We start from the raw sequence: 144,179 nt of genomic DNA, 5'->3' as shown, positions 1-144,179 counted from the left end.
TTGAGATGGGACAGGACAAGGCGCTCAAATGATTTCATGACCACAGAGGTCAGGGCAATGGGTTTGTAGTCATTTAGTCCTGTGGGCCTTGGTTTTTTGGGGACAGGGATGATGGTGGAGGATTTGAAGCAGGCTGGCACGTGGCAGGTCTCCAGTGAGGTGTTGAAGATGTCCGTGAACACTGGAGACAGCTGATCAGCACAGTGCTTCAGGGATGATGGAGAGACAGAGTCAGGACCGGCTGCTTTGTGGTCATCATCAATAGAGCACAGATACTACAATTCACCATGGCAACGGAGAAGAAAAGGTCTTCTCTCTCTACTCCTATGAATTCATATGAGGAGTAAAACATATGTTCAGACAAAAAAGTAAGAGCTGCAGGAACTGATGTGGGAGAGGATTTCTGCGACACATGCGTTTGAAATGCAAAGTTACATTATGCAAAGTAATTTAACCAACTTTGATTTCATTTAACATTACAGATGAAAAAGTGGAGGGATGTGGCTGAATAATACTATGTATTCATTTAGGTGTATGAACAGGGAAGGTATATTCTGCTTGTACAGTTGGTTCATGATTGTTAAGTCACTCACGTTCAGAAGATACATTTGTGGTTTTAAGAAGCAAAAACCATCTCAGTGGAGTTTTACATCTCCTCTCCCAGGCTTCTCTCTGGAGCTCTAGTCTGGATCTGAGCCTCTCTTCTGATTCGCTGAATGTTTTCTGAGTGATCCAATAAGAATATATCAGATTTGAGGTAAACCAAATCCTGCAAGGTTAGATGGTGGGTCCAGGTGGGTGGGGCTTGGGGCAGTGACTGCTTTGTTGTGACATCACAAAGTTCCAGAAGTCCTGACGGCTGGTTTTAAGGCTCAGTGTCTGAATACAGGCTGTGTGCATTTCTCTGTGGACTGAGGCTTTGATACTTTCACAATATTAATATAGAACCTAGACCTGCTTTATAATCACAAGCACATGGACATCTACCTTTATATGATATGGGACCATTAAGTGTTGGAACAATATCAAAATACTAATTATTGATTTTGTATTTGTAGGAAATAAAACAGACAAAAGGTCCTCCCTAAGGTTGTTCAACTGTACAGCAGGATGTTGCTCTCCTCTTATTGTGGCAGTAATATAGAGAAGGACACATGCTACAGTAATGTTACTCGGTACCTTCGGGATTGTGCTGCATCATGTATGATCTTGACAGTGCAGGAATGAGAGTAATTCGATGCAGTATATTGACTTCCTGTTCACATAGCAGTGACAGGGATATGTTGGCCACCAATGCAACCTACCACACTGGGAAACTGTGCAAAGTAAAAATGAATTGCTGATCCCTGTCTGAGATTCATTCATTCATTAGCCATATCGCTTACCCTTTCAGGGTCTTGGGGGGCTGGAGCCATCCCAGCTGACACTGGGCAAGGTCAGAGTACAACTGGGCAGCACTGACATTTAAAGACAACCATTCACACCTATGGGCAATTGAGTGGCCAATTAATCTAACCTGCATGTGTTTGGATTGTGGGAGGAAGCTGGAGTACCCGGATGGGAGATGCAAACCCCACCCAGAAAGGTCCAACCACGGTCTGAACTTCCTCTCCTGATGCAAAGGTTGTTGTTTTAGATCTGGACTCAATTAACAGAGAGAGATAAAACCTTTATTCTATTTGTGTTCAGGTCTTTGATCCAGATCTGGTCTATTTTTGTGTGGATGGAGAAAACACAGTCAAATTGCCTTTTTCTTTTTTTTTCTTTCTTTTTTTTTGGGGGGCTTTGCCAACCTCATGTTTCAGGGCCCACAACTCTGTTGGCCCACATACTCTCACTCTTGCCATTCTAACTTCATCTGCTCCCTGAGCTCAGCCCTAATTTCAGCTGCCAGCTGCTACAAAGATCAGTTTGCTCTCAGCAAAATGGAAAAGACAAGAATGTCAAGATTATTTTCCCATTTCTCTCTTTTTCCATGAGTTTTCTATGAATGGAGAAAAAAAAAAAGCTCAGGTTTCCAGGATATGGAGGAAACCTGCAGGATGTGAACTCAGCTCGGTGTGACACCCTGGGCTGTGCAGACACCTGCCGAGCTGTGATGTAACTACTCACAAAAGCCTCATATCAACACACCTCAGTGTTTAACAAGCAGAGCGCATTCGAAACAACTGGAAACATCTCTGGAGAAACATCTGTCTCCATGGTGACCCAAGGGCACCAGCTCATGAAAGCCTGAGACGTCTGAACAGTGCAGCTGCAGCTCTTCTTCTTGTCTTTTCTCATGAGGCCCGTTTTGATCTTTATGTGCAGGACAAAAGACGCAGCAACATGTCTGAGTGCAGCCGTTTACAGCACCTCCAGGACCCGAGCACGGCTCAGTTCAGCTCTGCAGCGTGTAAAACATACCAATGGACAAAGTCCTGGGTTTCTGAGAGGCACCCAGGCAGTAGTAAAGTTAAAAGGGAGAGGGCAGTAAGGTGGGGTTTAAAATGGGCACTGAGTGCTATGTCTTGTCTTATGTAAGCGTACCAGCCTCTCTGGACTCGGCTTAGGGAACCAGGGGGTGGACAGAAGGACGGGGAGGAGGACGAGGTCGACCGGTGCAACCTTCTGCATGAGTGCTTCGCTACACAACACATTTTGGAACTATTTCAGGAGGAGACTTTATCTGTGTGTGCGTGTAGGCTTAAAAGAAAAGTGGCCTTCTAAAAAAGCAGTCGAAATTCACTCTGTTTCTTGCCCAAAAGTACTGATGGCTTTAATAATTCATTGCCAAATGGGATTGTGGGAAGATGAAGCAGCAGATATGTTGGACAGAGGGGGTTCTCTCCCTCAAAGCGCTGCCTTGGAAGAGCTCCAAACAGCAAAGGACAATCACCGCCCCACGGTTCTACGCCTTCGACAACCAGCCAGTCTCCATCCAGGTCCGTCCAGACTCATGTGATATGATCAAAATGATCATACTGTTGCGTTACACATGTAAAACCTGTCTGTCAGGCTCTTTGGTTCAGAGTGAGATTATTTATTCATTGCTAACCATCTGTCAGTGTTAATAATTTTCTGCACACCTTTTTCTGCAACACAGATTTGTGATCTGTCAGTTTTCTCAAGTTTATTTGAATTTGATAACCTGGAACAAGACCCAACAAAATGTTCTGTGGATGTTCATGGTCCTCAGAGGAGAAATCCTCGTGATGTTGGTGATCAGTTAAACTTTAGCTACGCTCGCGCCGTGGCAGTAGAGGTAGTGATGGTACTCAGTCCGCCACTTTGATCCAGACTGAAATAATTATTTTACTAAATTAACAATTTAATGCATCACAGTGAAATTTTGTTCAGATGTTCATGGTCTCCAGAAGATGAATCCTAATTCATCCTCTGGTGCTGTCGTCACGTCAAAATGTGTTTAATAAATACATTTTTAAAAAGTCAGACAGATGTCTCTGATGCCCCTTATCACCACCCAGTTTTATCTTATTACAAAAATTAAATCAATCCCTTGTCCTGGACTAAAGATATTAAAATCTCATATATAAATCACTGATTTTATCACAGATTTTCAAAATAAAAGAACACAAGTGGCACAGTTGTGGAGACAGTGAGTCAGTACAAGTCCTTGGGCACCACTCTGGATGATTAACTGACTTATGAGGCCGACGCTGACCTCACCTGCTAAAAGGCCAATCAGAGTGTTCTTCTTGAGAAAGCTGGGGGTGGGGGGGTGGGGGGGGGGGGGGTGGTGATGCTGACAGGTGACTCTTGAAAATGTTTTATTCATCTTTTATCGAGTCATTATGAATTCTTGCAATCATCTGTTGGTTTAGGAACCTCAGCATGGTCAAAAAAAATTGCTGTACTTATTATGATGAAATCTACTGTATGTTATGCTACTTATGTCTTTATTTTATGATGTGTATTGGTTCTGTCTCAAACCAAATTGACCCTGGGGGGCAATAAAGCCCAAAAACATTCTAATCTAAACATTACCGCTTCTCAGAGGATAAAACGTTTCCATTCTGGACTCTGCATCAGTTTCTTCTCGCGGCACCGTCTGACCTAAATGCCACCTTTGCCCACAAGTCACAGTATCATCTAATGCAACAGGGAGTTTTCCTTGAAATTTACTGAGCTCGCTGATACTCATGCTTTTTTTTTCCCACTCAGCGGTTCAAATCCAAAGAGAGTCTGTGCAGCACTAATCTCCTTCCACACTCCTCAAATACTCCAGATCAAGAGTGAATTTCTTTGCATGCAAATGTTGTGAGTGCAACTCCTAAAGTGAGATTACTTTCTCATCACTAGTGACACATTTTTTTTTTTAATAAATGGCAGACAAGATGTAATCCTAAAGACGTATGTTCTCGATTTAGCACTACAGATGTTGATGTTTTTCATCCCTACAGATTATTTCTTTACTTCATCATCAAGCACAGAATCCTAAACATTCATGTGTTTCATTTTAATATACAGATATTAAAATGAGCCCATTTTGATGTTGTGGTTTTTTTTTGGTGAACACACCCAAAGATAGAATAAAAAAACTCTCAGCAGCAGAGTCTTTGTGCTGCAGGTTTTCTACGGCTCCTCCTCTGTCATTTTCACTTAATCGCCAAAGTAGTGACCTCCACAATAAAAGCACGGGAGGAGGAGTGTTGCATGCTTCACCTTGAAAAGAAGAAAGACAGGGGAGAAATCTGAGGAAGGTATCAAATGTGGGACAGCAGAGAAAGAGAAAGCTCGCAACACAGTAACGAGATATGCAATGATTTTTTTTTTCTTCTTCTTCTTCTTCTCTTTCACCCTGACTACATTGATTTGATGTATTAAAGATCAAAGCCGAGTTACTCTGAGGTTTCTGTCTTCACGAAGGACACACGTACCCTCAGATTTAAGGAGGAGGAGGAAAGTTTGACAGGAATCTGTTGAGTGTAAAATCTCAAACTACAGACAGACACAAAGAATCAGAAGAATGATAATGAATTCTCTGAAAGCTCAGAATTAGTGCTAGTTTTTGTCTGATCAGACAAATTACAGAATTTAGAGACATTAGGCTACATGTTTATTCACATTTCAGGAGGCGCCGTTGACACATCACTGACTTCAAACTATGGTTTCAGGATAAGTTCTGTTGCCATGGCGCCGCGGATGGCTGCCTCGGTGTTTTGGTGCGCATTTTTTGCCTTATTTTCTTTATAAATCCAGTTTTCTGCTTTGGTTTCCGGAGCTCTTTCACCAGAGAAGAGCTCATTAATATCAGAGGAACAACTCCAGTGGATTTTTTTCCTACTTTTCTCGACTCACCTGTGGAATTATTGGACATTTTGGTTAGAGGTCACTGACCGTTGCTCTCGCAGTGAAACGCTAGAGGAGAGGAAAACGTGCTGGTGCGCTTGCGCGTCTCCGCCGGCGCGCACTCCGCACACCTCTCCCAGGTATCTTTCTCTCCAACGTGCGTTCACTGCCCAACAAACTGGATGAACTTCAGCTACTGGTGCAGAAGAACAGAGACTTTTCCTCATCTTCCGTCCTGTGCTTCACGGAGACGTGGCTGTGTGGATCGATTCCGAACTCTGCGCTGGAGCTGGCCGGCTTCCAACTCTTCAGAGCGGATCGCGACACAGAGCTGTCCGGCAAAACCAAAGGTGGAGGAATCTGCTTTTATGCAAACAGTGGCTGGTGCAGAGACGTGACAGTGATCCTGCAGCACTGTTCTCCTGACCTGGAGACTTTCATCATAAACTGCAGGCCCTTCTACTCCCCCCGTGAGTTCACCTCAATCATCCTGGTCGGTGTTTACATCCCACCACAGGCCAACGTGCAGGAGGCACAGCAGGCGCTCGCAGACCAGATACTGTGTGTGGAGCGGACCAACCCGGACTCCGTAGTTATTGTCCTTGGTGACTTTAACAAAGGTAACCTCAGTCATGAACTGCCCAAATACAGACAGTTTGTCAATTGCCCGACCAGAGAGGGGAACACTCTGGACCACTGTTACCCCACAATCAGTGGAGCTTATCACGCCGTCCCCCGGGCTGCACTGGGCCACTCTGACCATGTCATGGTCCACCTGATTCCCACATACAGGCAGAAACTAAAACTGTGTAAACCTGTTGCGAAGACATCAAAGCAGTGGAGCAGTGAAGCCATAGAGAATCTGCGGGCATGTTTGGACTGCACTGACTGGGAGGTGTTCAGGACTGCTTCCAACAGTCTGGATGAGTTCACAGAGGCTGTGACGTCATACATCAGCTTCTGTGAGGACTGCTGTATCCCATCATGCACCAGGGTGAGTTATAACAATGACAAACCCTGGTTCACAGCTAAGCTCAGTCAGCTCAGGAGGCAAAAGGAGGAAGCTTTCAGGAGTGGGGACAGGGACAGGTTTAAAGAGTCCAAGTACAGGTTTAGCAAGGCGGTGAGAGAAGCTAAACGACTGTACTCTGAGAAACTTCAGCTCCAGTTCTCAGCCAATGACTCTGCTTCTGTCTGGAAAGGGCTCAGAAAGATCACAAACTACAAACCTAAACCCCCCCACTCCATTAATGACTTCCGTCTGGCCAACGATCTGAATGAGTTCTACTGCCGCTTTGAAAGACAGTGGGACAAGCCTGACACTAACCTCCACATCAGAGCCACATCAGAACCCCCCTCCTCCCCTACCAAAGGAACATCTCTCTCTATCCTGGAGAGAGATGTCAACAGGCTTTTTAAGAAGCAGAACCCTCGCAAAGCAGCCGGTCCTGACTCTGTCTCTCCATCATCCCTGAAGCACTGTGCTGATCAGCTGTCTCCAGTGTTCACGGACATCTTCAACACCTCACTGGAGACCTGCCACGTGCCAGCCTGCTTCAAATCCTCCACCATCATCCCTGTCCCCAAAAAACCAAGGCCCACAGGACTAAATGACTACAAACCCATTGCCCTGACCTCTGTGGTCATGAAATCATTTGAGCGCCTTGTCCTGTCCCATCTCAAATCCATCACTGACCCACTCCTGGACCCCCTGCAGTTCGCCTACAGAGCCAACAGGTCTGTAGACGACGCCGTCAACATGGCTCTCCACTTCATCCTCCAGCACCTGGACTCCTCAGGGACCTATGCCAGGATCCTGTTTGTGGACTTCAGCTCTGCCTTCAACACCATCATCCCGGCTCTGCTGCAGGACAAGCTCTCCCAGCTGAGCGTGCCTGACTCCACCTGCAGGTGGCTCACCGACTTCCTGTCTGACAGGAGGCAGCACGTGAAGCTAGGAAAGCACGTGTCTGACTCCCAGACCATCAGCACTGGATCCCCGCAAGGCTGCGTTCTTTCTCCTCTGCTCTTCTCCCTGTACACCAACACCTGCACCTCCAGCCATCAGTCTGTCAAGCTCCTGAAGTTTGCAGACGACACCACTCTCATTGGACTCATCTCTGATGGCGATGAGTCTGCCTACAGGTGGGAGACTGAGCGTCTGGTGACCTGGTGCAGGCAGAACAACCTAGAGCTAAACGCTCTGAAGACAGTGGAAATGATAGTGGACTTCAGGAAGAGCCCAGCCCCACCCACCCCCATCTCCCTGTGTGACTCCCCCGTGGCTACCGTGGAGCATTTTCGCTTCTTGGGAACCACCATCACACAGGATCTCAAATGGGAGCTGAACATCAGCTCCCTCATCAAAAAAGCTCAGCAGAGGATGTATTTCCTGAGGCAATTGAAGAAGTTCAACCTGCCAAGGACTATGATGGTGAACTTCTACACCTCCATCATTGAGTCCATCCTCACCTCCTCCATCACCATCTGGTACGCTGCTGCCACGGAGAGGGACAATAACAGACTGCAGCGTATCATCCACTCTGCTGAGAAGGTGATTGGCTGCAATCTTCCGTCCCTCCAGGACCTGTACGCCTCAAGGACTCTGAGGCGTGCAGGGAAGATTGTAGCTGACTCCTCCCGCCCTGGACACAAACTCTTTGAGACACTCCCCTCTGGCAGGAGGCTGCGGTCCTTCAGGACCAAAACCTCTCGCCACAAAAATAGCTTCTTCCCATCTGCTATTAGCCTCATCAACAAGGCTAGAGAGCCCCACTGTTGCTGATCAATTGCACCAATCACCAGAAAAAATTCCTTGTATGTAAAAACATACTTGGCAATAAAACTGATTCTGATTCTGATTCTGATATTCATTTAAAAAGTCAGTGTTACATTTAACAGACTGAACAGAGATGCCTAAACAAGCTAACATTAGCCTCGACAAGCTAATGTTAGCCCAAACAAGCTAATGTTAGCGTATGCCTAAACAAGCTAATGTTAGCGTAAATGAGCTAACATTTTTGTAGTTTGTAGTTTGTAGTTCTCCACAGGTGAGGTGGTGTGCATCTGTAGTGAGAGACATGCTTATTATCGACACATTTCCACATTTCCATAACCAACAGAAACAGTAACGGTTGTAAAGAATGGATTGACACTGTCTGCTCCTTGACTAAGCTGCTAATGTTAGCATACCTTACTAATAGCTTGTTACATCCAGCAGTAAGGTAAAGAGTTAGCATGTGATTAGCTAACTGCATCAGTAATTGTGGCTACAGGTTACATTAGTAAGCAGGGTTCATCGACCGTTAGCTATCGACCTACAGAGAGAGGATCTGTAGGATCTGACAGTTGGTGTCTGTATGAATGTAGCACCCCAGCACTCGACGGCAGGCTCAGGCACCTTTGCTCACCTTAGGCTGGAATGATGGGGCCGCTTGGGTTCGGTTCCTAAGGTGGCTACCACCAAGGTTTACCTGATCTGACTGAACTGATTAGTACTCTACTAATGATTACACAGCCTGTCAATCATAGCAGTATCTATATTCACTTCATTTAAATAAATTATCCTAGACAATTCTTAAGAATGAAAGGCATAGAAATTTTTCATGTCGGTCTATGTTGGAGTGTAATGTAAATAATACTAACCCATAAACAACATTAACCTTTATGGTTGACATTGCATTTATTTTATTTTTTATTTTTAGCTTACCAAAATTTACTGCCAATATTGTTTATAGTGGTTATGTTAACTACTTGTTCAACTATTTATATAATATCTTGCTTATGACTACTTTTCCTTAATCTTTATTGGGAACTGACCTGTTTTAATCACTTTTACACCAGACATCTGTCTGAGGTGGTCAGTGATGATCAGTGACCAGTTTTCAGATTCAGTTCCAGTTTGTCTGGATCAAAACCTCAACAAACTTCCAACTTTCTCCTGAAAGTGCGGCCACTCTTCCTGAAGACCTGTATTTGTTTTTTACTTTTTATCGCAGCAAACCAACCAGGTGATGACCCTCATGAGTTTGCACCATTGCAGAAACCACCAGATCAATGCCCCCTTGGCAGTACCTCCAGCTTAGTCATAACTTCAGAATCAGAATCAGAATCAGAATCAGTTTTATTGCCAAGTATGTTTTCACATACAAGGAATTTTTTCTGGTGATTGGTGCAATTGATCAGCAACAGTGGGGCTCTCTAGCCTTGTTGATAAGGCTAATAGCAGATGGGAAGATATTAATATTTTCCCACCGTTGCTCTATCACCTTGTTATTTTAAACTGCTGCTGCACAACAACTGCAGGTGTTTTCAGTTTTGTGCTGTGGTATCAAGAATCATTGATTTTCATTGGTATTGGTACTGACTATCAATATTCAGGTATGGCGACATCCCTACATCGATACAGTTGCTATGTTATGATTGGAAAGTGGCTGCTTGGTAGAAAGGTTTGATGAACAGCTAATTGTAAGGCCCTGCAACATTTTGTTTGTTGATTATTGTTCCTAGCATCACTGGGTCTGAACCAGACAGTAAATATGACACAAACCCAAAACCAGGAGCTGAGACAGACTAAAAGGCTTTAGCAAGAAAAGCGAGGACATCTCAGAGAGCATGGAGAGATCTGTTTGATCCACTCATTACCACAGGCAGATTATATCTGAGTAAATCAGCTGTTGGTTTAATGAGGACAAACAGTGTGGACCCCACAGAAAACCACAGAGCGAGGCTGTGACAGACATGAGCAGTGGTAACTGAGCCTCATCCTCACAAGGCTGGCTGAGCAGCAGACGGTACGAGACACACACACACACAGAATCTCAGACTGATTTAATGTGAACTGTCAGATCACTGAAGCCTCACTGGCAGAAATCCCTCACCTGTGCAGCGGCAGAGAAACACACCTCAGACAACAGGGCCGGGTGTATGCAGAGGGGCAGACAGTACATCTGTAGAGTCAGAGTGAACAGATCTGTACATGTGGATCATCCTCCTCTCAGCACTCCAGCCTTTCATCCTCCAAGAAAAGCTCCTCTTAACGAAGCACACGCGAGGCAGCCATCAGCCACCTGCGAGGACAGGTGAAGGGGTGGGGGGGGGGGGGGGGGGGGGTCTCATTAATCCTGTAGGTCTGCACGACAATCACCTGAACAACACAGCAGACATCCAGGGTACATTAACACCTACTAACATTACACACCTGAGCCTCCAACTGAACTGTCTGTGGTCATGTTGCATTGTGGGTAATGTAGGTGTCAGATTTTGACAAGAATAACAAATATGTGGAATAAAACAGACAATATCTTTGGTTCCTCTGCGACAGACGCTGCTATAAACATGTTGAAAGCTTTCTATATTTTTATATTAGTGACAGATTACAAATACACAAAACAGACAATCCCAAAGACATTCATAAAATAAAATAAGATTTATTTACTTTATTGTTCCCAGAGGAGAGATACAGCAGTAAAACATATTTACCTCATATGGTAGAAAAAAAAACAGCACAGCATACTGTAAACAGTAGTATAAAGTGAGATGTAGCAGTATTACAACAATATACAGTATAGTACAGCAGCATAGCATATTATTAAGAGCCTAAACAAAATAAGCTGTAGTATAATTTTATTATAATATTGTAGTAGTAGTATAACAATATAAAAATATTAGATTAACTATAGTGACTAGTAAATAGTCCTCTGAGAGTTTTGGCAGATTGGCAATTTGGCAAATTACCTGGTTCATATGGCGTCTACGTCTATGTGAAGCTGCTATTATAAGATACAGGTTAAAAACACCAACACTGGTCTAAGGTTTAACTCTCAAAACAAGTGAAGTACATGTAATAAGCAAGCAGCAACATCCAGGGATGAAACATGAAACTTCAACAGTGAAGAGCTAAAAGCTGCAGTTCCTCTAACGACCACTAGAGTCTGGCTCCAGCAGTGAGTCAGTCCCCACAGACTCCCATGTTCAAATGTTCAACTTTACAGCAGAAAGAAACATGTTTACATCCTGGTACAGAAACTGTTCTGGTCTCTAGAGATCATTTCCTCCTTCATGACACCTGTAGCTGAATTTATACAACTCACCTGTTTATGTTTTATTAAGGACTACATTTATGGAGATTCAGGGGGGGTGGCCTCTTTGAGTGACAGGTGGGTGAGTGTATGCTTGCCACAAATCAGCATGCACTTAAATCTCAGCTCCACACAAGCTCCAACTCTTTGCCTGTTTTTGGATCAGCTGGGAGTTAGGGGGGGAGTCGGGCACTGCCAAGATGGCGACGGTGGAACAGCTCACTCTGAGCTTCAGAAATGCTCTTCAGAAACCTGCAGGTGACGTCACAGAGGCTACGTCCATCTTCACATACAGTCTATGGTTATAAAGCGCCGGAGGGCAGATGTGGATGAATCTGGCTAAACAGTTCAGGACGCTGTAAGATGCAAACCGAATGCACCAAAATGACAGAGTCATCTTGCAAAAATTTGAGAAGTTTTGCGAGCGCACACAAGCAGCCAGAGTGTGAGGACATTTGTGCAGCAACAGTTAATCTGAGTGCAGACAAACAGTTTGGAACAATTTTGCAAGCGAATCTGTGCTCAAGCTGGGGCTATTTGAGAGAAAACTGTTTGAGTGAAAGTATTATAAAGTCTGAAATAAAGCTGTCAAACTGAAGACAGGAAAGAAACTCAGTAGGTTCCCAGCTCCACAGTCACAACCGGGCCTGAAATGGTCTGCTGGCCACTACCACTGCACTTCTGTCTCTCTTTATCTCTCTCGGCTGACAGTCCTCATTCAGAGTGGAAACTCTTGATTGCTAAATTACACCCGTTCAGGAACACTAATTTTGGTGGATGGTTGCCATGGAGCCACGGTGACCGCACAACTGTTGTAGACGAGACGGAGTGAGCTTCATCACAGTTGTCATTTCAGCAAGGGCTTTCAATCTGTGCATGCAACGTTTGATGTAACAGTGCATGCACTTGAAAACAGTGCTCAAAATATAGAAGAAGTCCTTGAAAATGTCTGCTGTCCTCCTCTTGCTGCCATGTTTACTTGACCTGCCTCCTCAGTCTTGTCATCTTCCCTCTGTTTTCCGGCTCCTCATTTTCACTGCTCTCATTGTTGCTGTTCTCGGTCTGGTGGTTTTTTAATGAATTACCTCCTGACACCAAAATCCGGATAACAATGCATATCTGAGCACCTGTAAATCAGTTCCGGCCTGTGAGCAATGCGAGCGAAATCCAATTTTTGAGCGAGGAGGACAGAAAGCTGTTACCTAAAAGGATCTCGGTGTGAGAACAGTCAGAGAATCAAGGTTAGTGAGTGAGAGAGGAGAGAAAAGACAGTGAATGACAATCAGAGAATAGACCAAATTATTCTATGAATATTTTACTGAATATATTCCCAGGATTTATATTTCATAATTATCTTAAAGAACATGATCAAATATGAGTTGCTGTTGTGGAGTTTCATTATGATGATATTTGGAATTTTTTTACTATTCTCATCTGTAATGAATGTTTAAGGCCTTTGGTTAGATTCATCCATGTGGTTAGTTAAACTGTCCATTTTGCCAATAAATCACATTTAAATTAAAACTTGAGAAACTGACTGAGCTCGAAAAAGACTGACTTTTACAGTCTTCAGTAAAACATCAAAAATTGTAGACTAAGTATTTTCCCAAGAATGGTCCAATTCAATAAGGTCCAATGGTGTTGCTGATTTTTGCATTTTACTGGGGTAATTTGGAAGTTGACTTCAGCGAAGCATCCCTGTATCAGTGTAGGCTAGTAGGACATTACTTAGTAACATATTATAGTAATGTGATTACTAGTGGGAATTAGTGGGAGGGATTACAATATGAAATTCAGGATTTACATTACAGGTACTACTGCCAGCATCGCTCTGTTACTTCAACAGTCTAGGGGCTGACTTGTTGTGGTACCGACAGTGGTGATCCTATGCATGTTTCCACCAAGCAGGACAGTTTAGTTCGGTACAGTACGGTACGCAATTATTTCCATTTCCATTTCTGAATGGTACCAAAACAACCGACCCCTCCCATACCATTTTTTGGCACCTTTCCGTTGGGGTACCAAGCAAAGACCAGAGTAGACCCACTGCAGTCAGTTGATTCGGCAACAGAGAATCGTCACTTCCATGCGACAACGTGCCATTTTGAAATACCCTGTGGAACAACACACGGGCCGAGCCATTTTTATGATTGATGCCTTGTTGAAATGAATAGCCACATGCCATGCAGAAAAAAACAAGCTGCTGGATGTCCTCCATCGTTGTTTGTTGCGTTGGGTTCGTTGTTGTTGCACCTTTATGATGTCACGCTACTCGTTTCGCTGATGCGGATATCGCCATATGGGATACACCCCGCCTACCAAATGAGGGTACTGTTCACAGTCCGAACGCAAGCCAGGTCAAGGCGAACTGTACCATACTGTACCGGTACACTCGGTGGAAACACACCATTAGATACACCTCAGGCAAAGAAGACCATCAAAGCCCATCGAAGAAACCCCCGCCACATGCTGACTATAAGCAAACGATACAACTTACAGATGTCCCCTAAACGCCTCACATGCAGGCAATGGGTGGACACATTATCAGGGGCACCACTTAGGGGGTTTGGGGCAGTAATGGTGCAGTATCTAGTGCCTTTATGGGAGGTTTAAGGGTTTGTAGTTGTAATTGCAAAATGTGCCAGTATAAGGAGACATCGGGGGCCCTTTGTTCCTTGCCTGGTTTTCTTTCCCTGACAGTGCACCTCCGCTTACAGGGAGTTTGAAGGAGGTTTTGTGCACATTCAGAAACTGATCTGAGACCAAAAGAGGAACGGCGCTCTCAGTAAGACCAACACCTTTGTATTTATACCTTGCTGGTTTTCTAACGTGAGGTGCTGGAGAGAAATCAACCCCCACTTCATGGTGAGGACAGGACCTTTGTGAGCAGTCAGGACTAACATGAATCTAGCTGTTGATGGTCTTGAAAATCCACTAAATTGTAGGTGAGAGTCTTGTGAACCATGATGTGTCATTGTCTGTTTACATACAGAAGATGGGACATGTTGGCGAGGAGGCTTTGGAGTTGTTTAAAGACAATAATTAATTTGACTTCTGTGTAATTAGTAAAGTAATGTAATGACTTTTACAATATTACAATTACAGCACAACTGATGAATTACAGGGGTTGTTTTAGTAAAGCTTACATTTTTGCATTTTCAGTTGATTTATCAAAGAATTCCTACTTGACAATTTGCTCTGATGATTCTGGAAGTCTGTGCTTCTGTAACCAGGCGAGAGCAGCCCATCAGCAGTCACTGTCATCTGGGGGAGAGGACAGTCTGATCTCAGCAGCCCTTTGGGGATTTACTGCTGGCTCTAACGCTTCTGCAGGGTTTTAAAGAGAAGAGATGTATAATTACCTTCACAACAACTTTGCTCCCACAGTTCAAATCTAATATTTGAAAACCGGTTTGTCTGAGAATCAAGTGAAGGTTTGTGCAGTTAATTTTGGATCCTTGTGTGTACAGATTACATCACACAGGTGTAGACAGGTGTGTTGAAGTGTAACCACCTGTTGCCTTGCTGCAAACTGAGCATGCTACCTCCTCCCACAGGTTCAAACTTGGTATTCACTCCTCAGGAAAGCACAAGAAAGAAAGGAACAGACTCTACTCTTTGATATAAAGTTCTTAAATAAATTCTTTAGGTGGCTACCAGCCAGGAGCAACGCTCCCCTGAATGCACACACAGCACAGATCTACCACTCAAACTTTTCCTCTCGCACTTTTTCCTTTTATTAAATCATGTAGTTCAAGCCCGAAGCGTCTGTGTGTTTGGTGAACTGTAGCTAATGAAAGAAAATCTGTGGGTGCTCGCCTCCTATGTGAATACAAGGACATCATAAGCAAAAGTTTGGTATCATTTCTTCTTAGATTAATAATTGAACAGGGTACAGGAATCATCCTCTAGTGATCAGAAACAATTATAACAAATGTACTGGAAAACCATCATCATTTAGTTAGAAAGGGTTCATCCTCTGGGGAGCATAAAGATCCTCAGTTCATTTCAGGACAGCTTCGTATTAGATTCACATGCTTCCAGTGTACAAATGGAAATGTCGCCCTGACAGAGCCGTTAAATGAGAGTCGAGAGGGTCACCATCATAATTGGCAGTTTCCCTCATCGCTAAGAGCCATATTTGCATTTTAATAATACACCGCACTTATTAAGATAGAAATAAATAAATAAAAGACAGGCTTGCTCATACACTCAGGGGTCATGATGCTATAAATGTCTGGAGCTTTGGCCTGTAAATCAGACTCATGAGAGACACACTCAGAGCTGGAATGACATCAGTGAAAGTTTAGACCGAACTCAGGGAGCAGTTCTGACTATTTCTGTCCTGAGCTCAGTGAGTCTGCAATGTTTTCCCGGTAGACTTAAAGTATCCGTAACAGCCCAATAAAGAACCACACGGGTATTAACATTTCTCTCACAAGAAAAAAAAAATAGCCACTGTTATTTCTGTTAAATATTGAAACACTGTCACACTTAATCACCCCAAAAATAGACTCAAGCGTCCTAAAACACAAAGAGGCTTTTCATTATTTTAAATAGCCTTTCATAAACAGGCTGCAGATACTCCAAGCCACAGTCGCAGCTTATTAGCAGTGGCTCTCATTTAATTACAAACACCCACTATTTGATTAACACCTGTTTTTCTCCTCGATAATGAGAAAACGGGGCAGTTTAAATAAGCGGCGACCGACTGCTGCAAACTCAATCTAGCGAGAACAAGAGGAGCTGCATCATTAATCTCCATCAGGTTATGTTCCTGCCTCAGTGCTGTGCAGCGAGTGAGCTGCAGTGACCAGAGGTGGAACTCACTGAGCACACTCACACACTCACACACTCACACACATGCAACACAGCAAAATGTGGGAAAAAGTGAATGTACCATGGGCGTAGGTTTGTATATGGATACGCACTGTGTTATACATGAGAGTCATATAAGTCATATAAGGTAAGTGCCATATGCCCTCCCAGAGGCTACGTCTCCAAGACAACGATTTAGGCTTGCTAGCGTTTGATTGGCCAAAACTGCAGGGACTACCTGAAGGCTGATGTGCAAATACTGCAGTTGCTGCACACACAGAGGAGGCAAGAGTGGATCAGGTCTGTCAATCCAGCCCTCAAGCATGGGCGATAATGACTCCTGTTCCTCTATTACCTGAACTGCAGCTGACAACACAATGTACTTTTTAGACATCAGGAGCCCTTAGTGTCAGTAACAGGTAGTAAACTAACCAGCCAGCAGGCACAGTGTTCTTATTTTATGTGCATGTATTTCATGTATACAAATTCAATATGTGCATATATTACATATACGTATGGGAGGTGCTTGTTTAGCTTGGACTCTTTTTTAAATGTTAACTCAAGGGGAAAAGAGAATTATTTTTTTATTTAAATGTAAACACAGACCTTTTATGTTCATAAACCAATCGTTTGACAGCATCATCTTGAAACCTGGGCCCTTGGAGTGCACTGTATTACTGTGTCTGCAGGGGACATCACCACATCACCATTAGCCCTCGCCTCACCTCCATTCACACTCTGGATTAAACCACCTGCTGACAAACAAGAGACGGAGGAGGAAAATAACAGTTTTTAATCCTTTGCTCTTTCCATCTCTCGCTCTGGGAATAATGAGCAGGAATTAGGTGTTGGTGATAACATGGTGGGGGCCGAGAGATGATCATCAGATGATTCAGCTCTCTGACATTTATCATCATCATCATCATCATCAAGGGGAGGGCCCGAGCTGATGCGATCCTCTGTCCCCTCGGCTGCCGAGGGCCGACTCTGAAAACCCCGGAGCTGCCTCCCCAGTTAAGGAGCCTTTGAAGGGGAGGCTGCTTGGAAATGGCTTTGGCTTTGATGCAAAGCTCTGTGGATTTGTGTCAAATTGGGCCTCGGTGATGCAGCTCCTCGCAAGGCTTCCATCGTAGAGTGGGTGAGCTTGCACATGTATACACACACACACACACACACACACACACACAAACACACAAACACACTCCAGGCCGGGCGATTTATCTTATCTGAAGCTCTAATGAGTGAAATGTGGTTTATCCTCCTCTGAAGCGGCGTTTAGTCTGGCGGCAGTGATGGAAACGGCCTCAGAGGGGAGGAGAAAGAGCCGGGCGCCGCAGACACACAGGGGTTAGATATAAAAGCATGGCTCAGTGAGGTCATATGGAGCTTTAACAGAGGTACACACACACAGACACACAAAAACACAGAGCTGCAGCACTATGATGGCATGTCCTATTAGCTCAGCTGTAGGGGAAGTCTCTCTCTCTCTCTCTCTCTCTCTCTCTCTCTCTCTCTCTCTAAAGGGCCTCAGCACCCAGAGGGGAAACAATGCTTCACTCCTTCACTACAGAGGAGAGACAGAGAGAGAGAGACAGGCGGAGTGGTTTGTTTTTCGCAAAGGGAAAATTGCACAAAAATAAAACAGCCCCCATTGGAGACATGACAGTGGCGGAAGATGAGGCATCCTGTTTGGGTTCAAACAGTCAAGCAGCAGCAGCAGCAGCAGCCAGCTGAGAAGCCAAATCGTTTCTGTTTCTCTCAATTCAACTCAAGAAAAGGAAGATGCGTCTTCTGGGACAGACAGATTTATTTTAAAGGTCCCTCCAGTCTAAAGGTAGATGTCCATGTGTTTGTGATTATAAAGTAGGTCTAGGTTCTATATTAATACTGTGAAAGTATCAAAGCCTCAGTCCACAGAGAAATGCACACAGCCTGTATTCAGACACTGAGCCTTAAAACCAGCCGTCAGGACTTCTGGAACTTTGTGATGTCACAATAAAGCAGTCAGCCACGCCCCAAGCCCCGCCCACCTGGACCCACCATCAGGCCTTGCAGGATTTGGTTTCTCTGAGTGTTTACCTGAAATCTGCTTTTTTTACTGGATCACTCAGAAAACAGTTAACCAACAGACTGAAGTCACACAATGAACATTAATTATCTACAGCTGATAAGATTTAACCAGAGAAAGCGACGGGCACCAGCGGCAGCTAAGAAATGAGAAGATACTCACTGTAGCTGTGTCCCAATTCGGGGGCCTGATCCTTCGGAGGCTGCAAAACCTATCCCAAGATTCATTGCACGCTCGTATTGAAACTAAAAAACACAGACAGACGGCCTGAGGATCAGGCTTTTAAATGTTAGTATTGGGTTTCAGTTCAGTTCAACACCTTAAAACCTCAAGTTCCTGTGAACAAAAAATTACACTGTCAGGTTGCTAGGTGACCAGAATCGCGCTTTGCAACACAACAGTAAGGGCGGGCACAGCTGTTGATGTTGAGCAGAAATCCCTCTTGGACCAGGCCCACTCATTCAGGTTCAGCCTTCGTGGTCTACAACATCCACAAAGGGCCACAGCTTCATACCCCGTCCCAAACACAGCTCATGACTGCAAGCTATTCTGCATGAATTCACACCCGCATGAACATTTTTTCCTGATCCAGATAAGATTTCCAGACACATTGGGTGTAAATGAGATCTAAAGTTTCATCGGTGACGGAAAATTACTGGATTTCTGAATGTTTGTATTGTACCACTATGTTGTATCATGGTAGATAAAATCAAAGAAGCACAGAATCATGTGTTTGTTTATTACGAGCTGCTCTACATTCTTTCACCGAGGACAGTTTCAATAAGATCTTCTGTTGGAAGGAAAGTCTGGAAAATTTTTAGAAATTCAGACCTGCCTGAATTCACCTCATGATTAACTCTATTCGACCTTGGCTGCGGTCAAAAGGTCAGAGTGCCTCCCTCCTCAGGCCTGACAGCACCAGTAATTTAATTAGTTTGTGTGAGAGCGATGGCAATGACAGAAAGACGGCTCCTCGTTCAACCAGCTTCCTCACCTTTTCACTCATTATCACGCCCATAGAGAACATTATATAAACTCACACACTCACAGTCCAAGGAGACAGCGGGGATATGGAGCAGTGAGTCACTGTGTGTGAGGCATTTATCATTCCAGTCTGATCTGACATCAGCTGTCAGGATAAACGGTGATTGGACGGAGCCTTGACTTCTGCAGCAAGTAATCCTGATAACATTTAGGACCAGTCACACAATGTGGTAAATATACCATTACACTCAGAGTCAGATGAGAAGAGAGGTATCAGTTCCATCTGTGCGTGTCCAGTTCACAGATTTGACCAGAACACGTTAAGACGAGCTCAGCAGACTGAAGGAAGGGGAAACTTCCAGCTCTGAGACCCAGGATTTCAAACATCTGTGACGTGTGCAGTGATTCTGTTCTTTTTTAGCTGTAACTACTTTAAATCTGCAGTAACTGATTTTTTACATTCATTGGCTGGTGCTGGACTGAGGAAAGTCAGTGATGGAAAGCAGCACAACAAAGCAGTCATCGCCCCCAAGCCCCGCCCACCGGCACCCACCATCCAACCTTGCAGGATTTGGTTTCTCTGTGTGTTTACCTGAATTCTGCTGTATTTTTAAAGGATCACTTAGAAAACCAGTCAGCCAATCAGAGGAGAGGCTCAGATCCTCTCCTCTGATTGGCTGACTGACCTGCTGTCACTAGAGCTCCAGAGAGAAGCCAGAGAGAGGAGATGTAAAACTACACTGAGATGGTTTTTGGTTCTTAAAACCACAGATATATCTGCTGATGGAGATCAACACTTCAGATAAAACACTGGAGACGTGTAGTTATATGAGTTATTACTTTTTAAATATCTAATGAGTAACTGCTTAGATTTTCCAAGGAACTTTCCCACCACAGACCAGAACTATAAACGGGTATATCCATTTCATAACTGCTGCACCAGAGCGGCGCACCAGCAGGTCCTGATCCTCCCTAGTCCTCACAGGACTCAGCTCTTCTAAAAACAGGGTCCGCCTGCTTGGCTGCCTCTTTCTGGGCCTTAACCCCCCCCCCCCCCCAACACATCAAGACACTGACAGACTCTTTCATCAGCTGACATTAGATCCGGCTCATAATGAAAGGCCAAAACTAGTATTAGCTGTCTTAGCTAAAAATAGCACAGCTCCAATTAGCCCGCCGTTGCCCCCCCCCTTTAGAACAACTGTGTCAGAGAGAATGAGCTGTGATGCTAAGTCGGCGCCCTGCCGCATCCCGCTAGTGGGAAACCACGTGTCCCCAAAAAATGAAGACAAAGGTCAAATAAGTGTGACTGCAGAGTCAGAGAGAAATGGGGAAAAATGTTTGAGTGCAGGCTCTGCAGACGCAGGGATTTTAATCCTGAAAGTTAAACAGGGGAATCAACGGTACCTGATCCAGACACTTCTCCCCCCTGCACAAAGGTGCAGAGTCACCACCAGAGAATATGTAACACCTTCAACAAACTGCTGACTGCAGTTGATGTTACATTAGCTTGAAAAATAGATATAGGGTTGATGGGCCAAGGTTAAGGTGAGTTAAGACTGCTCTGCAGGGTTTGGGTCTGAAAATAGTCAAATGCCCCCAAAGACCCCAGGTTTAATTCCCAGCAGCAGTCCCCCCCCGGCTTGTGCTGCATTCCAGCAAGCATAATTGTTCACGGGCAGGTTGCCAGTCGCTGATAGACTCCTGCTGGGTGGTTGGTTTTCCTTGTAAAGTAATTGAAGGTGTGTGGAAAGAAATGACTGCAGCACATGACTGAACTCTGCAGCCTCCTGTACAGCTGGAGAGTTAGAGACACGGACGACAGGGAATCAGACAAAAACACAGACAAACTGTGTTTAAACAACTCCACTGTTCCCCCAGGCCATCTGAGACGCACACGTTTTGTAGACACTGTCTAACTCCTGTTAGTGCATCACTCAGTGCCCCTAACACACACAAAGTGTGTGAGGGAAACAGCATCGTATCAGTGTTAAAACACCACCGTGTGCAGCTGTTTGGACGAGTCACACGTCACTGGTGTGTGTCGCTCTTCGGAGAAACTTTAAGGCCATGGTCAGAAAAACGTCAGCAGCACTCTCATTCATTATAATGAGACCACTGTGTGTGTATCTGAGCTGTGGTTAGGGTTAGGGTTTAGTGAAAATGAAACTGAAAATGAAAGGAAGAAGAGGTGAACAAACACAGATTGTTCAACAGTCAAACTTGTGCACATTATGCACAACTCAGTACCGTAGCAAGAAGCCTGGATTCACAAACGCACAGGCTGTCAAATCGGTTACTTGCACTGTACCCGTGGCCAGGCTGTGTGCAGTCACCACAAACAGCCGTTAGCTAGCTAGCAAAAGACGCACCAGCCGTGTGTGTGTGTGTGTGTGTGTGTGTGTGTGTGTGTGTCTGTGTTCAGGCTCAGCCTCTGAGGTCAGAACTGAACAGAAAGTCTCTTCCTCTCTGTTATGTTCCTCCTCTCTCTCTTTGTTTATGGAGAAAGACTCAGAATTAGAGGAATTTTTTTATTTTTTATTTTATTTTAGTTGAACTTTTAACATTTGGACTCACTTCTTCCCCTGACATTGGATTTGTGGTCCGTCAGACAGCAAGTACTGCAGCTTGGTTGGTTAGTAGTGACATGATCACAGAAGATACTCAGGCTCATTCCGTTTACTCTACAGTGCACTACATTTACAGTCGGCCATTTTATGTGAGTATATATATATATATATATCCACAATGCAATGCTTTGCATTTTACATATACATTAATTACTGCTCAACATCATTACAGCTGTCAGTGATGTCACAAAATGAGAGTTAGTGTCCAGTATCTCTATCTTTCCAGTATCTGTCTTGAGTAACTGTGAGTCAGTGAACATGGACACAGGCTAATTAACAAACAGCTGTAAATAGAAAGAGAGTACGTAGAGAGGAAACGCTGTCAGTGTTTGTTTGGTCACAGATCTGACAAACTGATGGATGCAACAATGTTGGTTAAACTGCTGTTGCTATGGAACTGTGTCAGGAGCGGTTGCTGTGGCAACAGAATGTCCAACAGAAACTCTCATCAGTACCTGAAACAACACGTCCCCACCCAGCTCCATGCATCTTCATCAACACAGTTCTTTTTTTTCTGCAGGGACGTCTGGTGAGGCCGAACCCTGTGAAAGCAAGCTGCTGCTGGGTTTAAGAAAACTTTAAACAGCCTAGAAAGAGGTGGCAGTGAACTGTTCACTGAGTCCAAGCTCATCATCTCGAAGCAAGAAAAACTATTCTCCACCTGTCCTTGATGGAGAGCACGGCGGTCTCACCGCGCTCCTGAATGTGGAGGCTGCGTCGCCCGTTAAACAGATGAAAACAGCCTGGTGTGAACTGGTCCGAGCAGGTTAAACGCCGGGATAATGCCGCTTCATCACACTGCACATCTTCTCATGCTATGGCTCATTGCAGCTCACGGTGAGTCACCACAGTCACTAAATGCCAAACGGGTGCACGCAGTGAGGAGGTCAGCTGGGACACAGCTCCACTGAGACAGTTCAGAGTGAAGTGTTCTGCTAGTCACTGCCCGCCATTACTATTATTATTATCATCACTGAAACAGAAGCTGAATATAGGCATTACTTTATTATTATTATTATTATTTTAATACATATAAAAATTATTTTCCTGCATCATGATGTTGCTAGACGGAGGTGAAGATCCAGAATCCAACACAGGAAATTAGCTGTGTCCCAATTCACGTGCCGCATCTTTCGGAGGCTGCGTTTGAAGACTGATTTTGTCACAGCAGCGCGACTAGACTGTCCCAATTTTAAAGATTCCTTCAAATGCAGCAGAGTAATGTGTCCTTCTTTTCCTGGGACACACGGATCCAATGGTGGTGGATCCTTCATAGCCCAAGATTCATTTCACATCTGTAATGAAGGCAAAAGTGAAAGATGTGCTTTAGGATGCAACGATAAGAGGGCGGGCACAGCTGGTGACGCCGTGCAAAAAACCTCAGAGGACTGGACCATCTCATTTCAGTTCGGCCTTTGTGGTCCACGAAGGGCCGCGCCTTCATAGACCACTTCCTCCAAAAGATGCAGCCCCTGAAGTATTTCTTCTGTCTGTGTCCAAAATAAAAAGTTTTAATTCAAATCTAACATGGACGTACTGAATCCGAAGATATATACTATAAAATATATTTTTGTTTGGAATAATCGAAAAACATAAGTGATATTTAAAAAAAAGAGAAAGAACAGAGAGCCAGAGCACTGATGGGGACTGAAGAAGCAGAGAGAGCAGAAGTCTGAGGATACAATAACTGTCTTCATGAAAAGTCTGAGCAGAAAAACATCCTTCAAAAGGCAGAAAGAGGGAATCTCAGATTACTAACTGGACTTCTGGATCTGTCAGAGATGTTTTCTAAAGTTCTTTTATCTAATAATCATGTGCTGCTTGGCTCAGTGTGTTAATGCAAATTAATGAGCCACTGCAGCAGAAATTTAATAAGAAAGAAGTATCTGACAAAGATTTATCTGAGCGTGAGCAGGGCTCTGAACACACATCATGATTCATGGGATAGTTTTGTGTCATCCTGTCGCAACGTTCAGCACTTCGGCTTCTCATGTTTCCAGGGAGTGACACAGTCAGACAGACAGACAGACAGCCTGCGTCAACCTTAAATTGGCCTGGGTGATATCTAAAATGTTGGCCCAGGCCAAATATTACAATATACGATATTATCATGCAGGGAGGAGGAAGGACTGAGTAATATAATATAATTACATTACTGTACTTTATGTTTCTGGTATAAGTGACGCTGCCACTAAACAGCAAAGTCCTATTTGTCACATGCCAAGCTAGCACTGAAATGAGGGTCTGAATAAATAAATAAATAATATACATGTTGATATTATAATATATATATTATTTGACATGGACATCATAATTACATTGGACGAACCAGATGCATTGCTTGAGTGTGTTAGCACACATGCTAATTCTCAACACTTGTCCACAGGAGGCTTTTAAGAAAAAATGATCATAATAATAATATTAATGACATATTGATAACAATAAAAACATAATAGTGAAAGAAAGAGGGACAACAGAACGTAAAATATTACAAAGACCATAAAAGAAACAGTGTATACACACAGACAAGATTTACTCTTTGTCACATGTAAATACATGTATGAGCTGTGGAGCAAAAGCAACATGACCGAGACAGTAAACCAGTGATGGGCTATGAAACCATAAATGTGGATAAGCTAGCGGAGAACACGTCCTCCAACCTGAACATCCACACAGGTCGTTCTTTTCAATCGGGGCGACAGGCCTTGGTTGTCATAGTTACAATTATCAACATGTACCTACCTTTGTCACCATGGTTACTATAATAACAGTCATGTCTTGGTTAGGTTTAGGAAAAGATGGTGATTTGGGTTAAAATAAATACTTCCTCAACATTAGACGGTCTTTGTTGTCATGGTTACAGTAATAACAACAAACGGTCATGGATGATAGAAACAACATAAACTGCTGCTGTCACATGGGAATCAAGGAAACAGGAAGCCTTCCCTCCAGTACGATGCTCCTCATTGAGTAATCTGAATGTGAAATGAGGATTAAAAGGTTTGTCTCACTGCTGTGTGTGTCACACATTTTCATTCTTTGTCTCGTTTTCATGCATCTTGCTCTGGTTTATGTTTATGATGATAATCCTAATGATAATAATGATAACAGTCATCACAGTAATTCCACTTTCAGTTACCTGACCTTAGATGTAGAGCAGACTTCCTGTTAACTCTGTCCAGGTTTGGGTCTGATCTGGCTTCCGGCTGTGGGAGAGTTGTTCACGTTCATCAATATTCAGTGCACCGACATCCAACGCTGGAGCAGCATTAATTTTTTATTTGAGTGATGATCCTCTTTAAGAGTGGATTCTGTTGGAGGCTGAGGGCTGAGAAAGATTTCTGAAATCCAAAACTGAGCGAGGCGTTCCTGGCAGAGACGGAGGCACTGCAGCGATAAAAGCCCGCCGGCTGAAAGCTGAATCCCCTCCAGACAATATACAGGATATAGTACATCATCATTTTATGATGTTTGATGGATCCATGAGTCACTGGGAGATGAAGGGGCTGTGATTTAGTGTTTTTGGTGGAAGAACACTCTCAGCCTGCCGCATCTACTTTAAATTATTGAGTCCCTGCATTTTTCTGAATGGTGTTCAACAGACTGCACGGTTGGAAGCACCTGAACCTGTTGCTGTCAGCTGGCAGGTTTACTGCACCTACTGAGGGGGTAGAGATCAGTCAGTGTTTCCTCTGATGGATTTATTTGTCTGGTTGTCTGGAAATTTTCTTCCATTTCTTGACTGTTTTGTTTTAGATCAGTGAAATATTTTCTGCTTTTAGTCTTAAACGCACAGTGTGTAACCTCTTCCACTGGGGGTCTCTCAATCAGAACAATAACAAAAGACAGTGTTTGGTGGTGACATGAAGGATCATGGGAGTTGTTGTCTTCATCACCACTGTTCCTGGTTTGGAACTTTTGGAGGTTCTTCAGTTTGAAAGTGTGGAGGAACCTCTAAAGGTTGATTGAGGAACCTCTTGAAGCTCTGTGAGGAACCTTTATACAAGTGCTGTAATAATAACAATAACAACAACAACAACAACAATAATAATTGAGGGTGGAGCATTTATAATGTGCAAAATGAATACATAAAAAACTCAATAAATACAAAAATATTACACATTATTATTGAATAAACTTATGTGCATAACGTCAATAAATATATATTTTTTCTACAGAAACACAGAATAAAGCAGTTTCACTTTAAAAGTCAGGGATTGGTCAACGCTCTTCAGTGACACGGAACTCTCTCTCTGATTGGCTGGAGCTGAGCTGTCTGATAGTTCCTCAGCTTGTTTCTCTGATAACTTCAGATCTAAAATCCTTCGTCTGATTCAAATAAACTGTCCAGGTACTTTTGTCCACTTTGGACCATCTGCATTGTTTCCTAAGGGAAGTCTTAATGTTACAGCGGACAGTGATGTTCTTTGGGGAGCACCTTTCCTGTTTCAAAATGACAGCGTGGATTTCAAAGAAAACTGTATCACTGCAGTTCAGAAACACACACACACACACACACACACACTAAAAAGCTGTCTTCCAGTGTGGATCTGGAGGACTGTGCCAACACAGATGGCTCTGGCAGAAAAAAAAAACACAGGGTCATCCAGAAAAACCATTAAACTTGGCTCAAGTTTTGCTGCAAAATACAACAGCAGTGGGGAACGCACTGAGGCGACCAATCAAATATGTGTGAGTGCACAGACCAGATTATTTTGTGAGTGTAATATTTAAGATAATGATGATAAACCAGTGTCTTTTATCTATTAGTTTAGTTTTCTTCTTTTTTTTATATGAACACATCATAAAATGATGCTCACTCAGGACAGTGTTGATTGCCATAATATTTACTACATATATTCATAGTCCCTGGAGCAGGACAGTTTATTATTTGGTGACTCACAGACTTTAAATCTGGCAGGTCAGATTTGTGCTGAACCTCCAGAAACACTTCCACATCCAGAATTACAAAATAAAAGCCCCTCTCTTTATTTGGTCTCCTCTGTTAGCATCTTGTGGAATGAGAATCAGTGGAGAAGTATCTGGGTTAAGAACAGCACTTCAATAAGCAACCTCTCAGCGTCCTCCTACGTCTCTGCGTCGAAGATGACAGGACGAGTAAACAGTCCTGACTTGTTGTGGTCCAATATTTTGCTCTTTTTTGGAATACAAGCAGCATCTACAGCACGACACGGCCTGCGGTTACCTTCCTGAGCAACACGCAGAGGCAGGAAAACACAGGGTGTGTGTGTGTGTGTGTGTGTGTGTGTGTGTGTGTGTGTGTGTGTGTGTGTGTGTGATGAGAGCTGCAGGGCTTCTGACACTGTGTGACACACCAAACCTGAATACACCAGAAACAGGAATGAGTCAGGCTGTGCCACAAAGCACACTAACGTGGTTGGACTGAAGCTGCAGCTACTCAGTGCAGATTTAATGAAAATAAAGCTTTTTTGACAAGTTAGAGGCTGAGACAGGAGCCTGATGAGGAGATACTGGCTTCTCCTCCGGCGCCTGAGCAGCCTGAGGCCACACGGCGCTGTATCCACCGAAGGCCGACAGGTTTCAAACAACTTTGTCACGTTTCAAGATGCATTTTTTAATCACAGTTGCAGCACAGCGTATTGCCTCGCCACCTCACACAGAACGCCAAGGTCAGCAGAGTGCCGGCTGTACGCTCTCCACAGAAAATGAGTTCTGACAGTGTTTTCTGCTGATTATAATGAGAACAAATTGAGCTTTAAGTGTGCTGGGTGATGAAGGAGTGTGGGGTTGTTAATGCCTGGCCCCCGCGGGGTCAATAAACAGCCTAACACAGATACAGCAGTGCAGGACAAATCTAATTAATGCAGCTGTGTTAAGTGGTTAATATGACATTTGTACATTTATATAAACCAGATGAAAACACAAAGATAACACACAGACAAGATTTTCTCTTTGTCACTATGAACACACGATAATATTCAAAATAAAGTTGTTAGACTGACTGTAACTGTGGCATTTAAAACAAAGTGAGACCATTAACCACTCTACTGGCCTGATGACTGGTGTCACATGACACATACAGGCCAGTCAGAGAGGCCTGTATGTGTCATGTGACACATACAGAAGTATGGATAGAAACTAGAATCACCACCTCGTGGTTGTTTCCTCCACCAATCAGTCAAGTTGCAGGAATAAAGGTCACAATCTCCTCTTCCTGAGTTACAGCCTCAAATAATGGCCAGAGGTGTTTTTGCAGAACATTATGTTGTCACAGTGAAGTTGACCTTTAACCTTCTGGATATAAAATGTCATCACTTCATTTTATCCTTTTGAGTTAAACTGTGTCATAATGGCCAAAAATAGCCAAACAAGTGGCCCATACATGTTTTGTGAGGTCATAGTCGCTTTGACCTCAAGGCATTAGTGAGATATCACATTTGGGAGAATGGGCCAGACGGACATCAACCCAAAAAAATAATGCCTCTGTGCTGGTCCTGACATAAAAACTTTAACGCTTTAGGTATTTACAGGCAGTCGCTGCCCCAGCAACATTCTCCAGATATATAATCTCTCCAGCATGTTCTGGGTCTTCCCCGAGGCCTCCTACCGGGTGGACATGCCCGGAGAGCCTCCAGTGGGAGGCGTCCAGGAGGCATCCTAACGAGACGCCCTCTGGATGTCAGAGCTCCTCGTCTAGGTCTGTCGGTCACTACCCACTGCTCAGAACCACAGGTGAGGATCAGAACGTGGATCCACCCAGTAAATCAAGAGCTTTTCCTTCCAGCTCATGCGAATGAGACTGTCCTCACCAGAACAACAACAGCATCTGTCATTTGTTTACATGCTACAGTGCGACTCGTCTTTAAATGTCGATTGTGTAATTATGACCTATTTATAACAGAAAAACGATGGCTCTATCATGACTATTCAGTCTTTATTTTTATTTTTATTGAAACTCAACTAAGTGTAAACATTTGCTCATTTTCCTCACAGTATTTTAATGACTTTATTTCCTTAATATGTCATAATTTCAGGAAACAGCCATTTTGAGGAAGAAGGCTAAACTTGGCGAGTCCTCGCTGGCTGAGCTCCATCTGCCCCCCCGCTGACTGCAGCTTGTTACGTAGCGGCAAGAGTGGGGAAACCCGGTTAAATAGAGAGCAGGCAGCAGGTACGAAACTGAATCTCTACCAGCTGATAATCAAACAGCAGCTGGTGCTGGAGATGCTGTGGTGAAGTTTAATTTTATTTTTTTCAGAGCTTGGCAGACACACAACAACAGCTTCCCCGTGTGGGTTTAGCTACAAGCCGCCTTGAGTGTGTGTTTATTAATCTGTGTTGTCACCTGCACTCTTGGTACTCCTGCTTATAAGGACCTACTTGCATGATATGGTAGAGGTTTATTTTATTATTGAAGTATTTTTGTATTCATTTATGTATTTATGATGTTTACTAATATATTGATGTTGCCTTTTCATAACATGTATTAATCCCTAATCTACAGATGTGACCTGTAACATTTGGGAACTGATCTCTTCATGAATATTTATGATGTAGTTGATGCACCTGAAGCATTCATTTCATATTAATGTATAACTTAGACAGCAGTACGCTCCTTTAATGCTACCAGCTTCCCAAAAGTGATTACAGGTATCACAAGTGCTAATGGCAGCCAATGAATGGTCTCCATGGAAACCTAACCTCATTTTTCCTCAACTAAGGAAACCTTTAAAGAAATTCTGTGCAACACCTTTAAGTAACTCCCTCAGCTAAGGAGAAATGAAACCTTAAGGTGTTTTGTGCAACCAATATAAATCAATGCTCAAGGCTGTGTGATTTGACAGGAGGGGTTCAATCAGGTTTTTAACAAACCAACAGTTTATCCTGATGATCTATCTGAAATGAATGCACCTGAAATGTCAGACACAATCCCTCCCTGTGCAGGAAAACTGTGCATACACAACTACAGTGAGCACAGTGGGTCAAAGTTGAGGAAGGAAGTTAAAAGCAGAGTTTTCTTCTCTATAGGTCTGTTTATTTCTGAAAAGCCCAGTGTAACAACACTGTGGAAACACTCCCGTGTTCTTGACCTTGAGTTTATGAGTTTTAATCTGCAGTGACAAAGTATTTGGACGTCTTCACCACAGTGTCATTATTTATTCAGAAAAACCAAGAGTCAGAGAAAACAGAGTGCAGACGTCTCGGCAGATTTTCTGTACATTAATATGATAAACTGTTGTATCTGATGATGAGAACCCTCCCGACCTGAGCTCAGTGCAGCAGGTTAATGATAAATTAGTCTCCAGCTCTGCTGACAGCAAACACAAAGAGCTGTTGGAGAGTCAGACGGCGCTAACGAGCAAACAGAGGAACAGCCAATTAGACAGCACAGATAAAATCCTTAAATAAATGTGTGCAGGCTGAAAATAAGTGTTAATATATCTGACACAGAAAATATGACTCAGTGTGGCAGCTGTTGTTTGTCTGTGTCGCTGAGGACGTTCCCACACACAGTCTAAGACGGCCGAGGAACAGTGGGCACATTCAGAACAGGCTGGCGTGGGCTGAGAATCACGGCGATGGCTGATCGACAATGACCTCTGACCTGTTCATCAGGAAAGATAGCCAATACTCAAGATTTATCCACACAGGAGAGACAGAGAATTAAAACCTAAGAAATGAATGTTGTCTGTTGCACATACACAGTTTACACAGCATCATGTTAAAGCTTTTCCTCAGTTATGCCATGAATAGTTTTTATAGAGTTTTCTTCAACTCAGATGAGCTCAGCTGATCATTCACTCTCCTGGTCACTAAAACACTGTCTGGGTTTAACTTGACATGAGCAAATCTAGTTAACAAACCTCTAGAAATTAGCGATCTGGTGGTTTGTGTGGATGGAGTCGAATTCCTGTGCACCCCAGCATCAGCTGCCATTGTAGATTGTAATGCGTCCTCCGAGAAGCTGCGTCTTCAGGGCAGATTGGAGGCTACAGTGACTCGGTATTGGAAAATGATGAGACGGACAGGGGCTAGTTGGTTAGCATGCTAACTTTGATAGAAGAAAAGACGTGATAGAGACAAGCGTTAACATTGGTGTTGTTTTCCAAATTTATTGTCATAAATTTTCTGCAGATTGACTAAAGGATTGAGTGATCATGTCAGCACGATCATATAATTCTAATGAGAGCATGCTATTGAACATTTTAACACTGTGAGTGCATCAGATAAAACAGAAGTAAGAGGAGGAAGTGGGGAAGAAGGGATGAGGATAGCAACAGAAAGAGGGAAAGAAAAGAAGGAATATGAGAAGACTGGTGATGAATGGCAAGTTTTCCAACGCTGAGGTGGCGTTATTAAAATGCTCACACCGTCTTCTCAGACGCAACATGGCGGAGAGTTACTTCAGCAGCAATCTGGAAAGTAATCAGGCCAATTTGTTACCTAAATGACTCATGTCCCACTGGAGGAGCGCTGGTCTGAAATCAGCTGAGTGATTTGTCATGCTGACAGGAACAAAGCTGAAGCAGCGGCGTGAACAGTGCAGCTTGGCAGCGAATAAACAACAAATTACAACAGCTTCTGACCTGAGTAACAGGAGTCATGCCAACAGAAACACACACTGCTCATAAAGCCAGAGTAAGTTTAAAAAGTTTTACGTGTTAATAAGAAGCAGGAGAGAAATGGAAACGGGGTCAGGAGGAGAGAACGACACATATCAATCACTAACCATCATGGTGTTCCCAGAACAGAAACAGAGCTTCTTGTCTATTTTTAGAATAGAGTGAAAAGATGAAACAAGCCTGGACTGATTCTGTTGGGGAAGCAGAGATATTACAGCTAATCGCAACTAATAACTACACGCTAAAAACATGCTCATCAAAAAACATGGCTAAATGTTTCACGTCCTCAGATAAAGCAGAGGTCAGCTCCACAGTCTACAGGTGTCGTCTGTGCATGAAGGTGATTGAACGTGGCAGGACTCAAGTGTCACAGCATGAACAACACACGCATCAAAAGGTAACCAACGGACTTGAATGCGTTGTTGACCAGATGCTTAAAGGTCCCATAAAGGCAGATGTCCATGTGTTTGTGATTATAAAGCAGGTCTAGGTTCTATATTAATACTGTGAAAGTATCAAAGCCTCAGTCCACAGAGAAATGCACACAGCCTGTATTCAGACACTGAGCCTTAAAACCAGCCGTCAGGACTTCTGCAACTTTGTGATGTCACAACAAAGCAGTCACCGCCCCTTCCAACCCTCTGATATGACCCATAGGAGTGTCTCTATGCCGGCAGGTGTACCAGACCTTGGTTGTCATGGTTACAATAATAAACATCCCAAGTGTAGCAACAGCAGCATACTGGACCTTCGTTGCCATGGTTACTATAATAACCGTCATGGCTTGGTTAGGTTCAGGAAAAGATGGTGATTTGGGTTAAAATAAGTTCTTCCTCAACATTAGACGATCTCTGTTGTCATGGTTACAATAATAACAGTGAGCGGTCATGGATAATAGAAACAACATAAACTGCTCCTGTCACATGGGAATCGAACACCGCTCTCCTGGGTCATATTCATCCATCCACCCCAACCTCCTCCTGACGTGGACTTTGTCGCTCTATAAACTACGTCACCGCACTTTTCCCTTTGCTCCTGTCATCATCACTACGACCACTAGATGTCGCCTAGCAACAAAACCTAACTATGGGTCATAATAACCTGCTGACAGACGACCTCGTTTTTTTAAAGGTGGAGAGTCACTTAAAATCATGACACTACTATGAATGACTGGAATGAAACACAAAACAGAGGATAAGCTCTGTGATACAAGTGGCTGCAGGAGTCCAGTCAGTTTCCCCGAGTGATGTTTGCCTCCCTGAGCTCATCTTATTCTGTCAGCAGTGTCACCTTCAGTGTGTGTTGGAAAATTTGTACAACAGACTCTATATTTCTGAATAAGTGTGCGCTGCCGTTTGGTTCGGAAAGAGAAGCCACCATCATTTATCTTTCCTGTCAAAACGACTGAAACCCACGGAGGAGAGAGGAAAGTCAACACACCTGCCTGAGATGTTGTTTGGCTGGACCTCAGCGCTGAGGGACTGACGGATAAATGGTGAAATAAATGTCCTCTGTCCTGACTCCACGCTTCATGTTCAGACCTCTGGAAGAGAGACACCATTGTTTACTTTCATATACAGAGATATTACATTTCCCTGGATCTCTCACAGCAGAACATACTTTACTGTTTCATGTATTGTATATCGAAGCCATTACAGGACGTAAATAGATGCAATGGCTGCTGCTGAAAGACGTCCAGCTGGAAGTCGTATAATGAAAATCTGTGGAATTATTATATTATCAAGTCGTGGAGAGGTGAGAAGCATCAGTGGCCTCACATCTTTTTGACGTGATGGTTCATGGTGCTGTTAGTCCACACTTTTACAGCGTAGTGTAGTAAAACAGGATAACCTGCTTTCCATCGAGCATCTAACAGCAAACAGCGTGTGTGTGTGTGTGTGTGTGTGTGTGTGTGTGTGTTTGACGTCTGCAGCCAACAGGTGTGCTTGTTGCTTGTTTTCGATGCTTTCTGTGTGTCAGTGGATTCGGAGAAGTCCAGGCGGGTTCAGTCAGACCTTCCTCTCCCACCAAGCTTTTCCCTAATGTCTCTTTTTGTGTTAATAATAATATAACAGCTCGTATAATTCACTGCAGGATGAGCCACTAATGTGGTACGAAATGAAAAAAAAAAATTCATTCACTGGTGCAGTATTAAGAGTAAAGTGCAGCCTCATCACATTTTTAACTATTCTGCACAGTGTGTGTGTGTGTGCGTGTGTGTGTGTGTGTGTGTGTGTGTGTGTGTGTGTGTGTGCAGCAGTCACAGTGGCAGCTGCTGAGAGAGGTTGAAATCTCTGTCTCAGTCCTCATGTCAATCAAATCTAAAATGTTTACCGGTCGACCTGGGACACAAATTTGTGTCGACCCCATAATAAAGGGCAGTTCCATCATTTCCCCAGGCGCCAGTGCTCTGGAGCTGAAATGATTAGTTGATTAATCAATTAGTCAACTGACAGAAATATAATTAATTGGCAACAATGATGAATATTGAATTGCTGGTCTGCGCACATTTGGATGTTTTGCTTATCGCTCTCCTGTGATGGATTAGTTCTAACTTGCCTGAGGTTTTCTGTGTGTTGAATTACTTTACATAGAAAACCAGAATCACCACCTTGTGGTTGTTTCCTCCACCAGCCAATCAGGTTGCAGGAAACATGGTCACAATCTCTCCTACCTGGGTTACAACACTGAATAAGTGTTTTTTGCAGAACATTATGATGTCACAGTGAAGTTGAACTTTGACCTTTTAGATGAAAAATGTCATCACTTCATCATTTTATCATATTAGACATTTGTGTTAAATTGTATCATAATTTGTGTTTGAATCTGTGAGTTTGGGCCAAAGACCGACTTGGACTGTTTCTCTGCGAGCACAGGAAGTCATGTGACATAAAGTATGGATAGAAGCCAGAATCACCACCTCGTGGTTGTTTCCTCCACCAATCAGTCAAGTTGCAGGAAATAAGGTCACAATCTCCTCTTCCTGAGTTACAGCGTTGAATCATGTCCAGAGGTGTTTTTGCAGAACATTATAATGGCACAGTGAAGTTGACCTTTGACCTTTTGGACATGGCTGAACATGGCCAAAAAATGTTTTGTGAGGTCACAGTCACCTTGACCTTTGACCTTTTATCACTAAATTCTAGATAGTTCATCCTTGAGTCAGAATGAAAGTTTCTGCCAAATTTGAAGAAGTTCCCTCAAGGCGTTATGCTTTTGAGTCCAACTGTGTCATAATTAGTGTATTAATTTGTTAGTTATGGCCACAACATGTTTTGTGAGGTCACAGTCACCTTGACCTTTGACCTTTCATCACCAAATTCTTATCAGTTCATCCTCAAGTCAAAGTGAAAGTTTGTGTGAGATGAAATTAAATTTCCTCTGTGCGTTCCTGATATATCGCGTTAGGGCCGGGTGAGCTGACCATCTGACTTTGGCACCTTCCTTAAAGTTTCTGTGTTTAGATATTTACTCTTAAATAAATCAGTTCAATCGCCGCTAACCAGACCACTGCTAACGGTTAAACAGCTAGCCCGCTGGAGACGGCAGCCATTGTTCTGAGCGTGACCGGTGTAGTGACACATGTACCAGTTCTCCACGGGAGCAGAACAAGAACCACCATTTAGGAAGGTCTAGAAATTAAAGTTTCCTTGCAGTAAATAGGTTATTAAATGTGTTGTATCTTTTTATCTTATTACTCACATAATTGAGGTCTTTAAAGACACATTTAAATTAAGTCGCTTTGGATAAAAGTGTAAAAAAATAAATAAAAGAAAACAGCAGTGCCCTGTACTAACCTGCCACCAAGGATTAGATTTTTTTTCAACAAAGCTGTTTACAAGCCAGACAAAGAGCACAGAGTTAGACACAAGGCATTATGGGAACATTAGTGTGTGTGTGTGTGTGTCTGTGTGTGTGTGTTTATATCTCAATCAGTTTCCATGTTAGCTGAGCGTGTGTTAATGACGTCTAATTGAGGGAAAGTAGCTCATTAGAAAGAGATCAGACAGCAATCAAATATGAAATAAATCCAATACACACACACACACACACACACACACACACACACACAGGTCACAGTGGGAGCTTGGGCTCCTCAGGAGAAACACAATGAGCTGTAATGGATCCGACCCGCCTCCTCTGACAGACACGAGGAGGATTAAACCGTCTCAGTGGCGGGCGGCTGGACGTCCAGGAGGACAGAGACGAGACGGACGCATCTGCTTTGATCCTGAATGACACGACGTCACCGAGTCACATAACAAAAGGTGGAAAGAGGACGACACTGCAAACGACAATAAATATTCATGGGCGGACATTCTCCTCACAGGTTCAAATACACACAGGATACACATCAAAACACGAAGGCTGTGTGTCAGTTATGAGATGTGGCAAAAGGGAAGGACTGAAATTATTCATTTTCTTAGTCAGACAGAGAAAATAAACGGAACTGACCCTGAATGTCAATTTGTTCTGTGATATTCTATGAGACAATAATTGTTTGCTTGAGAGATCAGGATATCTGAGGTATAAACAAATGCAAATGGTTTTATAAATGGTTAAAAATGAAAGAGTACAAGATCGTGTTCATCTCAGAAAAACAAGTTCCTGTTGTGCTGTCGGTCAGCAATGTGAGGCCTGTGGGCCAAAACTGGCCCGCCACCAATAATATCTGGCCTACCAGATTATTAAGATTTTTTTTTTTTTATATAATTATTTTACAATCAGTCCCACATTTAGCTTTAATGTCCAGGTAGAGAATCTCCCCCCACCTGAGATGATTATTATACTTTCACACATGTTGAGAGTGAACGACAGATATCAGTCTGCAGCCTGCACTGTTGTCGCCGTCACAGCATCACTTCCTTTTTAGCGATGCCTACAAAATAATGCTGTAGCAAGGTTTTACTTCATGCTATTGTGAGCTTTTATTCTGAAAAGGAAGTTGCAGAGGTTCTGTTGCTTGCTTGACAAACCTCTGAAATAACGGACATACGATGTTTGATATATAAAAAATAAATAAGAACACCAGTTCAGTAATTCACATATAAAATGTAAATGAAAATGAAATATAAAAGTAAATATAAAAGTAAATTCCAGTTGCATTTTTATCTTTCAATTTCTTAAATTAGCCTCTGATTATGTTCTGAACATCATCTAATGGATTTGAAAAAAAATCAGCAAAACTTACTTTCTGGCATCTGTACATTTTCATTAATTAGATGTTTATAAGTTTGACAAAATGTGCTGAGCAGGAAGCAAATTACAGAAACAAGAGCCAAAGAATAACCGCTTTCTTATTGGACATTGATAACCAATAATCACAAAGGCAAACAGTCCACCAGTGCACACTATCAGCTTCACACCAGCTACAGCAATTTATTGAATTTGCCTTCATAATGTCTGACTTCATCCCCCGAGCGCTTCACCTCGGGACAGAGCCGTGACAGGTCGAAGGCCATCGCGCTCATTAGACCTCACTCGCCTCGGCCACAGCAAAACATTTCACGAGATCGCGAACACCGCTGCAGATCGACTCCGCTGGTCTGAGCCTGTTGTCATGTTAGTTTAAGTTCAAGTTTGTTTGTACAGCACAATATCAAAGTGCTTGACAGTGATGGAGAGGAGGTTATAACGTAATGAAGACAGACAGCAGGCGTCACTGAGCTGATTAAAAGCTCATTTGAAAAATAATGAACAGCTAAATTAAAATGTCTTTATCTTATTTTTTTAAAAGAAGACAGTGTTCAGGCTTCAGTGATATAAAATCACCTGACTTTCTCCTTTGCTCCTGTCATAATTGCTTCAGCCATTAGAGATGTGAAACATGACCAATGAAAAAGGTTCTTGAATGTTCTGCCCAGTAGCTTAATGTACTTTGTGCGTGTGAAGGTGTAAACGGTGGCAGTAGGTGGTGATGGTGGAGGTGGTGGTTTCGAGCAGGGGTCACCAAGTAAGTCTGGCCTCGGGCCATTTTTTTCCTGACCCATTACATGACGGCCAGAACATAATCAAAGGCTAATTTTAAGAAACTGATTAATTAAAATGCAACTTAAATTTACTTTATTGTGTGGCCACAGTCACATACATACGTTTGACTGTTTCATTGAACTGGTGTTTTTTTTTCATATCACATCATATGTCCACTATTTCAGAGGTCTATCAAACAAGCAACAGAAGCTTTGGAACTTCCTGTCAGAACTTTTCATAATAAAAGTTAAAAGTTTGTTTTAATTATAGAATTGCAGAAAAAAAACAAACATTCTTGCGCTTTTATTTTGTAGAAAAAAATCGCTAAAGCGGAAGTGATTCTGTGGGTAACTGTGCGCTGCTCCTGATGTGACACGGTTGTGTCACATCAGTGTTATTCACTCTCAATGTGGATGAAAGTATAATAACATCTTCAGGTAGGAGGAGATTCTCTGTTTCAACATTAGCTACATCTTAATATGAGACTGTCAGTTCGAAATTGTAAGATTAAAAAAAAAAATCTGATTATCAAATCACCAAAATAATCCGGTGTGCCTGTCCCGCGGGCCACCAGTTTCCAACCACTGACGTAAAACAACAAATGTTAAATGAGAGCAATGAGTTAGACCTCATTCTTGAATGTAAACTGACATAAAAGGGGATGTGTTCCAGCTTCACCTGCTCTCAGCTGCTACTGTTCAGTGCCCAACCAGAGGCTGCAGCCAGCACATGAGGGAGGTGGGTCCCCCTGTGGCTCCTGCTCCTGGTGGAGTACTCGCTGATAAGCGCCGACAGAATGAGTCTAGAAAGGATCAAACGGTAAAACATTTCTGCTAAAGTTGTTTTTTGGGTTGTTTTAATAGCAGGGATTTTTTGTTTTTTAAAAGATACCCTAAATACCACAAGATATTTTCTTTTTACTCCTCACAATTTCAATCAGGGGCCGGACTGGAAGCTCCAGTGAGCCAGATTCGGCCAGTTGACGATCACTGGTTTAGAGTGGGTCAGTGGGTCACCAAAACCCTTCAGACAGGGAGGCACAAATATCACAGTGGAGATCCACTATTTTTACTTGGATCTACTGTAAAAATACTGTGTGTGGTTTTTGATATTTAACACTGAGATAATTAATTCAGAACTTTATTTTCTTCTATCTGATGGCTGAACCGACTGCTCTTTCGAAAATAAATTTTATAATCAGAACAAATGAGTCATGAATGTATTTAGTTATGAAACAGTTTCCTGTAGAATCCTCACAACATTAAATAACTGCTGTTAATGAATCAATACACTATTGATAATTGGCTGCAATGATTATTTATGTTATTGACTAATATATAACTGCTCATGGCGTACGAATAAAATGTGAAAATCATAAAAAACAAAAGCTGCAATGACAAATTACCAGAGTTGAACTGTGTCTATGCAACCGACAGAAGCAATGAAAACTTTGCAGCTCATAAGTCACAATTGTTCTATGGTGGTGCTGCTACTTTTACTTATGCAAGTACTTTTCTCAAGCCCTGGCTCTAAGTGACCACGGCATGATCACTGTGCAGGGCCCAGTTAAATGGGGGCGTGAGGAGAGTGGAGGAAGAGAGCAGATCATTAATTCAAAGAGACAGATCAGGAAAAAAAAAAAACTTTTTAAAGTCAAGTCATCCGCTGAAACTTCTTAGTGCTTGTCCGCTCTAAGTGTGGCCCTTCACTTATTCAGGGCCACACACACACACACGAGTGCACACACTCACACTCGGCTGCACCAAGCCCTGCATGTTTTCATATCACTGCAACATTAATTCAGCTTGTGATGTTGTTACACGGCGCTGGTTTTGTTCGCCAGCAGTCAAACACTCCAACGCTGAAGGATTGGTGGGGGTGGGGAGGAGGAGGAGGGTGGTGCAACAATGAAGAATGACTCAGAGTTTGGAAAGAGCCTCTGGTGGTGGTTAATTTGGGAAGAGGGCGCTGAGCCTCACGCATGAAGCGGTGGACCGAGCTACTGATCAGGTCTCACTGGTGTGGTTAAAAAGAGCAGTGCTGGGTCCCAATTCAGGGGCCACATCCTTCAAGGGGAAGGTGTGGCCCTTCATTGACCACAAAGGGCAAAACCGAAATGAGACGGTCTAGCCTATGGAGGATTCTGTCTGTGTTGTTGCTTTTCATTCCCAGTGCAATGAATCTTGGGATAGGTTGGGCCATGAAGGGAAAAAGGGCCACATTTCTCTGCCACATTTGAAGGAGTTTTTGAAATGGGATCTAGTCACACCGTTGAGACACTGAAGGATGTGGCCCCTGAACTGGGACTCATTGTTGAATCCTCAGTGGAGCTGCGGAGTCAGTGACGGGATCTCAACCCAACTGAACATCCGTAGGAGAGTCTGGAGCGGCGTGTTCAGGTCACCTGTACATTACAGGACGGCAGGTTTGGGATTCACCTGTGTAAAAGATCCAGTTTGTCCGTCCAACGGATTTCCAGGAAATTCATCGCTGACGCAAATGTTCCCTGTGGAGATGAATCCTAATTATTTCAGTGACCCGCTGCTATTTCCCATGGAATTTCCTCTAAAACTCTAAAAGGCAGATTTGATTGTATTCATGGGTTAGATTTGATGACCCTATGAGATTTCTTCGAGTGCCACAACCAGGGAGAACAAAGCTTTCATTTTAGCTCCACTGCAAAAGCTCTAGAACAGCTGAATCAGCAGAATCTCTTTGGTGTTTTTGGGTAGCCGTAAGCACTGAGACCTCTGCGGACAGCTGCCAGGACTTCAAACTTAAGTCTTCCCAAAGTAAACTGTGCTAACCCTGCTTGTAATTCCTTCTCTTCACCTCCCGGTCAGGTTTCTTCAGACAGCCTCTGATCCCCTCAATTACTGGGTGTATTAATACATCGAGCCGAGTGACGTGTCAGGACGCTCGGGTCCTGACGGGGAGGAGGGATAGGCTCCCCGCCAGGACCTGACCGCAACGTGACTCCAGCCGCCCTACTTTCTGGTCCCGGAGAAAAGAGCCACTCTCAGGGGGAGTGAGAGGCTAATTGTCGAGAGAGTCGCTGAAGGAGCAAAACTGAATGAACTCTAATTAGGACACGATTAAGGCTAACTCTCACAGCTGTAAAAATCCATTAACCTTTAATCGTACAGTTCATCACACACTTGAGGTTAGAGAGAGTGTGTGTGTGTGTGTGTAAGAGAGAGAGAGAGTAAGGAGAGAGAGGTGGATCTCTGTGAATGAAGGGAACTGAAGCCATGTGGTGTGAAGAGAAACATGATCTATGAAAACGAGGTGTGAGAACAGAAGCATAAACAACGTCATGTGTGAACCTGTCAGACTGAATGTGTTGGCTACAGTCAGTTTATTAGGAACAGCTAGCTAACACAAATTCAGTCTAATGAAACAGTCCTATTCTGCTGGGTGATGATGATGATTAAAAAATACAAGTAAAAACACAGGTCGTCTGTCAGCAGGTCACTATGACCCATAGTTAGGTTTTGTTGCTAGGCGACATCTAGTGGTCGTAGTAATGATGACAGGAGCAAAGGGAAAAGTGCGGTGACGTAGTTTATAGAGCGAGTGTTTCTATTATCCATGACCGTTCGTTGTTATTGTTGTAACCGTGACAACAAAGATCGTCTAATGTTGAGGAAGAACTTATTTTAACCCAAATCACCATCTTTTCCTAAACCGAGCCATGACTGTTATTGTGGTAACCATGGTGAAGAAGGTAGGTACGCCACTCTCGGTACAGTCTGCATGTTTGTTATTGTAACCATGACAACCAAGGAACAGTACGCCTGCTGATGTAGGGGTGCTGTTTCAGGAGACTCTTCTATCAGAGGGTCACATATATGGTTGAACCAGATCGTCCAGATTTGGTATCGTTTCAATATTTTTGTTGAAAATTAAATTAAACAATTTTATTAAAACTGTTGATAATGATGATCGACTGATGGTTTGAGCTCTGCAGTCTGCTGTTTGGTGCTGGGCAGGTAGTGGACTGTGGCTTTATCAGCTCGTTTGATGGAAACACTGAACCAGACAGAACCAGACAGTAAATGTGCCAGAAACCAAAACAAGCTAAACGAGCTAAAAGAGGCTAAAAAGCTGCAGAGTTGGTGAAGATTCTCTTTGGGTTGCAACATCTGACATCTTTCAAACTGAATGAATTAAGCTTCTTTGGGCGTCAGAGTCTTTAACATTGTACCTCACAGACAGAAGGTTCTGGGCTCTGAGTTCCCTCCACGTACTCCGGCTCCCCCACAGTCCAAGGTCATTCCAGTTGGGTTAATTAGTGACTTTAAAGTGTCTGTAGTGTGAATGTGGGTATAAACAGTTGTTTGTCTCTATAAGTCCGCCTGTGACAGACTGGCGACCTGTTCAGAGTGTGCCCCACCCTCACCCAATGTCAGCTGGGATTGGCTCCAGCCCCCGCCACCCTGTAAGGATAAGCGGTAGAGATAATGGAAGGATGAATGAGCTTTTTTGAGAGGATACATCCACACAGACAGTTAAACTACCTGCATCATGAGGTTCCACTCCGTGTTTCATGTTTCCTCATCACTCTCTGAATCAGCTGTTATCTCAGTATGAATGACTCGTCCCTCCTCTGCTCTACACTTTCGCTTGTTTACTCCGAGACAACGTCGACTCTCTGTTCGCATGGACGCACAATTTTATGGAAGATTAACTTTGTTCCTTCAGTTTGATTATCTGACTGTCTTTTTTTACAAAGCTGTGTCTCTGCTCCAGATTTTACTGAAAATGAAACAGATGACTCCACTACCTCCTATTATTACATTTTATATATTAAACAGAGTTTTTTTCCTGTAGTAAATATTGGATAATTCATGTACATATCAGTAAATAGAGATGTAATGGCACATTTATTATCATGTCTCTTGTCACTTTTAAAGTAATTTAACATTAAAGCTTTTTCATAGTGTATACTTTCAACAAAACAAGTAAAGACATGAGCGCCTGTGGATGAGTCATCCAGCCTTCAGGCCAATCAGTGACAGGATGCGTCATCCGTCCAACTTTCAGCAGCGATGGCCTTTTAAAAGTTGAAATGTTAGTTTTTTTATTACATCAGCAGCCTCCAGCCAATTAATGACAAAGTTCTTAAATACCAGAACAAGGTGAGGACAGTTGTTGTTGACACTCAACCCCTGGTGCCGTGTTTGTGTTACAGAGTCTGACCTTTAATCACGCTAACGATGTGATGTTGATCTGATAGCAGACACACATGGATGTAACCGTTATCATCCCTATAATAAAAAATCAAGTGACCCCCAAAATATTTAGTAATTCTTTTAATCAGGGAGGGGCCAGTTTAACAAAACACCCTTAAGTTTCACCCTTCCTTACAATGTTCACTTAAGTATTTAAGGCTTTCCCCTTATCTTCATCTTATACTTAAGGAATCACTTAAAGTCTGTTAAACTATTGCACAAAAGACCTTAATGACCAAAGAAATCTTAACTATAATCTATCTAATCTGTTTAACTGCAACATGAGTTTATGGTGAAAATAAACTACCTGATGCAGTAGAACATGATGCAGTAGAATTTAACTGCTGTAAAATCTCTGTCACTTCTGCAAATACCTTAACTATGAAAACATTTTAAGAGATTATGTAAAACACCTTTAAGTAACTCCCTAAGCTAAGGAGAAATTGACCCCTGAGCACTTTAAGGTGGTCAAGATGATGATGATTTAAGGGGAAACGAGATACAGCAAATTCTGACTGGACTCGGCCAAAGATTGTTTGTGAGTGAAGACGCATCACTCCGTAACATCTCTTATCAACCACCGGTGAACTGTGTATTTGTAGTTCGACATTTTCTGTCTTCCCCTGTGTTTTTCACCTGATCTTGTCTGTTACACGAAAACACAAAAATACTTAATTTTAAAATGAGGGACGCATTTGGCCTGTGGACTTAAGCTGCCTGGTAAAACTGACATTATTTATCTGTTTATATTATTTATTTTGGTAAACTGGAACCTTTAATGTCTAAACTGCTCCGTCAGCAAATAAAGTTTGTCTGAGTTTCCATATCTGTCTCTTTTTCTTGTTCATGCAGTTTTGAGGTGAAGCGGCGCGTGGGAGGTGGTGATGCATCTGACACCGACACCGCCACATTTGCAGCAGTCTGACGACGGCTCTTCTTCTTTTAGCTTCTCCAGCTCGGGTGCAGCTGAAGATTCTGCTTGCAGAGCACATTTGGGGGGAAAGTAAAGGAAGTGATTTTTTTCTAATTTAGTGTTAAATTCAATCTTCCGCAGCAGCACCGAGGCAGTAATGACAGCACTGATGCACTGTGTACCTCTGTGGTCTGAGGCCACTGAGGCTAAATGACAAACAGATGCCAGGTAATGAGCTGAGGGTGACGGGGCTGCAGCTTCTCACACTGCAGATCGGTAGACAGATAGAGGCAGAGAATAAAAATAAAAAAGTTTTCAAATGCATCAAATATTAGTGAGGGCACTGTTGTATTCAGAAATAATTTACTGCTGTTTACTGTCCTTCACACTGACAGACGAAGGGCGAGGGAAGGTTTTATTTTGAAGGTTTAGTTCAAGACTTGATTAAAAGTCCACAGCTGTGTGAGGCTGTTCAGTTTTTTTTATATATATAATATAGAATTATGTGCAGAAAGCAAAGCAGTTAAATGAAGGTTGAACTTGGCAGCAGAGCAGACGGTGCAAAAATTCAATAAAAAAATAAAGAACATTTTTGATATTATGAAAAATTTAACATATGGTTTACTTAACTGTGGGTTAACAGGGGATCATTAGGATTTATCCACTGGGAACCAGATTTCATGGTAATTATATAAAGCTGTCCAGATCCTGCAGTCTGGACCAAAGCATTGTACTGACAGATTTAGACTCTGTCAGAGCGGTTAAAAAAAAGTATGATCTCACTTCACTTCTGACCACGCAGATAATTTTAGTTTCATGTGACAAAGTTCTGAGGCATCTGCTGCCTCTGTCCAATACAAACCTACACATGTGGGCTCTGTATGTTTATTTCCAAAGGATAAAAATTACCTCAGATACACATTTGACTATCTTCATGCAGGTTTGATGAGATTTTTATAACTTTTTCTTTCATGTTGCTGTGTACCAGAGAAAACTGTGCATGTTTTTTATGGTGTTCCATGGAAGAAAGGATCCAATCAGATGACGATGGAAAACAAAAAAATCTTAACTTCATCATTTGACAACACATTCACTGCAAATAATCACAACACAACCAAATCAACAAACACACTGCAAATGTGTTGTTGCACTGATGATGTTTTCTGAATTTGCTTGTGTTTTGTCTATTTTTTTTAGTTGAGCTCTGAGGGCCACCGTACATTGGAATTAGGCCGTTTTTGGTAACTATAACAACAAGCAGCTGAAGAGGCTCTGACCGAATGTCATATTCTGGTGTGTCTCATCACACCAGCTCCGACCACTCCAAACCCACACCCACTGTCTCCGCACTGCGCTGCGCTTCAGGAGGCTCAGACCAAGGCCATCCTGACCCCCCCTAATGACAGGCTTCACCTCCTATAGTTCTCTATTACAGACAGAGGAGAGGCAGGATGATGCTGCTGGCAGCCCGGCTCAAAATTCCTGCCTTCATCGCTCCGATATGATGAGCTGGAAACACAAACAGACACGCACGTGTAGTTTCTGCGTGTGTGTGTGAGAGAGAGAGAGAGAGAGAGAGTTCTGCCATTTCCTGCTCTCTGTAAAAGACACTAAACACCACCTGTTGGGGAGACTGAAGCAGTGCAGTGACTGCTGACTTCTGAGGATGAATACACCCACTGACCGACGCCACTGCGCCCACCCATGCAGCAGGAGAGAGCAGAGGAAGATGACGATGAGGAGGAGGAGGAGGAGGAGATACTGAAGATTATTCCGCTGGTGTTTTGTGGGAAATACTTGGCAATCAAAAATACATTTCAACATCAGTGTGAGACTCAGCCGTCAGGGTGTTAGTGCCTGACAGCTGAGCCAAAAATTTAGGACCAGATTCTTACAGCGTGACACAAGCCTCTGTTTTTTTTCTGTCATGGTAAATTATAAAAATGGTGATGTTTAAAGCTCCATATTTTACTCTTCTTCTGTGTTTTATCTTAAGTGTTGATCTCCATCAGAAGATATATTTGTGGTTTAGAACCAAAAACCATCTCAGTGTAGTTTTACATCTCCTCTCTCAGGTTTCTCTCTGGAGCTCTAGTAACAACAGGTCAGTCAGCCAATCAGAAGAGAGGATCTGAACCTCTCTTCTGATTGGCTGACTGTTTTCTGAGTGATCTAATAAAAAAATAGCAGATTTCAGGTAAACACTCAGAGAAACCAAATTCTGCAAGTTCAGGTAGGTGGGACTTGGGGCGTGACTGAGAGCAGTGACTGTTTTGTTGTGACATCACAAAGTTCCAGAAGTCCTGACGGCTGGTTTTAAGGCTCAGTTTCTGAATACAGGCTGTGTGCATTTCTCTGTGGACTGAGGCTTTGATACTGTCACAGTATTAATATAGAACCTAGACCTGTCTGTCTTTAAACCAACGCCGGACAATTCTTCAAAATCCCCTGAATACATTCAATGCCAACATTTATAATGAGCTTGGACGACACCATGGTTAGATGAAGAGGAGGAGGGGGAGGGACAAATGAATAGTTCAGATGCTGTTCTGGATGGTATCATACTGAATTCCAAAAACCTGAAATATTTCTCTGCAGCAAACAACCGCAAGCTACAAGCTAACAGTCAAATCCCATTTTATATGATGGGAGGGGTTAGCTAGTGGCCTCATGTCACGTTTGATTGGATCATTAAAAGTATTTTAACATCTTTTTTTTATACATGTAGTATATTTGGCAGATTATTGGCTATTATTAGTTTGTATACAGCTAATTTGCAATAGAAAAAACAATTAGAAGGAAACGTACATGTGACTGGATTACATTTTCTATTTACTGCAATTAGAGACAATACTTTAATTAATATTGTTATAAACACACAATACAAGACAAATACCAACACACTGAGCAGTCACCATGACTGTTACAACAGCTGATCCCAGAGCTGTGTGGGAGATCTCATGTCTTGAACAGTGTCCCCATCTTTGATTTGAATGGATGCCTGCCAACCAATCGCAGGCGAGTATTTCCTGCAGTAATGGTATAACCTTGAATTACCATCGAGCCTCCCAGAAACCCAGGAAAAAAAACATGGACGAGTTGGCAGCTGAAGGAAACAATCAATATGACTCTCGATCAGACCTGCTGGGAATTAAATAATGGCTGCCAGACCACAACAGGTGATCTCACACACACACACAGACACTTGGTGGCCAAGAATCAGCAGCTTTGTGAAGCTCTGATGCATCACTTGTTGCAGTTGTCGTATTTGGCAAAAAGAAAAATAACAGACACACACACACACACACACACTGTACGTCAGGGCCAAGGGGTGTTATTTAATGACAGTGTCATCAGGGTCAGCGGGCAGATTACCTGAAGGCTTTGACGGAGGATTCCAGCTGACTGTCTGACCTTTATGCTCAGCCCCAGAGACACACACACACACGCACATACATACACCCCCACAAACACACACACATGCTGAGTCTGGGTTTCACACCATGGAGGCGGATGTGGATGTTGAAAATTAGCGTTCTGACAAGTGTTGACTTTAATTATACATGATGACGCCGAACCACAAACATGACAGAGCCAATTACAGGAAATGCTGGCATATTAGCACAAATGACAGCTTATTAAAGTGTAATCATGCACTCACTGAACTAAGAGAGAGAGAGAGCATGTATGTGTGTGTATGTGTGTGTGCACGCATTTGTAAATATTGTGTGTCAGTATATGCTCATGTGTCTTTCCTCAGCAACGTGTTTGTGTGTGTGACACCAGCAGCTGCACTAACACGCTGGGTTAATGTCATCTTCTTCCTGTGTGAATCCAGGTGAGTCTCTCAGGTGATCACAGGTTCACATCTGTCCTCACAAATTAATCAGGGTTCAGAGGAAGAAATGCACACAGAAGTTTCAGCTGTTGTGATATTGATTTTTTTTTTTTATTTTATCTCTCTTATTTAATATAATACATTTAGAGGCCATGTACTCACACAAAAGCTGTGTCACAATTCAGAGGCTGCATCCTTCGGGAGAGGCGGTCTATAAAGGTGTGGCCCTTCGTGGCAGAGGCCACCACACGCCTCTGAAAAAACAACACCCCCAGGATTTATTGTGACTGATCCTCCCGTGGCTTTACCCCAAAAATTACACCAAAATTTCCAACTATTTTTATGTCATTATGTGTATAATTCATATAAAATCTATACAATTTATCAATATTTTATAGTTAGGTTTTGTTGCTAGGCGACATCTAGTGGTCGTAGTAATGATGACAGGAGCAAAGGGAAAAGTGCGGTGACGTAGTTTATAGAGCGACAAAGTCCATGTCAGGAGGAGGTTGGGGTGGATGGATGAATATGACCCAGGAGAGCGGTGTTCGATTCCCATGTGACAGGAGCAGTTTATGTTGTTTCTATTATCCATGACCGTTCACTGTTGTTATTATTGTAACCATGACAACAAAGATCGTCTAATGTTGAGGAAGTACTTATTTTAACCCAAATCATCATCTTTTCCTAAACCTAACCAAGACATAACTGTTATTATAGTAACCATGGTGACGAAGGTAGTTACGCCGCTTGGTATAGTCGGCGTGTTTATTATTGCAACCATGTCAGCCAATGTATGGTACACCTGTCATCACAGATGTGCTCTTTCAGGAGACACTGTTGTGGGTGGTATCTGACGGTTGCTTAGTAACACATGAGGTAGAAAAAAACTACCTACAGGAACAGAAAACACAAATTACCCTGATGACAAATGTCTCCATTAAGGTCAGCGCTGTCAGCTTTGTCCTAAAGACATAATACAGCAAAACTACTGAATAAAACCTCTGTGTTTGGAGTCTTTTGTTCCTTTACACCAGCCTCATGTCCTGGTTCCAGGAGAGGGCCATCCAGGACCATGATACACAGTGTGCTCCAGGACTGTGACACATGGTGTGGGTCCACATCATAAACACAAATAGGCTGTGTGTTTGAGTTTATGATGAAAAAAAATAAATAAAGCTACTGATTTAAGAGTTTATAACCTTAGAAAAATGCCCTGAGAGAATGATATCAGAGGGTAGGAAAGTGAATTTCTTTCTCATCACATTAAAGGTTCCACAGCCACAAACACAGACAAGATGAGGTTGTGATGTGGTTATGGTTTCATGTGAATTGAAATGTATCACCTCATCATGGTTTATTATGGTTAAATATAGATGCGGCAGGCTGCAGGCTGTGTGTTTGTATGTGTGCGTGTGTGTGTGTGTGGTCCTCCAAGTTTCCTCTGCATCCATCACTGTGGCAGCACCGGACAAACCAATCTCCTCCCTGTCTCTTCTCATTCCATCACACTCGTCCAACCAGCAGCTTCATCAGCCGGCCGGCGTTCATGAAGACACAGGGAGGACGGATCACCTCGCTCTGAGATGGACTAACCAACCTCAGTTAGTCCACACTGCTCCCATGTGACCTGAAGACACTGCCTCCGGAGTGTGTTTCATATGAGGAAAGGAACTGCTGTTTATTTTGAAACTTTTTGTGGAATGTCCCCCTTCAGACGCATGGAACACCCACAACCAGGTTTCCTTTTTGAAATTCATATACCTGCAGTGACAAGTATAATCACAAATAGTTCCAGGCAATATGACCAAAAATAATAAAAACATTTCCCGTGATCATAAATATAAGTCAGAGTTTGAGAAAAGGGTCAACAAAATGCTCAGTGGCAACTACACATCTTGGTTGGTTGTTTGGTTTTTGTTGTTTGGTTGGTGGGTTGTTTGGTTGGTTGGTTAGTTGGTTGGTTGGTTTTTAATTAATTTGTTGGTTGATTGATTGGTTGGTTTTGTTTTAATGTGATAAATGTGTGAAAACTAAAATTCAGTTTGTGTTTGAGTCCTCAGCTCCTACTATAATTTATGAACTCTGTGTACTAAGCTAAACAAAGAGACGACTATCTATATGCAAAACAGTTTTTCATCTGATTTATTCATTTATGTTTACACCAATAAAATTAAAACTATGCTGCTTAAATAGCATTTTTACATTATAAATAATGGGAAGATTTCAACATGTGTTTCCATCTTTTGGAAGCTTTGAGCACAACAACGACTCTTATCACAAACCCTATGTTCATCAGAGACCACTGACGGCTGAGACGCACATTATAACATATCTGGATTCATGAGAACCAAGTGTTTGTATGTGTAGACAGACAGAAAATAACCTTTGTCCAGACAGAAACATTTTGTCCCTGCCCTAAAACCATATCTAAATATCTAGTGACTATAACTGTGGTCACATATTGATTTACAGCAGCAGTTTCAGACACAGGAGAGCCAGAGGAAGAATCTGTTGTTGCTGCAACTAAATGGGCAGATTTGAGCACGGGTGTGATTTTTAATCTTGTATTCAGTGCACGGCGACCTCACAGCGGTGTGATTTAGAGCCCAGGAATCTGGCTTGAGTCATGCCACTGTGGCACAGCTCAAATTAAAGCTGCTCTTCTACACGGGCACATGACAACCCCTGGTCCCTACTGACATGCTGCGATTATGTGACTTCATTAAAATGTCCCTGTTTGACTCCCGGAAAGGTGGGCAGGAATCTGCTGGCAGCATTAGCTGTGGCTTTGGTTCATGACCCATTGTCTATTTCTTGTCTCTGGAGACTGGCGCCACATGCCCTGGAGGCGTAACACCTTCGATTGGTGTCGGTGAACACAAAGGGATTGTTGAGGATACAACCAACTGAGTAAATTGTCTATTTGTTCATGCTGATCGGTGAGAAACTGTTGCTAAACCCTGGAAGTCGTCAGACAACAGCCATGTCAGGGTCTTCTCTCTCCATGCTGCATGAATTAAATACATTTGATTCATCTGTAACTCTTCAGAACTAGCAACTCTCAACATCCATCCATTCATTCATTATTCTTATTGGGTTTGGGGGGGGGGGTACACCCTGGACAGGTCGCCAGTTTATCGCAGGGCTGACACATAGAGACAAACAACCAGTCACACTCACATTCACACCTACGGGCAATTTAGACTCCAGTTACACAAAGTCTTTGAATTGTGGGAGGCACCCTGAGAACCCGGAGGGAAGAACATGCAAACTCTACACCGAAAGGCCGACAGGATACAGGGCCGATTCAAACCCAGAACCTGGGTCTTTACCACCAAGCCACCCCCAACTTGCAACATTCAAGAACAATTTCTTAAAAGTCAACTTAAAAATATGGAGTCCTCCAACCTTGACTGAGCTCAGAGGGTCAAAACCTTCCTAAATCCACATCAATACCAATCACCTGTTCCCAGACCTGTGGATTAACATCTCTTAAAATGTCAGGGTTTTGAGAAATCCTGCAAACTCACAATCGCACACACACACAAACGGGTCTGAAAACACAACCTCCACAGTGACAAGATACTTCAGCTTTTTATATATGATTTCTGCCTGAATGTGACCGGCTGTTGCGCCTACTGTTGTGGTAATATGTCACCTGTTCCTCGTCGCTCTGCTGCTCTTTGTGTGTACTGAGCATGTGCAGCATGATGAGATACAGTACATCTCTTTATAAATATGCTGCACACACACAGTCATTCGCCTGATAAACAGTGAACGGAGGCAAACTGTGAGGCCAGACCAGAGCGCATTAACCAGCAGCTACAGCTGGGGGCACGCATCTGCATACAAAACACTGTGAGTGCAGGTAAGAAAAATACTCTGTGTGAAAAAATGAATCTATTTCCAGTAGCTAATGGAAGGGTGAGCCATCCCACCCGCCCACCACATATCAGCTCATAACAGCTTCCACTGAGATTACTATGCAAATTATCAGGTTACAAATCACAGCAGGGTTGCGTTATTTGCATGAATGATCCGGTGTAATACACTGGTCCATTAACTACGCACACAAAGAGAGTTGTGACGGAGGTTCATGAATGAAGAGCGCCAGTCATACACGGAGGAAGAATGGAGAAGAAATCTCCTGACGGTGCATCAGTGTTCACAGCGACCTGATGTCAATTATCCTGCAGACAGATTTATGTCTGAACAGAGCGGTTAGAGCTCGGGCATTACAGCAAATTGTCTGCACAAGCCCTTTCATGCCTGAACAAAAAATAATAATAATTCAGAAACACTGACAGAACACATAAGAGAAGGAAAACAAGAGCTACAAGTTCCTATTGCTTTTATCCCATAGAACATGAATGTGATTACAACCCAGACTTTTATTGTTTCCTGCCGTTGTGGAGGTAAACAAAGCTAAAGTTAGCTTGATATGGACAAGCTAATGTCTGAGAGCACACATGGGTCAGTTTACAAGGCAATGACCATGTGTTTTGTCGGGTGTTTAGAAGACTTGGTGCAGTGACCTCTGTAGGCACTAAGGACGTTGACTGTCACGTTTTTCTCGTCACACAAAGTTATGTTATATTAGAAAACCCGACTATGAGACAGTGAAACATGAAATACATCCTTTAAAACATAAAACCCACATTTATGTAGCTTGTATCAGTCACATACTCTCACTTTTTCTTTTCGAGCTCCTTATTATCAGTAACACAAGAAGTCCTTAGCTGTCTGACTGGTGATTTGGATGCCGGTGTCATGAATTCTAAACTGGGCTTTCGTAAACCAACTTGAAGACTCTCGCTGGCCTAGCAACAAAAAGGCTACAAACGACCCATAAGTCAACATTTGAGCTTTCTCTCACTTCAGGGGCCACATCGTTAAAAGGCTGCATTTCAAGACCGACTGCGTCATGTCGGACAAGGGTATCCCATGCACCCAAGAAATACGTCCATGGATGCCAGTGATGAATCACTTTTCAAAAAGAGAATAAGACTCCGGATATAAAACTTCAGTTGAGGATGAAGAGTAAATCCTCCATAGATCAGATCATCTTGTTTTGTTCTGGTCTTCATGCATCCGTCAAAGTATGAAAGCCCTGAATTGTGACACAGCTTTTATGTAGGAGACACTACTTCACATCTAACACCTCACTTTTTAAATCTCTCCAAATCAAACAAGAAAAGTTTCTTCCTTTCCAGACGAAAAACATGGTTGATTCTCTCATTATCTCCATAATGCAAAGGTCTAATTTCTATTCTCTGCAAGAATACATGCAAAAATCATCCCTCACTCACTGCAAGATGTTGGGAGACTTTGGGAGAACGACCTTGGAGAGGAAATGACAGATGAGCCTCACTTCGTACATACTGTACCTCTTCCCCTTGTGCAAGGCACAGCTTGAGACAATTCAAATTTGCTTTGAGTGCACATTTAGCCAGAGTAAGACTGGTAACGTCGACCCTTCACTGCAACCAGCAGATAATATACACATGCTCTAGCCCTGCCCCAAACTCAGCACATTTATACCAACAATTTTAATACCTAAGACCTACATAACTCCCAAAGTCATATGTGCCTCATATGTGCCCGGTTAAAGGCAAAGCTTATGTAATAATAGCATTTACCTCTTTTTATCCCAGACGTCTTATTTCTCTCTCCATCAAGCACCTCCTATCTTCACAAGATGGATGTGAGATGCAATACTCTCAAAGGCTCCTTGCAAAACTTGGGGGGGGGGGGGGGGGGGCTCCTTTCACAGTTTTTATCCTTTGGATAATGCAGCTCCTCTGATGCTCAAATATAGTTTTGTTTCCAATAGATGCTGCAAACAAATGGTGGGTTTAATGGAAAAATCAATGAAAAATCGTTAGAACATCTAATGTGAATAATACAGTTGTTGTTGTTGCTGCAAACAACAATTATTTCCTTGTCTTGTCCTCACATATAATCCGACCTCTGCTGTTCAAACATGATTTGAAAACATATATTGTTTTATAATCTGGTCAATAGAGTATTTTTAGAAGAGCCATGTGGCACCGTGATGCTGTACACACATTCTTCACACTCTCACAATCCACAGATACTGCGAGAAAAAAGATTAAGGAACAAAACGTTAATTTAGTACATGATCGATTACTAATTGATCGATAAATCTAGGCGCATCAATCTATTGCTCTGTCCTCTAGCTGCTCAGCTCCGTTTGTAGAGTCTGTACATCAGTAATCCTAAAAAAAAACTCTTACACAAAAGCTGTAGTAGAAGTATTCAAGTAAACGTACTAATACTATTACCACATTGTAAAAAATACCCTATTACAAGTTAAATTACTGAATTGAAAATATGACTCAAGTAGAAGTATGTAATTATATTCAGGAACTTTACTTTAAGTATGAAAAGCAGAAGTAATGCAGAACAATGCAGGCTCCAGTCATGTCTATGTCTTATTAGTTTATTATCACTCATGCATTAGCATCAGCAGCTATATACTAATGCAGCTAGTAGAGGTGCAGCTGAATGAGCATTATGGATTATCCTGTTTATTCTCTCGATTAATCAGTTGTTTTGTAAAAACTCAAAATAGTGACACAGTGACATGAACAAAAAAAAGACACCAAACCAATAAATTTTAATTATTAAAATGGAAAAGAGGCAAATTGTCACAATGTTTTGCATTTTCACATGAATTATCATTATAGCTGCCAATTAATTTTCTAATCATTTAAGGTCTAATTGTATTTTCTGTTGTATAGTGAAATCTGTAACAAAGAATGATATTTTAGAAGCTTTTATTATTTGCAAGGGCAGTTTAGTCTCAACAAAATAAAGAGCACTTTTTAATACCTTCAACCGAATGGTTTATTATTTATTATTTTGTTATTTTACCCCTAACATGAGGTTATGTCTGCTGTGCAGTTCAGGTAACAGAGGAACAGGAGTCATCTGAAAGACACTGATAACTGACCACTGAGCCTCCGCTCTCGCCTCCTGTGTCTGGAAGTAAGTGCGACATTTGTACTCATCACTAAATCGGTCGTCTTGGTGACGTAGGCTCTGGGAGCGCACATCAGAAAAATGACTTCACTCCAAACAGTGTGAACGAGTTCACCCAACACGTCAGTATAGGGACACGTCCCTACCGTTCATATGCAAACCCACACCCTTGATCATTTGTGAAATAACCAAATAAATGCAGTGGAGAAAAAAAAAGTACAATATTTCCCCTGAAGCGTGGTGGAGTTTTATTTCACCACTGTCAGACACGCTGGTGCATTTGCCCTCAGGTCAGGACGATAAAACTTTGAGGTATTTACTGTTTTCATTCACCAAATAACTTTTCGTTCATTTGTCACAAACCCCGGTCTGCAGAGGGGAAGACACGCAGCCGTGTCGCAGCAGCAGCATTATTAACCTCGCTTCACCCAGCGTGCATTTCATTGGGTTTGAGGCCACGCGGACTGGTGTCATTTCCTGCTAGGCCATGTGTGACTTTGGTGCCAGAGTACATCACTAGGCCCAGATGGCTCATTAGGCTGGAGCAGTGAACGACTGGCAACACGGTGTGTGTGTCTGTGTGTGTGGGGAGGTGGGGGTGGGGTGGGGGTTGGGGGGGGGGTTAAAAAAAAAAAACCCTACCTGAGATACAGCTCATGCAGTTCATAGACGGCTAACCTGACAAGAGGCCACAGCTGATGAAGGGATGTCAAAATAAATCAGAACTCTTCCCTTCTCACCTTCACAGGAAACGTATCTTTCCCTCCTGAAGGTGCAGAGACGTAACGTTCGCTCTTTACTCTGTAACCTCAGACGCCCGCGGCAGCTCGCACAGTGACAGAGAAGAAGTCTTCAAGTGCTCACTCATGAAAGAATTAGTTGCCCCCGTTACCCACCCGTGTCATTCCAGGTACTGACACTGTCACTCAAACCGATTGTAGGAGTCAGTCCGGAAAAACCACCGGGCTAATTAAACCGCCGCCGGGGTAGGGCCAGGAGCTGCACGCCTCACTTTACCCCCCCTCACCTTCTGTGGGAGCAGACGCAGGATCGGATGTCAGGAGGAATCACAGAGCATCACGGAGGGAAGCCACGATGAGTATAAGAGGGTTTCAGGTCAGCGCCGGTCTGGACCTGTGTCCAACTCAAAGGATAATTCTGCTTAATTAAGTAACTGCTTCTACACCTGAGAACGCTCAAACTCACGTTTCCAACTAATGTAGTAAAACGTTTCTGATATGTCTGGTGCAGAGCGTTCAGCATCAGCCGTAAAGAGTTAACACTGACGTTAGCTGGTTGCAATAGCAGTTGATTGAGTTGACTAGCAGCTATGCTAATCATCAGGTTCTGATGCACCAATTTCACGGTAACAGCAGGGGTGGGGCATCAGGTGACGAGTTGAAATGTGTTTTCAACTCATATTTATATGTAATTGCATATAAATTATTTTATCATTGACCTAAGTACAGTGAGTAAAGGGCCGACCTTTGCATGTGCCCCCCTTGGCCTTGGGCCGCGGTCATCTGTACCCTATACCCCTCCCTTATGGCTGGTGTGCTCCAAGCTATTTGACCAATCAGTGTCCGGTGAGGGAGGAGCTACTGGCAGCTACAGGGAAGCAGCTGTTTTTGTCAATTATTATAATAATAATTTAATATGAAAAGCAGCCAGCGACTCGACCCGTCAGATACTCACCAGATTCATTTCAAGCCAATAAGACCAGATTGAATAGTCAGATATGTCACTGCGCAAAATATCCCAGGATCCTGAGATGTAGTTGCCCTGATATTTCAAAATATGACCTCATATATGATGACGTCTGGACTGGACGCACTCCGATCACAGCATTGTAAGATGCCACTTCAGAAAATCTCCAGATACGATCCAGATTCTTGCATGAACCTAAAAAAAGGATTTCTCTGGATTCCTGGAGGTTTTGGTGCAGTGATGTTGTAAAGGCTTCTGTTCACTGCAGCAACTGTTGAGTCACTCTTTAACTTGGCAGGCGTCGTGTTATCGTCACCGATAGAAATTATGGTCAAAACTATTACAATAAGACCCCAGCTGAGATACGCCAGGATTTTACTTTACAGCCCGCCCACACCTCTTCACCACCTTCCTTTCTCTCTTTCTTAAGATGCTTCACGACTCTTGGGCTCATGATTGATGACTCCCTGAGATGCTCTGTACAGCGGCTTATCACCTTTGCCATTTCATCGATTCATGGATAGATTCCCCAGGGAGCAGAGTAAATCACCCCATTACATCCAGGCTCCTCATTGATCTCTCTCTCCCCTGCTCGTTCCTTTGGAGCAGCCGAATCTGAAATACATACTTTGCACTATTGATGTGCTACAGTGGAGGGGTTAAACATGAAGCAATTATATTAATATTCATGCTTTTTGGTTCTCTTAAGAGGACATTTCGCGGCTCCCCTGGGCTCTAAGCGCTGTGACGGGAGGTGTCTGAAGGGACCTGCAGCCTGAAGGAGACAGACTTTATCAGATCTAAACCTTTTTTTTTTTTTTTTAAACACGGGCATCAGAGAAAAGTGCCTCAGAGAGCAGACTTCTGTAGCACAGCAGCTTAGGAATTCATATGAGTGACAGAGATAAGACTCCAAACACTAGAAACGTGTCAGAAATTGCAGTTTGAACACTGTCTAGCTGCTTTCATGAAAATTCGGCCTGCAGGGGGCAGAAGAGCAGACACGCAGTATCATTCATTTTTAACATCATGGGGAATATGTTAGGCTGCACAGTTCATCAAAATATTATTAAAAATCACAATATGTCCAAGTGCAGTAGCCAATCAGAGGAGCTTTTTTTTTTGCTTTTTTTTGGTAAAAACCATAAATGAATCACTATGGTGCCTCAGAGACACTTTTCACAGACCTGCTAAAAGCTACTGTCCTATACAGTCTAAAGGTGGATGTCCATGTGTTTGTGATTATAAAGCAGGTCTAGGTTCTATATTAATACTGTGAAAGTATCAAAGCCTCAGTCCACAGAGAAATGCACACAGCCTGTATTCAGAAACTGAGCCTTAAAACCAGCCGTCAGGACTTCTGCAACTTTGTGATGTCACAACAACCGACTGGAAATATTGAGTTCAGCTGATAACACACGACAGATGCAATCTGTTTTACAGGTAAATCGAGTTTAAGTAAGAGCCTTTCCTTAAAATGAGTTGAGCTGTCTTTATTTTGTAGTTTTGGTGGGAGTCCAGGTGGTGTTTCTACATCTTCATGGACTATTTTTATGGTCAATTTAATCCAATTATCTAAACACAAAGTCCACTGATCACCCCTCCCCATCTCACCTCCTTCTCTGTAGAAACTTTTAAAACATCTAAAATAATTAATCAGTAAGACAATTAGTCCGTTAATTCTTCAAGCAAAAATGCCATAACAGTAAACTGTTGGCCACACAAAAGCCTCAGTTTCATGTCTTTGGGTTTTAAAATATTTCCTGACAATTGTTAACAAAGGGCACTGACACATACAGACAGGACGTAGTGGGCCTCTCATAAAGCTGCACATCTGTCGGATGCTGTGTCTATCACATAATTCACAGCCTCTGCTCCAACTGGACGGGTGCGTTCTGATGTACAACACCACAGTCCATCAGTTCTTTTTATTTCTTGTTGTGCAGCTTGTTTCCATAGAGAAGCTTTGTTTGTGCTCTTTTTTTTTTTTTTTTTTTAATATTTTTTCTGGCTTTTTATGCCTTTATTTTATAAGTACAGTGAGCGAGAGAGACAGGAAAGTGGGGGAGAGAGAGAGAGAGAGAGGGGGAATGAAATGCAAGCAAAGGGCCTCGGGTTGGATTCGAACCCCGGGCCGCTGCAGTTAGGACTAAGTTTCTAAGATCTGAGTGGTAAACAACTCTGTGTTTCTGTTTCTACACATGAGCATGACTGGCTCTCACAGCTCTCTCTCACACACACACACACACACACACACACACACACGCACACACACACACACCTCAGCTGTGCCCCTGCTGGGCGCCTTTTAAATCCCTGTAACAACACCAGGTCCCATTCATAATGAATGGCAGCCAACAGTCCCAGCTTTTGAGTCCATATGTGTGGAACCTGTTAGCACGGAGGAACACAGCAGCCTGAGGACCTACTGTGACAAAGGTACTTTCAAAATAAAGGCCCAGGCTGTGAAAAATAATTTAAAAATCAAAAACAAATGTAGGTCCATTAATTACACAAAATAAAACAATAAAAAACAATTTATTCTGTGATTTATGAGGGTGCATGAAGATAATTTTTTTAAGAAAAATGATAAAGGTAATACTTTATTCAGAGAGATGCAGGGACATGCACAGCGAGATCATTTCAAAATAAGATCAGAAATTTTCAATTTCAAAAGTATTCTGCTCTACTTTTCCATTTCTGCAGTATTTATAATGAAGCAGCTCTGTGGTCTCTCAACATAATTAGTGAATTAACAGCGGCGAGCTTCAAACAGGCTTTCGGAGGAGGCAGAGTCGGACGCGTGGCTTTCACTCACAATTACCCATCATTAAGTTGATTATTGACTTTGTTAGGAAAATGCTTCTGTTCAATTAGAGACAAAGAACAGCAGGAGCTCGCCCAAAAAAAACATAAGCGATTCTAATCTGTGGCGGCCTGATGACTGTCTCTGGACTTCACTTTTCCAGAGACCATCTGTCAGTCAAACGGTCTGCGAGAGGCTGTGACATTTTCACAGTTTCCAGTCGATGAAGTTTGAGCATTTGCAGCTGCCGCCTGAAGCTGCAGCAATTACTCAATGAATCACTTGGAGAAGAAGAAGAAGGTCCGAACATCTGATGGAGCAAAGTTGTCACATGTTCACGCTGCTGGTCAGGTGATGGGAAAGGGATGTGATTCATCTATAAATATCAGAAAATGCTGAACAATTATAAATGGTCAATTAACAAATGAAAATAATTTCTAGTTGCAGCCACAAAGATTAACCAATTCACTGATTAGTTGATCAACAGAAAATGAATGATTTTAGGCAAATGTTTGCAGCCACTCAAGTTCTCTAATGTGAGAATTAGATTTTTTTCATCACACAGTAAAGTCAATGTTTGGATTGTTGGTCAGACAAATTATGATTCAATTAAGTGAGAAAATAATGTGCTAATTAATTGATTAAGCTCAAGCGGCGGACGTTGCTTCTTTCAGGTAGAAGCTGCTCGGGTTGAGGCTCAGGGTTCGCACCGCTCATGTCGTCCACATCATCAGCTTCGTGCTGAGTGACTGTGGACTGAGGCGGAGACGTGGGGACGTAGCATTTTGTTAATGAAAATTAATAAAAGTTGTAGAGAGATTGTAAATATCAGTTTTCAGTTAATCAGTGGTGGAAAAGGATTTGTTGTGTTCCCGTCTTCATCAGCACAGGTACGCTCTGCTTTAGAAACCTGAGCCATCTCCAGATCACAGATGTTTCTTCTTCTACGTCTTATTTACTTTTCCAACAGGTTTGTGGATTTGGCCTGAGACACGTCAGCTCATCATCATGTTGAAAAAAAGTTGTCCAAACATTATCTTCTGCGTTCTCATAAAAAATCCCGCCAAACCTGCCAGATCAAGGCCCCCCCCCACGGCCACGCCAACGTGACCCATGTTTACAATACCACCCAGGACTGCGAGTTTGTAAAAAAGCTGGTTTGTGATTTATCAGACTGTTATTCCCGCAGCTGCAGTGATCTGGGAGAGACGTCATTATTCAGAACCCTGTCAAACACGTTGAGCGTGGAAAAGCACAACCTTTACAGCAGCTGCTGCTGATTAAAATCTGCCGCGGTGATGGAGAGGAACCCCCCCCCCCCCACCCCCCCCACCCCCCCCCACAGGAGCTGTTGACAGGCCTTCTGTTCACACGCTCGGCATTGTTCATTTGTCAGAGTTTACCGGAGCACACCGCCCTCACACCGAGAGCCAGGAGGCAACTGCAAATCAGTTTGAGACGAGTTTTAATAGAACTTCTGAAAACACAGAGAGGAGACGACGAGGGTTCTGGGTGTTTACTGCTCGCCTTGTAACTTAATTGCTCTTCTCTATTTCTATTTCTATTCTTCTTCCATATTTCTAAGTATTAATTTTTTTAACTTCTCAATTTTTTATGGATGTTCTCTTCTCTGATTGGCTGGATCTAAGCTGTCTAACATTTCCTCAGCTTGTTTGGAGGTGGAGAAAGTGTAAAACTGGATAAAAAGTCAATTTGAGCTTCTGTCAGACAAACACAACACTGACACCTGAGCAGAGAGGATATGACGTCATTGAAAGGCGACCAATGAAATGGAGCGTTACTAGGATTAAAATCAAATTCTAGAGTGCAACGTTCTACAATCTTTAGCTGCTACTATTTTGACCCTCTGAGGCACCCTTACTTGTTGTCAAGATTCGCCTGAATCTTCGTTGGTGAAGATCAAATAAGTTGGAAAATAAAAATATAACTTACCCAGAGCTCGTCAACAGATAAATAAATGATCAGACATCATCATAATTACATGTCAGACATGCTAACGTTAGCTTCTTGTCAGGCAGACTGAGAGAAAACAGCTCTGAAATGCAAAATGACAGAATTTTAATCATGTGATAAAACATGCGATGAAGAAAGAAAGAGGTGTGGTTGTTTTTAGAGATTTAATGTGTTAAAGTTACAGATTATAACTTTAAATCAAGACTTTCAGAGGATAATTTACTGTGTAATAACTTCAGAAGGCTACAAAAAAAATCTTCTTCCTCTTTGCATATTTCAGGTACTGAAGCATCAAACATGATGTTTCTCCTTTGAGGCCCATCTTTGTGTTTTTATATTATATTAAAAAAATTACACCTGACAGTTTTCTCTCTTTAGTAGAGTCACACGACTCCACTGACGTCTGCTTGTGTAGTAAAGTTCAATTTAATGCTGCAGGATTCAACACAGATCCATTATTCTCAGTTTATCGTCATGACTCTGGGACTTTTGGCTGAAATCAGTCATCACAGTGTACACACATCATTTGTCCCTAAGGTTATGAAGTGATATAATGGCTTTCCTTTCATCTCCACCAACGCTAACAATGCTAACGCTGGAGAGTCCAGTCATTTAGCTCCGGCCCGCTCTGCTGAGTGCAGCATGCAGGCTTTCCCTCTAATGGGACGTCTGCATGAATACCACAAAGGTCTCCGGCGTCATCCGGAGCATACTAATGCTCGGCTTTGACGACTGGAGGCGCACCACGAGTTATTTTTGTGAAATCACCCTCCCACAAGGAATAAGAAATGTTCCCCTCTCTGCCTTTAGGTGGAGAAAATGTAAATGGGTTAACATTATTCTTCCCAAATATCAATGTTTTTCATGCAGCAGGACTAATTAGGATGCAAAACACAACGGCAAACTTTATCTTTTCTTTTTTTTCCTTCCTTCCATTAGCTAACAGGTACATCACAGCTCCTGCAGCTTCTCTACAGGTTTTTACTGAGATAAATATAATTCAGAGCAGACAGCACAGTACGAGGCCTGGCTGTAGCGTGTCTACAAAAACAGAAGAAATCATTTAATTACAGTGGGGTTTTTTTTCCTAAACTCTTCTGACACGTCCCACCAAGAACAACCACATCCGCTCTCAGAGACAATTTAGTTTGCAGTGAACGAAGCAGAGCTACAGTGGCCTACATACGCCGACTCACACAACACACACACACACACACACACAGTAAGCTAGTTTGAATATGGCTGTCACATGTACTCAGTGTAGTTGTCGCCACAGCGTCTATTTCTGTCCTGTACCAGGTGTGGGAGAGCTGAGAACAATCTCCTCACTTTCATTACCGTGAAATGGTTTACCCCCTCTCTTTCTCTCTCACACACACACACACACACACACACACACACCAATGCATTCATGTGACCTAACACTCATGACTACAAAATGCTCTTAATTTCAAACATGCTTCACATTTTCTTAGCCCTGGATCCTCTCTCGGCTCCTAGCATCTCTACTGGACCTGGGAGGAGGAGAGAGCCTCCGTGTTTGCTGCAGGTTTGGCTGGTATCTATGTTTTTTACTACCTGAATACATTTCCCAGGGGTTTATGGTATATGATGGTATTTGTTAAAAAAAAGTTAAGATACAACAAGACACATATTTGATTTTTAATTCGCCCACTCATCACCTAAATACAAAGAGGCACTTTTCATGTTTACAAATTTAAATCCCCATTTCCATCCCTGCCACCCCACCCGAACCCACACATAGGATTACAGGTTATGGAAGACTTGTAGGTGAGGGAGGGAGAAAATATCAAATAACTTGATTAATTTATATATTATATTTTTATTGGATCACTCAGAAGACAGTCAGCCAATCAGGAGAGAGGCTCAGATCCTCTCTTCTGATTGGCTGACTGAGCTGTTGTTACTAGAGCTCCAGAGAGAAGCCTGAGAGAGGAGATGTAAAACTACACTGAGATGGTTTTTGGTTCTTAAAACCATAAATATATCTTCTGATGGAGATCAACACTTAAGATAAAACACAGAAGAAGAGTAAAATATGGGACCTTTAAAACCCAAAAATGGGCATTTTCATATCATAGCTGAAAATGATTGGACCTCCAGTCATCTCTACGTCTAAATCATTCTTCTGCTGAGTTATCTGTTGGAATGAATTCATTCTCAGTTTTTCTTTCAATCAATAAAGGAATACTGCAAACCCCAATTCCTCCATTAATAAGAGCTAAATAATTTGCAATGCTGAGATAAAAATAGGCACAGAACAGACACACTCTAATGGGTAAAAGTGTGTGCGATACCTGTGGGGTCTCAGGGCCCCTAATTAACACCAAGGCTCAAAAAACTCACCTAATTATTTTCTTTTTATCGATACTGTAAAATATGTTTTCATGTTTCGAGCGAGGTGCTGCAGCTGCTGGCATGGAAACCTCCAGTGGTTGTAAGCCTGCAAACTGTCAGTGAAATAATACACCCTGACCTGTGTGGTTCTGCTCCCCCTCTCTTAATTTGAAAAACCTCAGTTATGCCATGTTTTTTTTTTTCATCCACCAGAAAAAAAAAAGATCTACAAGTCAGTACAAGGTCAGTTAACGGTTGAAGCTCAGTGTCCAGTCAGAAGATTTAAATAATGAATGAAGGTGTCCACACTGTGCCTCCTGCGTGAGAGAGCTGTGAGTGTGTGTCGGTGCCATCGAGGTGGTCGGAGCAAGAGAGAAAACACAGGTGGAAGTAGGTGCAGTGTGCTTCTGTCTGCATAGTCTGCAGTCTTTTTATTTTATTCTTCAACATTTATTTAGTTCCTACACTCAGCTGGCAGTTTATTAGAAACACCTGGCTAAACCTAAAGTCTCATCCAGCAGTCCTACAATGGAACCTCCTTCATGGAGGTTATAATGTCCAGTGTGTTCAAACTGTTAGAGAGAGGCGTTTCTATTATTGTGCCCTGTTGTATCATTGATGCTACATGACATAATTCAATGCAGCTCAACAGCAGCATGAACTACATCCTCCAGAATGATACACAGTTGAATCAACACCTCTGTAAATCTGTTAAAACTGAACATTACAACCTTCATGGAGGTGGATTTATTACAGGACTGTTAAACTGTGCTAGTTTTAGCTGTTAAATACATTTCCAACTTGTCAGGCTGGGTCAAGAATGTAAGGATCAATGCAGGTGAGGGGTCAATTAAAAAACGAGTCCACAGGTCGTCTGTCAGCAGGTTACTATGACCCATAGTTAGGTTTTGTTGCTAGGCGACATCTAGTGGTCGTAGTAATGATGACAGGAGCAAAGGGAAAAGTGCGGTGACGTAGTTTATAGAGCGATAAAGTCCACGTCAGGAGGAGGTTGGGGTGGATGGATGAATATGACCCAGGAGAGCGGTGTTCGATTCCCATGTGACAGTAGCAGCTTATGTTGTTTCTATTATCCATGACTGTTGTTGTTATTATTGTAACCATGACAACCAAAGAACAGTATGCCTACCATCACAGGGGTGCTATTTCAGGAGACTGTCCCATGGGTTATATCAGAGGATTGAAAAAAACCTGTTGACTTGGTTGATCTGGTTGGAGGACTGGTTGGCTGCACGGCAGGTTTGGAAAATTGGAAATGTCCAGGAGTCTGGGCAGAAGAAGATCTTTCTATTTTGCAAACGTGTTAAAAGTTTTACTTCCATTTCTTATTTTTTTCACAGCACAAGCTTCCTGATTGTCATAGAATATTTTGCACACTGGGCAAGAATAGAACCGCGCTCAATTAAAAGCAGTCTTCTGAGACTTCTGGCTGAGCACAATAGAGAAATAGGCCCATGCAATTAAAAAAAGGGCTGAATAATTAAGCCTTATTAAATCCTTAGTATAAACCAGCTAAAGAGGAACAGATCGTCCTTTGGTTTAGTGCATCCTCTATTATTTACAGCCCAGTGATCAAGTAACAGTCATTTCTTTTGTTAAACCGAACACAAAGCATCTAAAGCTCTGGACTGAACCTTCTAGTTTTAAATAATAATAAAAAACTATTAATAATGACAGTAATAAAAACAAAAAATCAAAAGCACTTATAACCAAAAAGTCAGATACTGAAAAGACATTGTGAGTTTGACAGGAAAAGACAAAGTTGTTCCTGACAAGTTGTTCCTACTTTACGTTTATGTTTTTTTTCTTAAACCTTTGAGTTTATTTCTTGACAGTTATACCTGAAGGCTTTAAGGTGAATTTGAATTAGTCAGTGATACATGAGGAAATGAGGGGAAATGGGTGGGGAGGGCGCCGTACTTTACCGAGATAAAACAGAAGAGCATTTTCCAGCGGGGATTTCTTGTGCGAGACAAACGTGCTAATCTGACAGCCTGGAGCCAAGCATTAGCAACACGAGCCCCCTGCTGAACCGAGGAGATTCTTTGATTTCCCTTCTTCCTCCAGTTTGTTTCTTGGTCTTGTACTCTTCAAAAATAGACTTGCATGGCATGTTCTTGGCCTCTTAATATTTCATCACTCCACTTAGCTAGACGAGCATCTATTATTCACAAAGAGGTGGTCGCAATTAAGGACCCTGCCAATCAGCGGAGCCCCGAGGGACCCGGGCGTCACCGGGAATCTGCTCGCAGACTGCAGAGAAGCAATCTGAGGAGAGGATCCGTGAGCACGGGGAGCATTAACACATCTGGTGGCTGAGGATAGAGACTTGTTAAAAGATGATGTCTTAGCACGAAGCATTTGGAGGCAGAATAAAGCAGCAGCAGGAAGACTGTCCTCCAGCCTCCCAGGGGTTCAAGGTCTCAAACTAACTGCCTGCTGAAGTGTCCTTGAGCAGGACACTGGCTCTGACACCACCTCTACATTTATTCCAGTCATGTGCATATGCACACCCACAGCTCTGAAAATGAACTAATGTGAGCGTACACAGTCTTGTGTGACCAACTTTGGCAGGCAGTCTGCACTATACATGTGTTGAAAAATTAAACGTACACGACAACAGGAGAATGATTCACATCTAACTTTGACATTATAAATATTAATTCAAATGTAACACTTAAAATAGAACAAGATTAAAGTTTGGGACAAAGCTGAAACCAACAAAGACTAAACAAACCGCACTTAAAGGTTGTTTCCACCGACTGCGACAGTCAGGAAGGAGCATAAACCTTGAAACACCAACCTATCCTCCAACCTGAATAACCACAGTAAACAAAGTTTACTGTTTTTATTATTGTAACCATGACAACAAAGATCGTCTAATGTTGAGGAAGTACTTACTTTAACCCAAATCACCATCTTTTCCTAAACCTAACCAAACGATGACGGTAGTTGCACCACTGTTGGTACAGTCCGTGTGTCTATTATTGTCACCATGACAACATGGTCTAGTACACCTGCCGCTGTACTCTCAGGAGACACTGCCCATGGTCGTATCAGAGGGTTGTTGGTTGTTCAGGTTGGTGTAGTTGTTGTATTCATGTGCACCCCCTCTTTAAGAGTCTACAACCATGCTAGAAGTTCCTTGAGACTTAGGCACAGCTAACATGTTAGCATGCATCTTTACTTAGAGTGTAAGCATGCTAACTTCTGCTAATTAGCAATAAACACGAGGTACAAATGAGGCTGGAGGGGATGACATTAGATTTTAAGTGAAAAAGATGAAAAGTCAGATGATCGCCAAAGTCATTAGATTTCATTTGAAGACAAATGCGCAAACCAAATTCCACAGCCATGCGTCCAATCGTTCACCTTCACCTGTCTGACCTTTGACCCTCATGCTTGAAGTATCCCGCATCACTGCCCCTCGGCCTGAGAAGCCATTTGCTTTCATCCTCTGAGGAACATGAACGTCTGAAGCAAATTTCATGACAATCCATCCAATAGTTGTAGAGGATAATCTGTCTGCCAGCAGATACGAACGACAGGATGGAACGGGCTTTTCAATTAAATGCAACCTGTGGAAAGTAGGTTTCTATGGCAACACAACAACAAGAGTTGTGGTGATTACTGGAAACTGTTACTGTTCTAACTAAACTTCTTAAATGCAGAAGTTCCTCTTCTTTTGTTTTTCACAGTTAGCAAACAGCCTCAGGTGCATTAGCACCTCCTGCTGGACTGGAGGAGGACTGACCCTGATTCACACATAAGAGGGACAACAAAGACAGACTGTAATCAGACTTGTGACCTGGCCAGCAGAGACTCAGACAATCATTTTTGTGGTTGAGTGTAAATCAAAGAACCTTAAATCTTTTTCCTCTTCTATCTGACACAGGACGCTTGAAGTGACGAGTGGAAACGGGGCCTAAAGAGGAATCTCACTGGCTCCAGAGCAGAGAATATATCAGAGCAGCTTCAGCACTTTCAACACAACAAGACACCAATTGCAAATTCTGTTTGTGTTGAACACCGACAGAGTCAGTCATCAGCATACCAAAGGAAAAGACCTGTTTATGTTAGGAGCAGGTTGGTTAAATCATGAATGGGCAGCTAACCCTTTGGCAAAGATTCAGGCACATTACCAGCTCAGTTGTGTGTGTGTACCAGTCTAGACTTGGATGTAGAATATTTTTTAAATGTGTTTATTCTGGGATCTTTGTAGAATTATTTGGTTTTCGAGACCTGGAGTCACCGTGAGAGAAACTGCGAAACCTTTTAATTAATTGAAGCTTCTGCGACGAGACCACAGATTGATTGTTTCCTTTTAATGTCTGCACCCCAAACCAGCACTTCAAAAACCTATTTACAGCATTTTAGATTTTGTCTACCTCAGTCTCCACCCCTCCTTCCCCTGCCTCCTTGAAAAGAGGGGAAAAAATGGAGATGAGAAAATCTGCCCACTCAACCCCTCTGGGAGCAAAGACTGAGATAAAGTGATAGAAGACTAAATAGAAAGAAAAGTGAAGAAGCAGCAAAACCGAAATTGGAAGGGACAGAGGCGAAAAGGGAAGTGCGCCATCCTGCTGTTTGTCCGGGAAGACTTTCATCAGCTGACAGCAGATTATTATTTTTTTTCATTTCATCACAACCTGCAGTCACTGGTACAAAAACACCACTTAATATACTGTAATTAAACCAAACAGGCCTGCTGTTATGAATGAATTAATCTGCTGCTTTCAGCATTACACACCCTGATCATTATTGCATTGCTCAAAGTGTTTTGTGGGTCTGAAATCTCTTTTGTGCGAAAGCAAGTAATTTCACATGAGTCACTGGCAAGTTGACTGGCTGTGGGAAAATGCCAAAAATAATTTATTTTCATTAAAATTCAGCTGATGTTCTGCTTGAGATAAAATAGAAATAGATGCAAAACAAGAGGGTTGTTTTCCACCTCTGGAGACAGCTGTTGGTGAGTAAAGATTAATTAAGTTTGTTGCTGAACTAATGCTTCTTATAAACTGGTAAGTAACCATCTGCTAATGCTAACTTTGGCTACATAGCAATATCAAAACTTACAAATAGCTCCTTGGTGGTCCACTACGTGTACAGACTGGGATAAACGACCTATGTGGTTTATTAGGTTCAAGGACTTGTGATGAGCTTAAGAAATAGTTTTTTCATTATTTACACTTGTAAAGATATTTTCAGCATGTTGAGTGTTCATCACAAAGACAAACATAGTAGTGGCTCAGATTTACATCCTGTCTCTTTAATCAGTTACAAGCTGCTGTTTGAGATGCGCGCGCACACACACACACACACACATTAGTTTTTAAAATGGCTGACGCAAACCATTTTTTCCTGTGTAATAATGTGATAAATACACTAAACAGATGACAGAGTTTATGGAGCCTGGGCACTGATCCATGCAACAATACAGCACAGCAGATATCAGCAGGAAGCCAAACAGTCACATCCACAGCCAAACACTCAGAAAACACTCACATCCAACAGTCAGACTGCTGAGAAACCTGAGAACTGCTGGGGAAACTACACCGGTTCCCACTGATCTGTTTTCTAAACTCCACAGATTCTGATTCTGTTTTCATTTCCACTGTTGACCTAAAACCAAGAGGACACTTCAGCTGGTCACCAGAGACTCTCCCAGCGAGGAGCCTGAGTTAAAGGAACAGCCAGACACCAACAACTCCAACAGAGTGACTACGACGAGATTTTAAACAATAATATGGCAGCAAGCAACTATTTTCTGTGTAAAGATGTGGTGGAGTACAACGAGGTGTGTGTGCTGTCGTCTGGGTTTCTCTGTTTTCAGTTTTGGTAACTGGTCTGAGAAAGCAGGATGTTTGTGCATTTGAGTCCCTCCTGTTAAACCGTTGGCCTTCCCCATGTTTAAACACACAAGCACCGCCCACACGTGAGCTGACACAGTGCCATATGCAGCGTTCAGGTGAAAGCGACAGTGTTTAGGGGAAGGTGACCTTCCAGAATTTCCTCCACTAGAAACCACGTTTTCATCTAAAAAGGCTCCGACAAAGAATGTACTTACAATGCACAGCTGTTATTTCAACTTGTCAGGAACATAATTAATCTATATATTTATTCTACAGAAGAATTAGATCAGATCCAGGCCAAATAAACTTGATCAGGACATCCCTGACAGTCCATACAGCCAGTTTAACAAAGGCTACACGCTACTGTCAATCTGGTATCACTTGTTAACAAACAGCTACAAGTAAGTAGCACAATTTTTTTTTTAAAAACTAATTTTGCCTATTTGGGATGAATATGAGGTTAGCAATGGCCATACTGGAATAATGAACAGGTGCTCCCAGGTCAGAATAAACACACTGATGACAACAGTAATGATAATCAAAATAAAAGTTTACATCATTCCACATCTGTCCTCATGATTATACTTTTACTATATAATTTGCCAAGTAACCTTCTAAGCATTGTGATATTTAAAATTTAAAATTTTAGTCCTTAACATTTATACTTTTATCACGTGATATTGTCTATTTAACACTCAGACACTGTTATTTTTATATATCTGATGCTGTGGTTCTACAGTAAAATCTCTTGAATCTTTTAAAGTTGCAACATGCATCATGTGTTTATGATAGAAAGATGCAATAAAAAAATATTATAGGAATATCATACAAAAAATACACAAAAGATACAGTCACCACATATAGGAATGTCAGGTGACTATTGTACTGATCATATTTTAGAGAATTCAGAAATAGACGCTGTAATTACAGAATATTTAGTGATATGATCACAACCATGACAACAAACCCACAATTTCAAATAAAAACAGCAAAATCACAGCCTTCACAGGAAATATGAAAACATGTACAAACTCAGTCCTGTGCACCGAAAACAAACAACACACTTGAGATGTTATAGTGAAGGAATTCAGGAACTCAGACTCTTAAACAGAAAAACATCCGCAGCTGTTCCACTCGATAACCAGCACACACTCTCAGTTCAAGTCATCAGTCCGCTGCGTGGGAGCCCACTCACCGTGTCCCCCGCTGGCGACCGTCCGGGGCAGGGTCACTGTCCGCGGCGTGTGCGCGCTCAGCGGTCCGCCGGAGCTCCACACTGCTCGAGACAGACAGGCCGAGCAACACAGTTCCTCCTCAGACTTTCAAAATAAAGCATAAAAGGACAAGAGTTGGCGTGAGTGAGGCAATGCCAGTTATTGTGGGTCTGTATGTATACCACACTCACACACACGTCTCTCACCTCTTCTTCACTGATTCACTGTAACATGTTGTCCACGTCCTGACTTTCAAAATAAAACTTATATAACCGTAAATATGCAAAGCTTCCAAATGCTTTAAATGCAAACAACAAAAGAACAGTCTCAGAGAGACACCTGATCTCAGATGACTCTACATCACAACGTTGTCCACATAAACAAAATGGCCAGAGGACATTAAAAACATATAGAGAGGAGCACGGAGCCTAGTTACTAACTAAATGCTTCCTACTGCGCCTTGTATGTAAGTCTGCTGGGTCATCACTTTGTTATAGATCAGGGGTCTTCAACGTTTTTCAGGCCAGGGACCCCCAAACTGATGGAGAGCTGGAGCAGGGACCCCCCTACTATATGTATGGCTTACAATTGTGTTTTATATTAAACGGGGCCTAGAGCCGTGTGTAAACATAGCTCCTCTGTTATTGGCAATCCGAAGAGCAATTTGATGAGAGCGTTTCAAAGCTAGCTCACCAACTTTGGCTGATTTTCTGATCAATATCTGTTGACCTTGGAGGGATTTGAGGCTTGGAAGTATTCAACAGGTTTGTCTTTTAAGTGGCTGTGTGTTGTCTCCAAGTGACGCGGCAGCTTTGATGGCTTCATAGATTCATTTGAAAGAACAGTAGAGCAAATGACACACGTTGGAAATTCAATGCCATGTGTCTCCTTTAAGTTAAAACCAAATGTGCCGACGCAGACCCCCTGTTGAAGACCTCTGTTATAAACAAAAGTAACAAAGCTAACGCTATGTAGCCAACAGGTGCTGAGAAACATGGGCCTAGCCAGAGACAGTAGAAACAGGAGACGGTTCACTTTTAATTATTATTATAGACCAGTCTATTCATTTTAACGGGAGAGCTGATCACAGATTAAGACCAATTCTTTCGCCCTTAAGTCATAGTTATGGTAGTCATAGAGACATAGTTAATGTTATTAATAATACCAGTGCTTTATCCGTGTTGATTCATATGGAGAGTGAAACAAACCGACAGAAAATCAGGACCCTGAGGTGATGTCCTCTGTGTAGTAGGAAGTTTAAAAAGTTAAGGGAAGAGAGTTAGTGGTTTATATAAAAAATGAAAATTTGTAGTCGGAAAAAAATTGAGATTCTACTATATTTCTGGGAGAGGTGAGAGGTATGTTATGGCCTGAGTATTTTACCTCATATTGTAATATATCATATTTAAATTTCTGAAACTGTGATTTTTGTAAAACTGGAAATGTAAATGCAACTTATGATTATTTTCTTCATCAAATGATTCTTTGAAGTAAAAATTGTCCATAGTCCTGAGGTGATATCAATAAATTGCTTGTTTTGTCTGACATATTGAATTTACTGTTGCATAGAGAAAAACAGCAGGTCCTCACATCTGAAAAGCTGGAATCTGAGAATAATTACAATTTTGACAAAAAAAAAAGACTGAAATAATAGTTTGATTATCAAAATAGTTTCAGAATAATTAACTAATCATTTCAGCTCTGAACAGCATATATAAAATATAAAGTTATTAAGGATATTTTCAAGGTTTAAGGTTGAAGTCAGAGTTAAATGACATATTTGTGAGGTTACAAAATAAATACTAACAGTTCTAATACAGACAGACAATATTAAGCAATGTTGAAGTTGAATTATTAGTCAGTTAGTGAAACTGCCTTCATTTAACCCTTGTAATTGCAGTGTTCATCAGTCACAGAGTTCAGACGTGGGTCGATAACCTCAAAATCCCTCTGTAGTTTCATCTGAATGAAAAGATTTACACAGATTAAGGGTGAAATTGTTTTTTATAAACGGTTTCTCTTGACAGTCGACATGGGGATTACAGCCATCCTCACTTGATATTAAATCCTCTTATGACACCCATCTGTTAAAAAAACATTCACTCTCGTTGGGCGAGGAAAAATATTTTGAAAGTTTTCGTCCCATGTGGGCAACTGTGCCGACCTAACTGACTAAATGAAAGACGGCGGTGAAGCGTGGTAGCATCAACCCCGTCTGTCTCCACTCAGGGATTTTGAGGAAATTTCTGTGGATCAGACACGGTCACAGTCTGTTTATCAGACCTGAAAAGATGCAGCGTGAAGCTGACCTACGTCCTTCCACTCGAGTTGAGCCTGCAAACCTGGAGACAGGCAGGAGAGACTCGGGAGAGTTCATGTCTTGTGTGTTAGATGCCCCTCTTTCCTCCTCTCTGTACGGGGAGGACTGAGCACAGACCGACAAGGAGCTTTCTCGCCTCTCGCTCCTTCTTCTTCTGTAATTGACCAAATGTGCCAGACGCTGTCTGCTGCTGCTGAGAGATAGGCCTTTATTGTTTCTTTTGAGGGATAAATCTGCCTCCTCCTCCTCCTCCTCACTTAAACCACTTTAGAAACTCTGATGTCTTCTTTATCCTCAGTAATAAAGTCAGAGAAGCCGAAGTGAGGGGGTCCACATCAGCCCCACAGAGAGACATCCTATAAAAAATTATCTATAACAAGCATATACTTTCAAAAAAGCACACAAACAGGCATTTCTAAGCATATATGATGCATCTCGGATTAGTGGATCAAACAGTTTGTCTACAACATGTCATGAATAGTGATAAATGCACATTATAATTTCCCTACTAGTGGTTCATCAGATTGTGTAGACATTACAGCTCTACTTTATGTGTTGTACAGTGCAACATACTGTACATTTTTGTATGTCCTTTACTACACCATATATCTGCCTTCTAAGAATCACATTCCTCAAGCCTACAACTTATTTGCATCAGGAACTTGTGATGAGGGAGGGGCAAAACCTGTTTCCTCCCAGTCTGATGGTCGAACCAGCAACCTTCCAGTCCCAAGCCCAGCTCTTCTTGTTCTGGGTAACAAGGGATTTGGGATTTCATATTCAGATCGCACAGAGACAAAGTTCGGGCCACACGCAGGCAGATATGGGTGGATGACAACTTTTAGATCACACAGACCAAAGGTACGAATTGGCCTTTGAAGCCATGTAAGTTTGTAAAAACCTACTGCCCCCCCCCCCCCAAAAAAAAAACAAAAAAAAAACAGGGAGATGTGGATGTGCAAGTGTTTGAATATATCAGGACACATTCACATTTATTCCTTAAAATCTTATTGTTTCCTGTTACTTCCTGTTTCTGCAGTTGAAGGGTTTTAACACTGAAACTGCTTTTCACAGATAAGAATACACATTTTTAAAAACAAGATGAATTCTAATGTAACAGGGTCTAAAGTTGTGCACATGTGTGCTTCAAAGAAAGAATTGACTAAATGAAGTGTCGTCTTGAAAGCGGGCTGATGTCGTCCTCCAGCTGACAGACTTGTTCTGATCCTGCTTCACCGAGTCTGACTTCTGGGCGGTACACAGGCCCTCGGGCGACTGAGGAGCCACTTTTTGTAGCTTTGTATATTTTAGCAACCAACTGGCTGCAGACAAAACAGGGCCGCAGCTGTGCTCCCCTTGTAGTCGTCCTCACCCTGAGTCCTCACACACAGAGACGAGTCTGTTTAGCATCTCCGCTCCGGATGAAGACAATAAAGATAAGAGATTTTATGATCCTGCAGTAGCACCGGACCGTAATATTTCTCTGAGAGCACTGCAGGACGGCAGCGATGACCTTGCTGGGTGCTGAGATTTCTGGCTTTCAAAAGTTTCTGTCCTGCTCCTTTTGTTTCGGAACAAACCCCCCCCCCCCGGCCCTGTGGTGATGAAATGTTCAACAAAACTTCCAGCAAACACGTTTCAGCTCCAGCTGATTAAAAACCTTGTTTATTTAGCCAAATACCAAGTGCCACTGCAGGCTGGGTGTTGAGCCAGGTGACTGGTTTGTTTCAGGCAAAGAGGAGAGGTGAATATTTAACATGCAAAATGCAATGATTCTGTATTACTATATATATTATTATATTACTCAACATAATTATGGATGATGGCGCCAAGTGTCAACTGGCTTCTTCATCTGCAACCAAGCATCAGTAGCAACCAGTGAGGAGGTGGTCTAACACAAGAGTTAACTAGTTAAAAAATTACAATTAGTGTTGTTTGGACAGAAACAAAGCTCATCACGCAGCTCATCTGAGGTGTTGTTAGAGGCTCTGACAAATGAAGGCCCCAGAGACACAGCAGCCATCAGTAATGACGGGTTAACGAGGTGTGGAGGCGTATGATGATATGAAGGGCGTGCTGTTCCAACACACACACACACACACACACAGACAGTGCGGGTCAAATTCTCATAAGGAGTCAAAGTAAAGCTGCCGATGACACAAATATCCCTCAAAAGATGTCAAATATGTCATTAAATAAATAATAATAATAATATTTTGTGCACTTTTTTTGTTCACGCTTTTATTTTTATTCATTTTCATATTTCTATTTGATATTGCTGACTGTGGCATATGCTGATGTTTATTTATCAGAATCTAATTCTGAGCACCTCAGGTCGGATTTAAGCCTGTGAAGTGTGTAAACTTCTCCTGCATCAATCAGCGAAACAATGATTTTTTCAGCATGAAAGTTGGATGTGCTTGAAACATATTAACCCACTGGACACACTACTTCTTATGCAGCAGTGGCATTGGAGATACTGTACACTGCAGAAATGTCCCATATGAAAAGGATCCCAGTGAAGAGGAACAGGAAGTTTTCCTTTCTCTGTTCAAATAATTTCCATTTTTAAACCACGCCGTGTCAAAGCGGCAGAGCACAGAGTTTGCATCACGTTGCTGACTATCAAGTCCCCCTCTCAACGAGCCGTGGAGTCTTCTCTTTGTAGTCCTCCCCAGCTGGCACGCTGCACCATCTCATCTCTATTTGAAGCTGCCGTGAGAAGAGTTTTTGGTTCTCACGTCAGCTTAATGAATCTGATGCCGTCGTAAGTTTTACTTTCAGCCTCACACAGATCAGAGGACGAAAATAGACGGACTTTGTTGTTGGCACTGTGACGTGTTTCTGCCTGTTTGTTTGGTTCTGGAGCGATTTCAGTGGTTTGCATCAGAGATCTGCTTCAGAAAAATTCCTTTTTTTAAATCTTTATTTAGGTCGATGTGATGTGTGTGTTCTGCACTCGTATCAAACAGTCAACCAAATATCATGAAGTTATTCTGACAGGCAAAGGAAAGTTGTTGTTTTTTTTATTACAAGGTTCTTAAATGAATTTATAGATGTTGAGAGATAAGAGCTGATTGAGTTCTCCAAGGATGCACCTCACTTCTCCTCAGTTAGATTAAATTTAGGTTAAACAGGAAGAAAAATCATTCTGATGACCGAAGGATGTTGTCATGGGTCTGACCACGCCCAACTTCAAACTCAGCCTTGATTTTGATCTCAGCTACACACCTGTAAGGTCTCATGACTGTAACTTGTGACACAATTTATTCATTAAAAAATATATTTATTAAATGCCCTATTGACTATTCAGCCAAACTGATGAACTAGTCAAAGATGACATTTTAATGGCTTTCAAACAGTAGTTTGAGAAAGGACTTCATGGATGAAAACTTCTCTGAACTTTTCTCCTGTACTGCAGATGAAACATTCCTCAGCCGGGCTGAGCTGAACCCTGAACACTGTCTCCATCAGACCATCCTTTATTGGAGGAAAAAGGGATATTTAGAGGATGATTCAGGGTATTTCAGTTTTACACAGCATGATTATAGCCTAGTGTTAGTTCAGTTACATTCTGTTCCTATGAACTCTCCTTCAAATCTCTCTCTAAATGACGCGAGGTTTCCTCTCAGGCAGGAGGACAAATGGTTGGAAAAGGAAAAAGGTTGTAATTTTTTAGATTACTGCATAAATCCAGACCAAAAGAAAAAAAACACACATTTGACTGTGCTGCATTTACGTGGGGCTCTGAGTGTTCCTGCCAGCGAGTCAACCTGCAATCAGTCGTCAGCAAACACACACACACACACACACACACACACACACACAGTCTGCTGCCATTCATAAGTCACAGAGTAATTCTTGGGCTCCTGGGCAGCTGCTTTAGATGAATGTTTCTACCCGGAGAGAAAACAAGATTCTCAAACTGTGTTAATATGATCCAGCTGGGTGAAAGTGAAATTTGTTTTTTGTTTTTTTTTCTCTTCCACACCAATCCTGTTTCATCACACTGTGAAGAGAGATGTTACTGCTGCCGAACACATCGTTTGTGAGGAATGGGAGCAATTTTAAAAGAAGTCAGTTCGTCACACTTGTGGCCCTGTGAAGCCTGTAATGTTGACTCCACGACCGCAGAAGGAAACGGTGAGATTATTGATTGATCTGCTGATTTTCTCAATTAACCAATGAGTTGTTTGGTCTATGAAATAATCAAAAATATCTTGTTTTGTCCAATCAACTGATTGGAAATATACACCATCTGAAAATCGGTCCTCCAAACTGAACAATCAACAACCCTCTGATACGACTCATAGTGTCTCCTGACACAGCGCCCCTACAGAGGCAGGCATACCAGTTACAATAATAAACATGCAGCTTTGTTGCCATGGTTACTATAATAACCCTCATGGCTTGGCTAGGTTTAGGAAAAGATGGTGGTTTTGGTTAAAATAAGTTCTTCCTCAACATCAGACGATCTTTGTTGTCATGGTTACAATAATAACAGTGAACGGTCATGGATAATAGAAACAACATAAACTGCTCCTGTCACATGGGAATCGAACACCGCTCTCCTGGGTCATATTCATCCATCCACCCCAACCTCCTCCTGACGTGGACTTTGTCGCTCTATAAACTACGTCACTGCACTTTTCCCTTTGCTCCTGTCATCGTTACTACGACCACTAGATGTTGCCTAGCAACAAAACCTAACTCTGGGTCATAATAACCTGCTGACAGACGACCTGTGGGCTCATGTTTTAAGGGAGGACGGTCTCGCATTATAACTTTTTCTAATGCTCAGTGACGTTTACTGACTATCATGGGACAGGTAAGAAAATCGTGTCAGAAGGGAACACTTGCACTGCTAAACACCTTTAAATGGTGTTTTTGTGACCACACCACCAACCATACATGTGGCTCTGGCCCCAAAAACTGACAAATCCCCGTTTGCCAGCAGCTACTCATCACATTTCAGATGTAGAAGAGTAATTTCTTTTGTTAACTTCAGTCCAAACGGATTCATTATCTAGTGTTTCACAATAAACAGAGCGGGATGAAAGTCTAAAATAATAAAAACATTTGTGTAACAGAATTTTTTTCTCTCTTTCCGCTGACATTAATCATTGCGACCCTTCAGATTTATCTGTTGACCCCTTTGAAGGGGGCCCAACCCCTAGATTGGGGACCACTTTGATGGAACTAGCGAACTGTATATAAAGTAAACAGATGAGTTGGTACATCAGTATTAACCTATAATATCAGTCACAAGCACTAATGTACTGCAGAACAAGTACTTTTACTTTTTATAGTGTACTGAATAACCCTTCTAGTTTAAAACCTCTGGAATCAAATGAATGCAACAAAAATATTAAGAGAGAAGAAGAAGCTGCCTGACTGCTGCTGCTTCTTGCCTGTTGTTATAGGAGACTCGTGTAGAGCAGATGACAGGTTCAGTCCTGCTGCGGTCTCCTCACACTGGGACACAGACCAAAGGAACGATTCCCTCTGTGGTTAAAATATTTACAGACCTCGCCACGTCTCTCCCTTGCTTGACGCGGATCGATGAATAAAATGGATGACTGAGCAGAAACTCGCTCCTCCGGCACTCTCGGTCAAACCCTCTGATCAAACAATTAGTGGGAACATTTAACCACGACCACACAGCCGTCCTCGGCATCGATGTGCATTGATTTTACTAATGTGGTCTCTGTGATGTTGGTGGCGACAGATCCAGTTCCATGGTCTCCGCGCTCATTATGGATGCTATTCATTGATTGTGGTAAACAACAGACTGAAGGCAGATAATTGAGCAGCGAGCCAGGTGAGGCTTTTCTTCTCAGTGGTGAAATGAGACGTGAAGCCGCCCCAAGCTGTTAGAGAACAGCTGATCCATACGGACCGAGCTGACAAAGATCAAACCGTCTGTTTGACCAATCAGATTTGATTTGATTAGTAACTGTCAACCATTGTTGGACTGGCCACCATCACCAGCCCTCTCTGTGTGCCTGTCATTCAGGGTGCACATCAGACCGAGCTGCATGCATGGGCTGGGACTGAGCTCACTGGCCAATTACAACCAAGTTTCAACTCTCAATGACCCGGCTCACCAGAGCTCTAAATGTAGATTAATCCACCTCTGAAAATAGTCCCCCAACAAGTGCACTGGTTCCACCTGTTTGATAAGAAAAACTACAGTGAGCTGCTGTTTGAGGAAATTACAAAGTCTTTTTAAATAATAAATTATTCTGAGGTGCCAGTGAGCTTGGAGCTGAGAGCAAGAGACTGTCCCGACTCAGATTTAGGAGGACTCGGTAGATGAGGAAATAAGCAGGTGGGCGAGGCAGAGTCAGGTGGCTGAGAGGCAGGAAAGCCGGGGTTACTGCAGGACAGGAGGGAGTGGCAGGGTCTGAAATGACAGGAGAGTTTGTGAAATATTGAATTTTACTCTAACGTAAGCTGCTGTTAGCACTTTGAGCTATAAAATGTGAAAAAAAAAATATTTACCCTTTGATGCGTTTTATAAATATTTTTTATTCTTAAAAGAAATAAAGTACTTGAAGAAAATGAAACATAGCAGGCTGCATCTCAGTCTGACCTGTCAAACTGTTGTGCTAACTCCTGACCCCTGACCTCTAATAAAGACTATGCAAGCAGATTGTTACGGCCAATAATTACATTCACTGTGATTTATGGTTCCATGATGTTTATATTGTGTTAGACAGCATCAATAAATGCTCTAAAACCAGTTTCCAGTAACAGCTCCCTCTAGTGGCTGCAGTATGATGGAGCAAAGGAGGAAGTTAAGTGATGTTAAAAAGTGACCAAGCCATAGTTTGTGTCAGAGGGAAGGGACAGACTCGCACTGGAGGGGTTGTAAATAATAACTTCTCTCATTATGTGAAATAAATGTTTCTTTATTTTATCATTATTAGGAAAATATAGGCTGTAAATATATAAGAAAAATAAAATGAAATAAAAATTTTAGCTTGAGTTTCCCCTTTTTCACGTCTCACACAGAGCAACATGAGGTGACGATGTGAGGGCCAAGTCCTCCCAGCCTATCGCATCAACACATCAGTCTGCGTCAGCAGAGTCGCTGACTGGTGGCTGCTGATAAGAAAAGGACACAGCACAGATCATCCACTTGACGACACTGTGTCCATTCAGACAGCTGAATGAGACAAAATAGTTCCACATCACTTAATTAATTGCACAATTGTTAGAAATTTGCACAAATGAAATACAAACCTTCATCCTCCATCATGTGGTCTTGGTCTCTGGGTCAAAATCTAGTTTCAACACCTGACCTGTTTTAGTTCATACTTGTTGCTTCTTTTCTTTTAAATTGTTTCTCCTGTTGATTCCATTCCCTTGGGAACTGTAGTGTTATTCCATAGAACTGTGTGGCTGCATCAATAATTATTTCCATAATCAATACCTCTGACAACTATTTTCTTGAACAATTGATTGATTTCTTTTTTTTTTTTTTTCAGAGTATATGCCAGAAAAATTGTGAAAAATGTCCATCGTTATTCCCTGAAGCCAAAGTGAACGTTTTCCAGTCAAATTTTATTTATGTATCTCAATGTCACAAATCACAGCTTTGCCTCAGGGGCTTAACAACAAGCTGTGCAACATACATCACCCTCGGCCCCTGGGTCCTCCATGTCTCAGCCCTGCCCCCCTGTGCAGCTTAGTTTCAGGCCAGGAAGTTTGCGTGTGTCCTTGTTTGTCCGTGCACAGCGCACTGTCCCTTTAAAAGTCAAATAACAGACAGAAGGGACATGCGCGCTCCGCCCAAGGCCAAACCGAAGTAAACTTCCCTGGCAGGAGTTTGTCTTCATGTGTTGAGTGTCTGTGGGACATGGTGAGTAGAGAGAGTGCGTTTGTCATGTGTGGTGCAGGGGTCGGGAGAGTCGCAGTGTGGGCCGTGTCCGTGGGTCAGAGGGAGTTTAAGTGGAGAAAAAGGGAAGAGACTGAGCGGAAAACATGGAGGTGGTTCAGCCGGAGAAGAACAGCTGTGACAGTTCAGCTGCTGCTTTCTGTTCTTGTCGATCTGACCCAGAGGCTGAGTGCGGGTCTGGCTCTGAGACTTGATATGTTGTTATCATTGTTATCATTGTTCTTTTCTGTGCTGAACACTGAACCTCTGCTGTGATTGTTCTCCTGTCACGTCCGCGTATTGTTCCTCACGTGTTTTCCCGCTTCCTCTGTGGTTGTTTGCGTGTTCCTGAGCAGGAGCCGCGGTCACGTGCTGTCATGAAGACACAATCTAAAGTACATATATACTGTAACATAACATGTCAGTGTAATGGAAAACACGGAATAATGAATGAAACACATTTACACAAACACAATGATCACACTGCAGGAAATATTCAGATCCTTTAATTAGGGAAATGTAGAAGGTAAAGTTACACAGAATAACATCAAAATGTACTTAAAGGTCTCATATTATATAAAGGTGGATGTCCATGTGTGTGTGATTCTAAAGCAGGTCTAGGTTCTATATTAATACTGTGAAAGTATCAAAGCCTCAGTCCACAGAGAAATGCACACAGCCTGTATTCAGAAACTGAGCCTTAAAACCAGCCGTCAGGACTTCTGCAACTTTGTGATGTCACAACAAAGCAGTCAGCACCCTCAGCCATGCCCACCTGGACCCACCATCCATTTGGAGTGTTTACCTGAAATCTGCTATATTTTTATTGGATCACTCAGACAACAGGCAGCCAATCAGAGACAACAACTTAAAGTGAATGAGTAGTTAAAGTATCTGCAGTCGCTGTTCCTTCCTCCCCCTGCAGCCAAAGACCGGCTGTAATCCAAATGTCAACATACATACGTGCTGCTTGTATGTAGAGCTTCACTGTGCACCTCTCAGGCAGAGTAAATCTGATCGGATGTGAACGCCTCTGCTCCGCTCTCTTCTGTTTTTTATATTTTATTTATTTTTTTGTTCCAGAGCGAAGATGAATGAGGACGCATTCGAGGTCCCAGAGAGGACCGAGTACCGCTACCTGGTCCAGGAGGAGGACGAGGAGGAGGTTCAGTACGTCCGTCACAGACACTACATCAGCCCCTTCCTGGTGCTCTCCAGACGCTGCATCTTCCTCATCTGCATCGGCGTGCTCGCTCTGCTCGCTCTCGCCACCTACCTGGGCTACGTGGCCCAGACGCTGCCGCCAGGCGTCGCCCATGTGTCGACGGTCTGTGGAGAATACAGAGGAAGACACGTGAGTTTAGACTCTTTGACACTTTCCCATCCCACATTGGATTCATTCTTCTTCATTGTCAAAACCTGGTGGCTACATTACCCACAATGCAACACAACCTCTGATATGTTGGTGGGACATTGGGGAGATTGAGCTTTTGGCTTGGTTCACACCTGTATCCTGTCTCAGCTCTCCTTTGAAAGGTTGCAGATTCATGATGTCCAGCACCAATCCTTCCTCACGCTCTAAAATCTTCTCTTTTTTTTTTTTTTGATCTGTATTTTCCAGAAAAATGGAGCCTACTCGTTTAAGGGCATGCCCTACGCCGCTCCGCCCGTGGGTAACCTGCGTTGGGCTCCCCCGGCTGAACCGGTGTGCAGGAGCGGGGTGACCGACGCGGGCCGCTTCCGCAGCATGTGCCCTCAGGTGCGTCCGCTGTCGAGCGACGGGAAGGTGATGGGCCAGGAGGACTGCCTCTTCGTCAACGTGTGGACGCCCACGCTGCGGCCCGACGCCAAGCTGCCCGTCATGGTCTGGATCCACGGAGGGTACCTGCACATGCTCAGTGGAGGGGAGCCGGGCTACTCGCCCACAGAGAAGCTCGCCGCAGACACGGGAGTGGTTTATGTCAGTTTCAATTACAGACTCAACGCCTTCGGGTTCCTGGCACTGGAGATGCTGAGAGAAGGTTCTCCAAAAAACACCTCAGGTCAGTGACACACAACAGAGACGATACAACCCTGCAGTTTGGTTTACGGCTCCCTGGAAGCATCGTCCGTGACAGTAGACTGAGACCAGAAAATCTGAATAGTACAGCAGAGTGAAGCTGATGGAGGACGAACAGGAATCAACCTGCAACAACAACAGCTGCACATTATGCAAATAAGCTGTGCTCAGTTACATGTTGACTCTTATTAACTTTGCACCTCTGATGGTAGTTTGCAGAAGGCGTGGTAAGAGTCTGTGTGGAACATGCAAAGCTGTATTTAGCATTTGCTAATTAGCACTAACTGCAAAGTACAGCTGAGTCTGGAAGGCATGTCAGTAGTTTGGCATTTAATTGGTCAGAAACCAGAGAATTAAAACCTAATGAAAAGAGCTCAACTCGCTGCAACTGAAGAAATCACATGCAAACAGACAAACTTGCTCTGCAAATACTCACAACACAACAGAAGTGTTGTCCATTGTTACGGCACATGTGTCACATGACACGTCCATGTGCGCTTGTTGTTCAATGCTTCTGGTAAAAAATTGAAAACGATAAGAAAACTGAATATATATGTAAAGTTGCTGATTTTGGAAAAAAAAAAAAAAAAAAAAAAGTCACAATTCATTGAACAAGTGCATCCCAGCCTGGTTCACTGCTGTTTTCTTGAGTTGCAGTGTGTTGAGCCCTCTGGGCCACCGTATCTTTTGAGATATTTGAATGCAGAAGTGAAAACTCTGACCTGCTGGTGGTGCAACATGAAAAGTTTGAGCGTGGAGCGTCTGCACTGACCAACAAGTCAGAATGCAGAAAAAAAGTGTCACAGTGAGTATATAGTGCGTTCTGGAACTGGGGCTACAGCGTGAAGCTCATTCTCAGGTTTGGCAGTGATTTTACTAAATTAACTGAAACAAAGTGCAATAAAATGCAGTAGAGTTTGAATAAACAGCTTAAAAACACAAATTAGGATGAAGGAGTTGGAGAAGTGGTGATAGTTGTGGTGCAGCTGCAGGAAGCTTGTCTGGCCTAAATGAGATCACTGTAGTGATAATGGGTGTGTACTCTCTTATCAGCAGAGCCTTGAAATATTGATGGTGTTTGCATTGTGCTGCCAGTCAGTTTGGAAGCTGAACAGTCTGCCACCTTTTCCAGTAGGATGTGAATACTTGATGAACGTTAATGTCATCAGGACAAACGGAGCTGAATGTTTTGCGTTCCTGCTCGCTGTGGGACACAAGTTGGCGCGTTGCGAGTCAAGCTGGGTAATTTCTGTTATGTAAAAAAAAAAAAAAAAAAAAAACTCCACTGTGACCTTGATGTGAAGTGACCCATTAAATGAGAGAGCTTCACATGACATAATGGCGTGATGGCAGGGCGCACGAGTCCCTCTTCATCTTCCAAGAGCCGCTTCTCCCACTCTCACGTTTCTAATTTTGATTCCTCCTAATTCCATGCCCCATTTCCTCGGCTCCCTCAGCTTGAGAAGAGTTAAATTTAGTTCAAGCTGCCACGATGCTACAGCGAGCCGCTTTCTTGTTTCTGACTTAGAAAATGGGACGCTGGAAACAAGGCCACATCAAAGCAGGTTCTCGTTGCTAATTGATCCCCCCCCCCCCCCCCCCCCCCCCCCCACCCTTCCTTCCTTCCTTCCTCCTCTGTAGGGAACTATGGCTTCCTGGACCAGATCGCAGCTCTGACGTGGGTCAAGGGGAACATCCACTCGTTCGGAGGAGATCCTGGGAAAGTCACCATCTTTGGACAGAGCTCAGGTATGAAAACAAAAGAAAAGTTGCCCGAAGTTGATGCGCAAACTTTTCAAAGTCTCCGTCTACACTGCGGAGGGAACGAGAAACTGTAAAAACTCAGAGCAGAGCAGGATTCCCTCACCTGTTCACCTGGTTTGTTAAGCGAGCTGAGCCTCTCGTCAGACTTAGAGGAAAAACTAACGGACAACACAAGTTTATTTAAGAGGCAGGTAATTAGCACAAATGAATGACACACATTTACAGAAGAGAGAGCATAAATAAATTTAAGAGAATATTTTAAAAGAAATACATGTAATCATGTTGGAGTTCAATCAGCTGATGCATAAAACTACAGAAGATTATAGATTTTTTTTGGGGGGGGGGGCTTTTTGTGCCTTTATTATTTGACAGGACAGTGGAGACTGACAGGAAAGGGGGTAGAGAGAGGGGATTGACATGCAGGAAAGAGTTGGGCCGGTCGGGAGTCGAACCAGCGACTGCCTGCTAAGAGCGTTTTGCGCTCACTTGGCTACCGGGTCCATATTTTACTCCTGTGTTTTATCTGAAGGGTTGATCTCCATCAGAAGATATATTTGTGGTTTTAAGAACCAGAAACCATCTCAGTGTAGTTTTACATCTCAGGCTTCTCTCTGGAGCTCTAGTAACAACAGGTCAGTCAGCCAATCAGAAGAGAGGATCTGAAATAATGCAGATTTCAATTAAACACTCAGAGAAACCAAATCCTAGGTGTGGCTGAGGGCGGTGACTGCTTGATTGTGACATCACAAAGTTCCAGAAGTCCTGATGGCTGGTTTTAAGGCTCAGTGTCTGAATACAGGCTGTGTGCATTTCTCTGTGGACGGAGGCTTTGATACTTTCACAGCATTAATATAGAACCTAGACCTGCTTTATAATCACAAACACATGGACATCTACCTTTAGACTGGATGGGACCTTTAAAACATTAAACACTGGTGTCAGTATGAGCCTTAAATATCCAGTATCACTCAGACAGAGGCAGTAGTACTCTAATTTTAAATAGAATTTAGAGCTACAACAATTAGCCAATTAACTGATAAATTGTTGGACATTAGATTTATGGGCAAGTATTGATAATCAATCAATCGTTTAAGTCGTTTTTCAATCAAAAATGTGAAACATTTGATGGTACCAAGTTTGCTGCTTTTCTTGGTCTTTTGGTTTCAATTGTTGTAAATTCATGATGAGTTTTTTATGTTTCATGGACCAACCAAAAAATTTATCAAGAAAATAATCTGCTAATTAATCACTAATGAAAATATTTGTTAGTTGCAGCCTGAATAGAATTTACTACATTTTACAGAGTCACATGTTGACCTTTAAGGACACACCCTTTAACGCTGTTATCCTGCGGTGCAGGCGGGACCTCCGTGTGGACCCTGATGATGTCCCCGCTGGCAAAGGGTCTCTTCCACGCGGCGGTGGACATGAGCGGCTCGTACGTCTACAACGCAACGCTGGCACAGGCCGAGTCCGACAACCTGGTGTTCCTGAAGAAGACGGGCTGCAGAGACCTGACCTGCCTCAGGCGGCTCTCTGTCCGACAGGTGCTGCAGGTAGGAAGTTTCACTGCAAAGTCTGAACAAAGGGCTCATCCCTGTCAAAGCAGAGAAAATTATGATAACATAAAAATTCCCTTTAATATTTGGAGATTTCATAAAAGCTCATGTCATGATTTTAAAATTGCTCTTTCATTCTGATGGATGATAATGTCACATCCAGCTATTACAGCATCTGAATGTTTCTAATTTTACTGTGAAAGTTAATGAAGAAATTTGACTCTGAACATAGTGGAAAAATTTTTTATTTTATACTTTTTTATTTTTACTGTGAAACTTCGGCAGACTTGATTAAACACAGGTGATTCATACCTTAACTCTGAAACCCCATTAAGATTAATGTCTGCCAGTGATTCAGAGAGGAAGAATGAATAATACACGTTATGAAATGAAACAATATATGAATCCAGGTGGTAAAACGTAAGAAGACTGAACTTTTATAAGTGCAGCATTCGTCACACTGTGTATTTCTGTTTAAAATGTCACAATAAAGTTATCTAGCTGCCACTCAGGCTTATTTTATATTTTCATTTTCTCTCTTTTATTTTTTATTTATTATTATTTATTTATTTTAGTGCAAGTTTTTTCTTCATTTGTTCTGTGAAATATTTCTGTAAACATTTATTATTAATTCTTGATGAAAAAGGTCCCATATTTTACACTTGTTTTATTTGAAGTGCTGATATCAATTAGAAGATATATTGGTGTTTTTAGGAAACAAAATCTCAGTGTATTTTTAAAACTGTAAAATATGAGACCTTTTAAATCAATAGTTCCAAACACTTTAAGCTTGTGATCCAGTATAAAACGGCAGCACCTGGTCGGGGCCTCTGGTCACATGTCAGGTGTGTAGTTTGCAGATCGACCGGAGTGTGATTTTCCCACCTGAGCCTCACAGGTGGTTTGGGGCCAAAAGAAGTAAAATGATTCAGTATTTCACACAAAAAGAGAAGAAAATATCCAACAGCTGAAAAGATTTGTGTGTCAGACCTTTATTTCTTCTGTAGCAGCTGCAACAGTTAAAAAGCTGCTGAAGCATCGATGACTCGGGATTAATAATGTAATAATGTTAGATTTAATAATTTATCAGCACAGGAGACATTTTACTGCAGAACAAGGACAAAATGAGTTTTAAACGGGCTTATGTAAAGTCAAACTGCACAAACCGGCCCCCCAGGCTGTTCCGTGGAAGGAGTACCCCTCCTGGGCAGCCGATGAGATGACAGACCTCCCCACTAAAGGACACTTCGTTGGCCCTGTGGCAGTGGTGGACGGGTTCGTCCTGGAGGCTCCGCCGTTTGACGTGTGGGAGAAGAAGGGGAACCACAGTGACGTCCCCTTCGTCGTCGGGACGACGGAGCAGGAGGCCGACTTCAGGTGAGAGCTCACCCAGCTCAGCCTCATCTCTTTCAGATCGTACCCTGATCAGACTGTTCTCAGTCCTGTGTGTCTCCTCTGCAGTCCTCCAGCTGGAAACATCTCCATGTGGACCTGGGGGGACTACCGGTGGTTCGTGGCAGGTAACGGCTGCTGTGGTGATGATTGTAGACCAGAGATTCACAGTGCACTTATCATTTAGCGTCTTGTGTTTGAGATTGATACTGACACTGATTCAGTCCTGTGGGGAGGGGGGGGGGGCAGTAACGCATCTGGAGGTGTTTAATAACTGAAAAATAGAAGAAGAAGAACTTCAGTTACAATAATAACAACTACACATAAACTAATACAAACACATGCAGGACTCAGGATGAGCACAAGCTACACAGTTAAACATGCAGTGTAGCATCACATGCTACATTGCTCGTAGCAGCAGCACGGTGTCATGTGATGGTTTTAGCTGTAATTACAGTGAAGACTGCTCTGTTCATCTACAGTGACTCTGTGCTCAGCAGGAAGCTTTTAAAAATGTTCCTGTGTCTTTTCTGATGCTGTTTGATGCTGAGGTTTTTTCTGCTAATGACAGAAACTCGATCAACATCTTCACTACAAGGCCAGGCCCCACGGTTATTTCAGTGTTTTTCATGAGACACAAAGGCTTCAAGACAAAGTATAAAGTTAACAACATGCAAATGTGAAAAGACTTCAAACGGGTTTGAAAGTTAAGAAAATAAAATTGAAGATACAAATAAGCTAAAACAGATGAAACGTGGGAATAAAACTTTCAGTGCAGCTACAGTTTAGTGAAAGATCAGAATAAATGTTTGAATCAATTAAATGAAAAGTGTTTTGTATGAGCCCTTAATTAGTTATTACACATAATGACAGTCTACAGTTTGCAAGTTAAACATTTTAAATTACAATACAAAGTCGATTTTTTCTTTTCTTTTTTCTTTTTTTAAACTACTGCCGTAGCTTTTTAATCACCGCAGAATCCAAGTAAGTTAGATATTTGAGCTAAGGTCAAAACTGGACACAGATCAGTACTTTAACACTGTGTAACCCACTTACACAAAAAGTGTCCGTAGCCTTCTGCAGAAAATCCCAAGTGAACCTGAAGTCGGTCCCAGATCTCCAGTCCGCAGACTTCAGTCCTGGGTCTGATCACCTCTCTGCTCCCCTGCAGATAAACTCAACTCCTTCAGTGAGAATCTAACTGAAATGGCGTTGAATCTGTACACGAGCTCGGCCCACTGCCCCACCACAGACCGCTGTCCGGAGAGGGCCTACACCACCATGGTGTCTGACATCAGGGTCACCTGTCCCAACAACGACCTGGCCTGGAGGGCCGCAGGTAAACTCATGCTTGTATGTCTGGTTTTGACCTGATAAAGATCCAGGTAGGTGAACTTCACTGCTCGCCCAGTAACAAAGTAAAGGGCGTCGTTTTAACCCTGCACCAACTGACAGACACGCTCACAGGATAAATCACCAGTCGTGATAATATCTACACATCCAGCAGTTACAGAGCAACATGATGATTCACCAAAGTGAAGTAAAGTTTCACCAGTAAATTTGATGCAAAGCCAAAACAAAGAGCTAAAAGAGGCTAAAAAGCTTTTGTAAAGAGTTACGTTATACAATGCTAATGTTAATATCTTTTATTAAAGGGCTTTTTGTATTGAGGTACAATCATTCTTTGATTTTAAAATCCTCAAACTCAGTTTGTGTTCAACAACTGTTCAGAGCATCTTTCATCAGCTCTGGTTCCTGCAGTACATCAACATATCAGAGCATTAGTGTACGTTACAAGTCGTTTTATTCTGAAGAACAAATCTAGGCCCCCATTCTCTGTGTTTTAGCCGCTGCAGCTCGTCAGTGTTTCTCTGCAGCAGAAAATCTGCTTCATGTCGGTTTTGTGCCCGTGGGGCTGTTAAACTCACTCAGTGGTGAAGCTCTGAGTTAACTGACATTCAGCTGTTGTGAGAGGCAACTGCAATGCATCCTGGGTGATTATTCTGCATGGTTCATTGGGGTTTTTTTTATGTTGCACAGCCTGTTTTTATGTTGCTGAATAACAACCAATCTGGATGATGATGAATAAGGGATTTCGATCATCATCTTTTTTTTTTTCCCAGCACAAAATCTAAATATTCTTTGTTTCCTGAAGAATGAAACAGCTGCTGCTCTGTGTATGCTTTTCCAGGTTTAGTATGAAGTATTTAACACTGTCTGATCCAACACAGAGCTCCTGAAAATCATTAACAAAGACAAAATTGAACAATTAAGTGTGCAATGAAAATGGCTTTATTTGAACAGAGGCTTCAGACAGGATTCACACCCCTTCACTTTATTGTGTTGTAGACTTCGCTCAGCCTTATTCACACCCTTTGCTTTGGTCAGGTGCACATTGTGCGTCACTTTGTGTGACAGTAGATGATTTGAAAGACCAAATTAAGCAAAGTAATATTAAAAGGCTGGTAACATTTTGTATTTTACTTCTCGTCATCAGATTCCACATAAAAACCAATAATGTCTCCGACTGACAAGTACTGTGTACGTATCAAAGCCTGATGGATCTTCTTCCTCTGAGCCACCAAGCTTCATTGTTGTCCAGAAACTATTAAAAACACATCAGTGTTGTGCTAGATGACAGGTTCCTTCATGTCCCTCTGGAAATAGTCCCCAACAAACACACTATTTCCTCCTGTTTGTTTGATTGAAAAAAAAAAAACTGCATCACAAGATTTATATTTTTAAAGAAAGTGGTGAGCAGTTTTTCAAAGATGATGTTGTGCGAGCCAGTAGGGAATTCAAGAGTATTGAGAAACACATGAATACAGTGTTGGTTTGAGTCTTTTCATAAGATCAGAAACACAGTGCAAACTATACACTGACGATCGGGGGGGTCAAGCATGTGCCTCAGTGATGTCAGTGTGAAAACTTATCTCTACAGCAGCTGATCCTCCAGTGTCTCGCTGCTCAGGACTGAGCACCAGGGTTTGCTAACATTAGATCATATATGACATTTTTTACTGGAAATGAAATGCAAGCTAACACTGCAAATGAAAGGGCTCGCTATCAGCTAGCTAACAAGAGTTAGCTAAACTGTAAAGTAAGGCTAAAGGTAGAAACGAGCTAACATTAGTACTCATTCGTACATACTGGGAACCACAGTTGTTATCATCAACTAAAACTTACGAAATAACGAAAACTAGGTGTAAAAAAATTTTTGGATCACTGAAATAAAAATAAAAACAAGAAAACTTAAACTAATTGAAACTATTGTGTGTTAATGAAAGTAACTAAATTGTCAGTTTATTTCATACATAAGCCGAGTATTTTGGGTTGATGTGAATTCTTCCAGTTTTTTAGCTGTGCCAGATAGAGGCGTACCATCGGCTGTCAGTGTACGTATCATTAGTACATTAGTACATTCACTGTACTAATGATGTCAAGTTGTTGTTTCGTCCAGTTGAATTTTTATTTTTTTATTTTTAATCACACTTCCTTTACTGTGGATGGTTGTTCATCTGTCTTCATTTTTTAAATGGTTTGATGATTTGTTACATTTTTAATACTTTTTCTGACCCTTTTGAATCTCAGCCTTTACAAATCCCCCTTGTCACAAAAAAAGCATGAAACCGACACTGAAACTAATACAAACTAAAACTAAATGGCTTCAAACTGACTAAATCTGAATAACCTCTCCGTGTCTGCAGCTGCACTCAACAGCCCTGTGTATCGCTACGTGGTGACGCACACCCCGTCCGGACCAGTCAACACGACTGGAGACCTGCTGCCGTTCCCCAGCCGCTTCTCCTTCCACTGCCTGGACACAGTGGCTTTCTTCGGAGGGCTGGAGTCCGCCCTGGGGAAGCCCCTCTCTGAAGAGGACAAGTGCTTCCAGGACCTCATCACACGTCACCTAGTCAGCTTCGCCAAAACAGGTAAAGGTTACCACGTCTTCATTTGCCCCACCAAAAATTTGCTTCACTCTTGCTCTCACTCTGTCGCCTACTGCCATGTATTTGGGGTTGATTTCCCCTTAAAGTCACACTGTGCTCCTCCTCTCTGTGCACAGCTAAGATGGGGAGCGAGTGGCCTGAGTACCCAGAAGCCATTGCTCTCCTGTCTAGCAAGCTGTCGGTGTCCCAGAACTACTCTGTTGCTCAGTGTGAGCTGTGGAAGAAGAACGGCCTGTTCGCCTATGCCTGGATGAACTGACCACGGGCAGGAGCTGAAAGCAGCAATGATCGGACTTTACCGAAGTCTCTGCTTTGTCACGCTCAGGTGATCTCATGTAGACCAGTCCCTGTGTCATCCAGCTCAAATCCTGCAGCAGCCACTCTTAAAAAGTTGTTGGCTCGGGGTTACATTTGAGGAGCTTAATTCCATTGAAGTAAAAACAGCCATATTGTGTTTAAATAAATCCTTTGACTTAAAGGTCCCATATTGTAAAGGTAGATGTCCATGTGTTTGTGATTATAAAGCAGGTCTAGGTTCTATATTAATACTGTGAAAGTATCAAAGCCTCAGTCCACAGAGAAATGCACACAGCCTGTATTCAGACACTGAGCCTTAAAACCAGCCGTCAGGACTTCTGGAACTTTGTGATGTCACAACAAAGCAGTCACTGCCCTCAACCATGCCCCAAGCCCCGCCCACCTGGACCCACCATCCAACCTTGCAGGAATTGGTTTCTCTGAAATCTGCTATATTTTTATTCAATCACTCAAAAACCAATCAGAAGAGAGGCTCAGAGCCTCTCCTCTGATTGGCTGACTGACCTGTTGTTACTAGAGCTCCAGAGAGGAGCCTGAGAGAGGAGATGTAAAACTACACTGAGATGGTTTTTGGGTCTTAAAATCACAAATCATGTGAAACTTGCTAACATTAGTTAGCTAGACTGTAACTTAGGGCTAAAGTTAGAAACTAGCTAACATCTTCAATACATCAAAAATATAATATGGGACCTTAAAAGAGTTGGTTCAGAGTCAGCGTTTAAAATGATGTCTGTAAAAAAAAGTAACGGTCAAGAAGAACTGTGTCCTGGCTGTTGTCAGTAATCCAGACAGCTTTTATTTCTATCAGAGAAACAGAAAACCATCTGCACAGCTAGATGCCGCCATTATTTTGTATTTTGGGTGAATTTACCTTTTAACAGACCGGTGGTCTGGCTGCACCGTGCTGAAGTCACTGGGAGTCTGTTCAATGAAAGAAGTATGTAGACCGAGCGACTGAGTGAATCACACAGTCAAGAGGAAGAGAGTTATTTTTGTGTTGGCAAGTGAGTGAAGCGTGGAACGTGACTCTGTATTAAACTCAGGAAGATTATTGTCCAGAATCTTTAAAACATGAAGGAGTGTTTTGAGTCAGCTGTCAAATATTCATCTCATTGTGTCTGGGATTTTCAACTGCCCAGAAATTCTGAAAAACCAACTTGTTTCAGCTGGACCACCATGGCCAGAAGGTCCCAGGAAACTATACGGGAAACTAAGGTAGACCACAGTAGCTAATGATGCAGATCCAGACTTGGAGGTGCAAAAACTCAAGCAATTGACTGGAACTCAACCTGGAGCTTCTGGGGTTCCTGGGGGGTCCCAGGGTGCCAGGGTTGTTGTACAATTGGTCCAGCAGGTGATCTGGTCTTAGTGCTGTTGGAGAATTAGCTCAACTTGAACTAGACTAAGATAAGGTGGCAGTTGTATTGACATTGACTAATAAACCAGATAATGAGGTAAATATTGGACTGTTGACTCTAAGGTGTGTTTGTGTGACCGTGAAAACGCCCTGAATGTCCACTGGATGTGGCTGCGCCTGCTTCCAGTTCCGGCGGCGTAGTATCTCAGTGACTGGCTGAAATGACCGATTTCTAATGTTCTTGACTTCTTGAAAGCAGCTGACAAAAAAAGGACATGATGATGGAAAACCTTACCAAGAAAAAACTTGTATGTCGGCATAAACATTAAACCTGGTCGCTATTCGTTGGGCCGAGTGCGGCTTAAAGGGAATTTGATTTCTAAATTCAGGCAGATGAAGTGAGGTGTGTGAGATGTGTGAGCTCGATTATGTAGTAATTTTTGTGTGTTTTAAGTCGAGCCTGTGAATCACAGTGTTTGTGTGAAGTCCTGCTGTTTGCACTTACTCATAACCTCAAACGCTCGGCCACTAAGTCTTTGCACTTTCCTGTGAACATATTTTATGACGCGTATATCTGATTGTAATCAGAGTTAAATCAAGTTCATTCCAGATGTTTTTGAAGCTGAGGTTTAATTCACAAATTTCCTCCCAACTTTGTCTTAAATTGACCACTGTCATTTTGCCATCTGGTTGTTTTTAACCACTTGTGAGCTTTGCATTGTTTTTTTTTAAAGGTTTGCAAATAATTATGCTTGACACTTATGTGTTGATTTATCACTCTGTATATGCTCCATACACTGACACAACATTACTTAATTGTATTTAATAAAAAAAACAAAAAAAAAACAACTGCAGTTTCAGAATTATAAATTCACCCATTCTGTTTGCATTTATTCATTTTTATTTTATTTAACCAGGTGAAACCCACTGAGGTTAGCCACCTGTTTTTGAAGGGGGGCCAGGCCAGGACGGCAGCATCGCAAGTTTCAGGCAGGACAAGACGACATTCGGAGCACAAACACAAAAAACTTAAAGACACACACAATAACACAACTGTTAGGCTCGTGTTCTTTGATCCAGGCTACTTGTTTTCTCTGTGTCAGCTTTACACTAATTAACTAATTATAATTTCAGGAGGAAGGACTTGTGATCCTCTCTCTCACTCAGTGAAACACACACACTGTATTTTATGCTGCTAGCTGAACCATCCTGGAGAAATGGACAAACTAATACTCAGAAACAAAGTTTTAAAGAGGATTAGGGAAATGAAAATACAAGTATATCATTTGTTATTTAATATGGAGACTGTTCTGTAAAACAACGAGGCCATAGGTCGTGTGTGCAGCAGGTTATTATGACCTGCAGTGAGGTTTTGTTGTTAGGCGACATCTAGTGGAGTAAATAGATAATTTACATACATGTTTGATAATTGTTAATATTATTGATCGATTATCAATATTTCCGGGGGGGGTGTCATTGTCTCCTGATCCGTCTGAGTGAGGAGCGTCGCTGCTTCCGCGCTCTGTGTCCAGCAGATGGCGACAGGACAGAGCGCTGACGAGCCGCTGTGTGTCCGGACGGAGGCAGCGGCTCCTGGAGGCGCTGTGTCTTTAAGGCCGGGTCCTCCGCTCACACCCGGCCGACGGCTGCCACGCTGCGGCGCCTGCTCAGTGCGCCGCGCCGCTCCGGATCCTGGACCAGGAGCTGCTCAGCTGCCCCTGAGCGTGAGTGTGTGTGAGTGTGTGTGTGAGAGTGTGTGTGAGAGTGTGTGTGAGTGTGTGTGTGAGTGTGTGTGAGTGTGTGTGTGTGTGTGAGTGTGAGTGTGAGTGTGTGTGTGAGTGTGTGTGTGAGTGTGTGAGTGTGTGTGTGTGTGTGTGTGAGTGTGAGTGTGAGTGTGTGTGTGAGTGTGAGTGTGTGTGAGTGTGTGTGTGAGTGTGTGTGTGTGTGCTGTTGGACTGTAACCTATGGATTGACGGAGGCTATTGTTGTCACACCGGTGGTTTGTTCTGTCGCAGCCGCACTTTCACCGGAGAATGCCCCGAGCAGCCGGAGCCGAACCACGGTGATCAGCCTGCTCGGTCCCCGGTTCCCCGGGACGGAACCACGGTAATCAGCCTGCTCGGTCCGGTTCTCCGGGACGGAACCACGGTGATCAGCCTGCTCGGTCCCCGGTTCCCCGGGACGGAACCACGGTAATCAGCCTGCTCGGTCCCCGGTTCCCCGGGACGGAACCACGGTAATCAGCCTGCTCGGTCCCCGGTTCTCCGGGACGGAACCACGGTGATCAGCCTGCTCGGTCCCCGGTTCCCCGGGACGGAACCACGGTGATCAGCCTGCTCGGTCCCCGGTTCCCCGGGACGGAACCACGGTGATCAGCCTGCTCGGTCCGGTTCTCCGCTCTTTTCTCCGCTTTTCTTTATTATTATTAGAATGAAACGATCTCGCGGGATATTGTTTTGCTGTCTCAGATCACGGAGCCACGTCCCACCGGGGGCTGCGGGTCTGTTTACCATCTCAAGCTGACACCGTGAGCCCTAGTACGGTCCGGGGGCAGTGAAATGTGGCTGCACGGTGAGCAGACTGGGTCAGCACCGGGCAGCCGCCGCAGGCTCCCGGTGGTCGGACGGTGAAGGCGGCGGCGCTCCGGCCTGCGGGAGCTCAGAGCCGCTGTGTGTGGTCAGTGTTCAGAGCTGGGGGTCAAACGTAAAGCCTCTCAAATGTGAATGTTTTCTTGTTTCCTTTGTTTTCTATGATAATGAACTCAGTATGGTTGTATTTCTGACAGCTGGTCAAACAAAACAATACATTATTGAAGAAAATAATTGTCAGATGTGTTGATAATGACAATAATTGGATGCAGTTGTGCAATTGTTCTGCAATGGAATAAAAACTGAAGCAATTTGATGAGGCAAACTAATGAATTCAGTGTAAACAAAAAACTAACAAAAGGTCTTAAAGGTCCCACATAGTGTAAAAGTAGATGTGTATGTATTTTTTTTTTATTATAGAGCAGGTCTAGGTTCTATATTAATACTGTGAAAGTATCAAAGCCTCAGTCCACAGAGAAATGCACACAGCCTGTGTTCAGAAACTGAGCCTTAAAACCAGCCGTCAGGACTTCTGGAACTTTGTGATGTCACAACAAAGCAGTAGTGCCCTCAGCCACGCCCACCTGGACCCACCATCCAATCTTGCAGGATTTTCTGAGTGTTTACCTGAAATCTGCTAAATATTTATTGGATCACTCAGAAGACAGTCAGCCAATCAGGAGAGAGGCTCAGATCCTCTCTTCTGATTGGCTGACTGACCTGTTGTCACTAGAGCTCCAGAGAGAAGCCTGAGAGAGGAGATGTGAAACTACACTGAGATGGTTTGTGGTTCTTAAAACCATAAATATATCTTCTGATGGAGATCAACACTTCCGAACGTTTAAAACATGGGACCTTTAAAACTAGTCCCTCTAGAAGACCAGGGCCGCGAGGTGGAGGGTGGAGAACCCGTCATACTTGATACTGTACTTCAGTGGTGCAAGTTTGTAAGAGATTAGGGATTAATCAAATTATAAAGAACCAAATGACGCAGAGTAAACTGGGGCTCTTTGGTTCCCTGGGCAGTTGCATCTGATCCAGCTTTGAACCTCACATCTTCCAAAAGCGCAAATAGTTAAAGATGCATTGTGGAATCAATAGAGTATATGATGCTCTAGTCAATTACTTCTGTACATAAAAACACAGGTATTAATGTTTATCATTGGATATGTATTGGACAAGAAGAGATTAAAACCTACACCTCAGCACCATCCAAGAGTTCAGTCTCAAATGCTTTAATCAAATCTTTAATGTTAGTATAAACGTCCTCCAGGTCTCTGAACGCTGACCATGTGACTCGGCACTAGTCCAAGTGAAATCCATCATTTCATTTAACAGCTCAAATGTGATCAAGGAGACGAGCCTGTAGACGCTCAGGTCTCTAATCATGCGAGTCGAGCAGGACCTGAACCCTGTGTTTGATCATCTGAAGTTTAAAAATGACCTTTTTTTTTTAGCTCGAGTTCGGGCTCAGGAGGTTGGGAGTGTTTCCTCAAGCTCCTGACGTGATGTTAAATGAACGCGGCCGCTCACTCGCTCAGCACTTAAATGCTCCTTTAACAGGACTGAGCACTTTTAAAACACTTGTTTAGCTATTGGCTGATGGAGTGATGTCATCTGGTTCAACTTGTAAAATTAAAAGTATCTGGTGTTTGCGAGCAACCGGACGCAGTATCGCACACAGCTGTGCTCTCCCACCTCAGTAGCTTGAACTCACAGAGGTTGAAAACTCTTTTGGCTTTCCACCTCTGACTCAAGTCCAGGTCCCACGTGTCAAACTCTGTGATGTCGTTAGTTTAATGAAGTCAAACCAGATCCATGGAGGGACAGTCTGCAGATGAACTGATGAGCCAGTGCGTTCAGTGTCTGTAATTAACCAGAGAAAACCGTCCAACTCTCAGCCTGTCAGGTAGAGCAGAGAGCTGCCGTCCAGTCGCTCTGCTCTCTCCCAGTTTGGGCCTCCACCCGTCACACTGGGACTCCAGCCAGAGCTCCTCTGTGATTTAGTGCGCTGACCACATGCAGCCGCTGCCATATGCTTCAGATGACAGCTCATATTTAAAGCTTCTGTGAGCTATTAACCTTTCTACATGAACCTCTGCGGGGCTGAGCCGATCTATCTGAAACAATCGTAGATTCTACTTTGTACTTTTTAAACACTTTCCCCCCAAAATGTATGACGCTCTGTGTCTTGGCTGACGGAACTGAAATCCTGAAGTCTTTGCTGGATTATAACATTACAAAATTATCTAAAATGCCAAAGTCCAAGTGACCCGAAGGTGTTTTTGGATCTGATGTTTATAAAAGGGATTAGCAAAATCCATAAAGTCTAAAAGTCTCTGAAAAACAGGAGCATTTAGAAAAATACTCCAAAGACAGATGAAAATTATTCAGAGTGAGCATGAAGATGGATGAGGGGAAAAAAAAAGACGCCTTTAAATGAAGAATTATTGTAGGAAAAATATGATTAATATGTACTGATATGTACAGGAAACTGATGTTTGGGACGTCTCGCAGAATTGGAAATGCGGTTGTCATCCTGCTTTAGAAGTTCAACAGAGTTCACTGCGATAAAACTGTCGAAAGGTTTTTGATTTTGATTAAACACTTAAGTTATCAAGAAAAAAGTTTTTGTTACCACACGGTCTGTAGGTGTTTTAATTTCAGAACTGGGCCAAGTCCCTGGCACCAGGTCGGCTCTTGTTTGGCGATCAGTTGCCAAATCAGTCACTGATTTCTGGCATCTTTGATAAATAAAGTTTATTGAGCGTGGTGCTCAGGTTCAGATCTGATCAAAACATCCATCAAACCTCAAACCGAGACCACGCTGCTGTATCATCACATTAGAAATGAACCTGGACTCATCACTGCTCCTCAGTGTGTCCCACTGTCTGCTGGCAGCTCTTTGTTCCTGTTTGCGAATAACAGACTTTCATTGCATAATCCTGCCTTGGAGATATTTCTAATCCAGATGGTTTGCGTGTCCTGTTGCATGTCCAGATTACCTCTCCGGCTCCTGTCATTGGTGTAGATCCACACGGAGGATGTAGATTAAGCAGGATTAATACCCTCGCCGCTTTGTTTGGGGATGATTTAGCAGCCACCCTCCGGATCCAGCTGGGACTGTGTGCATTGTTTTAACAGACACAAAAGGAGCCCACGTAGATGTCATGACATCAGCCCCCACCATGTCATGTGACGCCAGGTCGCCAATGGAAACTGTGCTCTATTGCTTTATATTTTGTTTAGTTAAAAACAATTGAACAGAAGCAAACCCAGTACTGGTCGTTTCCTTGTTAGGCTGGGATTTGTAGTTCATCTCTACCTGAGGTCCAGTCTACTCACAACATCATCAAGTCATCCACATTCATGACGTGGTCCAGCAGCCTGGCTTCCTGTCGCAGCAGCTCAGACGTCACGTAGGAGGCTGGAGGGTGGGGGACACCGGCAGGCAGGTTCATTGTTCCCAGGGGGCTTTTATTACTGCAGGGAACAGACACAGCTCTGCAGTGCAGCCTGCACAGACATATTACCCGTCTCCGTCTGTCTGATGGACAAACCTGCAGTTCACTGCCCACCTGGTTCCAGACCTCTGCACCGATGGGCCACGTCCCAAATATTTCAAAGTGTTCAAAGTTAAAACGATTGAGACAGATTCACTCACTCAGAGCATGTTAGCTTAAAGGTCCCATATTTCACTCATCTCCAGTGTTTTATCTCAAGTGTTGATATCCATCGGAAGATACACTCACCGGCCACTTTATTAGGTACACCTGTTCAACTTCTCGTTAACGCATATATCTAATCAGCCAATCACGTGGCAGCAAATCAATGCATTTAGGCCTGTAGACATGGTCAAACCGAGCAGAACGGGGAAGAAAGGTGATTTAAGTGACTTTGAACGTGGCACGGTTGAACTGCCGCTCACATCCGCTGAGCAGCAGTTCTCTGGGAGAAAATGTCTTGTTGATGTCAGAGGTCAGAGGAGAATGACCAGACTGCTTCGAGCTGATAGGAAGGCAATAGTAACTCGAATAACCACTTGTTACAACCAAGGTTTGCAGAAGAGCATCTCAGAACACGTCAAACCTTGAAGCAGATGTTCTACAGCAGCAGAGGACCTCACCCGGGGCCACTGCTGTCACTAAGAACAGGAAACTGAGGCTACAGTTCACACGGGCTCAACAAAACTAGACGAAGGAAGATTGCAAAAACATTGCCTGGTCTGATGAGTCTTGATTTCCGCCGTGACACTGGGATGGTAGGGTCAGAGGTCAACGACATGTAAGCATGGATCCACCCTGCCTTGTATCAACGGTTCAGGCTTACCCTAACCCCTTGGCATGAGCAAGGTGTACCTAATAAAGTGGCCGCTGAGTGTATATAAGTGGTTTTAAGAACCAAAAACCATCTCGGTGTAGTTTTCCATCTCCTCTCTCAGGCTTCTCTCTGGAGCTCTAGAAACAACAGGTCGTCTGATTGGCGTCATTATATTTGAGGGAGTTCGTCGTTTTCTTTAGATTTTCTGCAACTCATTTTAAGAGGGACAGCAACTTTAACCTGCCAATGTGACGAAGAAAAACAGAAAATCATCTCATTTGAGAAGCCAGAACCTGAGAATATTTATTTGTATTTCTGCTTGGAACGTGAATTTAATAGCAAATTGATAAATTGCATATACAACCTACTACTGTTTCTCATTAAGTCTATGATGAAGCCATTACACAGCAGTGCCAGCTCATCCTGCTGGTTCGGAGGCCAACAGTCTCCCACCTCTATCAGCTGTGTGCTTTTTTTTTTTTTTTTTATTCTCAGTCATCTTGAGTTGTTGTTCTTCTTCTCCTCTCTTTGCAGATATTGACATGAAGAAAGACATTGAGACTCTAATAGCAGAGGAACGTGCTGATATCATCTTGAAATATGCTACGGTGAGTTCGTGCTTCCAACACACAAGAGCAGCGTCGGCCGGTTTTGATTCGGTCCAGATGGATCATGTCAGAAGTTTTCTGCTGATTATTACCAGAACACAGTATTTGACTCTGTTGTTGGATACATCTTCTGTATTCAGTTAAAGCAACAGTGAAAATACTGATATTTATCTTTACTTTGATCCTGAAATATATAATAAAACATGTCAGATCATCCCAGCTCTGGTTGGCAGGTATTGTTGATTATTATCCTTAGTCATCAGTGAAAACACAAATTTGTACTACAGGCTGGATGATTTGATGCATGTGTTGCTTGTTGCTCTTCTGTAGGTGGTTGACTTCACACTTGTGTTAATTTCGTGGTAAAAAAAAAAACAAACCAAACAGACACAGAGAGATGGACGAAAAGCGTGAATTCAAATGTGCGCCTTGTGTTCAGTGCATTTTGTGTTCTGCATGTGTGGGGGGACAGTACAGTGTGGATGTGGGTGTGTGTGGATGGATGTGAGTATGTTGCCAGAGCACATTAATAACACATTGTGTAATAATATGTTTTTGCCTGTGGTTTGATGTGATTGGAGAATGATGACCAGAGATATTAAATTGCACTGAAACCGAAACTACCATTAAAGTCAGACATGGAAAAGATTTGAGTAAACTCAGTTAATAACTAAAAGTAAATGGAGATGACAAGGTCTGACGCCTTATTATTAATACCCTGATGCTTCCTGTGCACTTCTACCAACAGCTGAGTCAATGAGAACTAAACGCACCACCCTGCTTTCACATTATCTGCTAATTATCTTAAAGCTCCATCCAGTCTAAAGGCAGATGTCCATGTGTTTGTGATTATAAAGCAGGTCTAGGTTCTATATTAATACTGTGAAAGTATCAAAGCCTCAGTCCACAGAGAAATGCACACAGCCTGTATTCAGAAACTGAGCCTTAAAACCAGCCGTCAGGACTTCTGGAACTTTGTGATGTCACAACAAAGCAGTCACCTCCCTCAGCCAGTTTTGTACATATCATCTGTTTGTTGAGATGTTGTGTGTCACAAACTAGGGGATTATTACTGGAGTGTGAAAGGAACACATAGGACAAGACTAACGGCATAAGGTTTATGAGTTATTATAAATAAATATTTAAAAAATATAATATAATAAATATTTATCACAATAAATGTGATGAATTACTAAATGCAGGGATGATGTATTTTGTAGGCATAAACGGAAGTTAGATTTTTCCATTGGCTCTTGGATTATTGCAGAAAATAAACTCTGTGACAAACACAAGTTTATGACACCTTCACATTTGGTCCAGCAGGATAATCTTCTCACATGAACTCCACTTTATGATTTTTTAAACTTCCAACTTGCAGTTTGCTTTAGTGCAGTTACCTCTTCTACAAAAGCCTTCCCTCTTAGGAAGTCAGTAGTTTGCAAGAGCAGGAGTATAAACACAACGAGGCTGTAAAGGTGAAAGAGACGTTTCAAATAAATAATGATGAGGCTCAGTGGTGAATGTGTGGAAGCAGAGTTGAACACTGGGGGGACGGAGACGGTGGCAGACAGATGTTAAATTTAGCTCAGCAGCTTGAAACAGAGGGGCAATGGGGTGTGTGTGTGTGTGTGTGTGTGGGGGGGGGTGTTATGTCTAGCCATAGCAACAGCAGTGACACAGTGCGCCGCGATTGACTTGACACCAACCTCCGGCGGCTGGCTGAACTCCCGGTCAGTGAGCTCTCTGTGTTACGGACGCTGCTTCAAAAACACATGTAGAGCACAAATAGGGGAAAATAAACCCCATGCTCCCACTGTTTATTCCCAGGAGGACTCACAGATGCCTACAGGGTTATGTCATTTACTGTATGCAGGTGTCATAGAGACCAGGCTCACCTTGCTTCACCTTTCTCCCCCCCGACACATCCTGTTCTCTGGCTCAGAGTCAGCAGACATGTTTGAATTTTATTACTCGTAAAAAGGGCAATTCATTTGCAGCTTACCTAGTCCATAGGCAAAAAAAGATTTGGTCATCTACCTTTATACTGTATGGGACCTTTAGCTGAGGAGCTATCTGACCTAAAAATAAACTGTTGCTTCATTTGATGCTATAGTGCACGCAGGAGTCTGGGTACAGAAGCAGGGATGTGTTGATCCTGGAGTTGACACATTAAGCGTTTGGAAATAACACTGTGCTGTATCCTGTGATGCTGCCAGACAGATGAAACCATGCAGGTGTTTTGATGTTTGTCATGTGACATTTGATACCAGCTCTGGGTACCTGACAGATTTGGATTACTTAGATTTGATTCCATGAAGTTTTGAGGTTTGATTCCTAGTCCGTCCAAACCCACACAGGGAACGTGTTTGAAACCACAGCTTAAGGTTTAATTCAGTAAAATATGACATTCAGTTTCTTTGGAGCTCATTCATTTCCTGCAGTAGCTACTATATCAGCGTGACAGATTGAAATTCAAACACAGCCTTGCCCCAGCTCTACTCTCCCTCCGTCTCTCTGCCGCTCCAAACACCCTCAGTGAGAAAGTATTTTTAGTCCTCTCACTTTTCATGACGCTGACATCACCCGCGGGACCGCCAGAGTGCCGACTCAACCGTGATGGAGCCGTGTGCTCACCCTCCACACACCCCACCCCATCCCCTCCTCGTTGAGAGCAGGAGGTTGATTGGCAGCCTTCCAGACAGGCAGCCAACCACGCAGAAGCAGCCTCTCCGGTAGGCTGTCGCAGGATTAGCTCCCTCTCTGTTATGTCAACACTGGGACCAGATTGTTGCTTTAAATGATTTTCCGTGATACAAACTTTGTGCTGGTTAATGCAGATCCTGAGCTCCAGAGTCTGACTTTACATGCTGTTAGTTATTTAGTTACTTATTAAACGTGTTGGTGTTTGGACCTTGTCGTGTAAACTGTTACTGTCTGTGTGTGAATCTGGATAAATGCAGGAAGTGTGTGTGTGTATATAAATGTATATGTGTTGGATCATTACTGTAAATATCACTGTTCTGATGCTCTAAAGGTGGCATTGTTGCTCAGTTGTCCACCACTTTGGTCCAGACTGGAATATGTTAACAGCTATTGGATGGATGGCCATGGTGTTATCCTGCACAGACACTCATGGACAAACCTGCCTCCTGATGCAGACCGTACATCCATTATCCGAGTCATACTCAGTTTTTGCAGCAGAACTTTTACACATATCCGTGCATGTATCCTGATAAGACACTGTCTGTGTTAGTGCAGCATGTAAAGACCAGAGTCAGGTTTGTAGCCTCTGTCAGCTGTCTGCACTCGCCTGTCTTAGTGTGAGGTTCAGTGTTTGTGCTTTGTTGCTTGTATCCATGCAACTTTGTGTGTGTTTGTGTCTCCAGGGCAGGCAGGGCGGGGTGGAGATCGACCCCTGGGAAGATGCCGACTACAGCATCTACAAAGTCATTGACCGCTTCGGCTTCATGCAGTAAGTCTCTCTCTGTCACTCCTCACATGTGGTCCCGGCAGGTTCCTCCCAGTCAGTTTGTTCCTGATGATGTTCTTCACTTTTCATTTTCATTTTTTTCCAGTGAGGACGAACTACAAGCTCCGACTGCACAGGAGGTGAAGGTAAAGACTCAGCTCTTCGTCAGCACCATCCAGCGTGTTTGGCTACTTATTTCTTATCCTCTGTTATCTGACTATTTATCAGTTACTTTAAGTTTTCAGGCACTCTCATTGGCAGGGAAATGCTACGCTGTACGCTCAGACAGAAAGTGGCAAGAGCCAAAAAAAAAAACCCACTCAGGCTGCCTGGTCCAGGACGCTGTTGAAGTTCGTGGGCGCTCTGACAGAGATGGCGTAGATGTAATAGACGTTTTGCAGGCTACGGCTCTAGTGATCATGCAATTCCCTCCTGTTTTCACAAAATATATTAAAGGTTTCACTTCACCAACTCACACCTACAACAGACACAACAAGGATGAACTACTTTTAGATTTTGGTGTTCAACTTTTTATATCCCAAAGGTCAAAGGTCAACTTCACTGTGACATCATAATTTTCTGCAAAAAGACCACTGGCCAATATTCAGTGCTGTCACTCAGGAAGATTCTCAGGGGAGATTGTGATCATATTTCCTGCAACGTGACTGGTTGGCAGAGGGATACAACTGCGAGTTTATTTAACATCTGCTGCCGCAGTTATCAAACTCCTTCATTGTGCTCAGGAACAACAGTTTACACCGTTGTGGTCTCTAGGGTTCTCCAGAGTGGAGCACTGCTCCATTCCGATTGGTTGCTGCTGAACCACGTCATAGCTCATTACCATTGAGTTGCCTGGACTTCAACTTTTTCTGATGCCCAGGACGTGCAGCCAACTGTTCGCCGCTGTCATATTGCTGTTGCACAGGTTTCTGCCCAGTGGACAGAGGTGTAAATGGATTGAGCTCACAGTGGTAACTAAGGACCAGTATCAGATCAATAGTTTTTGTTTACCAGCTCCTGTTTCCTTCGCAGTTGAAGCAGCAGGAGATCGAGAGAGCAGAGAAATGGCTGAAGATGGTGAAGAAGTGGGAGAAATACAAGAACAGCGACAGGGTGAGTAACAGTCTGCACATACCAGACCTGGACCACGAGGAGACTGAAAACGCATTTTTTGTTTTTATATAAAATGACTTCACTGCAGGAGAGCTCAGAGGATCGCAGACAAGAATGTAAAGTGGGTGCTGGTTTCTATGTGGTCACTGAGACTCGCAGCTGTGAAGTCACACAATGAATCACCACAACTGTCAAGTACTGGGTCCAGCAACAGTTTACTGTAGAGAGACACTGGATTCCTTCATGTTCACTCATTCTGAATGACGGGATCAGGGCTGAACGTAATCCCTAAAATATGAGTCCAAATATGAGACACTCGGAGATGGACGGAGTCTTAACGTCTGCTCAAATCAGTAGTTTTTTAAATATTATTATCACAGAGAATCATTTGCTGCTCTGCAGCTCTACAGAGCTTTTTAGCCTCTTTTAGCTCCTACTTTTGGTTTTACGGCACATTCATGGTTCAGTCTTTGTGTTTCCAGCAGGAGCAGGCAGATGTTTTCATCAGCTGCTCAGCAGCAAACAGCAGACAGATACAGGAAGAGACCATTAGCTCTGGGGAGGGAACTGTAGCCTTTAGCAGCTAAAGAGCCAGATATTTTACTTCAGGAGCTTATGGAGGACCAAAAACAGAGCTAACAGAGGAAATACTGGATTTAGATTCATCAGGTGGACACAAACACCACTCCACATGAAAGATCATGTTGCTTTGTAACTGGTGGATGTGAAAGTAGGCAGCTATTCGCTAACATATTAGTCTCCAGAGCTATAAAAGGCCAAACTACGTCAAATATATTCAGCTTTAAGTCTCTAAGTTTGATCTCTGTACATCTCACACTGAGTGAGGTTGCTTTTGTGCGTGTTTCTTTGCACAGTGCAGTCTTTTTCTTCCACACACTGTTGGTTATTTGTTCAACAGTAATTTCAACATCTTTGACTTTTTGTTCAATTCGTGTGAATGGGGGGGGTTGCCTTGCCTTGCCTGGGTCCAGAGCCACATCTTTGAGTGTTTCAGGAGTTCAAACGGGTCTGGTTTTGTGTTTAATGATGGCTGATTGGAAAAACAACTCAGCCAATCAGAGCTGTGCAGATGCGATTAAGACAGTGGGCGCCAGCTGTGCAGAAAAATTTGCCACGAAATATCAAGTTGATTCATTTCTTTGATTGACATGAAGACCCAGCAGCCACTATCATAGCTTCATGTGAGTGAAAATGATGTTGTCAGGATACAACTGAGGGATTAAAGTGAGCTAACCCTCCCTGCCCAAGAAGAACATGATGTCAGACTGAATAATGAAGTGACACAAAATGTTAATTCACTACTTAGGTGAGAATTTTCCTAATAAACCAGCAACTATAGAGAAAAATAAAGGATGTTAGAACATTTGAAAAACGTCGGTCTCCTCCACAGGACAAAGTGGGATGGAAACAGCTGCTAACATCACTTCCAGGAAGTGTTTTGGATCTTGAAGTTAAAATTTGTGGTGTTTTCTTGTTGCCATGCAGAGTTGCCAACATGTGGGTTTACGTTGGGATGTTTGAAATCCATCTAACCCACACAGGTAAACAAGAACATTATTATTCCCAGCAGTGACTTGATCTATGTCCGACACACACACACAAACTAACCTGCCTCATGCTCAGTGACCTTGTCTCAAATGTGAAAAACCTTTGTTTTGTTCTTGTGAGTATTGACGTAGGCGAGCAGGAGGTGGTTAAACTTTCCGGTGACTCACATTTAGAACGTCAGCCCTCTAAACTTTCTGGCTTTTATATCCACTCAGAGTTTATGTTTTCCTCCTTCTCTCTGTTGTCAGATGGTGAAACGGGTGTACAAGGGCATTCCCCTGCAGCTCAGAGGCCGGGCCTGGGCCCTGATGCTGGATGTGGAGAGGACGAAGAAGGAGAACGAGGGCAAATATGAGGTGTGAATTCATAACATGATAAGTGGATTTTAATGGTGTCCATGCAGGAAAAGATACTTTAGATGTGACTAGTGACTGGAGCCTGACTGATAAATTAGTTTGAGATAGATCAAAAAAATATGTTGGCCAGTACATATTAATACAGTGATTTAAGAGACATGTTTGAGATAAATTAGAAACTGTGTGTGTCTGTGTTTATGTTAAAAAATTAATATAGGCCCATGTGTCTTATCAGAATTTTCAAATCTTAATATCAGAAATATCAGACTTCTGAGGAGGTTTCATAGTTTGTGCTCCTTCTTACTCATCTGCACCTCTGTGTCCACCTACAAGACGAAGAGCGTGTGCTGAGCTTTCAGAAGCAGAAACTAGATCCAGAGAAATACAGCAAAAGTTACATAACAAAAACATCATGTTACCACCATGAGATGTAGCTGTGCAGTAAAACTGCAGTGCTTCATGGATTTCCATACAGGGGCAAAAATTTGTTGGTGCCCGTGTTAGTTTCATTATTTCCTCAGGCTCCCAGAGACCAACCAGGAGGTTAGTCTAGAGCAGAAATGATTAATTGATTAAATGATTGCAGAAACTTGATTTCTCAATTATTTAGGTAATTTTTAAGGAAATGGTAAAACATTTGTGCTTCCAGCTTCTCAAATGTAAATATTTTCTACTTTTCTCTAACAATAAACTCAACATTTTGGGGTTTTTGACTGTTGGTGAAAATAAAAACCTATCTGAATGGGTTAACCTAGGCTTCACGGATCAATGATTCACGTCTTTTACTGTTCTCTGACATTTTTAGATGAACAATCAATGGTAATAAACTGTTAAGTATTTAACACATAAGAAACTTAAGCAGTTTGATTAAACACAACTTTGCAACATTGATCAACTTATATAATAAATAATCTGAATGCTAACATGAGATAAAACTGATATCCATATTCTTTTGTGACTCTGGTAAACAGGTGTGTTTCCTAAAATGTTTATTTTTCCATTAAAGAAAGCAAAGTGCTCTAGTTAACTCCAGCAGCTAGTTAACAATCTGACAGACATAACAAAATGTTGTGTGATGTGGTGAAGGATATTATCAGTTTTCTCCATTTTTATTGGATAAAAATTGATGTGGCTGCTACATATTCAAACCTGCTTTACACTTTAAACCTCTGACTTTTAACTGTCACCTTTAAACGGTGAGAATAAAACTGTGGATGTGGAATAAGCTGCTAAAGGTCCAAGCTGTCAGTGTCAGCCTGGATTTGTAAATGTCTCTGATTAGCTGGCTGAGCAGATGGACATTTAAATCCAAAAGTTTGACCCGACACATATTTATCCCTCTGCTATCACAACATACAGCGGGATTAACAACACAACATGACAACACAACACAAAGTGGACTGGATTAGGTCAGCGAGGGAAAAACAAGCAGATGAAAATGTAACGGATATTTGTTGGAAATGATGAAATCAACCAGGTTTAATATTTTATACATGTTTGTCACATTATTTATGGCTTGTTTTTATGTTCTAGCATGAATAAAAATATTGTTGCTGCTAATTTACTTATAACTCAATATAATCTAATTACTGTCCATTTATTTTGCTATATCCGAGGCTTAAAGTTACAGATTAGAAAAATAACAAAAATCAAACATTTTTCAGGTGTCCTGCTTTCATCTGAAAACTATTTTTCAAAGTAGGACCCTGTTTCCTCTCAAGTATCTGTAATTGAAACACTTTTTTTCTTTAATTTCGGCCACTTCACCCAGCCAAAGTATCTCTCAATCGCCTGGCCTCGCCAATGATGACTTATCTCTCGTTTTCCTCTCAGAAAATGAAGGAGCAGGCCAGACTCTACTCATCCGAGATCAAACAGATCGACCTGGACATCAACAGGACCTTTCGAAACCATATCATGTTCATGGATCGCTTCGGAGTCAAGTAAGTGCCAAGTGTGAGAAGGCAGCAGTTTTCTGTCAGATTTTCCATCTGTGATTTATTTTCCTCAGGTGGAACAGCTCTGACTCATGTAACTGAGCAGATATTTATCATCTCTCTGAACCACTTCGCTTTGTCGGAGGTAGCGTTCAAGTTACAAAGAAATTAAGAGCAGATAATAACATTTTACCAAGTAGTGTAACTCGTAGTTTAAGTAACAATTCAGCCTAAAAACATATGGTCACATCACTGGCACATGACATGAGACTGCAGTGTTCATTACATTAAATCTTATTAAAGGTCCCATATTCTATGAAGGTAGATGTCCATGTGTTTGTGATTATAAAGCAGGTCTAGGTTCTATATTAATACTGTGAAAGAATCAAAGCCTCAGTCCACAGAGAAATGCACACAGCCTGTATTCAGAAACTGAGCCTTAAAACCAGCCGTCAGGACTTCTGGAACTTTGTGATGTCACAACAAAGCAGTTGCCACGCCCCAAGCCCCACCCACTTGGAGCCACCATCCAACTTTGCAGGATTTGGTTTCTCTTAGTGTTTACCTGGAATCTGCTATATTTTTTTTATTGGATCACTCAGAAGAAGAGGAGGAGATGTAAAACTACGCTGGTTCTTAAAACCACAAATATATGTTCTTATGGATATCAATACTTAAAAAGAAAGAAAAGAGTAAAATATGACCTTGAAATATCAGTGTTACAAGTCGTGGTTTTATCTTTTGAGCTTCAGGTCGCACATCAACAAGATAATGAAAACATCACTTTTCGACGACCACTTTCCAGTAAAAAGATGCTGAAAAACTGATTCATGCCTTCATTTCAAGCCAGCTCGATCACTGTAATGCATTTTCACTGGCTTCAGCTCGGTTATCAACCAGAACCAGGAGAAGAGATCACATTGGTCCAGTTTTAGCTTCCTGTTACATTTAGAATCGATTTTACGGTCCTCCTCCCTCTGATCAAGACCCCTGATGGGCGAGGAGCAAGCTATACTGTGAACTCCCTGTTCACTGCGATCATCTGCTGCTGTTTTATTGGAGGTTCCCAGCAACAGCCAGGAGAAAAGCGTGGATTAGCCACCATACACTCAGCATATGGCCAAAAGTATGTCGACACCCATGTACACAGAGTGGAGAGTGGTGGTTGTTAAAGCAGCGCATTAATGCTCATTGGTATGAAATGACACGCTCACGTGTCCACATACTTTTGGCCGTGTTCTGTTGCGTAAAGCAGCTCAGTTTGTGCCTGTTTGGATCCAGGAGGAAGGAAAACAGAGGCTGTGATTTTGTGACCTCGGTGTGAACTGGACTGAGTGTGAGAGAGGTGTGCAGGCTGCGTCGGCTCTGTGTGGAACCTGATCCTGCAGCAGAGTGATGTCACTGACGGTCTAATAGGCCGCAGGCCTGTTCGGGGCGGCAGTGGAAAGTCTGGGGCAGCAAAACCTTTCAATATTTAACAGAGGATCAGTGGCCCTGCAAAACTGAGCCTTTTTATAGAGACGGAGAGCAGCAGTGGTGCTGTAGAGCCGTGTTCTCTGTGTTCTGTTTCTGTGTTCGCTCTGTTGTGTTTTCCCTCTATCTTTTGCACTGTGCTTTGATTCTCTTTGTTCTGTGTTCTCTATGTTCTCAATGACTTTTTTTCTGTTTGTGACACAGTCCAGTTAAACAGAAAATCCACGACATAATTACAAACCTTATAGTGAAACATAGGGAAGAGACACAACTTCAGAGTCATGTGATCCATGGATTTCTTTTTTACCTCCTCTCTTCTCCTCCCCTCTCTCCTCCTCTCCTCTCTATAGGCAGCAGTCTCTCTTCCATGTTCTTTCTGCATATTCAGTCTACAACACAGTAAGTCCCTTTTTTTCCATCACATTAAACTTAACTCAATTTATTATTTGACTCAATCTATATATTAATTATTATTTCATCAGTTTTAAATCAGAGCTGATAAATACTATGAAAGTGAAGATTTTGTACTGAGGCACCATTAAAACATTTAGGTAATCAATTTGATTGATATGTAATTGAGAACAAATAAATTACACCCCCAGGCCATATCAATAATAAATCAATACAATGCAATCAAACTGTGCTTCAGGCCTGTTTTCAGACAGAACCTTTAGTCTGTTCTCAAATAAAAATGCTGCAACAGAAGACAAGTGGTGCCTCTGCTTTTTTCCCCTGGATGTTAACATATCATTTTGTGCAAGTGTGGTAATTTTTCATGTCTTTATTTCACGGTTTTGAGCTTCAAAAAAAATGGATGTAAAAACAATCCACACCAAAAAGGGTTAAACTCAGAGTCTCCATCAGAGTCTAACAGCTCTGGGAGGTTAAATGCTAAAGTCAGCATAACACAAGTGACAGTGTAAACATGCTAATGGTTAGCATGTATAATTTTCATCATGTTCATCTTCTTAGTAAGGTCTCTACTTGACCCTGTAAAGGGCTTTGAGATAATGTATATTAAGATTTGGCGCTATATAAATAAATAGCTTAGCATGCTAATATCTGCTAATTACCTCTAAACACAAAGTCAAGCTGACGTTGATTGGATTTAGTTTTGTGGGAGCTTTGACATAAACCAGGTCCAACCAGGGCCAGTCCCATTAAAGTTTTGACCTGATTATGGCACTAGATGAAAAGTCAGCAGGATTCACCCTCTGGGAACCCAGAATATCTGCATCAAATTTCATGGCAATCCATCTCATAGTGGTTGTGATATTTCAGTCTGGATCTGAGTGGTGAACCAACAAACCAAAACAACATCCTCATCCCAGAACCGGCTGCTAGTGTGGCTGAAAAACACAATTTCCAGAGCAAACAAGTTCTTTATCTGTTTATGTTTTTAATGAATTGAAAGAGTAGTTTGATTAATACCAGCGAACCTTTTAAAAAAAGTATTTTTATTAAAAAAGACTGTATGAAGTTAATGTTAGGGACCTGAACAGGGTGCAGAATAATTCAGGATCAAACAAACATGTCTCAAAGGTTCCTGTGGTTGCGTTTCTACGGTGCCTGTTTTGTGGGCGGCAAAGGGAACAGTGCACATTCTAACTCTGTGAGGTGACCAATGGAAATTTAAAAAAGTGAAAAGTAATGCAGCTATAGAAAACCTGAGAGTACGCTCTGTTTTTCTTTCTGTCCTTGTCGCCTGCAGGAGGTGAGCTACTGCCAGGGGATGAGTCAGATCGCTGCCCTGCTGCTCATGTTCATGAACGAAGAGGACGCCTTCTGGGCCCTGTCGCAGCTGCTGACCAACCAGAAACATGCAATGCATGGTGAGATGTCACAGTGAATTCATTTTAACATGAAATAAGAACAGCTTCTTGCATGTTTTCCAGATGAAGTGCTACTAAGAAGACAGAAATTAATGGTCATGTTTGCACAGCTCCTGCTCTGTGGCCCTGCAGGGCCTTGTAACTGATAACAGGCTGCGCTGCCTGTCGAGATTCATATTAATTGGGATTAAAAAGTTCCTCTCTGCTCTTTCCTTTTTTTTTCTCAAGGATTTTTTGTTCCCGGGTTCCCCAAACTTCAGCGATACCAGGCCCATCATGATCAGATTATTTCCAAACTCATCCCCAAACTGAAGAAACATCTGGTGAGGTCACAGTTACACAACCGTTTCATAACAGAGAGTGAGGGCGAAGGAACGACACTGCAGCAAGAACTCTGATCTGTGATGACATTTAATGTGATTTGGTGCCCTGTGGATGTTTACTGACTCTCTCTCTCTCTCTCTCTCTCTCTCTCTCTCTCTCTCTCTCTCTCTCTCTCTCTCTCTCTCTCTCTCTCTCTCTCTCTCTCTCTCTCTCTCTCTCTCTCTCTCTCTAGGACAGAGAGCAGATGTCTGCAGGGATTTACAGCACTAAATGGTTCCTACAGTGTTTTATTGACAGGGTGAGGAATATGTCTGATTGATGCGTTCCCATCTCACACTCTATATCTTAAAGCTTCATCCAGTCCAAAGGTGGATGTCTGACGCCTTATTATTAATACCCTGATGCTTCCTGTGCACTTCTACCAACAGCTGAGTCAATGAGAACTAAACGCACCACCCTGCTTTCACATTATCTGCTAATTATCTTAAAGCTCCATCCAGTCTAAAGGCAGATGTCCATGTGTTTGTGATTATAAAGCAGGTCTAGGTTCTATATTAATACTGTGAAAGTATCAAAGCCTCAGTCCACAGAGAAATGCACACAGCCTGTATTCAGAAACTGAGCCTTAAAACCAGCCGTCAGGACTTCTGGAACTTTGTGATGTCACAACAAAGCAGTCACTGCCCCACCCACCTGGACCCACCATCCAACCTTACAGGATTTGGTTTCTCTTAGTGTTTACCTGAAATCTGCTATATTTTTATTGGCTCCCTCAGAATACAGCCAATCAGAAGAGAGGTTCAGATCCTCTCTTCTGATTGGCTGACTGACCTGTTGTCTAGAGCTCCAGAGAGAAGCCTGAGAGAGGAGATGTAAAACTACACTGAGATGGTTTTTGGTTCTTACAAATATATCTTCTGATGGAGATCAACACTAAGAAAAAAAAACAGAAGAAGTGTAAAATATGGAGCTTTAACTCTCTGTGTTATATATGAAAACACTTAATTCTTACAGTACCAATGTTCTAAGTCAGTATTAAACACTTGTGGTTTTTAGTAACTTAAAGTTTGACCAAACAACTGCACAAGTCAAAACAAACCCCAGCAGATGATGGAAATGTGCATGTGGTACATTATAAGCTGACTGTGGATCAGCTGATGTCCAGGTCATTAGAATTATTTACGTTTGCGGTCACTTGAAAGTCTTTCCTGGGATAAATCCAGGAGGAGTTCTGGTAACTTACCAGTTTGTTTGGAGAACAGAAGACCTGTGGAGACCATTAGCATTAGCAGTGCTATCCACCTCTTAGTGAAGAGCACCACCTACAGGAACTTTAGCAGCAGAAAACATCATATCACTGGCCGCGCTGTTTGACTGATCACTGGGAGGAACAACCTAAAACACTATAGCAAGTTATAACCAACCGACTAAAATGAGAAACTTGTCAAATTGCCTTTTTAAATATAATTTTACATGATTTCAGCAGAAAAAGTCCGGCTGATATTTGAGCTTGGGGACATTGCATTAGAAGAAAGCATTAAGAGCTGTTAAGCTAAACTGCTATTAGTCTCCTCTGTGCATGCCCACAATCCTGTGGTGGTGGTCTGGCTGGGTTCGGCTGCTGTCAGCACTTCTCTGTCCCGCTGACTTGCTCGGCTCAGAGGGGCCCGTGGGCCTCTGAGGTCTGGCAGAGAACCAAAGAAACCTCCTGACTCCGGCCAGGACCAGAGCTGCATATATGTGAAAACCGCTGGCATAAACACTCGCAGCGATATGGTGACTTTGTCGTGTTTGTGATCCTGCAGACGCCGTTCACCCTGACCCTTCGTCTGTGGGACATTTTCATCCTGGAGGGGGAGAGGCTGCTCACCGCCATGTCCTACACCATCCTCAAGATACACAAGAGTAAGAAGAGGATGGACAGTTCACCACAAATAGATAAATCGTTATCCACTTAAGCTGCTGGTCACAGCTCTGCTGAATGGTGGAGACCACCAACACCAATCAGCCTGAGCTTTTTATCAAACTGTTTAAATGAACTGATTCTGAAGATTTTCAGCTGTTATTTGTTTTTTCTTAAAGTCTGAAAAGGTGAATTTGGATTTAGCCCCGAATAATTCAAAGACATGTTTTTTTTTAACTCTTTTAACATCAAACTGACAAAAACTGAATCTGTTCACATAAGCTTGTGAGCACTGTTTAATAACCCGGTGTGACTCTGGTTTACTCTGCTGCAGTGTCTTAGGTAGAGTTGCACAGTGGGATAAGCAGCTGCTGATGAGTCTGAAAGTGACCTTATGTAAACTGCAGGGTTCCTGCACAGTGTAGGTTCAGCTCGCCGATGCCACAGAATTTAAAGCTCCGTGATTGAATGTTTCTTACTGAAATGCACCTTGGGAGTCGTAGTTGACTTCTCTCCTTTAGTCTTAATGTTCACAGGCTTCTTGTATCCACCTGAACCAGATAGTTTCTAACACAGTTGTTCATCTCTTGCACTGATGATTAATCCAGGAGCGTTTCGCGTGCGTCAAAAATTCAAAGTGCTTCAGCTGTCTGTAACTTGAAACTGCATATGGAGGTTTGCAGGTCTGTGTCTTTAACAGATAAGCTGTGTGTGTGTTTACTGCAGAGCGTCTGCTGAGGATGTCCCTGGAGGAGCTCAGGGAGTTTCTGCAGGAGCGGATCGCTCAGACCTTCTTCTACAGTGACGACATGATCATTGAGCAGCTCCAGGTCTCCATGGCTGAGCTGCGGAAAATGAAGCTGGACCTGCCTCCTCCAGGTACACAGCAGCTTCTTTCTGGTTCTTTTTGGACTCTTGCTGCCAACCCCAGAGCCGTGCAGTATTCTTAAGATTCTTTGTGCTCCTGGGATGTTTTCAGGGAAGGCTGAGGAGCTGCCTCGTAAGCCTCTGGGTCAGGAGCTGCCGGTGCTGCTGAGTCCAGTCCAGTCCTCCAGAGGGAAGTCATCCTCAGCCAGCGGGGTCCCCAGAGCTGGCCTGAGCCTCCACATCATCTCTCACCAGCCGGACTCTATATCCCCCGATCAAAGCCCCTCCAAGGACCCCAAGGATCTCGATACCGCGGAGGATGAAGAGGCCCCGCTGCCTTCCCCAGATCCCATCATCATCCACAGCCAGGCCCCGCTCACCCCCGATGGCTCACCACTGATGGGGCCTCCACCTTATCAGCCCCCAGGGAGCCAAACCATGGTCACAGCGGATCAGCCGTCACCGGAGGTGGATGAAACACGACCTGATGCAGCGGTCACCACAGGACCTCACTCAGATCCACAGATTGCAGACGCACTTTTGTCGCCCTCCACAGATGACCTCTCTGCAGCCGTCAGCACTGACCAGTCCTCCTGCGGGGTCCCACGGACTTGCTCAGCACCTGTTGCCCAGACGGCCTCACCAGGTTCGGACCTGGCCCATACTGAGGGTCTGTCGGCAGCAGAGAGGGCTGAGGACAGGTACCTGGTCCAGCTGCTGGAGCAGGCCTCAGCTCTGGGCGCCAACAAGACTCTGAACCAGGACTCAAGTACAGCATCAGAGGCAACACAGGCCCCAGACGTTTCCTGAAACGAGGAAACCGTGAGTTTGCTGATGATGTTCCCTATCCATTTATTGGATTATGCATCAGTGGATGATCTTACCAGGAAAGGTTTTGTTGAAGAACTACAAACGTACAATATGATTTATCAGTCAGATTATCAGTGTCAAGCAATAATTGCTTAAAAACGTGGCTCCAGTTTCAGTGCCAACACTGATACTAGTGATGTAACGTGTCAGTTTTAAGAGGTAACGTTATTAACTTTACCATAGGAAGCGTCATAGTCTGACTTTCAGCGGCACAGTGATGACTCCTGGGCTTGAGTGTGACATTGTTGTGTTACAGTATTAGACTGTGGTAAAACCTAAAACAAAGAAAATAGCGCCACTTTGTTCTGTGGAGGTTTTCTGTGCCTAGGCAAATCATTTTGGTAACAAAGGTCTGTGTGTGCAAGAAATATAATGCCAGAATCAATACAAAGTGTAAATCTCATAATGATATTTCCCAGTAATTCATTTGCATAGACTCGAGCCACATGCATGGCTGAAAAATGAATCTGAATACAAATGAATAGAGCAGGAAATTTGACTCAGCTGCATGAAATGAACCACATCTAGTCCTGCCCAATCACCCTGGTTTATAATAAGTATTGTATAGTGCTGCTTTTTGCTATTATATTGTGCAGGATTGTGCACAGAACAATAGCGTTGCAGACCCACACTGATTTCTGCAGGGACAGTGATGAGGAAATATTAAATCAAAAGTCTCAAACTCACAGTTGTACACAACGTGTTTGGGCGTCATCAAGGTAACAAGGTGACATGTCACAAAGTCACAAAGTGCTATCTCATTCATTGGGCCTAAGTGTTGGTGTTTACCAGGCGGATTCATTGAAGAGATGCAGCCGAGTTGCATTATGGGAAGTGTATTATCTAGTGCTGTTTTTTTAAATTTTTTTTTATCAGTCTCTTTAAAGTACCCAACTGTAACCGAAGTGGAAAACTTCAAAACAGTAATAGATCATCAAATAAACCTGCAGCTGGTATCAGACTGACAGCGTAACAACTAAACTCCACTAGATAAACAAACTAGATGAATGCAGTTTCACCTGCAGAGAAACTGCAAATGTTTCTATTATCTGACACAGAAATGGAAATTATTGATCATCAGATAACTTAAACCAGATGCTCAGACCCGGATGAGTGTATCTCACAGCCTTACCTTCCACCACACGACCACCACGGCCACTGTGTTTATTCCCAGAATTATCGCGACCTGGCTCTGGATGACAGGGAGGCTAAACTGCTTCACCTCACAGGGTTCCAGCGCATTCAACGCCCCATCTACCCTGTTTCCTGTTTGGCTGAAAAAGTCGGAATGACCGGGAGAGTTTTATTACAAAGTGAAGGAAGTAAAACAGCATCACCCTTTACAATAAAAGACATAATTTTTGTAGTTTTGTAATGTTTCGTCAGAGAACAAAATGTTTGCTCAGTCAGCCTTTGTAAAATGTTTGCTAGCAGAATTACACTTTTATTTTTTTGTACCAACGTCTTGATGCCTTATTTGGATTAGCTTCAGTTCTTCTGTGGACATTTTTTAACGTATCCTGCAGAGCGGCAGAGGACGTGAGATAATTTGACTCCACGTGAGGGAAAAGAAAAAAACTTTCAGGTGACGGGACTGAACACGAAACCTCTGACATGGTGAGCTGGCTCACTCTTATGATTGTACACATTCAAACCTATTGAGCTCATTTTAAAGAAGTGGTTTTATAGCTCAGTAATTTATTGTTTTAGCGTCTTAGAAAGGCATCCAGGTCGTTTCATAACCGCTCCTGTCCTCCTCATCCTTTTCAAGAACTGGAGTATTTGCTGCATTTCCACTGAGGTGTTTGAATAAAGAAACTAGACTTTGTTTTTTAGTTTTTTTATCTGGATGTAGATGTACTTTGCTTCTGTTCACATTGTGTTTAGAAATGTACAGTATTGTAGAACCAGTAGGTAAGAAGACAAGTTTTCCCATCTGAGGGTAGAGAAATCATTTCTTCAGCTTTGTGCTTAGAAATAGTGAAAGGTCGACATCTTGTGGTTGGTTTATGTCAAGCATGTCTCTATCTAGATCTAGCCAAGGAGAGTAGAAATGTTGTGAAAGCACTTTTGATCTTTTAGATTTCATCCAAATTAGAAAAAATAATTCTCATCATAAATTTCATTGCGATTTAAGGTCATTATTTTGAATTCTGTGAATATGTTGTGGTTTTTTATGACATTTGACTGCATTTTAATGCTAAAACTCCAGATAATTGAAACTTTTTTGGGTAGTTACATATCAAAGTTAAACCAATTTGCCAGTTTTCTTGACTGTCTTTAAATGAGATGAGGTTATAGAAGTGTGACATTGTTTAGCACTTTAGGTCTGAGTGTGGGGCAAAGACAGTGTCTTTAATTCTTGGCTACAGATTTGTTGTACATTGAAATACACAGAACGTCTTACTGGAACTGTAAGGAAGCTGATGAAACCCTGGAGCTGAAACAATACAACTTTTATCATCCTTTAATCTCTGCGTGATTCCTTTTTTTCTTTTTACAGAGCACAATCATGTTCTTTGACCAATGAACAGAGGGGAGGCTGATGCATGGATGTTCCTTTGTATAAGTGGCAACTTGTTATAAACATTATTCAGATTTTAAAATGGGTCAAACAAAGACCAAGTACCTGGACGTATTTAGATGCTGCATATTTTTGTCTATTTTCCAGGCTCAGTAGTTTACGATGGCCTGTGTCAGAAACTTAGACCTTCACCGTGTTCTGCTTCTGTTGACCTGGACATGTGAAGGCATTTCTCTTATCTTCTGTAAAGATTGAATAACACTAAATTAAATGTTACCAACCGGGAAAAGTGGGCAACTGCACAGGGGCCCTAAACCCTCAGGGGCCCTAAACCCTCAGGGGCCCTAAAAGCCAAGGTTTACTTCATATCACTTGGTTTTGATTAATTGCTGATTCGCTGGTCATTTGCATTAGAGGGAACTCTTGAATTAAGACCTTAATATTTTAGTTTACATTGAGTTCATTTGTGTTTTATCAAATTGTCTTTTTTTCTATGTCAGACAATTAACACAAAAAAAAAAAAAAAAAAAAAGCTCAGGCAAGGTCCTATTATGCCCTCTGCATGGATACAACCAATTATTTCCATTTCTTTAGTTTAGTTATTTTTATTTATTTATTTATTTTAATAATCAATCTCAGAAAACACCCTGAAACCCAAGTGAATATATCCCGATGTCTTGTTTTATCTGTCCACCTGTCAAAAACACAATTATACTGTTTACTACAACAGAAAACAGGAAAACAGAAATTACCCGGTTTGAGAGGCTGGAACAGCAGCAGCGGCCTCCTGCGGTCGGAATAAAGGTGATGATGTGGATAACCGGTGGACCAAACAGCCAGGAAATACCGGATATGAGGGATTTCTCTCAGAAATGAAGGGATTTGTTGAAATGTGTTACACAGTTCAAGACATAGTTCAACATTTGGGGGATTAGCTTAATGTTAGCTTGTTGGAAACAGACCGGAAACAGATAAAAGGTTAAAAAAAAAAAAAAAAAACCCCACCAATATCTCTAAAACTAACTAACTAACACGTTATATATCGTTTGTTTAATCTGTACCAAAACAAAATAGTGGTTTTACAAGGGTTTACCGGCCGTTAGCAGCGAGTTCATGCTAATCTGTGGGAGCTATGCTAAACTAGTGCAGCTAGCAGCCTGGCGGACAGGCCTTCAGCGGACCGCGCTCGGGTCCAGGTCGAAACCTCCACTCTCAGGTGAGTCTCATCTGGGTCGAAACCTGGACTCTCAGGTGAGTCTCATCTGTGCAGATGTCAGGTAAACAGGAAAGACTCACAGAAACCCTGTCACACCTGTGAAACCTTCACGAACCTGAGGCTGGCGTTTGGACGAGCTGGTCTGATAATGTCTACATGTGAAAGAAGAAAATCTGAAATCTAATTTCTTTGCATTTTCATAAGTTGAAGTAAGGTTTCATAACCGAACGATATAAACGGACGTACACAAAGAAAGCGGCGGTGTCTCAACAGGCTGGACACGGTCCGCGCAGGGCCTCGGACCCTAAAGCCGCCGGTTAGTAGTTCGTGTGTATCTGCGTTTCCAGCCTTTGTTCCTGGACAAGAATTCACTTCCAACGCGTGGTTTCATCTGAACGTGCTGCTCAGAAGCGTCGCTTGTCGGAATCAGAATCAGAATCAGTTTTATTGCCAAGTATGTTTTCACATACAAGGAACTTTTTCTGGTGATTGGTGCAATTGATCAGCAACAGTGGGGCTCTCTGGCCTTGTTGATGAGGCTGATAGCAGGCGGGAAGAAGCTATTTTTGTGGCGAGAGGTTTTGGTCCTGAAGGACCGCAGCCTCCTGCCAGAGGGGAGTGTCTCAGAGTGACACTTGTCGGCCTCGGTTCTCACGACCCTGCGCCTCACTGCTCGGTGCCGCCCAGCACCGCCACCGTGTGGAGGCCACACGGTGGCGGTGCTGGGCGGCAGCGCGCTCGGCTGCTCCTCGGAGCTCCGGATCTTATTGGTCCGTGCGCGTAAAGCGCCTCTCGCCCGTCCTCATGCTCTGGTTCTGGCTCCGCGGCCTCAGTCTCCTGCGGCGGTGAGACCTCTGAGCATTGCTGCTTCAAACTGGGACTGAAACTGGGCTTAATGGAAAACGTTTGGTGAAAAAAAGTTTTTCTGTCATGTCCAGCAGTCTGTCGGTGAAAACCCTGGAGGACCTGAGCCTGGACCCGGGCTATGTGGCCGGGGATCCCTGCCCGTCCCTCAGCCTCTCCTCCTCCGGCACGTCGAGGCAGTCTCAGCCACACAGGAGCACTCCTCACCGGGGACCCTGGTGGCAGCATGCCGGCTCTCTGTACAGCAGGAACGGCAGCTGGGACACGGTGAGCACGTTGCCGGAGGACGCGGCGGAGGTCCTGGCCAAATGTCCCTGCCTGCCGGAGCTGGAGGAGTATCCCTGGACCGAGCAGGAGCTGCGGGAAGTCGTGCGTAAAGTCGCCGGCTCAGACTCGTCGTTCACCGGGGAGGCCGTCCACCGCCTGTCCGCGCTGCTCCGCAGGGCTCTGGTGCGGGTCTCCAGAGAAGCGCAGCGGCTGAGCGAGCTCCACAGACGCTGCACACGCCTGGAGGTCCGGAGCGCGGTGCGGCTGGTGCTGAGCTGGGCTCTGGCCGAGCGGTGCATCTCCTCCGCGGTCCAGGCCGTGTCCCTGCACTGCATGAGCTCCGGGGACATCGCGCGTCAACGGGGGGAGTCGGCACGCTGCGGGCTGACGCTCTCCGTGGGCCGCTTCTTCAGGTGGATGGTGGACACACGGGTGTCGGTGCGTGTGCACGAGTACGCCGCCGTCTGCCTAACGGCGTGCCTGGAGAGTTTGGTGGAGGAGGTGGCGGGAAGAGCGCTGGCGGCGGCCAGGCTGACCGCGGATGACGAGCAGGAGCAGTGCGGCGGGGTCACCTGCTGCCCGGTGACCGCAGAGGTGCTGGAGGCAGCGGTCAACAACGACACGGAGCTGTGGGGCCTGCTACAGGTCTACGAGCATCAGATGTGTGGGAAAAATGCCAATGGTGAGTTCAAGTACTTCATGGTTACTTTTACATCATAGAATAGATATATTTCAAAATATCTTGTTGAAGAGGCTGATAGTTTTATAGACTGGTCAGGTCTCTGACAGGTGAACGGCAGCTGCAGTTCTACATTTTTCTTTCATTTTGTTGAATCCTAGTTTGGAGGAGAAGAAATTAGGCAAAATAATCCAAGTGCATGCATATTCAATATGTTGGCACATGTTGGTGTATTATTATTAGTAAATGTATTCTGATGCTGAAGTTTTATTTCAGTAGTGACATTTTAAACTTAACAGATCTGATCTGAAACATGTTTGTGCATGTGACATTTTTATGGTTTTCACTTAAGTGACATGATTTTGATTCATGTGCAAAAGCTTCACGTCGGATGCAAAGGGACAGTTCCCAGGGGAGCGGTGACAATGAGTCAAAAGTCACATGTTCATCAGTAAAAACAATCATGACCCATCCGCCAAAAAAAGCACGTGTGTTTTGAATTCACATGTGTGTTCTCACATGTGACTTGACCCCACAGCATCAGGCGGGATTAACAGGAGAGGCTGCTTGTTCCTGTCTGTTCCCTCTGTAACTTTTTCTTACCTATAATTTGTTAGAAACATGATGCCGCCTGGAAGACTTTGATGTATGAAGTGTCAGGTCCTCCTGTGCTTCTGTACATAACGTAATCTTCTCATAAAAGATTTCTGTCATCATTGTTTGTAAAAAAAAAAAAAAAAAAAAAGTCCATATTCTAAGATAATGTGTCTCCTCCTGCACTGAACAGAATAATTTAAATTGTCCTCAATTTAACAAATAGAAAACAATGATATTGTTATCATACAACTACTACACCTCCCATGAGGCCTTCACGGGACGACCCCAATAGCTGAGACTCTTGGGTAATGTCTTGGGAGCTGAGCTGATCCCATCTGGAGAAAAAACTGCTTCCTACTCAGTGCTTCGTTAAAGCAGGGTGGTATTACAGAGCTGTAATGGTGGAGTGAAATTGCTCAGAAAGTAGTCTAGATAACAATAATAGATAATTACTGGTTTAAGAAGTCTACCAGTACCATGGAGAGAGTGATGGGAAAACCCCCTTCAGACAGGAAACAGGCATTTTGGATAATAACGGACACGGAAGTGGCAGATCATTCCTGATAAGTGTCTGTGGTCATATACTCACTGAGATAAACTGTGTTCAGATTAGTTTTAGTCCAGACATGCACAGTCATTCTCCTTTAGATAGCCGGAGTATGTTGGCCTTTTTTGTTGAAGTAACTGAAAATCGTTTATTTTGGTCTCACATCTAGCTGCTGGTTTGTGAAGAACTTTATTACCCCCTTTATTATTGCTCGACGTGCCCAACACAGGTAGAGTCCCACTTAAATCTAAACATCACTTAAAGGCACCTTGTTTCTCTGCGCACTGCCTTCTGCAACACAGACTTCATGCTCACTCCCATGAGAGCGAACAGGAAGGAGCAGGTAAAGTAAATGAGCGAGTGTTGTTAGCCTCTGACCCACGCAGGCGACACAAAGGAGCTCTCATTCCCGCTCAGGCTGCAGGGCGCGAGGTTCACGGCTCCCAGTGCCGTCTGCTCGGCTAAACAAACAGCCAGTGTAGCTGCTGTCCAGGCGGGAGAGGCAGTCTGTCACCCCACTTCAGTAACAACACACACACACACACACACACACACACACACACACACACACACCAAGACAGGATGCACCCTGTCTCCTCGTTCAGGTTTTAATAAGGACATAGTTCGAGGACCAAACAGCCAGTCTGATCTGATGATCAAAATAAATCCCAGCAGTGAAATGTGAGAAAATGCTTCCAGTCTGTTTTGCAGAGATCTTGCTGAGAGTATCCAGACACACAGCTTGTAACGTCATTATCTTCCTGACATCCCTACAGAAAGCAGATTTACATTACTACTGAGCCAAGTCATGCCTGAAAAGATCAGATTCAATCGTTCACTCTCCTTTTGACGACCTTTATTTTTACTCTTTTATAAGGTCTGTAGAGGGTGTGCAGGGTTATTAATGCAGCTATAAGCCATAAAAAACAACTGCTTTTGGGTTGTCACGCTGTGGAAAAGCACAACGCTTTGCAAGTACCTAAATTCATAGAGAGTCAGCTGTAAATGTTGGTAAGCAGTTAAAAAAAAAAGGTAATGGGTTCCTCAATTTGTAATGAACAATCAGCAAAAGTCAGTCACTTATAAATGTTCATGAATTATTAATAAAGGGATCTATAATCCGTCAAATGTGAATAAGCAGTTTGTGAATGGCTTTTGGTCCAGGTGTCCTGCAGAAGTGGTCAAACAGACCTTCCCCTAATGAATTAAAAGGATAAAAAGACCAAAATGTTGAAGGATCTTCCACAGCTTGGAAACTCCAAAGTTGTTATTAATGTTTTATAACTGATCTATAAAGTCTTAGTAGAGGATTTATTAATCATTAATAGCTTGTAAACCCTTTATGAATGATGAGTCCTCAGAAAGTGGTGCAGCTTTAAGTGCAACACACATTATCGGCTTCATGTGGCATCATATCTGTAGCACATGTTAAACATATCATAGGGACCACGGAGCACGGGGGGGGGTGGGGGTGGGGGGGGGGGGGGTACAGTGACATATCCTGGTGTATGGACATGTGTCGCTCTGCGCCAGTGTGTCGTTGCCCCTCAGAGCTTGATGAATCCTGTTGGTGTTTATTTACTGCTCCGTGTTGGCTGAACAGGAAGTGGAGACAAACAGCTGGAGAAAGCGTCAGATCACAGAGAGCCGGGAGTAATCCTACACTCACTCTGCTACCAAACCTCATATAATGTTATCTCCATCTGGCCTTTATGTAAAACTATAAAACAGAAGGAAGAAGTAATTTTCAAGGCTACAGTGTTTTCTCATGCTGCTGCAACCGGTCAGAGGTTTTAACTCTTTATTTATTTATGCATGGCAGAAAAGTGAAGGACAGAACCATCACTTGCAATCACATGCTAAATGATTAATCATCTCGGTGATGAACAGCTTCAATTAAACACTAGAAGTCACTGTGACGAGAGGGAACACGAGTCTCTGTCAGGGGGAGCCTGTTTGGACGGTTTAACGAGACGTAATCTGGCTCTGCTCTGCTGTTATCGCCGCCTCGTCGCTGCCGACCCCTGGCTCTGTGCTCACGTCTGTAAAACCTTGTGTCAACTGTGCGAGAGCCTGAGCCAACAGCGTCCATCCACGCTGGCTCCAGACATAACGCCTGCAGGCTTCAAACCAGATTACACTACCAAAACAGAGTCTTCCCGCCAATTCTGCCTGCGTGTTTGACATGACTCCGGGAGCTGTGTAAAGACTTTATTTACGCCCACACAAGTGAAAGTGCAGGTTCGACTGAGAGTGTGGGACAAACTTATTCCTGCATGAGATGAGTTTGAAATCCTGCTTCTGCTCTGCATGTGGTGTGTGGGCGGTGGCAGCCTGATAAACAGTTCATCCTTTCAGTCTAACTTTGTGTTCATGTTTGCTGGTTTTTCTGTGAGTGTTGTGTTGTTTTGCTTTGCTTTACCACTCAGTAGCATGTGATGTAGTATATCTACGGTGGCCCAGAGAGCTGAACGCACTGCAACGCAGCCGGGTTCACCATTTCTTTGTGTCCCCTGGAAACGCTTCTGTTGTGTTGTGTCATATTTTCGGTACATGTGTTCTGAATTTGTTTGTGTTTTCTAAAGCTGCAGTGTGTTGTGCTGCTGTACAGCTTTGTTTGACCTTTAACCTTGACTTTGGTCAACTTGTTTGCTTTAAATGCACTTTATGAATAGATTTGACTTGACATTACACCAACAACCACGGCTTTCTTTATGATGTTCTGCCTCTTCGTATTTTTGCTCAGGTGCTTCTCAAGCTGAGCCTGTACAAATACATTTATGTGAGATGTCAGTTTGGATCTTTATTAAGACTCTGCTTTCTCCCCTGGACTCAGCGTAGACTCTGCTGAGGTGGCCCTGACCTCCAAGACACACACACACACACACACACACACACACACACACACACACACACACACACACACACACCTTTGGCCCTCTGTGGCTCTGTTGTCCCGACCAAACACTTGCAGCATTATACCACTCAGCAGAAAAGAGCTGTTGTTTTCAGGGATGGTGACTGTGCCTCTGTTTTCATTTGGGACACACAAGCTCACCGGCGCGCACACACACACACACACACACACACACACACACACACACACACACACACACACACATACACATACACCAGACACACACACACACTCACTCACTCTGTGTGGATGCAGTTGCCAGCTTTGGGGATTTTAAGCGTTCTGTTTTTATTCAGCTGCACATTCACAAGGAGCGAGTGGGAGGAAATGACTTGATCACTCATGATTCTGAATGTAAGCAGGGCAGTGTTAGACAGTGTTAATGTGTGTGTTTGGGGGTGGGGGGGGAGGTCAAGACTACACAGGTAGGGATTAGAAAACAGTGATTTGTGCTTTGTCCACTGCAGACTGGTCTCCTGTTGTGTGGTCATGAATAGATGCTTGTTCGCCACCTCCTGTCTGTAAACACAGCAGACTAATCAGAACCAATTATCTGCCACACTCGCTTCTAGTCGGACCAAAGATTTCTTTCTTCAGGTCCACACAAGACCTGACTTTCAGAAAGCAGAGGCGTGTTTTCCAGGTCAGTGATGAATCTGTTCAGGCAGATGTTTTGAGATTTCGATTGGATTTAACACAGATGCACAAAAACCTTTTTATTACTGCTGCTGCACAGAGCTCATGTTTTCTGCTCTAACACTCTTCAAGGAAAGTTTAGTCCCTGTAGCTCCCCCTGCACTGGTCAGCTGATGGATGATGCTTTCAAATGCATGCATTCAATTTGGTCTGATCAAGAAACAAAACAGTACGAACTGAAAGTACTGTGCTGCTAACTGGACATACAGCCCTCGGGTGCCGACACTCAGCTGCAACTGGCCCGACTCAGTCGGCTAACTGGGATTAAAACCTTTACCATCGTGGTGTTTTAAAAATGTGATGTTTGTCTCTGTTCTAGTGTAAAAGGAAAGATTAATGGATCCTTTAAATATCCAATTTTTTTACACGTTTCCTGTCTTTGATCTCCATCAGAAGATATATCTGTGTTTTAAGAACTAAAAACCATCTCAGTGTAGTTTTACATCTCCTCTCTCAGACTTCTCTCTGGAGCTGTAGTAACATCAGGTCAGTCAGCCAATCAGAGGAGAGGATCTGAGCCTCTAACTGTTTCTGAGTGACTAAATAAAAAATACAGCAGATTTCAGGTAAACTCTCAGAGAAACCAAATTCTGCAAGGTTGGATGGTGGGTCCAGGTGGGCGGGGCTTGGAGTATGGCTGAGGGTGATGACTGCTTTGTTGTGACATCACAAAGTTCCAGAAGTCCTGACAGCTTGATATCTTTTCTGCAAAGCTAACATTTTAGCTTGAGAGGAGCACTAGTAGAAAGATCAAGTGGGTTCACCAAAATTCAATTTAATCATCGCCTCATCGCCTGGATATTGTGAACAGCGGACTTGCCACAGTTCAGTCGGGCGTGTGTCAACTGTTAGAGGCTTTGGCTGTTTGTCACATTGTTCTCACAAAAGCTGTTTCCATTGTGTGCGAGATCAGGAGTCAGCAAATACCCGATTCAACAGGGTACAACGGACGGGGGGGGGGGGGGGGGGGGCATTAGTGAGCTCTGTGAGCTGTGGGTTTCACGTGGTTCTGTCTAAACCAGCTTAAAGCAAAACTGTTTTTTCTTGTTTTGGAAAAGACAGAACATTTCAGAGCTCAGAGTCAGTGTAGATGAATCATCTCTCATTCTTTTTTTTGGTCGGACCCCACCTTTTGTTTTTAGCATGTGATGCTTGTTCTGCTGAGAGTGCTGAGCATGCTCACAACAACATGTTCACGAAACAACTAAGAAAAGAGAATCACTGACTTTTCTTTGTTATTTTTGTGTGTGTGTGTGTGTAGGTGAGCTGTCGCTGCCAGCCCATGTTAGCCTGTACACAAAGGTTCCTGAGGATTCAGTGGAGAGCAGGGAGGATGCTTACATCCAGCTGGAGCTACGAACGCTGGAGCAGGCCCTGCTGGCCACCTGTGTGGGCAGCATCGCAGAGCTCAGTAAGTGTGTGTGTGTGTGTGTGTGTGTGTGTGTATGTACTTGTACTTGCTACATAGTAAGGACCAAAAAACATATTTTACTAACAGAGTGAGGACATTTTGGGAAAGTGAGGACATTTTGGCCGGTCCTCACTTTTTGAGACACCTTCAAATCACATTTTGAGGGTTAAGACTTGGTTTTAGAGTTATGGTTAGAATTAGGTTTAGGTTAAGGTCAGGGTCAGGGTTAGGGTTAGGCACTCAGTTGTGATGGTTAAGGTTAGGGTAAGGGGCTAGGGAATGCATTATGTCAATGAGTGTCCTCACAAAGATAGAAGTACAAGTATGTGTGTGTGTGTGTGTGTGTGTGTGTGTGTGTGTGTGTGTGTGTGTCATTGCTGCCACAGTCAGCTCCTGTGTGTACTGTGTGTTTGTTTAAACTGCGACTGGTGTCGGGCTCCTGGGACACGTCGTCAGCCGCTGCCAGCTCCCCCCTCGGTTACATAAGCCTGTGGCTTGTATCCAGAAAACAAGGGCACCTTCACACCCTTGCAGGCCAGCGTAGCTCATTATGTGAACGCTCATTAGAGAAAGAAAATAAAAGATCTCAGTAATTTATGGACCTGATGACATGTCAGTGTGAACACAGAGCACTATTCTGTCTGTTTCACTGTAAATTCATGTCATATTGTTTTTACAGCTTTCACGTTTCTCCCTCGTAGTAACATTTACTTTTTTAAAAAAGAGACAGAAACACTTTTTAGCCATAGAATTAAAAAAGACTTGTGTTAATATTTTCATTTTTATGAAAAAGACAAACAGTGTGTTTCACCACAGGCTTCACAGGAACGAACCAGGCGACCTTTGTAAACCAGTGCAGAGCTGTAAAACTAAAAAAAAAAAAAAAAAAAGTTGCATTAACATGAGAAAGAAACATTTTTAGTGCCTGTTTGCTGCAGGAGTTGTGTGAATTCTGTCAGAAATAAACAACATATAGAATGGTTGTTGTGTGTGTGCTGTTTCTCTGCGATGGTGATGTTTCCTGTCCGACCGTCCTGCAGGTGACCTGGTGTCTCGAGCGATGCACCACATGCAGCGCCTGCGCAGCTCAAGCCCCTCCATCAGCCCCGCTCGTTCAGCCAATCAGCCGTCGGCCTCCTGGGCCCCGGACGCCCTCCGAACGCTCTACTACTTCCTGTCCAGCCCGCAGATGGAATCGCTGGAGAATCCCAACCTGGAGCCTCCGAGCGTGACGCTGACCAGAGAGAGGTGTGTGCGATGTCTGAGGCCTCATTTCACAGAGCTCAGATTAGTAAATCACCACATTAATTATGAGCCTGTTATTTAATTACTGCAAACAAACAACAGCAGATTGTCAGTTTCTATTAGTCTCTGTTTGCATTTTCCACTTTTCTTCCTGTCATCCTGCCTCATAGACAATTTTAAAATCAATACAAACACTGAAGATGAGTAAAATAGACAAAATGAAGAAGTCTTCAAATCTTCCTCCAGGCCGTTCCTGCTCCTCCCTCCTCTCATGGAGTGGATCAGAGTCGCCGTGGTGCACGCTGAACATCGCCGCAGTCTATTGGTGGACAGCGATGATGTCAGACAGACGGCCAGACAGCTGCTTCCAGGACTGGACTGTGAGCCCAGACAGCTGAAGTAAGACACCAGTGACTGCTCCCTGACTGTGCAGCCGTCTGTCGGCGTGCACCGTATGAACCGCGAGGTGGATGGAGAAACCCAGAACAACAGAACCAGCAGCTGAACGTTTGTGCCTCTGGTTCTCTGCAGGTCTCAGTGCTGTTTCCAGTCCTTTAAGTGTCTGGATGCAGAAGCTGCTTCAGCCAAGTTCCAGCTGGATCTGGGCTTCAGGATGCTCTCGTGTGGCCGTGCAGATTTAGTCCATCAGGCCACGCAGCTCCTGGGAGCCGAGAGGGTTAACACCATGGACGACCAGGTGGGAGGAGTGAAAGGTCACCATTGTTTGTGCTGTGTCTGAAGTACAAAGTTGAAATAAACAGAGAGTACTGTAGATAAAGTCAATCAGAGCAGGAACAGTGGATTCCATCCTTGTTTTTGATCCTTTTCTGTAACTCTTCACCCACCTGTGGCCTGCTTCAATGATAATAAATGTCTGCTGTTGGTCGTTAGAGCTTTGCAATGAATTCAGACATAACATTTTCAAGGATTTATTACATTTTTGACCAGCAAAAGTATGTAAAGACAGGAAAAACACTGTATTTTTTTAAGGTTTCAGTTGTGTACTCTGCTGTGTGATTAATTTTACAACAGGGTGCTCTTTTTGAAAAATCACCATAATGACCAAAATGATCTAATCTACCTACACACACAAATCTATATCCACATATCTATACACAGTTTACTTGTTCATAGTTGTGTAACTTTTCATGGTCCCAGCAGTCGTTCCACAGGCAGAACAGTTTGTTTTGGTTCATCACCATCGTCGCCATCCTTAACACTTAGAAACACTTAAGTTTTGTATAATTTTTATGATTATTTTAGGTAACATATAATTATTTGTGTGTTTGTCGGTGCAGGGAATGACTCCTCTGATGTACGCCTCTGCAGCTGGAGATGAAGCGCTGGTGCAGATGCTCATAGAGGCCGGAGCTAATCTGGACCTGCAGGTAAAACCTCACCTGCTGGCTCAGCTGGTTAGTGTATTTGTGAGTGAGATGACTGAACTGTGTGTGTGTGTTGTTAAGGTCCCGGGCTGCTCTGTCAGACATCCATCGGTTCACCCCGGCAGTCGGCACTGGGTGGCTCTGACGTTCGCCGTGCTGCACAGTCACCTATCTGTGGCTCAGGTAAGAGCTGAATACAGAACAGTAGATAAACTTCAGTGGGTCGATCCTGAGCAGAAGTTAAGGCCATGGTTGAGTTTTTAGTGGAAGCGAGTTTGTTTCCATAAGAACCTGGTTTCACCATCATACAATCATATTTATTGTTTAATAATAAGCACAAAGTGTCTTTATAGAAATAATTCCTGTACTGAAGTGAGATAAATGTTTCTTTAAGTAGAAAACCCTTCAAGCTACATGTATAATCAACCCCAGAGACAATTAAAGGATTGATATGAAGACAACTCTGGAGTTGACTTTTGATGCTTCCACTCTTTGTGCTAAACTATGCTGAGTCCTGAACCGCTTACACAGAGAAGGCTCTGACTCTATGAAATCTTCTGATGGTGTTGTTTCATCATGTTCAGTTGCTGCTGGAGGCTGGAGCGGACGTGGAGGGCGGAGCTCTGCTGGACGGTCGGGAGAGCTCAGCTGAGACGCCGCTGCAGTTAGCTGCTGCTGCAGGTATCTCGTTGGTGAAGACTGAGACTTTGAAATCAATCCACAAAGTCACAAACACATGCACTGAACTGGTGCTGATGCTGTGGTTTTTAGATTTGCTGGAGCAAAATGCAGGAGCTTACTTTTTTATTTTTTAATATATTTATCTGGCACCAAAACTGTGTGACATAATAGAAACACTGACGATGTTGATCACGTTCACATCGGTCCAGGTTTCATGGTTCACATACAGAATAAATAAAGTGTTTTCATCTTCCCAGGTTACTATGAGATGGTGAGCCTGCTGCTCATCCATGGAGCAGACCCTCTGCTCAGAGTGCATGATGGGAATTCACTGACATCACCGCTGTATGAAGATATGAACTGCTTCAGCTATTCTGCAGCACATGGACACAGGTGACACTCAGACCCCTCTCAGAACTGACCAATGTGCTTCTACTTTCATTTAAAACTAGACGAATAAAACAAGTAAAAATCTTTGATGCAACACACTTTACATGTATGTGATACACAACTGCGCAGGAGGGCAGGGTTTCATTTAATATGCACGACCAGACAAACATACAAAAGCGTCTCCTTCTCTCTCCTCTACAGGAACATTCTGAGGAGGCTGCTGCTGCAGCCCCAGCACAGGAAGGAGGATATCCTCTCTCTGGAGGAGATCCTGGCTGAAGGGGTGGAGGAGGTGGAGGTGGAGGTGGAGGTGAAAACTCCAGCACACCCTCAAGCGCCTGACTCCTCGAGCCCTGTTCCCAGGCTGTGCAAGGCCAGGATGAAAGCTCTGCAGCAGGCAGCGTACTACAGCGCTGAGCACGGCTACCTGGATGTAACCATGGAGCTCAGAGAGATGGGTGAGACCACTGAACTGACAACATTTCACCAGTGAATGCTATAATTAACCACAGCTTTTAGTGGTTTCAGAGCAGAACTTGACAGCAGACATATTCTCAGATCTCAGTCGTGTATTATTTTGTCTACCTGCTGTGTCCAGGTGTTCCCTGGAGGCTCCACATCTGGCTTGAATCTCTCCACAGAGCCTGGCAGCTGTGCAGGGACGAAGTCACTGTCTCCCTCCTCACAGAGTTTCCCTCCATCAGGACGGAGGACTACAGCCCCGAGCTGCTCTCCACAGGCATCCCGCTCATGTTCAGCATGTTAGAGACCAGCAAGGTACAGCTGACCGCCTGTCTGCCTGTCTGTCTGTCTGCCTGCCCGCCTGTCTGCCTGTCTGTCTGTCTGCCTGCCTGCCTGCCTGTCTGCCTGCCCGCCTGTCTGCCTGTCTGTCTGCCTGCCTGCCTGCCTGCCTGTCTGCCTGCCTGTCAGTCTGTATTCTACCTTAAACTACACCACAGTGAAGAGGATACCTGCGTGTCCACAAGTCTTTTATGTTTTCAGCCCTGTTTCTTCAGGGTTTAATTATCTGTCCTGTCTAAGAGGCTTCGTACTGCGAGAGTGTGGTGAAAATGTGTTTAACATGACATTGCACCTTTCGTAAAGTTGAGGTTTTTCTCTGCAGGACTACGTGATAACCAAGCGCTTGGCGTCTGTGTTTTCCCACTGCTACGGCCGCTCCCCTGTTCCTCCCGTCCCCCCCATGGACGTCACTCTGTCTACACAGCTAGGTAACACAGGGGATGACTTCCTGTGGTCATTTTTCATTTTCTCAATTTAACACTCGAAGGATCTCATGGACGTCTCTGTCCACAGACATTCACTTCCTCAACAATCAGGAGATGTCCGATGTGACGTTTGTGGTGGACGGACGTCCGTTCTTTGCTCATCGGGTGCTGCTGATGTCGGCGTCTGAACGGTCTGATATCTGCTCTTTGACCTCACACGTACTGAAATCATGACTGGTCATTATCTTAACTCACCTTTCAACACTTGAGCTCAGATTGATCCTAACGTGACCTTTTCAAACAGAGATGGAGTTTTGTGGTGTTAATGTCAAAAACAACAGACTAACGGTTTCTACCTGTAAAACTATTTTAAACCAGTCAAGTGTAGAGCTAAACAAATTTAAAAAAAAAGGGCATTGAATCAAAAGATTATTGGAATATGCACATAAAAATAAAAGGTAAAATTCTGAAAAAGGAATAAGCTTAAAGAATAACAATAACACAAGTGTATAATATAATAATATTACATATAATAATTGTTTTAGCTTGACAGATGCCATAAGAACAAACAAAACCACATATACAAAACTATAGACATAGATATAATTAATGTTATTTATATATAAATAAAATATTTATTCATAAAATATATAAAAAAAGTCTAAATGTTAAAAAATATAATATAAAAATAAAATATATTATTTAAAAGAATTAAAGATAAAAATAATATACAAAACATACAACTGTTTTCTGTGTGGTTTTATTTCTTTTTTTTTATTGTAGCAATTTTTCTTTTATTGCAGCTTGTTATTACTAATTTTCAGCCTTAGAAAAATAAACATAAAAAAAAATCCAAAATTTTTACTGACTTTGGAAAAGTTTCATGTAAAAGATGATGTCATTATGAAGAAGTGTTTGCACACCAGTGATGCAAATTAGCTGACAGATAATTCATGACATGATCTATCAAAATGTTTTTTAATTTTATTCAAACTATAATATTTGGTTTTATTACTGTAATGTGACATTGAAAAAACACCAGTATTTTCTCATTTTAGAAATAACTTTTGGTTTTTCCTTCTCTTCAGGTTTCGACAGATGCTCAGTGATTCTCCCGACAGCATCGTCCACATCAGTCACATGACCTACTGCACGTTCCAGGTGGGACACACAGTTACCGTCTGTCCTGAGGGCTGATGGGGGTTCAGCTGGCTGATAATGAAGAGTGTGTGTGTGTTTCTCTGCAGATGATGATGACGTCTCTGTACTGTGGAGGAACAGAGGGGCTGACCATCTCACAGTCTGAAGCCATGAAGGTAAAATCACTCACCTGTGTCCTGCTGTAGTTACTGGAGTCAGTAAAGGATGTTTTACTGGGCTGAAACTGCAGACAGGCTGTTTGTTCCTCTCATCATTCAGCAGAATCCTTCATTCCACAGGGATTTAGATGTTTTTGATTTGTTTGCAGCTGCTGCCTGTGGCCACTTTCTTCCAGCTCAGAGGTCTGCAGAGGTGCTGTGAGATGAAGCTGTCGCAAAGTCTGACTCTGGACAACGCCGTCAACATCTACCAGACCGCCAAGGTACAAAAATACAACCTGACATGGGAGGAGATAGGACTCTTACTAACCCTTTTTAATTTTATTCTACCTTCATTTTTTTCTCTTCTGAAATGTGGTTAATACTTTTTCTGTGTTAATTTTTACTAATTACAGAAAAACTGGCTAAACAAGTTTTGTTTGATTGGTTTTATTTAAGGTCAGATGAAGATGCAAACATAACATATGAGATCACAAACAAAACTGAGCACTGATTTCCACATGAAATTCCTCTGGAAATCATCAGCTGCTTATTATTGCAACACAGCTAAATAAATCCAAACACCTGTCTCAGAACTGTTTATGTAATCTGGAAATGACGCTGAAAATAAACCTCACCCCTGTCTGTGATCTTATTATATTTCAGGTGTCGCGTGAACTGGTTCTGTTGTGGTTTTGGTTTCTTACATTTAAAGTCTGGACTTGAGAATTAGGACTTAAAACATAAAACTGAACTGAAACAAACAACTTTCAGACAAACTTGACTCAATGGTCGTGATATTTTCCTTTTTTGAGTCTTTTTAAAGGGTCCGAGCCCTTTTTTGCCTGAAATAATTAAAGCCCTGTTCACTTCCTCTTTCTGTTTACTCGTATAAATGAATATAATATAAACAGGAATGTCTGTCTGTATCTTATCACAGTGATGAACTCAGTCTGAGAAATCTTGTTTGTGTGTGTTTGCAGCACCACGGAGCCGCTGAGCTCTGCAGGTTTTGTGAAGGATTCTTCCTGCAGAACATGGACCGGCTCCTGGACAGGGAGGACTTCCACCGCCTGCTGCTGGGTGGGGTCGGGCAGGGGCTGCTCTGCTCAGGGACGGGCACCCAGGACCAGGATCTGCCGGTCCTCCTGAGGGACCTGGAGGCTGCGCTGATCCACAGACTCTACACCCTTCACTCTGTGTGTGGAGAGTAGAAAGACTGCAGCAGCCTCGGCCGCTCTGGACTGAGTTCAGCCACTCTGGTACGTGTGTTTGGGAAGAGTAGCCATACCCTGTGCTCCTACAGGGGTCTGCTTAGGGACAACATGTTAGCGTAGATGAGTAATTGACTGTAAACATTGTCTGTCTGAACACGTTATTCATTTTATTTATTCATTTTGACACAAGGGAACTTTTTTGTAACCAGGACGATTTGACCCAAGTTGATTATGTAGAAACGTTTTGATAATTGATTAAATCATTTATTAAGTAAAATGAACATTTTCTTTGACTATTATTGGATTTGAAGACATCGCCTTCAACTGATGAGCATAAATGACAAGATGATTGATGAAATGGTGATGGAATAATTGATCATCATTACTGCAGTGGAGGTTTCACTTGTGTCAGGACAGATAAATGTTACCTCAGGCCACTTGTTTCAAACATTTATTTGTTACCAGAGCTCTTGTTTCGACTGATGTTTAATCGTTAAAGACCAGAGTCCTGTTAACCTGATGATCTGGACAGAAACGGGCCCATCAGTTCTCAGCTAAAGGACATGAAACTGTCAGATTCACCAAACAACTTCAAGATCATATTTTTAACTCTTTACATAACTGTTGACTGCCGGGGATCAGGGATGTTGTTGACTGATTACACTGGGGAACACAATTTTTGTTAAGTTAGGTCTTACAGCTGTTTAACTATTTTTTGGGTGCGGAATCCAAAATTGGTCTCAGTTTTTCTCATGTCAAGTTTTTGAACTATAGGATCCCCGTTTTCTTAAAACATATAAAAAATAGTGTACTTAACAGATATGTGCTTGTTTTATAAAAATTTACAAATATTGACATACAATGAAATATGAAAGAAACAGGCATGACTGCAATGTTTATTTAACACTATTATGTTTTTACAAAGGATATGGCTACTGTCATTATAATTGTGTGCAGACATGATCTGGAACAAAGGAAATATATACCTATGTAAATAAAACACTAAGATGGAATAGTTACAAGCTTTGAAAACTAAAAAAAACAGCATAAAACGAAGCAGAACTTACAACGGTATGCCCATGGTTACAAGGTTAAGAGAAAAGCCAGAACAAATCCTCTTAATTCCTACTATGCCAGCTTTCTGTTTGCAGATATTGATGGTACTGACCCACTGGGAGCTGCACTCCTCTCACCGCACTGTCTCATTGTGACTGCACACACAAGTCGCTGTTGAGTCCAACCGTGATCAGCTGGCAAGTCTCACTACAGCTGATCAGTGGAACTTATCTGGAGGGTGAGCTGTGGAGAAAAAACTTGACGTGCTAGAATCAGCATGCCAATTTTAGTTTTAATCAGCATAAAAATCTAACTCAACAGAAATTTTTTTTCTAATTGTTCCCCAGTGTTATCTGATGAGGCTACATACATGACATGATGCTACGAGACTGAGGCTAAAGCTAACAGGCTCCATTTGATGAACCATGTAGAAAAGAGCAGTGTTGTGCTTGTCCTGCAGGGAGGAGCTAGTTAGCCCTAGCATTAATGTACAGTATTATAAACAAAAAGTAAATTAAAATGTTATTTGTTCTGACAGTCGTGTTCAGGGTTAACTAAGAGTGATGCACCTGCACGGGCAAAGGCAGTTTCATTTTTTGTTTACAAGTTAGCATATGCTAACGCTAATTAATGCAACACTGGCAATATCATTTGCAGTAGTTGCATTACTGTAAACATGGAACTGAGCTAATCCCTTCAATAAATAAAAAGCAAAAGACAGTCGGCCTAATAATGGAAACACAATCTGAAATCCCAAACCTCACCTCTGCAAAATAATCTAAAGCTACTTAGCTAATGGTAACCCTATGCTAACTCTTGGCCATGGAAGTAAAGCCAAGTTACTGCCATAGGCAGTGAGCTAGTTAGCTAGGCATGCTAATGTTTGTGGCTGACATTAAAGCAGACGAACCCCGTTAAACCCATCCCTCACACTTTGGCTTGAAAATGAGACATCTGAGAGCCCCGCAGATACAAACAGCTGCTGCTCGGAGCTGACAATGAACCTGACGCTGCTTTAACAGAAGGAGAATCACCACCAGAACATTTTCATACACTTTACACGACTACTGGTGAGTCCATGTTTTTTAAGCTTGTCATAAATAGAAACTCTGCTGCAGGTGTGTCAACCTGCTACAGGATTTCTACAAGACATTAACAAGCTAAATGTAAATCCTCTCCAGCTGCATGTAGATAATCACCTCCGGATATGTAAAACATGTACATATATCTGAGAATAAACATTTCAAAAACCCAAACAACTGTCACTCACAAGCAGCTCCAAAGTCAACAGATTTATTTCCTTTAGCACTGAAGTTGTTCACAGTTACATCACAAGGGAATACATTGCCAGTGGTTATCCTGCTCAGTAGTAGCGCTCCGTGCTCCGAGTCCATTCTGTGTGCTCTGGATTCCCACAGTAGAAAAAGAGGAAAGCGAACAATGAAAGGTATTGCTTTAATTTTTCTCTCTTGATAACCCAGCGCCCACCCAGCTGGTTGAGTGGGCGACCCGACCGCCAGCGAGGTCCCTCTGAGAGAATGAGTAAGGAGGATGCACCGCACGGTTACTGTCTGCGCACAGTAATCAAAGAGGAGGAAGAGGGCAAGAGGACGGAGAAGGAAATCAAATTAAAAAACCTAATAAAATCATAAGCAAAAGGCAAATCAAAACAAATGCACATAAAGAACATATACATAAATAAGTGTGGAGAGAAAAGGGAACAGGAGAACAATTCCAACAACGACATGCAAAGAAAAGACGAATGCTGAACATGCAAACAACCGTACGAGGTCAAAGCTAAGAGCAGGAATCCCCTTGGTTTTTTAAATAAGCTTGTCAGTAAACTCGGCTTATTTACAGAATGAGTGTCTGGTGAGATCTGAGTCAGCGTACACACGGGGGGGCGACAATTATCAACAAAGGGTTTGTTCCTCTCAAAGAGGCTAAGTCTACATTCTTAAATTACGGTAAATCATTTTCCCAAACGTATATTACAGGGTTTCTCTCGTCAAAAAGCCGGGAAAGGAAGCGTTTCAAATAACTTAACCATGACAAAAATATCTTTAAATAATTTGACGTTAAGAAACATTCTCTACATCTTTCATATAAATAACTGAGAATAAATTAATAACAAAAAGAAGAGGAAAAAAAGACAAAATACAATAAAGTACAAAAATATACAGAGCAGTTCAATATTGTCTGAAACCTGCAGATAATTCAACGGAACCTGAACAAGAAAATCAAAAATGACATGGTTTAACTGAACCCAAGTGTTTCACTTGTCAAAAGTGCAAAAGGAAGCACGGTCATGAATAAGGCCTGGTCACACCAGCTCGGTGGCGCAGCGGCTGCTCGCAGGGCCGCTTGGGTAACTACTGCAGCCGCTAAGCTAACCCGGGACAAGCTAACCCGGGACAAGCTAACCCAGGACAAGCTAACCCGGGACAAGCTAACCCACAGTGAGCTAACCCGGGACAAGCTAACCCACAGTGAGCTAACCCGGGACAAGCTAACCCACAGTGAGCTAACCCGTGACAAGCTAACCCACAGTGAGCTAACCCGGGACAAGCTAACCCGTGACAAGCTAACCCACAGTGAGCTAACCCGGGACAAGCTAACCCGTGACAAGCTAACCCACAGTGAGCTAACCCCTAATGTAAGTGAGCGTGATTGGGTCAGCTGTTCAGCTTCTGCCTCAGGACTGTTCACCGTCAATGACGAGCTCCTGAGGTGAGTTAGCATAGCTCGATAGCTCGGTTGCTAACAGGATAGTAGCGCTGCAGCCAGCGATTATTTTCATCATCTGTTCTGTTCTGTACTAATCAGTGTATGAAATGTTTAAAAATAGTGGAAAAACATGGAAAACACTTATCGTCGTGTATGGTGAAGGAAAACACGGTCCTGTAAGAAACGAGCCCGGAGCTCGTCTGTCAGTGGGTTACTGTGACCCAGAGTTAGGTTCTGTTGCTAGGCGACATCTAGTGGCTGTGCGGTGACGTTTCTATCATCCATGACCGTTCGTTGTTATTGTTGTAACCATGACAACAAAGATCGTCTAATGTTGAGGAAGTGCTTAAACTAAATCACCGTCTTTTCCTACACCTACCTGAGCCGTGACCGTCATAACAGTAACCATGGTGATGAAGGTAGGTACGCCGCTCTAGGTACAGTCTGTGTTTTTTAAAAAATTGTAACCATGACAACCAAGGTCCGGCACACCCGCCGCCATAGGGGCGCTATTTCAGGAGACTCTCCCATTGGTCGCATCATGGGCTGACGTGTCTGGCTGTTCAGGTGGGAGGAGCTGAAAAGATGAATTAACCATCGAAACAGCTGCTGACTCCCGCCTCCTCTCCACAGTGCGTTCCCGCCGACGTCAGCCCTGTCAGGCTGGCTCCTTATTGGTCAATGACGCGGAAGTTCACAAAACATTTGTTTCCGTTTACTGAGCCCACCCCCCGGGTGATTTCGCTGCCGTTGTAAATGCTGGTGTGACTGGGCCAAAACAAAACATGGCAACACAACTGGAAAACATAATGTCACAACTACACTTTTTGTACATACGGAACATTATTTAGTCTGTACAACAGAATAGATCATTCATTTATGTAGCATCACCTCCCCACCCCCACCCCCCCATCATACTGTAATGGGCAAACCTTTACCCCCCTTTACAGAAACATCCTGCCCTCACAAAGAAAGACGACGTTTAAAAGAATTACAATCCAGCCAGTGTCCTTCCGTCCGTCTCCACGGTCTCCACCGCTCCTGCTCCTGTTTGTCAGCCTGTGCAGCCATTACATCCCGCAGAGAAGCCATGTTGGTGTGGAGGAGTACATACAGAGAGAGTGTGTGTGTGTGTGTGTGTGTGTGTGTGTGTGTGTACGTGGGAGAGAGAGGAGAGGAGGGGTGTGTGTGTGTGTGTGTGTGTGTGTGTGTGTGTGTGCACGTGGGAGAGAGAGGAGGGGGTGTGTGTGTGTGTGTGCACGTGGGAGAGAGGAGAGGAGGGGTGTGTGTGTGTGTGTGTGTGTGTGTGTGTGGTTTGACAAACATCACTGTCTTAAGGCTTTTTTTTTCTTTTTACAAATCTTCTGAGACGTCTCTGTTTGGTCTGGTGGGGCCAAGTGGACTCTACTGATGTGGCCAGAGAGGGAGGGGGGAGTGGAGTGGGGAGGGGAGGGGGGTTCCTCTGTCTTTTCTCCAGTTTCGGACTCTCTTGGTGGTGGGCAGGCCGTGAGGGGGCCGCTGTCGGCCCCGGTGTCGAGGAGCCGCCGAGGTTAATAGTTATTATGGATGATCCCTGGTGGCAGAGACAAGTCAAGCCATCACACATGTGAGGAGGACACACACCCACTGAAAGACCCCCGAGGACACAGAGAGGGACAGAAGGTGGGGACAACAAAGCTACATTTGCTACTTATTGTAAAATACTGATGGACTTTTAAACTGAAGGAGCCATTCCTGTTATACAGTACAAAATTTATAGGCAAAAAGTAGATTTCTTTTTCGTTTGTTTTTTTGTTTTCACTCCTAACTAAAGGGCAAAGTTAGCAGCTCTCCTCTGTCGCTCTCGTTTAATGACCTGATAACCGCTTCTCGTCTACTCATGCACAGCTACCGCTCCTTAAGGTTGTTCCTGTGTCCTGTTGCTGGCGGCCATCTTTGTTTTGTCTTTGCTTGGGGGGCATTTAGAGTCATTGGGCGGGGGCTGGCTGGGCTTGCTGCCGGGGGCATGCTTGGCGGGGGAGCTAGGCGTGGCGGGGGCGCCGGGGGAGTGGGACGCTTGGACGTTCTTCTCGTCTGAAAAAAGCTGTTTAATTACGTCAAAGAAGTTACTCAACGGGCTGCCTACACAGATGGGAAGAAAAGAAAAACAAAGAGAGAGAGAGAGAGAGAACAAACAACAGATGAGCAATGAGGTTAACGTGAGGAGAGGAGGAGGTGATGGAGGGATGAGAGGAGGAGTGGAGCTGGAGAAAAGGAGACTCTTCAGCCAGGAGGAAGAGGAGGAGGAGGAAAGGAGCCAAAACAGGTGCGATCTGGTCACGCACCAGGACACCGTGTTAATCTTTTGAGTGGACGGTGCTGGCCTCAGAGTCTCAGTTTCTCCTGCCGGGTGGAGAACTATCAGCAGCTCTGGAGGACGCTTCAGGTGCCACAGATTCACAGAGAGAGAGCTGCCGTCAGGGACGAGGAGCAGGAGGCTCTCTGACCAGGCCGGTCAGGGAGGAGCTGGGGGGAGGACGGTTGTGGAAACAGACAAAGATTCTTCTTATTTTTATCTTAGCAGAATGTTTGGAAACCAAATTTAAGACTTCTTTTGAGGAAATTAATTTCAATGCTTGTTTGAACTTTTCCTGCAGAAATCCTCATTTTATCATCACTGTCACAAAATTTGTAATTTTTATTTACTTTCAAATACATTAACTGGTTTGATGCCAATGACCTGTCTGATTAGGAAACTATACTTTTCATCTGCTCAGGCGTTTCCTGTGTTTCAGAGTTTTGACTGCACCTCCAGAGCTCCTGTTAACTCTCCATCATATCAACATCCATCACAACAACATCCATCTGTTAAGACAAAGGCTCTTTTGGTAAGTGCTTTTAAAACGTGCAACAATACAGCACAGTACACACGTTAATACACAACCACTTGTCGTTGGCGGGGTTAGTCTTCACACAGCGTGGCCCTGCAGTGGGTAAGCGTCTCGTCCCTTCCTCTGATGAACAGGAGGACATGTGTCTCCACAGTGAAGCTGGAACTTACCCTCACTCCTCTTCACCACAGTCACATGTGCATTTGTGGTGTCTGATATTTTTGCTCCAGTGATTTCAAACATGGAGAGTTTTAGAGGAGGGGGGGGGGGGCAACACAGTATCAAGCATCACCATGCAAAGGGTTACTGAGTCAGTTAGGAGCCACACACACACTATTACACACTTTTACACACATTCACACAGTGGAATACATCCATCTTATCAAGCCACTTAGTCCACTCTGTAAAAACCTACTGAACTAATTTTTGGTTTTTTTTGCTTTTATTTGTTGTTACAGTTTCTATCATTTTTTTTTTTTTTTTGGTTAATTTTTTCATTGGTGACATGAACACTACTGAAACATGTCTGTGCGCTGCACGTAGGCAAACATGCACAACCTGTAGTTACCAGAACACCCTCCTCTGTGTGAACTTTTAAAGCTCCACAGTCTAAAGGTAGATGTCCATGTGTTTGTGATTATAAAGCAGGTCTAGGTTCTATATTAATACTGTGAAAGTATCAAAGCCTCAGTCCACAGAGAAATGCACACAGCCTGTATTCAGAAACTGAGCCTTAAAACCAGCCGTCAGGACTTCTGGAACTTTGTGATGTCACAATAAAGCAGTCACCGCCCTCAGCCATGCCCCAAGCCCCGCCCACCTGGACCCACCATCCAACCTTGCAGGATTTGGTTTCTCTGAGTGTTTACCTGAAAACTGCTATATTTTTTTATTGGATCACTCAGAAAAGAGTCAACCAATCAGAGGAGACGCTCAGAGCCTCTCTTCTTATTGGCTGAGAGAAGCCTGAGATGGTTTTTGGTTCTTAAAACCACAAATATATCTTCTTATAGATATCAACACTTCAAATAAAACATTGGAGATTAAAATATGGGACCTTTAAAGTTGGATCATCAAAACTACAAAAGACTTGGTTGCCATGGCTACAAATTACAGCTTTTCAAGAGTTTGGACAAATTATGTTAATGAAATAAAAAGCAACAGAGCATTAACACTTTAACCTCTGTATACTTTTTTATGTAGATAACTACTACTACTGTCCTGATGGTCATGAGATCTGCTGAGAGCGTTCACCCTCTCCAGAGGACGAAACCTGGTTTGGTTCCTCTGGCGCCGCCATCAGGCGTAAAAAAACCTGGTGTCCAGATACTTTAGATCCACCCGTCAGAACAAACTTTACGCTGCTGGTTCCTCTAAGAGTCCGAGAACATCATGTTTCCCAAAGAAACCAGCAGAACAGTGGATTTTTTTTTCCACATTGAAGTGACTTGTTAAGATGAACATACATTTTCTGCAGCTCACACACACACACACACACACACACACACACACACACACACACACACACACACACACACACACACACACACACAGGTGTTAGTGCAGGTTGTGTTGGTGACAGCTCCAGGGCGTGGCCAGTGTGTGTTAAAAGCCAGAGTTAAGGTGTTTTTGCCGGGAGCCCCCCAGCAGCTCTGGGTCTTACCACGCTTGGAGGATTTAGGAGCGGAGCGCTGAGAGCCATCTGAGAGCAGAGCACAGTGTCAGAAACACCACCCGCCTCCCTGAGGCCCAGCGCTGCATCAGCAGTCAGCTGACGTCAAACATCAGCAGCACGCCGGCTGAAACACTGCACTTCTACTCAGTACGAGTTTAAAGGATAAATCCAGACTCCTGGACGTTCAGCTCGTTTCCCAGAGTTTCCTCCTCTCGTCATGATGTAATGATCATCTTTCATTTTCTGTGTTTCAGTCATCGTTGGCTCAGAGGTTTAAAGAATCACGCACAGCAAGTTTCAGTAGTTATGGGTCAGATGTGCTGGTTAAGGTGGAACGTCTGAGTGGAACAAGCTCGGTTCTTTTTTCTTTATTCACAAAATGCGTCATGACTCCTTAAACTGACGTGATCAGCTGACTCAGAAACACAGGATGACAGGGTGACGCCTCGTTTACTTCACGAGCCACAGCTGACATAATCTGTCACC

General features: G+C 43.1%; 4 protein-coding genes and 2 long non-coding RNA genes across 25 annotated transcripts in view; 3 read left to right on the top strand and 3 right to left on the bottom strand.

Annotated features, from left to right (window-relative positions):
• Positions 1-29,996: 29,996 nt before the first annotated feature.
• LOC139628286 (uncharacterized) lies at positions 29,997-73,495 on the bottom strand. 2 transcript variants are annotated; one of them, XR_011692740.1, is made up of 5 exons: positions 70,579-73,495; positions 70,354-70,477; positions 32,918-33,020; positions 30,719-30,906; positions 29,997-30,459 (listed from the first exon to the last, which is right to left on the bottom strand). It is a non-coding gene; the product is annotated as an uncharacterized lncRNA (long non-coding RNA). The 2 variants fall into 2 exon arrangements; XR_011692738.1 differs by having other exon boundaries at positions 70,354-73,495.
• A 6,961-nt stretch (positions 73,496-80,456) lies between these two features.
• On the top strand, positions 80,457-93,825 carry LOC139628279 (para-nitrobenzyl esterase). 3 transcript variants are annotated; one of them, XM_071489838.1, is made up of 10 exons: positions 80,457-80,559; positions 81,658-81,928; positions 82,196-82,616; positions 84,275-84,382; positions 85,757-85,953; positions 87,134-87,333; positions 87,418-87,476; positions 88,520-88,687; positions 91,056-91,283; positions 91,418-93,825. In XM_071489838.1, the coding sequence occupies exons 2-10, from the start codon at positions 81,665-81,667 to the stop codon at positions 91,558-91,560; spliced, it is 1,788 nt and encodes a 595-aa protein (XP_071345939.1). In that variant the 5' UTR covers positions 80,457-80,559; positions 81,658-81,664; the 3' UTR covers positions 91,561-93,825. The 3 variants fall into 3 exon arrangements, with proteins under 3 accessions (XP_071345939.1, XP_071345938.1, XP_071345937.1); XM_071489837.1 differs by having other exon boundaries at positions 80,462-80,505; XM_071489836.1 differs by lacking the exon at positions 80,457-80,559 and adding an exon at positions 80,567-80,687.
• A 102-nt stretch (positions 93,826-93,927) lies between these two features.
• LOC139628280 (USP6 N-terminal-like protein) lies at positions 93,928-118,676 on the top strand. Of its 5 annotated transcripts, XM_071489841.1 has the most exons (15): positions 94,740-95,344; positions 95,445-95,652; positions 100,419-100,492; positions 103,879-103,964; positions 104,068-104,107; positions 104,994-105,074; positions 106,892-106,999; positions 108,833-108,942; positions 110,760-110,808; positions 112,121-112,241; positions 112,470-112,564; positions 112,798-112,863; positions 114,371-114,470; positions 115,195-115,347; positions 115,448-118,676. In XM_071489841.1, the coding sequence occupies exons 3-15, from the start codon at positions 100,427-100,429 to the stop codon at positions 116,143-116,145; spliced, it is 1,773 nt and encodes a 590-aa protein (XP_071345942.1). In that variant the 5' UTR covers positions 94,740-95,344; positions 95,445-95,652; positions 100,419-100,426; the 3' UTR covers positions 116,146-118,676. The 5 variants fall into 5 exon arrangements, with proteins under 5 accessions (XP_071345945.1, XP_071345942.1, XP_071345944.1 ...); XM_071489844.1 differs by lacking the exons at positions 94,740-95,344; positions 95,445-95,652 and adding an exon at positions 93,928-94,700; XM_071489843.1 differs by lacking the exon at positions 95,445-95,652 and having other exon boundaries at positions 94,740-95,256.
• Positions 116,007-120,339, bottom strand: LOC139628282 (uncharacterized). Of its 2 annotated transcripts, XR_011692735.1 has the most exons (4): positions 120,061-120,339; positions 119,482-119,516; positions 117,338-117,479; positions 116,007-116,141 (listed from the first exon to the last, which is right to left on the bottom strand). It is a non-coding gene; the product is annotated as an uncharacterized lncRNA (long non-coding RNA). The 2 variants fall into 2 exon arrangements; XR_011692733.1 differs by lacking the exon at positions 120,061-120,339 and having other exon boundaries at positions 119,482-119,950.
• A 307-nt stretch (positions 120,340-120,646) lies between these two features.
• Positions 120,647-136,270, top strand: LOC139628275 (ankyrin repeat and BTB/POZ domain-containing protein 2-like). The gene is made up of 17 exons (XM_071489816.1): positions 120,647-121,758; positions 127,774-127,923; positions 128,964-129,171; positions 129,415-129,567; positions 129,700-129,865; positions 130,467-130,556; positions 130,635-130,736; positions 131,138-131,234; positions 131,492-131,627; positions 131,826-132,082; positions 132,223-132,401; positions 132,748-132,853; positions 132,939-133,041; positions 133,939-134,011; positions 134,098-134,166; positions 134,319-134,432; positions 135,132-136,270. Exons 1-17 carry the CDS (start codon positions 120,876-120,878, stop codon positions 135,360-135,362), a joined length of 3,117 nt encoding a protein of 1,038 aa, XP_071345917.1. The 5' UTR covers positions 120,647-120,875; the 3' UTR covers positions 135,363-136,270.
• Positions 136,271-140,412: 4,142 nt separating this feature from the next.
• LOC139628276 (serine/threonine-protein kinase BRSK2-like) overlaps positions 140,413-144,179 on the bottom strand; it is a 109,958-nt gene continuing 106,191 nt past the window's right edge. For 8 of the 12 annotated variants that reach the window (XM_071489817.1, XM_071489826.1, XM_071489820.1 and 5 more), the window contains one exon: positions 140,805-141,269. In XM_071489817.1, coding sequence (XP_071345918.1) covers positions 141,046-141,269 — 224 coding nt within the window. In that variant the 3' untranslated portion in view covers positions 140,805-141,045. Of the gene's footprint in view, positions 140,722-140,804; positions 141,270-141,485; positions 143,721-144,179 lie in introns of those variants that run through there. The other 4 variants (XM_071489818.1, XM_071489823.1, XM_071489824.1 and 1 more) reach the window with 4 other exon arrangements.

The sequence above is a fragment of the Trachinotus anak genome, unplaced genomic scaffold, assembly GCF_046630095.1.
Source record: "Trachinotus anak isolate AG129_WGS33_773 ecotype Australia unplaced genomic scaffold, CSIRO_AGI_Tana_v1 ptg000011l, whole genome shotgun sequence".
Classification (NCBI taxonomy): Eukaryota; Metazoa; Chordata; class Actinopteri; order Carangiformes; family Carangidae; genus Trachinotus; species Trachinotus anak.
The sequence above is the reverse complement of the archived record's forward strand: the minus strand, read 5'-3'. Positions and strand labels throughout refer to the sequence as shown.

Excerpts from the sequence above, each read along its gene's own strand:
- LOC139628279 (XM_071489836.1), top strand. The coding sequence starts at position 80,584 with ATGTGTGGTGCAGGGGTCGGGAGAGTCGCAGTGTGGGCCGTGTCCGTG. Across the intron at positions 84,383-85,756 it reads CATCTTTGGACAGAGCTCAG|GCGGGACCTCCGTGTGGACC; the intron begins GTATGAAAACAA and ends CCTGCGGTGCAG. Across the intron at positions 87,477-88,519 it reads CTACCGGTGGTTCGTGGCAG|ATAAACTCAACTCCTTCAGT; the intron begins GTAACGGCTGCT and ends GCTCCCCTGCAG.
- LOC139628280 (XM_071489844.1), top strand. The coding sequence starts at position 100,427 with ATGAAGAAAGACATTGAGACTCTAATAGCAGAGGAACGTGCTGATATC. Across the intron at positions 100,493-103,878 it reads TCATCTTGAAATATGCTACG|GGCAGGCAGGGCGGGGTGGA; the intron begins GTGAGTTCGTGC and ends TTGTGTCTCCAG. Across the intron at positions 112,864-114,370 it reads TACAGTGTTTTATTGACAGG|ACGCCGTTCACCCTGACCCT; the intron begins GTGAGGAATATG and ends GTGATCCTGCAG.
- LOC139628275 (XM_071489816.1), top strand. The coding sequence starts at position 120,876 with ATGTCCAGCAGTCTGTCGGTGAAAACCCTGGAGGACCTGAGCCTGGAC. Across the intron at positions 131,235-131,491 it reads GCAGTTAGCTGCTGCTGCAG|GTTACTATGAGATGGTGAGC; the intron begins GTATCTCGTTGG and ends TCATCTTCCCAG. Across the intron at positions 134,167-134,318 it reads CACAGTCTGAAGCCATGAAG|CTGCTGCCTGTGGCCACTTT; the intron begins GTAAAATCACTC and ends ATTTGTTTGCAG.